The 112,368-nt window shown below is 43.7% G+C and overlaps 2 long non-coding RNA genes across 8 annotated transcripts in view; one reads left to right on the top strand and one right to left on the bottom strand.

Annotated features, from left to right (window-relative positions):
- Positions 1–6,953: 6,953 nt before the first annotated feature.
- On the bottom strand, positions 6,954–76,946 carry LOC123648917. Of its 4 annotated transcripts, none has more exons than XR_006738819.1 (4): positions 76,834–76,946; positions 54,680–55,003; positions 53,404–53,571; positions 6,954–7,743 (listed from the first exon to the last, which is right to left on the bottom strand). It is a non-coding gene; the product is annotated as an uncharacterized LOC123648917 (long non-coding RNA). The 4 variants fall into 4 exon arrangements; XR_006738821.1 differs by lacking the exon at positions 6,954–7,743 and adding an exon at positions 27,778–27,944; XR_006738822.1 differs by lacking the exon at positions 6,954–7,743 and adding an exon at positions 49,289–49,316.
- Positions 76,947–101,203: 24,257 nt separating this feature from the next.
- The window catches only part of LOC123649151, an 18,234-nt gene continuing 7,069 nt past the window's right edge, over positions 101,204–112,368 (top strand). For 3 of the 4 annotated variants that reach the window (XR_006738880.1, XR_006738881.1, XR_006738879.1), the window contains exons 1-3: positions 101,204–101,262; positions 101,884–101,973; positions 103,102–103,342. This is a non-coding gene — a long non-coding RNA (uncharacterized LOC123649151). The remainder of the gene's footprint in view (positions 101,263–101,883; positions 101,974–103,101; positions 103,343–112,368) is intronic. The other variant, XR_006738882.1, reaches the window with a different exon arrangement.

Genomic DNA, 112,368 nt, shown 5'->3' with positions numbered 1-112,368 from the left:
GGCATTGATTTCTATTGAATTTGGGCCTATCCTATTTCTTAGGCCATCGTTTGCTGACTCTCCAGGATTGTCTCAGAGAGGCAGTAGCGTATAAAGAGGGGAAGAGCGTGGGCTTCTAGAACCGAGCCTTGGCTCACGTCCTGCCGCTGTACTTGGTAGCACTTCACCTACCTGCTCTGATCCTCAACGTGTAATCTGCAAAGTGGAGGTATCTGTCTCAAACTTGTGAGAAATAAACGCACTAATACTGATGGAGCACTATAAAACAAAGCCTGTCATTTAACAATAGCTATGAAATATTATTTAATCCATCGTGATAAAAGTCAAGAATGATGGTCGGGGAAACATTTGAACTGAGGAGGGATTTTCTGTAGTGATTAAAAAGCTCTATGTCTTGGCCAGGCTTGGTGGCTCACAGCTGTAATCCTAGCACTCTGGGAGGCTGAGGCAGGAGGATCGCTCGAGGTCAGGAGTTCAAGACCAGCCTGAGCAAGAGTGAGGACCCCCCCCCATCTCTACTAAAAAATAGAAAGAAATTAACCGGACAACTAAAAATATATAGAAAAAAGTTAGCCGTGCATGGTGGCGCATGCCTGTAGTCCCAGCTACTCGGGAGGCTGAGGCAGGAGGATCCCTTGAGCCCAGGAGTTTTGAGGTTGCTGTGAGCTAGGCTGACGCCAGGGCACTCTAACCCGGGCAACAGAGTGAGACTCTATCTTAAAGAAAAAATTTATTTAAAAAAAAAGGGCTCTATATCTTGCTGAGATACAGAAATAAATCCATCTGTCACTCATGTACCAACATTTAAGATTTGTACATCTCACTGCATGTAAATTTACCTCAGAAAGGAACATAAAAATATTAGTTATTATTAGAGCGGTAGATGCTAATGAAATCACAGAGATACTCTAGGCCCAATCTCCAGATTTTATAGATGATGAAGAAACTGAGGCCTAGAGATTTAATAGAAAAAAAGGGTGGGGGAGTGAATTACTGACCCTGTCATTTTCAATTTGTCAATTTCTTGAGACATTATGGTTGAAAATAGCAAGCTACTATGTGTGTAATCCAATCGGGTCACCCTATCACAGAGATTTTGGTCCCTTATCCACCTTTTGTCATTCCTCAAGGCCAGAGTCCTCTCAATGAATGCGCAGTCCTGGGGGGTCTACAATCTCACCATCATTTCTGGCTCTGAGTTCTTGCTTTCTTGGAACACAGACTCCCTCACATCTCATCTCTTGCAACTCTTTTTTTCCTACTCCTACTGACACATAATGTGGAAATCAGCCCCTTTTCTTTGGTTGTTTGTATAGCAGACTCTTCTAAAGGTTTGAAGCAACTGAGGAGTTTTCAATGAAGGATAAAAAAACCTAAAATTAAAAATCCCTGCTCTTAAAATTCCTTCAGTTCCTCTCATAGCATTTTTATTCACTGACTCCCATCCCTTCAGCATAAGCTGCAACTTTTCACTATCTACCATGTCTCTGGTCCTGTCTCTCCCATCCTCTTTTCTCTCTTTATTCAATATTTTAGTTATCTCCAACTCCTATTCTATACCTTCATGGCTACCTACTATTCCTAAACTGTATCAAAGTATTTTCCTACACAAAGTAACTTCCCCAAGAGGAACTCTGGTGCCAGCTATTAATATTGTGCGTCCCAGTGTATATCTTCATATTCTATTCGATTCAGTCCACAGTGTAGTCCATTAAGCAGCTTACGTGCATGACCTATTACCTTCATAGTGGGTTCAATTATGAAAACCATTTTCTTACATCCATAGTAATGGTTTACTCTATTAGTATAAATGAGGAAGCAAATGATAGTAGCTGGAATCTGCTGTCTAAGAGGAAGAAAAGCAAAGTCTACATAACCATAGTTTATATTATGCAGAAGAAATGACAGCATTTAAACCATAAAGTCCAGAACAAAATCTGAATATTAAGCTGCCTGACATCCTTATAGAAGCAACACCTGTACCTATCACCTGTAGCAATTTGGTTACAACTCTGCATATGGAATGAGCATATAGATTCTCATTTACTCTGAGAGGTGATGATACTGATCTGCTACCAGCTGAACACATGTTTTTGTGGTAGGGCTGATAGGTTCACCTGATCCATCTATCCCTCATCTGGTTTCCCTTGTGACCAGTCGCTTGTCTGAACAAGGCAGCTGGCCAGGGTTGTAGTGCAGACTGCAGCCATGAAGAAATCTCCAAAGGCAAGGTCCCAATGCATAGTGTTCCTTGTTTTATGAAGCCAGGATCCCAGAGAATCAGCTCAGCAGGACAAGCCACTGGAGAATGGATGACAGCAGCACAAAGAAACAGCTGCTTTGCAGGGAGCTGGGGGTGAGCAGTCACTCAAAGGAAGACCAGGAGCTACTGAAGCACAGCCTTAAAACGCCTCATGTGGCTAGGGACAGCTGGGAAGGAATGGGGACTGATGATAAGCTGGAGTTTACTGTTTTCACTGGCTACTTTAGACCCATCCAAATGATAAACACATTGTGCAAATCCAAAAGATGGGGCTGAAAGTAGTAACAGATTGATCCACACAGGCAGTGGGGTCAAAAGCCGCCACTCTTGTTAAAAAGACTTAATGCATCTAATTCAAAGAGGTCTTTCTTCAGTTCTCAGTCTTCTTGGCTTCTGTTGCATTTGGCTTTGCTGGTGGCCTATGACTGGTTCTCTTCAAAGCTTTCCGACCAGACTTCATTGTGTTGCTCACCAGCGCTTCTTCCTGCTTCTTAACTGTAAGGATAGTTCCCAAGGTTCAGTCTCTAAACCCTCTTCATCTCCAGGCTGCCACCTCTCAGCTGTGGTGACGCTCACATTTCTCTTGCTAGTTCCGATCCCCAAGTTCCAGTATTGCACCCAGCAGGCCTTGTGCTTCCTCACCTTGTTCTGTTGTTTCTCTTGTCCTCTTCACCTGAGATGCAATGGAAGATTGGATTCACCCCCTTTCCTCATCTAAATTCTACCTCTTCTGCAAAAACTAACATGAAACCTCTATGTGAAATGTTTCCAGATCATTCCTGCTCACAATCGTTACCACCCTGCTTTGTACTCACAACATTTCCTGCCTATCACTCACTTGATAAGCAACCATCCTGCCCAGTGGCAGCTCATCTATTATTTACTCATTGGCTTTCATCTTTTCTCCTCACTATGTTTCAAGCTCCTCCAATGTGGCATTTCTGGGTATTCCCAAAAACTTTATAATACCTTATATATAATAAGGACGCAATAAATCATTTTTATTGATGGTTCCTTAACATTTTTCCTTAGCAAAACCTCCTTTATCTGGTAGCTTTCCCCCTTCCAGTACCAGACAGAACATTTGCATCCTCTTAATTTAAATATCCCATGTGTACTGAGGGGATGGAGTACCTTGGGAGGAAATTCCTGTAAGTCACTGTTGTTATGGAAAGAGTTAAGGAGGTAAGGAGCTCTGAATTCTAATGTTCAGTTCTCTGCTACTGGTAAAGATCTCCTACGGCAGAGTTTCCCTTGCTGTGGGTCACAGCCTATTAGTAGGTCATGAAATCAATGTGATGGGTCCCTTCTAGTTGTGTAGTATTTCAAACGTGATAAGACAAGGTAGTGTAGGGTAAAGTACAATAAGACTAGAATGCAGTGGAAGATTAGATTCAGAGGGTATGCTCATAGTTACAGTAAAGTATTCTGTGGCAGTTATTGAGCTGTTGTCTTTCAGTTTCAAACTTCTATCCTCTGTTTTGTGTTGGTGGGGCTGGAACTGTGCAAACTACATTTCTCCTTTGTCCTCTGGCTACTGGGGGTACTAGAGGAAGAGCACAAGTCTGGAGGAGAGGGAGGCAACCTGCTCCTTTCTATTGGCCTGCTATGACTGACAGCATCCCCTCCACAATGGCCTTTTAGCCAGGTGGCAGTTTTACCTGTCTCCAGCTTTGTGTGCTTCAGAACTGGCCTCGTGACATTTCTTCTCCCTCTGATCCAGAGTGTTCTCAGCATCAGACAGGCACTGTTCCTCTTCCAGAGGGCCTCTCCTCCAAATGCCTGGGTTCTGATAACCCCAGAGGGCCTCTCCTCCAAACATCTGGGTTCTGATAACTCCAACTTCCTCTTCTCTCTTTGATCTCCAGCTCTAGAGGCAGGAGCTGCTTCTTGCAGGTATTACCTATGTGTCACTTGTGTTCGTTTTTTAATGTTTCAGTCCTCCAACATCTATCTAATCAATTCCCTGTGCTAAATTCTCTCTGTTGAAATACTTAATCTAGTTTCTGTTTTCCTGACTAACATGGATTGGGAAGTAAAATATATTTCCTGCTATGAATGTCCAACAAAAGAGTTTAAGAAACACTGCCTTAGAGGAATGGAGAGTTCTTAAATAAACAGACGGTTGCCCTGAGAGCCAAGGGGACAGTCCTAACATGTAGAAGTATTCTGAATTTCAGGCCCATGAAGAGCAAAGACCCAGTTCCACTACAGCAGCTGTCACTGTCAGACCCCAGGCCCAGCCTGGCCTATAGGGATCACTACCAATGAAACTGCAGTTGTCCACCAGTTTGGCCTGAACCCCACGCTTTATCTGGAATCTGACCTCTCAGACATGCAGAAACTCAGGTTCTTTACTAGCTACCCTCTTCTTACTCCTTATTAGCAAGGGGGAGGAAGCAGAAAGTTAATGATGAAGAAAGCTAGGAAGTAGGACCACAGACCTCATACAGTGGAACTTGATGAGTGGAAGAGAAGCATTAAAAAGATGTATTTGCACGGTGGCAATTTTGTCTCTCTGATGCTGCCTTTTCTTGCAGGTATTATGAGGAGGTAATAGACAAGAGAAGGAAATGAAGAAGCTTATACCTACATTTCTGCCTTATACAGTCAAAATGAAGTCTTGCTCTATTTTATTCATGAACCAACCATACTTATGCTTCAGTCTCCCATTAAAATCGAGACTCACTTAATCACATATTCCTAATGAAAAGAACTGCTCCACAGTTTGGGAATTCAAAATATTTCTTATGTATGCCAAGATAAACACAAAACCTCTTGGCAGTAGTCTATGAGGATTCTCCTTGCTTATGATTTTGCATTTCTTTATGCAAATTTAGAAATATGAACAGAAAACCCAGGACTCCAGGCTGTTAAGTGGATTTGTAACACTTTGAGTGTTGTGGGCACATAATGAATGAATATATAGTCATCTGTGATAGCTAGAGTAATAGTATTTTCATTGAGCACTGTAGTATGTCATCATGTATACTCTGCTAGATATTAATACATTAGCAATACTTCTTTCACCTGTTTTAGGGCCTTGCATTTAGTAGAGGAATACATAACTAAATGTGAATTACTCAGGCAAATGTTGGCAAGAATCACTTCATCTGTGACAGGCAGAGTATCTTCTAGTGAATTAAAAAGCATGTCACCTTCTGATTTATCCACTGAAGCATGTTACAATGTAGGTGGCATGTCACAGAGGAAAAGCAGCTTGTGATCAGGTTTTCTATTCATAGAAGACAGTGTTGTGCCAAGCAGCCCCAACTGCAAAACATTTCAAGTCTGAATGAAAGAAAAGAGCGATACGGCTGGAATCTGATTTCCCCTTCTAAGGAGATCCCTCCACCCTAGAGGGCCCCTCCCATTCCTGAAATCCTTTCTTTTCCTAATTGGGGCCGGGGTCCTGTTCTACTTCAACTACAGAGAACTAAGAGTGATGAGTTTTGGAGGAAAATTTTATTTTCTTTCTTCCCTTTTGTTTCTCGGATGCATTTTAGGTCTTCTTTGTGATTTATGTGCATAAATGATACAAAATTATAAATGTTGGCTTACACGAGTCATTCCTAAATGGTTAACCATTCAAGCAAACTGTTCATCATCCTATTCCCCTTGATGTCCTCTCCTTATGCTCACCAGGCTGCCTTGTTCCTTTTTCGAGTCTCACCTCAAACTTCACATTTCTGAAAAACCTTCACTGACAGTAAAGAATTCTAATGGCACTTATTCAACCTCATCCCAACTCCTTTTCCCCAAATCACTGGTTACCTGGTTTTATATCTGAAGTTGAAGTTAAGAAGAAATAAAGTAAAGATGGCAATTACATAAGATTTGGAAGAAACATATGTTTCTTCTTGCTTAATCTGTGCCAGGATTTACACCTTCATGACAGATAGGCCTTTGAGCTTTTTTAACTTTGAAAACATACAAAAAAAAAATCATAGAGTGTTGCATAACAAAAAACCCACTGGTACCCACCACATTCTGATTTTGATGTTATTTCTTGGATGCATGTTTTTTACTATTATTAGATATCTCTATAAGCATTATATAATATTGTTTGCATGTGTTCAAGCTTTATATAGATGTTGTCATACCATGCTTTCTTGAGATTGACCTTTTTTGTTCAACATTGTGTTTCTGAGATTTATCTCTGTTAATAAACATAGATTTAGTTCACTCATTTTAATTGTTGTAACCATGTAATACAGTTCATCCATTCCCAATTGATGGATGTTTAGTTTTTTTCTATCCTTCACTAGTATTAAAGAGTATACAATAAACATTCTTGGATATTTCCTTGTACATATGTGTGAAAGGTTTTATAGGAATAGAAGGAGAATGATGAATAGCAAAGCATGTTCATCTTCAATTTTCCCAGATTTTACCAATTGTTCCCTAAAGTGGCTGTATCCATTTACACTCACAACAGCAATGTAAGAGAATTCCTACTTTATCTTATCTTGGGAATTATTCAACATTTCTATTTTTGCTGGTCTGATGAGTATGAAAGCGTATTTGGATTTGATGTGGGTATCACTGTATGAGTGTTGTCAAGTCAGGAATATGAGCTGAAGCCAAGGAAGCAGAGGAAGTCAAATATAAATTAGGCAGTGCATTAGTTGTCTACGGCTGCATAACAAATTACCACAAAACTTACAGTGTCAAAACAACATGTATTTATCATCTCATGATTTCTGTGGGTCAGGAATCCAGGCACAGTTCAGATGGGTTCTCTTCTCCAGGCTGTAATCAAGGTGTTGGCCAGAGCTGGGGTCTCATCTGAAGGCATGATGGAGGAAGGATCTGCTTCCAAGTTCACATGGTGGTTGCCAGAATTTAGTTCCTTGCAGGCTGTTGGACTGAGGTCCTCAGTCCTTGCTGGCTCTGAAGGCAGAGGCTGCCTTCAATTCTTTGCTATATGAGCCTCTACATAGGGCAGCTCATAACATGCCAACTTGCTTCATCAAAGCCAACAAGAGTGAGACTTGCTAGCAAAACAGAAGTCAGAATCTTAAGTAATCTATTCATGGAAGTGTCATTCTTTGCATATTCAATTGGTTAGAAGCAAGTCCCACATCTCACCCATACTTAAGGGGAGTATGAATAATAGGAGGTGAGCATCATTACAGAGCATAGTGGTTAGCCTGCCATTACAGACCCAAAATAATCCTAGTCTAAATAAGTGGACTAGAGATTCATCTCTCCCTCATTTAAAAGTCTGGATAGACAGTGTAGGGCTGGTATGGCAGCTCCATAATTCTCAGGGACTCGTGCTCCTTCTATCTCGATGATTTGCCATTCACAACATGTAACTTCTACCTCATTGTACAAGATAGCTGCCCAGCACTTGCTATGGTGCTACATTCCAACCACTCAATTCATTTTACATACTATGGCCAGAATCATTGTGTTAAACTGTAAGTCTGATCAGATCACTTCTCTGGGTAAAACTCTTCAGTAGTAGTTCCAGCCTACAAGAGAGAATCCCAAACACTTTTTTTAATCATCAAACCCTGTATTCAGTACAGATGTACAAGCACACACAAACACACTCAACCATGTATCTATAACTGAAACGTAAGGTTCATGAAATGACACTCACACTTACTACATTATGTGCTCTGATATTCTCTGTTCTGTTTCATATACATTTAATGCGTGAACTACTAATAGATGTAGAGAAATACAGGACATAGTACCGAGTATATGGTGCTTGCTTTTCCTTATTTTCGGTACTCCAACTCCCTCATGCTGCCAGACCTCTGTACTGACACAGCTCCTCCTTCTCCTACACCCACCTTCCACTGTGCCTTCTACTTTCCCAGCTCCTCTTTGCCCTTCAAGAATCCTTCTCTGACCCCTGTCCTCTTTCTGTGTGCCGCATGGAACCTGCTGCCCCTACCACCATCGCACTATGCTGCCTCGAATCAAATCGTCTGTTTACTTTCCCATTTTCCCACTAAACAATAAGCTCCTTGAGAATAGGGAGTGGGTCTCTACAGTTTTGTAGCCCTAGCCATAGCATAGTGCCTGAAAAAAGTCAACACTTAATAAATGGGCCAGGTGCAGTGGCTCATGCCTGTAATCCTAGCACTCTGGGAGGAGGAGGAGGCAGGAGGATCACTCAAGGTCAGGAGTTCGAGACCAGCCTGAGCAAGAGCGAGATCCTGTCTCTACTAAAAATAGAAAGATATTATCTGGCCAACTAAAAATATATATAGAAAAAATTAGCCGGTCATGGTGGCACATGCCTGTAGTCCCAGCTACTCGGGAGGCTGAGGGAGAAGGATTGCCTAAGCCCAGGAGTTTGAGGTTGCTGTGAGCTAGGCTGATGCCACGGCACTCTAGCCAGGGCAACAGAGTGAGACTCTGTCTCAAAAAAAAAAAAAAAAAACTTAATAAACGTCTCTTATGTGAATAAATAAATCAATGAATGTCACAGAGAAAGAAGTTCCTGACAACATTTATTGAAAAATCTATTGCATGTAGAGCTTTGTGCTAGAGAAAATTATGAAAAAAATAGTGGAATTTGACAGTGCTAAATAAAAAAATAGGTATAAAGTGACCTGTATTTATAAATAAGGACTCTTTATATCTACAACTAAGTACCATCAGATGTCTCCCTGCCAGTGGATTGAATGATGAAAGAGGGATTGAAAGAACTCATTTCTTTCATCCCTTCTCTTTACTGATTCCCTCTTTTCATCTCTTAAGGGAGAAACCTCAGACATCGCTTTCCTAACCCAGGTCTGCTCTCGAACAGTGAGGCCCAGTGTTGAGCGAAGAACAGAGCTGTTCAAGTGATTTTTAATCAAGTACTCCACATGACTAATTCAGGCCCTCCAAAATAGTCCCAGGGAGCCAAAATGAGGTAATATGGCATGTTATGGACTTCAAGGGTCGTTAAGGACACATGCAGCAGCTGGTGCAGAGGCCATTAGGAGGCAGAACATTCAGGAATGCAGCAGAGGAGGGAATGTGGATCCAAATGGATTCAGTGACTCCCTTCAAGCACTTCTTTGACCCTGGGAAGCCCCGTCTGCTCAGGTCAATTCTGCAACCCTGGCTGGTGAATTAATGAATAAACTAGGCCAAAACCAGTTGCAGGCTACATTAAAAAGAATTAAATATTGTAAGGTAACCACGCATGCTTTGGGCTTAATTTAAAATCCCAAGAGCAGAAAAACAGCAATATAAATAACCTGACCTCTCTCAAAATACTGCCTTCTCCCACTAGTTAATAATAATAGCAACAGCTTGTACTTGCACCAAGTTTTATAACCTATGAGATGCTTTATCTCATTTTATCCTCAGAGCAGCACTGTATGGTAGGGACAAGCATTATCCTCATTTTGTAGGTAGGTGAGGAAACTGATGTTCAGAGAGGTTAAACAACTGTCTGTAGGTCACACAGCAAGTAAGTGGCTAGAACTCTTTGGGATTCTACTTTACAATAGTGCCAATCTGTTACAAGAGAACAACAATCAAAAACCTGGACTCGGCCGGGCGCGGTGGCTCATGCCTGTAATCCTAGAACTCTGGGAGGCCGAGGCTGAGGCGGGAGGATCACTCGAGGTCAGGAGTTTGAGACCAGCCTGAGCAAGAGCGAGACCCTGTCTCTACTAAAAATAGAAGGAAATGATCTGGACAGCTAAAAATATATATGGAAAAAAATTAGCTGGGCATGGTGGCACATGCCTGTAGTCCCAGCTACTCCGGAGGCTAAGCCACAAGGATTGCTTGAGCCCAGGAGTCTGAGGTTGCTGTGAGCTAGGCTGACACCACGGCACTCACTCTAGCCCGGGCAACGGAGTGAGACTCTGTCTCAAAAAAAAAAAAAAAAAAACCTGGACTCTAAACCCAAGGCTACCAGCTATTAAGGTATGACCTGAGTCATGTCTTTTAATCTTTCTGACCTTCATTTCCTCACTTGAAAAAAATATATACATAATAATACCTTCCCTATCTGCCTCAAAGGGTGCTTGTGAGGACACAACAGGTAGTATGTATGAAAGTGCTTTATACCTGCAGTTGTAATTCACAGATGTCAGATATTAGCAATCTTTCCTAACAAAATAGTAATACTTGCTATAATCTTTTTACTTTGATAGTGCCTTTCATTGCAGCCATTCAATAATTTTGCAGCTTATTATCACCTATATAACACCCCCGTTGCTACCCTCTGTAAAGGTGCACAAGCAGCTGGCCAGTGAGGGAGGGGAAGCTCTTTCTTCTCAGCATGACTTCCCAGCAGTGACTCTCAAGGTTGCAGCACAATGGAATCCCCTGGGAAGCTTTACACATTCAGGTATCCAGGCCTCAGCCTGACCAGTTAAAATTTTAATCTGGTGGGGAGGAACTGGGCATCAGTATTTTTTTTAAGTTCCCCCATGGGATTCTAATATGCAGCTCAGATTGGAAACCACTGCTATTTGGGACTATTTGTGCATCTTAATGGCTGCTGAAAGTGATCTCAGTTGTTTATTGTTGTTGTTTGGTTCATTTTTTGTTTGTTTGTTTTTTGAGACAGGGTCTTATTCCCTTGCCTAAGCTGGAGTTCCATTGCCATAGCTCACTGCAACCTCAAACTTCTGGGCTCAGGCCAATCCTCCTGCTTCAGCCTCCTGAGTAGCTGGGACTACAGGCACACGCCACCACGCTTGACTAAATTTTTTTAGTTTTTGTAGAGACGGGGGTATTGCTATATTGCCCAGGCTGGTCTCGAAGTCCTGGCCTGAAGCAATCCTCCCAGCTCGGCTTCCTAAAGTGCTTGCATAAAGTGCTTGGATTACAGGTGCAAATCTCTGTGCCTGGCCTGAATACCTTTTTTTTAAAAAAAATTCTCGGAGGATAAGCACATAGCCAACTAGTGGCCAATCCTGTAATTTTCCCACGGATAATAAGGAAATAATCACGCACTATTTAATATTAACTTCTTTCACTGAATTCCAGTGTACTTGCAAATTATACATATTCTAGATGATTTTTCACTTTAGGGTTAATCCAAATAAGCCTACGTTGACTTTATAAGCATAAATGTAATATATTTCTTATCTATTAAAAATAGATTCTGGTAAAAACCTAGGTTTAGCTATTTGCTCAAATTTCTTAAGGAAGCCATTATCAGAAGAAAATATCCAGCTAAAATCCAGAGTATAGCTATAATTAGACTTTGACTTTGTGCCCGCACAGGAGAGGAAGTAGCACTTCCTCATCTATTCACCTCTGAACTCCCATCTCCTAGCAGAAATGAAGAAACAAATAATGAAAGGATCCTCCTTTAGAGCTGGGCACCACCCAACAGGGACATTCCCTTAAACTGTTCCCTTTAGAAATTATCTTGAGATGAGTTGCTGTGTCTCCTTTGATCAATTCTTTCCTGAGACTGGAAACAATCTGAATGGAGTAAACTCCTGTTACAAGACCTGGAGATTTAAATAATGAAGAGGTTTATCTCTCATCTGTGAAGAGTTTATAGTCTGCAGCAATAGCCTGGAGACAAACACTCACACCTCTGGGATGCCACAAAGGCGGTAATTAGGCAGCATTTTACTGTGATTCAGCCAGTGCACAAAAGGTGGAGCTGGACTTCTCTAAGGGGTTTAGGAACAAAATTGGCTTCCTGGAGAGCAAACAGAAGAAATCTGGCAACCTAAAAATATTTAAAGAGCTTAGAACCCCCCAAGGGAGAATTCCAGCTATTAAAGTGGAGAAGATGAAACATTTGCTAGGTTTGAAAAGGAGATTTTTAATGGGAAAACTCAGCAAAGTGTACAAAGTTTAGGGAGAGCATCTTTAAAAAAAAATATATCAGACCTATGATATACAGAGTAATCAGATTGGAAACTTTATATTTCCTTTATAATGACATAAGAAAAAGGATCTAAAAATAGACCTTACAGATAATGAACTCTTTTCTCCTGCGTTAGTTAGACTATAACACCTTCATTACACAGAGAACATGTTCCATCTCATCATTTCTCAGGCATAAATCTTGACGTGGTCTTCAAAATCTTTTTCTCTGGCCTCTAATTACAATATTTATTCCTCAACATAGCCCACATTTCATATGTTTCTTATTGAATGAGATGCAATGCGTGCTGTGGTTAAGCCCATGGGCACCAGGCCCAGCTGCCTGAAGTCTGGCTTTCTGACCTTGACAATGACTTCACCTTTTTGTGCCTTGGTTTCCTTGGCTGTAGAATGGCGATAATAATAGTAATACCTGTCTATTTGGGTTGTCAAGAGGATTAGACGGAACAGCACTAGGAAAAATTTCCAACACACAGTAAGAGCTCAATAAATGTTTGTTGTTATTTATCACCACACTTCGCATTTCCCATAGTGCCTATAAAAATAGTTAGCATATTTTTAAAGTAAAAAACAAGACCCATGCTTTAATAAAGGATTACGTTTTCAGAGTCATAAATGTATTTATGTAGAGAGTCTGAAATACATTAAGGTACCATTTTTTTATCACATAAAATCCAAGAAAGTATTCCATAACACGGCCCCTGACCACAAGCAGTTTATAGTCTACTTGAAAGACAGAACATATATATGCCCATGAAACATTAAACAAAAATCCAAAGCAGTTCATGGCTATGTATAAAACGAGTAGTTCAGATGTCAAGAGCTACAAAATGTGGAAGGGAAGGAATTCTGAGCGAAACAAGTCTTCATTGTGTCCGTGAAGTTGATAGAAAGTGACATCTGGACCGTGAAATGCAGGTAGGGAAAGTGCAGGGGGCTCCCAGCAGGAAGACAGGAAGGTGAGGGCAAGTAAACAGAGCCGTCCGTCTGGAACAGGTGATCTGTGTCTGAAATTAGGTGAGATCGGTTGACCAAGCACAGGTTACATGGGTAAAGGCTACAAATGCCACATTGAAGAGTCTGCCTTTACCCTGAGAGTCCCTGAAGTTTTGTTGGTTGGGAAGCAGCATAAACACAGATATGGAAGAGAGGTTCGTGTGGGGGGAGACAGGAAGCAAGGAGAAAAGCAGGATGGTGTTTAATAGTAATCTAGGTATAACCTGATGAGGACCTGCCAGAGTGGGGACATTGGGAACAAAAAGGAAGTGACAGTCATGAAACCATGAATAAGACTTGCCCTTGTCCCCTTCACTCCATTCTCACAGCTCAAATGCCGCCCAGACCAGCCTTTGTCATCTGAGCACACCAGGCCAAGTTCAGGAGCACCAGTTCCATTTCCCAGGGTGCCTGGGCTCTGCACTTCTCTCCCCTGCCGATCTCACCTAATTTTCAGGTATTAGAGGACAGAGACCCCACAGGCCTCAGGAAACTGTTCCCAGGTCCCTGACTCATCCTGACGCCCACTTACTCCCTCTTGCCTTTCTATCATGTGTGTGCCCAACAGATCCAAAAGATAAAACCACCCTCTCGTCTTTCCCCTTTAAAGGATGTAGTACTTCCACTTGTGTAGGGTTCTTAAAAATTATTTTTATTTGTATTGGTGAATGATTTTAAATTAATAAGTCATTAGTAGTTTAAAAAGTGAGAATAGTATACACTTTAAATGGATGCAGTTTATTGTACCTAAATTATTTCTCAATAGATGTGATGAGGAAGGAAAACAGATTTAATGGTTGAAGATACAGAGAGATGGTTCAGATAGCTTTAAGGTCAAGTGAAAAAGCTTAATTAGCCAGTTACCTTAGTCCCAAGGCATTAACTGTTGTAGTTTGGAAGTTTATGTGGTGTTTGTTATGTGTATGATAACATAGCCCATATTACGTCATGGGATCATTTCTTATGCAAGATTAACAGAATGTAATAACCAGAACAACTGCGTTCTATTTCTACAAGCAGTGGGACACGAAACTACAGTTATCTGCCTTTACTTGACACCTCATTGGATAGTAGCTCAAAGTGAAGATGAATCTAGATAACCTCTTAAAATGCCTTTCAACTCAGCAAGTAATATATGGATTAGTGTTTTCTGTGCTGAATTTAATAATAGAGATAGTGTCGTGGAGAGAAATGCTACACAAAGAGTGGTCACTGGGAGCTTGTGTTGGAAGTTCTCAAGCCCCACTACCTCCCCCTGGATCAGTGGGGATGGGGCCGAGGAATCCAGCGCCTGTGTTTTACATCAGGAATGGGGAAGCCGTGTGAGTGTGCGTGTGTGTGTGTGTGTGCGTGTGTGTGTGTGTGTGTGTGTGTCCGCGCGTGTGTGTATGAGAGAGCTGTGGCCCACTCAGGAGGTGGGAAGCAGAAACATAATGACAAGTCAATAAAATAAGATCAATTTAGTTGTTTTTATAGTAATAGATATGGAATATTCCTCTATTTTTAACTTCTAGACTTACTATTTCCAGTCAAAATTCAACAACACTTAAATATATCTCTTAAGTACTACCTTACAGTAATTCCCAAGAAGGGAAGAAAGAAGATAAAGGAGGGAAAAAGAATGGGAAGACTTAATTTATATATTGGTCAGCCCTCAGAAACAAATAATCTTACTCTTTTACTAATACTGCTATCACTTGGGGGCGTGAGAGTACCCTTACAAATGGTTCCAACAGATTTACTTATCTACATTTTTAAAAGCATACATCTTCCTGAAATGTTTTTGCTCCTGGAATCTAATCACAGCATAGTCTAACCTCCCACCCATTACAGGAGCCCTGGGCATTATCTCCAGAAGGAATCACACAGCCTCTGCTTTGGTAGCTGTGACTGTCCTGCACTCTACCTTACGAACTTTACAGCCACCCCTCACACTTTGCATTCTGTCTATATGAACCCTGTCCCCAACGTGCCTTGTTCTGTCACGGTTCAGTGCATTTGCATGTGCCCTTCCTTCTACCTGAAATCTCCTCCTTCCACTTGTCTAACAGGAAAACTCTGCCCAACTATTTAGGTCATTAAATATGAAATGTCCAATTTCAAATCAAAAGTTTATTATATCTCAAACAAGAAGCAGTACAATTAATCAAAGTATGCACCTAAACTATTGATACAGTTTTGCCATCTTAACAGTAGCTTTCTTGTGCCAGCAGCCAAGAAGCCTAGACTGCAGGTGATGATGAAATCTCGAAAGGCATTTTCCACAGCTTGTTGAGAACTGAATGTTTCCTTGCAAGAAGTGGTCCAAAGCCTGGAAGAAGCGGTAGTCAGTTGGTGCAACGTCTGGTGAATACAGTGGATGACAGAGTCAGCATCTGACAGTCCAGCATCTGTAGTTTGATCAGCATTGTTTGTGCGACATGTGGTCGAGTGTTGTCTTGCAAGAGGATTGGCCTGTCTCTATTGACCAATCTCACCTGCTAAAATGCAAGCATCCTCGTCATTTCATCCAACTGGTTGCAGCAGACATCTGCTGTAATCAGTTGACCAGGTTTCATGAAGCTGTAGTGGATAATACCAGCACTGACCCACCAAATACCATTAGCTTTTTATGATGGATATTCGGTTTTGGACTGTGTTCTAGCACTTCGTCTTTTTCCAACCATTGTGCCGAATGCTTGCCATTGTCAAAAAGAATCCATTTTTCATCACACGTAACAATTGGTGTAGAAATGGTTTGCCTTTATATTGTGACAGCAAGCTTTGAGACGATTTCTCTTCTGATGCTAGTTTAATTCATGCAGTGCCCATCTATTCAGATTCCTTACCTTGCCCATTTGTTTCAAATGGTCCAATGTTGTTGGAATAGTAACATCAAATCTTGCTGCTAATTCAGGCGTAGGTTGAGATGGATTCGCTTCCACTACAAGTTTTAGCTTATCATTATCCACCTTGGTCTCTGGTCACTCATGTGGCTCATTTTCAAGATTAAAATCACCAGAACCGAACTTCTCAAACTATCGACGTACTGTGTGTTCATTAGCCACACCCTTTCCAAACACTTGGTTAATATTTTGAGCTGTCTGCGCTACACTGGTTCCACAATGGAACTCATATTCAAAAATAACACAAATTTTGACTTATCCGTGGTTTCACAAAAAGTGTCCTAAAAAACATTTTGAAAGATAATCACAAGCCAAACCATGTGTTTGAAAGAATGAGGATATACCTTCACAGTAAAAATAAAACAAGAAGGGTCAAAGTGAAATGTCAGACATATCAACTGTCAAACTTAGTGTTTAAGGAAATTGGACATTTCATACTTTATAACCTAAATATTACGCCTCTCAGCTCAAGTGCTCTGTCCTATGAAAGCTCCTCTAGGTAGATTTAAGAGCTCTTCTCCTGGACACCCCCACGGACATAGAGATAGACACACACACCTTTGTACACACATCCCTTATGGCCACTATCTTCTCTCATTGCATATGTTTATATTCATATTCACCTGTCCTCTGGACTAAGTCTCTTGAGGGCAGGAGTGTCATACCTTTGCATTCTCTGCACCTAGTCTATTGTCCAGTAGTGAAGTATTATTTATTTAATGAACAGATCAAATGAATGAATAAATGAATGAATTATCCCTAAACAAAGTTCTATAGGAGCCTAGAAATGGGAGCTATCGCCACTGACTGGCCACACTGAAAAGATAGCAATTGACCTGGGTATTGAAGGAGAAATTTGATTTTACTTGGCACAAAAAAAGAAGGTGAGAACTATAAACAGGAATAGCAAGAACAAGGGACTGAGGGTAGGCAAATATATGGCCTCCTCAGACAGCAGCTAGTATCACAGGTGCAGTGGGAGACAGATGTGAAAGAGGAAGCTGAGGCCAGACGCTAGGGCCAGGAGATGTCTAGGGAGCTAGGGCCTCATTCTGGACATAATGAAGAACCATGAAAAAATTTTGAACAGGAAGAAATGTGATCAGATATGACACTTGACTAGAGATTGGTTGGGAGGAAATTGCAATTCCAGTAAGTAAGAGCCTGGCAGAGCACAGCAGCAGTGGGACAAGGAAAACAAAGTAAATTTGAGAAGCATTTTGGAAATCGGATCAAGACTTGGCAACCAACTGGACGTGGGAAGTGAGGAAGTAGCAAAGTTGACGCTGGGCCAAGCTTCCCGACCTGGCAACTGAGTGAACACTCAGATAGCGCCACCTACGAGTTTCTCTTGTCTTCATAAGCTGATTGCAAGCTCTGAGAGAGCAAGACCCTGGCTCTTAGTGTACTCTTTGTATCTCCTGAGGCTCCCAACGCTGACCGTGCATTCAGAGGTTCTTAATAAACATTCGTCGAAAGACTTAATGTTTCTTATACTCACCAAATATGTAAAAAAGAAAAATATAACAATACAATTACAGTGTCTTTTTCAGAGACTCTCTGTTTAAAGATTCTCAGCATGTTTTCCAACCGCAAATGGATTCACGACTGTGTCAACTATATCATTCAACTTGGACACCCACCCAACTGACCCGTCACTGCACAAACCGAAATCTCCTTTCCAATAGTGTGTGCTGGGGGGTGACACCCGGAGTGGTTGGTATTTTTACTTTTTTTGGAGAAAAGGCTGTGATGCTTTCCGTGCTCTGAAAATGAATCCAAAACCATAAAACAGGCTGAATGTTTTCCTCCAGTGGAAGAAAAGAAAGCAAACCTACTACAGGTAAATTGAAATCTTCAAATAGGCCTATAACACATTGCTGAGAATTCTTGAGATAATGGCCTTAGTTAGACTGGGGCCACAAATCTTTACATTTCCTCATTCTCCTGGCAGGACTAATGAGATTTTATGGTGGCCAAGCTGTTTATCCCTTGGGTGACATTGGCAAGCACAGCTATATCTTTATCAATCAAGAGTTTTCTGCACTGCAGCTTTTTTCCCCACAAAGATTGCCCCAGCCTAGATTACAACATTGACAACATGTAAAAACCTCGTTCCTTCCCATGAACACTCCACCCTTCCCTTTCTGTTATTTGGATCTAATCATCTGTCCTCCTGTCACATTACTCCAGAACAAAGGGCAGGCAGGAGAAATGGATAAAAGGAAAAGGAAAGAAAATTTTAGATGCACCTACGAAGAGATGCAAGGCCGACAAGTCCATATTTAAAATATCATACGTGCCCAACAGACCATTTACAATAGATCTGCAGACAGGCTGCTGCCCACGGTACCGTAATTACTCAGCAGGCAGAGGAAGCTCTCTTCCCATTAGCAGTGGCCAGGAATAAGAGGAGGTGACCACCACTGCAGTCTAGGATAAGGATTTGGTTCCTCCTTATTGCTTTCATGTTGCCTGAATTAGCCCGCAATGTCTGTTTTCAGCACTGAAGAAGCACTCATATACACACAAATACACAAACTCACATATTTGACAATTGCCATTATAAACTCCCAGAATGAAGTGTCCATTTTATCTTTGTAGCCAGGAAAATGTCCCCAGTTCTCAGATCAAGGAGATATTGAATAATTAGCTCTGCAGAAGTCAAAGTACAGGTTCTAGTTCTGTTTCTCCCACTGAATACAGCTATGACAGCTGGAGAGAAGGCACGGGCAACTTCTTGAGGATTCTTGAAAAAGTCGACAGTAGCAGGCAGATTGGGAAAGAAAACCAGAATTTAAAGTGCCACCAAACTGACTGTGGACTTGCCATTTTTTCCCTCTGGTATTCCCTGGACAGGACCCAAGGAAGCCTGAGAGCCAGAAGTGAGCGTCCGTGTGGACAGAGAGGGCTCCTGCATAAGCCTTCTAGTTTGGGCTTAAAATGAGAGAACAGAGTCTCCTGGCAGTAACAGCCACAGCATGGAAGGCCTGTAACATGGAAAATGCTGAGGAAGGGGAACTTCCCTCTTCAATCAGAGGAGCTGTGGTCCCAAGAGCATGCTTTTTCCTCTCTTTGTGCTCCCACCACTTGGTTCTGGACAGGAGCCAAGTCACAAGAAGTGTACAGAAGAGCAGAGTAAATGCAGTTCCAGCTTTCTGCATGGACAACCAAAACGGGGAACCCTAGGAAACTAGAGAGTGCCAGGCAGACCGTGGAGAGGAAAGACCTTGGGAACAAACCCGTAAAGTTATTTGCTAACTTTTGGGCTCACCCTCAAGCTATGCGTGCTTGGATTTGATCACAAACAGCATAGCAAAGACTTTGAGAGTGGAGTCTACAGCTACATCACCATCTAGATCCTTGCCTGGCCATGAATAGTAGGCATCCAGGAGAAATCTGAACAGCACCACAAAGACTTTGAGAACAGATCCGACATTGCAACTGCACCCCACAGAAAGCCGCTCAGAACCTGCAGCCTAAACCAATTGTGTCAATTGCCTGCTAAAAAAAAAAATAAGCAAATGAACAAACAAACATTCTCTACAGGATTTAAACAAGACCCAGTATTTCATAATATAATATTCGAAATATCAATGATATGATCTGAAAATACTCAGCCTATGAACCACGAAAATCTCAGCTCAACAAGGGAAAAGACAGTCAATGGATGTCAATATGAAGAGAGCACAGATGTGAAAGTTATCTGATAAGAACTTTAAAGCAACTATTATAAAAATGCTTCAAGAAGTAAGAGTAAACACTCTAGAAAGCTTCAGGGGGGGAAAAGGAGATATAAAAGAAAAACCAAATAGATATTTTAGGTCTAAAAATATAATAATAAAAATTTAAAACTTACCAAATGGGCTTAATAACAAAAGCCTAATATTTGTGTTATCAGAGTCCCAGGAGGACAGGAAAAAGTACTTGAAAATACTTGAAAAAAATACAGAATAGTACTTGAAAAAAAAAAAGACTAGAAATTCCTCAAATTTGGCAAAAGGCACAAACTTATTCAAGAAGTTCAGTGAATTCCAAACAGGACAAATGCAAAGAAATCCATGCCCAGACACATCCTTATGAAAAAATCCAAAAAACAAATCTATGAAACAAATCTAAAAAACAAAAACAAATTAGAAAATCACTAAAACAACCAGGGAAAAGCAACACATTATTTGCAGGGGAATGATTAAATGATGGTGGAATTCTCCCCTGAAACAACTGGCGGTGAGAAGGCAGTTGAACAGCATTGTTAGAGTGCTGAAAGAAAAAAAATTGCCATTTTGGAATTCTATATTCTAAGAAAATATCCTTTAGGAGTGAAAGTGAAATAAGAACATTCTCTGATGAATGAAAAATAAGAGAATTTGTTGGCAGCAGATATGCTCTAGAAGAATCGCTAAAGAAAGATCTACAGACAGAATTACTCCGTGTGAAAGAAGCTAGACTCAAAAGGTTAAGTACTGTAATGATTTCATTTATATGGCACTTTCAGAAAGATAAAACTATGGCAACGGAGAATAGATCAGTGGTTGCTAGGGGTCAGGGGTGGGATGAAGTTGTGATTAAAATGGGATAGCATGAAGGAATTTTGGAGCAATGAAGCTGTTCTGCATCTGGATTCTCTATACATATTAAAATGCATAGAACTCAACGTACACACACAAAATCCATCTTGCCACGTTAAGAACCTTCTAGTCTTTGAAAAATACTTGGAGCTTTACCACCTTTCTTGGACACCTGCTTGTGAATATCATCGATGAGGCCAATGCCAAGCTTTCTGCTGCCCCTGAGTGTAGCTTATAGCCAAATTTATCCTCCCCACCTGCCCCACTGCCAGTTCAAGCAAAGAAAATAGCACATTTGAGCTGAACAATGAATAAGAAGTCAGAATGCATTTTGTGGGACAGCTCTCTCCTACAAAAACTATTACGTAAAACTCATCTCCCCTCACCCCTAGTCTGCAGTAAGAAAAAAACTGAACTCATCTGGATCAGGACTTACAGATCTATGTGTTACCTCATCATTGAAGCACCCGCTTCTGTGTTTCTCTTCTAGCTGCTGCACCCTCAAACGTACAATAAGGCCTGGGCAGGTCCTGAAGCCTCTACCTACTGTACCACCTGCCACTCCGCTGACATGTAGAGTAATTTCTCTGGCAACAGAGACCCTTTTGGTCCAAGTAATAATTCTCTCTCTATATCTGGGGATTGGTATTATTTTTGCTTTGGTAGACCCACAGGAGGAAGAAGGAATCACACATTTGTAGCAGAAGAAATAAAATAAAAACAAGACCTTTGGCACCACTCTAATACTTCAGTTTTGCATTGTTTAAAAGTTGTATTTAGGGTGGGTGCAGAGGCTCATGCCTGTAATCCCAGCATTTTGGGAGGCCGAGGCAGGAGGATCACTTGAGCCCAGGAGTTTGAGATTAGCCTAGGCAACATAGCAAGACCCCATCTCTACAAAAACATTTAAAAATTAGCTGGGCGTGATGACACGTGCCTGTAGTCCCAGCTACTCAAGAGCCTGAGCCGGGAGGATCGCTTGAGTCCAGGAGTTTGAAGCTACCATGATCGCAACACTGCACTCCAGCCTGGGTGACAGAGTGAGACCCTGTCAAAAAAAAAAAAAGTTACGTTTATGTGACTCTCTCCCCCTTAAGACAGGAACTGTGCTTTAACCAGTTCTGTCTCGAGAGGATGGCACAGTGACACATAGAGGCACTCACATAAATGTAGGTTGTAAATGAGTGAATGAATGCACACGTGACTGAATAAATGAATGGTGTGACTGATTCAGGAAAAGTTCTGCAAATACGGCAGGTGGCTGTGCTCCCCTCACCCAAGTATGTCTCCTGCCACTGGTGGGAGGCAAAGGTGGTGGTCCAGAGGCCTAGGAGAAAGCAGGGTGCTGACAGAGGGGTCCAGTCTGGTAACAGGAAGGCGGGAGAATTGGGCCACAGCAGGTGACTCATCAGTGTGCCACGGATTGGCTTGAGCCTTCATCTCTAGGTGAGCAGAAGGAAGGGGGTCAGCAACAGAAAACAATATGCACAGGGAAATGCTCCAAGGCCAACATGTGAACCCAAACATCACTCCTCTAAAGTGTTTTCCGTCCCATTAGATGTGCCTTCAAATAGTGTCTCCTCTCAAATGTGTTTAAGAAATACTCTATGCTGTGTCTCCCTCTTGAAGATGCAAAATACATATTTGCTTATTAAATCCTCAGAAAAGTCCCATGGTAAAGAATTATATTTAAATTTTTAAGTTGATGTATAATTAGTATATGCGCTTATTTTTAAGTGTTCAGTTCAATGAGTTTTGAGAGTTGAATGTTCAATTTACCACCACCAAAACAAGACATAGAACATTTCCATCACCCCAGAAAGTTCTCCCATGCTCCACCCCAGTGAACCCCCTGTCCCCACTCAGAGACAACCACTGACTGACTTACCATCACCATAGTCTGGTTTCGCTAGTTCTTAGACGATGCTGCATGTATTTTTGCGTGCCTGGCTTCTTTTGTTCAGTGTGAGATTTTTGAGTTTCATCAGTGCTGTTGTATATATCATTAGTTCATTATCTTTTTTCACTGCTGAGCTATATTCCATTGTGTGTATATATAAACTGTGATATATGTTATATATATCTATATTGTGATATATAGAGATTATATGTTTGTATGTATATATATATCACAATTTGTTTATCCATTCTCCTGTTGATAGTAATTTGGGTTATTTCCAAGTTTTGACAATTATGAATAAGGCTGGTATGAAGATTCTTATATAAGTCTTTTTGTGGACGTATGTTTTCATTCTTCTTGGGTTAAACAGGAGTGAAATAGTAGGGACATAGGGTATATATGTTCAGCTTTATAAAAATTGCCAAACAGCTCTCCAAAGTGGTTGTACCTGTTTAACTTTTTAAATTTAGTACTTCCTGTATTCATCTGACCACAGAGCCACACATGTGTAAAATGAACAGGTTGGACTAGACAACTTTTAAGATTCTTTCCAGCCCTATTTGATGAGAGAAGCCAAGGCATTCACAAGCGTTGTTGTTCAAGGTCAGGGTTTTGCCTTCTTTTATAAATCTGATAGGCAAAAGCAAATGATATGAAACCCAAGATGACTAGAAAAACTTTAAAATGTTGGGAGTACAAAGATAGAAGGCATCTCTGAGCCCACTGAGTGGGGAAGGGGGGTTAGTGAGCAGTCACTTGGACAGAGACATGACAAAGGGGATATTTAAGCCAGAGGGAATCAGAGATACCAAAGTTAGAAACAGTTAAAGCAGAGACAATTGCATACAGAAGACTCCAGCAGTGTTTAAGAAATTTCTCTGGTTCAGGGGCATCGATAATAAGATATTCAGGAGACTCTTCAAGATTACTTCTTTTTTAAGAGGGAGCTGGATAGAGGATTTGGGATAAAATTGAAAATAAGATACAGTAAAATTTTATTCATTCTAATTCCATTTATTAAGAATGTAAGCTTTTAGGCCAGGCATGGTGGCTCATGGCTGTAATCCTAGCACTTTGGAAGGCCAAGGCAGGAGGATCACTTGAGGTCAGGATTTCAAGATCAGTCTAAGCAAGAATGAGCCTCCATCTCTACAAAAAAACAGAAAAATAGAAATAGAAAAATGTTTTCCTGTTTCTTGGGTAAATACATAGGAGTGAAATTGCAGGGACATAGGGTATATATGTTCTCTACAAAAAAAAAAAAAAAAAGAAAAATTACCTAGCTACCCAGGAGGCTGAGGCAGGAGGATCGCTTGAGCCCAGGAGTTTGAGGTTGCAGTGAGCTATGATGACACCGCTGCACTGTAGCGAGGTGACAGAGAGAGACTCTGTCACAAAAACAAACAAACAAAAATTAGCCAGTGCAGTGGTGCCTGCCTGTAGTCCCAGATACTTGGGAGGCTGAGGCAGGAGGATCACTTGATCCTGGGAGTGGAATTTGCAGTGAGCCATGATGATGCCTCTGCACTCTATCCTGGGCAACAGAGCAAGACCCTATCTAAAAGAAACAGAATGTAAGGTATTAATGACATTACTGCTGGGATACAGTTCTCTGGATTTCTTGCACATCTGTGTATCTTGAGCAGAGACACTGGCTGCCCTTTGTTCTGGACTATCTTTTGAAGGATGTTTCTATAGTGAACAACCTAGGAAAATAGAGATAATGTCTACTTCTGGAGCAAAGGGCAGGTTTGCCTACGTCCTTGGAGGATAGAGATAATATCTACTCTTAAAGTAAAGGGCATGCATACTTGGTGCCATTTATAAAAGATTCAGGTCCCTAAGCTCAGACTTCATCTCCTGAAATGCAACCCACTCCACGTGCAGGTGTAACCTGGCCGTCTTCAATCACCGTTTTGAGACATGGGGAACCAATATAAACTTTTAGAAACTAACAATCTACTGATACAGCTGTGAATAATAAACTGTCCTTCTCTGACCCAGCAGTGCCATGTCTTTTCCCAGTATCCATGAAACTAAGTTGGGCTAAGCTAACTTGTTAGCTTGCAAGTGGGGTAAAATCTCAGTCTCTTCAAAATTCTTGGGAATTACATGTGACCTTTTTTGAATAGTAGCAAAAATTCTTCCCTATACATTTCCAAAGTCTAATTTATCAATAAAGGGAATTAATTCTAAAATCAGGAGTTTTTTTTAAAACAGGGGTTCACGAAATTAAGGATTCCTCAATACATTGCTAATTTCTAAACCTAGGGGCTCTAGAGCAAGTATTTTCCTGCAGTTTTTAGAAAGTTATTTTCCTGGCACCGGTTGGGATACTCCCTTCATTCCAGGATCTAAAACAATAAAACTTATCTGTCAGATCTCCTAGCACAAAAAAAGAGAATCCAACTCATCCTCAGCTGCTGAGGGGTATGGCCCAAGGGCAAAGGCCCCCTCAGCTCCTTCAGTTTCAAAGGCTGGCTGCTCCCTGCCCCAGACCACCTCCACAGCAAAACCCCGAACAGGGAATATCTCCTGCACGGTTTCCAAAAGGCAGAAGACAAGTGTCTGTCCACGCTGCGAACAGATGGAGAACCTTAAACAAATCTCCGGCCATAAAGGAGGGTCAGTAGCTGGGAATGCATACAACTTGCCAGGAACAGTCCAGGGTCTTCTTGTTCCCCATTTGGGAAGGAAACTGGACAGTCACTCAAGTCAAAGGATGCAGGAATACTCCTCACTTTAATTCCAGCCCCTACAGCCCACATGTCACCCCTTCTTTCGTTTCAGTCACTTCGTGAAAATGATCCTTTGCAGATGGCCTAAGTCATACGGGGACTCTCCAGTCACTACCAACATCATGTGAGTTTTATCTGCCTCTAAAATCCTGGCCTTCCCTCACTTGCTCTCTGCAGTACCAGCACCTAACCCGTCTCCCGGGAGCAATGCCCTTCGCTGTTTTGAAACCAGTGATCCTCATCTTCATCCACACTGACTCCCACCTTCCACCATCGGACCAGATGACTTCTTGAGATTCCTTCCAGATCTAATATCTGTCATTCTATGTTGCCCATTCACCCATTCCCTTCCCTTAAAATACCCACATATCCAGCAAAACCCGATGCTGACCCCATATGACTTTCCTCCTCTTCCAATACAAGTCCCTAAAGTGTCCACTTTGCAAGTCAATTCACTTCTGGACAATTTCCAATATATGCTTTACTCTCTATATGGCACAGAGGCAGTGTGCTCACTAAGGTCCCTACAGATCTACTCATTTCAAATCTGATGACCATTTCGTCGCTCCCCCCCTCATTGCCCTTTATCCTGAGGGTGTGTGTGTGTGTGTGCATGCATGTGCACACACATTACAGACTGAATTATGTCCCACAAAATTCACATCTTGAACCCCTAACTCCCAATGTTCCTGTATTTGGAGATAGTTCCTTTAAGAAGGTAACTAAGGTTAAATGAGGTCATACCGGTGGGGCCCTGATCCTATAGGACTGGTGTCCTTCTACGAAGAAAAAGAGATACCAGAGAGCTTTCTTTCCCTGCACATGTGTGCACAGGCACAGAGAAAAGGCCATGTGAGGACGTGGCAAGAAGGCGTTGTCTGCAAGCCAGGAAGAGAGGCCTCACCAGAAACAAAATTTGCTGGCACCTTGATCTTGGAGTTCTAGCCTACAGAACTGTGAGAAGATAAATTTCTGTTGTTTTAAGCCACCTAGTCGGTGGTATTTTGTTATGGCAGCCCGAGCTGACTAATGCAATATGCATGCCCCTTATTGGTTTTTAACCTTGTTATGCCTAGCAAACTATGAAAGGTAGTATCCTTAGCACACTGCATAGAATATGCATTCTATTCTACACAATATAGTCTGCATAGCATGCAAAGCATTCATGAAACATTAGGTAATTACAGAATGGCAGGGCTACAAGTAAAGGTCACAGCTAAAGGCAGAATGCTAGCTATTATCTGCAGAAAAAAGGAAAACGAGCAAATGCATAGGTTGTCCTATTTATATTTCAAATAAGCTCTTTTTTCAACTAACATGCCCATATCTTGTTTTCTCACTTTTAGTGGCCATTGATAAATACAACTTTTTAACTTTACAAGCACAATTACATTCCACAAAAAGGTCAGCCTTAGTATTTTCAGACAGTACCTGGAGTGGAGGAGGAACGTGTGATTTAAACTAACACTTAATGCAAAAAGGGGGATGATTCATTACTGGCTCTTATTTCATATTCTGGACATTAATTGGAGATCTTTGCTAGAGAACCAACCATTTTGAGATGATGAGGGAAATGTGAACACGGGTTTGGTCTTAAATAATTTAGAGAATTATTGTTAATTTTGTTAGGTATGATAATGATATTGTGGTTATGAAAGAAAATGGAGAAACAACTATTTAGGAGAAAAGAAGAAAGGAAGAGGAGGGAAAGGAGGAAGAGGAAAGAAAAGGGGAAAATTACACAACTACAGCAAAATGTTTATAACTGATTGGGGGAAGGGCACGTCAGGTTCATTATACGATGTCTCTGCTTCTGTGTGAGGGTGAAGCTTTACCGGCTGTGGGAGACGCATGAAGAATATTTGTTGCATGTCCTTTCTGTGTCAGGCACACAGCTGGGCACATTCACGTGTGTTGCCTCATTCGCACCTCCCACAGCCCTGAGAGGTCAGTACTACCCAGTATCCACACTCACCTTCTTTCTTTCTAGCAAATCCTAATTTTGTTCACAGCGGCAAAGTACCCGCTAAGCGTGCCTGCTCAGATTCTTCCCTTATAATTAAGGGTTGCTATGTGATATGATGTTGACCCACGGTTCTTGCTGGAAGTTGGCTAGGGATTTCTGGACAAGGTGTTGCTTTTCTAGTATAGGGGCTTCCCTTTCTTCACTCCCTTCCTTCGTCTTCCTGCCTGGAATGCAGACTTAGGTGGGAGGCAGAGCAGCCATCTTGTAGCCAAGAGGAGACAAATGTGAAAACAAAAGCCTCACACTGAGGATCACCCACCAGGAAGAAAGAAACCACCTGGGATACAGATGTCACCAGCCCTCCCTAAAAATGCCTACCTCTGGACTTCCTGAGAAGTGTGAGAAAAAGCCTTCATTGGTTAAAACACCACAGTCAGCTTTCTGTTATGTACAGTCCAAACATGATCTATCTGATAGTTATTATCACGGTGATTTTACTGGTATATTAAGATACTGGTGTTCAGGTAGGTTAAGAAACTCACTGAAATTTACATGGCCAGAGTAGGGCACGGCTGGTTTTGAACACTGGCTTTGCATTGGCTACCTCTCCTCCACCCCTCCCCCCACCAGAGAGCAAAATACATGAACCTTTTTCTATCCCATGATACCTCTCACTGGGCAAGTCCAAGGACTCTTGGTATTCGAAGTCCAGGCAAGGTGGGACTGGGTCACTGTGTTCTTCTACCAGTCAGAGCCCAGGATGCTGGCAAGGAAGGTATTGTCCCTTCCTTTCCAGGATGATCCTCCTGAAAGGAGAGCAGTGGCTGCTGATAGATATCCCTTCTCCCCTCAGCTGCTTCTTCTACCTGCCCTTCCTACCACCTTGCCTGTGTTCAGGCATATCCAGAATATCCTGTTAAAATAGAGCTGTCTTGCCCAGCAGTTCCCCAGGTGTCCCACAAAACCCCAGGCCGATGGGAAGTTATTATGTATCATTGGATTGAATTAAGACCAAGATGCACAATCTTTCACATTTTAATGTCCCTGAAATCAGGATGTTTGTTACAATTGATGTATCTTATCAGCTACAGCAGCAGCCATTTTTCTCATGCTTTATATTTTACCTCTCTGAAATCATAATGCATTTTACAGGCACTCACATCTTAGTTTTACTGGAATGTTGTGCTTGAAAATAAAAGAGTTCCATGGGCAAATAAGTTTGGAAAATAATGAAACAAACTAAAATAAACGCGTTTTTAATGCAGACCTTCTCAAAGCCTTTAGCATGTCAAAGTGTATCTCCAAGAGATTTGCATAAATTATTTGGCCATGAAACTTTCCTTTCTGTAGAGTGCCTTATCGTACTAGTGTTAAAGGGAACACAAACTAAGAACCCTACCATTATATACTAGGATAGTTGACCAGACTTGCCAACTGACTACCTTCTGTAAGAGCTCTGAGAGAGTTGGTCAGAAAACACGTAAACTGTGAGGCTGACGTGTCTGAAGCATGACCCTTTAGTGGGCAGGTCACAGGCCTCACAGAGGCGCCATCACCCAAGGAAGTCCCTGAAAATCAGAACAGATACCTTCCGGGGCATATCGGAAAGTGGAATGTGCAACGATGCTAAATTTCACCTACTTAGCTCGTTTTATTGGCAGTACCAACCGCTTGGCTTCATCCAGCCCAAAGAGACCAGAGTATGACCACCCCTCACTAATGCCTGCGGTCTGCGTCTGATCCCCAGAATCTCATGACAACATTATTGGTCTCAGAGATACAAATACACTTGCTGTGTCCCCTGTAATGCAGAAAGGCGAGATAGTTCTTAGTGCTTTTTAAATTCCCCAGGGGATTCCAGTATTCGGATAAAGTTAAGGCCCACAGTTTTAAGGCTGTGACTTGATGAAGCAGTGTTGAAACTGTGGCAGCTGTGAAAGACTCATGTCACTGTTGCAGTCACCCGCGCCCTCAGTGATCAAGGCCAAAGCGGTAGTGATGGCGGAGTGTTAAATGGGAGATGGAGGCAGGAAGTATTTCAGACACAGAATCTCCAGGGAGGGGTTTAAAATAACTCAGGTTTTGAGGAGTTTGCAACAATAGTGTACCACTGAAAACACAGGACAGTGAGGGGAGGAGGCAGGGGTCTGGGGGAAGACGGTCGTTTGAGTTTCTCATTGAGCTCTGGCTTTGGGAAGGTGTCCCAAGTGGAAACGTCAGGAGGCCGTCAGAGACAGGGACTGGATGGTGGAGGCAGAGTTATACATTTTGAAGTTATCTGTATCCGCGTAATATATGAAGCTTCAGGAGTTCAAAGACTGTATTTCCCACGAGGCGATATCAGTCAGGACACCACACATTTATAACTGGCGGAGTCTGTGTGCAGGGTGTAAGTTCGTGTTCTACCCCTGCCTCTCTCCAGCTGTGTGGCCTGGCCCATGACGCTGTGCCTTCTAAGCCTCAGTTTCCTTAACTGGAAAACAGAAATAGCCATACCAACCTCTCTGGGCAGTTGTGGACATTAAGTGAGAAAATCCTCGGTAAGAGCCCGGCAGAATGCCTGGTGCTGAGCACGGCCTTGAACCCTGCAGATCTTTCTGCCCCGCTCGCCCAGGCGCTCCCCAGCAGGCGAGATACAGTCCCCTCCTCTCCTGAGCCCACGGGGTCCAGCAGCAACAAGCAATCGATGTGTGCTCATCTCAATGGTATGTGAAGATCAAATCTCGGCAGACCAATTTAACGTTCTTCGATGATATACAGGGCATGTAGATAAGGAACGAGCGAAAGATATTATCTCTCTGCGCTGGAGTATGACCTTACATTCCTCCACTAATGACTTTTCATCAACGAGATAGAAGGAAATAAGAGACACTCCTTTCTCCTAGGTGCGGGCACCAAGAGCTGAACAATATCACCCAAAAGGTGGCTTATCGGTGACTCAGCCTCAACCTGGAAGCACCCCACATGACCTTGCTCATGTCAGCGCGAAGCCAGCACTGAACATCTGTCTTTACCCCGACGACGCAACTGAGAACTTCCTAATTAAATCACAGATGACACCAAGTTGTGAGGCACTAGTCTGAGACAGTAGGAACAGAAGTCAAAATAGCACCAACCGACTAGAGAAATGGCTCACAAAGAGAGCGAGGTGCAATAGGAACAAGTGTAACACAAAAAAAAATCTATACAGACAAGAAGAAGGAGATATATCGGCTTGTTCACTGCCCAGCAACTGGTGTCCCCCAGAGTTGGAGCCAGACAAGCAATGCTCAGAATGACCAGGGCCAGGGTGGAAGTTTAATGCACATCAGAGAAGAAGAAGAAGGCAGAAGAAAAGGGAAAGAGAGGCAAGAAGAGGAAGAGGGAGGGAGAGAAGGTAGGCAAGTGTGATGTTGCTATTGCTGTGGAATATCTTCGGGGTGGACGATGCTAGTTCATTGGAATTCAAGTTCACTTACATGGTCAACAAAGAATTTATAGAGAACATAGTCTGTGTGAGGCACTGTGTCCAGTGCTAGGGATATAGCAGCAAATGAGACATGCAGGATCCTGTCTTCATGGGTTCTTCTTCCTCTTCCCAACTTCTAAATGTGGAAGGGCCTGTTACGAGTCCTCATGTCTCTCCGTACCTGCCCCTTTGCGATCTCATCCACTACCAAGGCTTTCCACACCATCCCTCCGCTGCTGCCTGGCAAATGCAGGCTTCCATCCCAGACTCGTGTGGCCAGTTGTCTACCAATCCTCTCAACAAATCACAGACTTGGTCCAGCCAAAGTGGAATCTTGATTCTCCCTTCTCCCTGCCAAACCCGTTCCTGCCCTGGTCTGTCTCCCTCCACACATGGCTCTCAACACAGCCCAAACAGAGGAGTTGCCCTTGATGCCCATATCCTACATCCTGTTGGTTTTAATCCTTCAGAATTGGAATTACACCCCACAGTCAAAAAACAGCAATTTGCATTCTACAGACTGCTGCAAACAACTGGGACCAGAGCACCTGTTTCCCACCTGCCAAGCAAGACCTTGGCTCCCTGAGCCCTACCACCATCAGCCCGACAAGAAGACTGGGGACAGAGAGGCTGTCTGTGGGGTTTACTGCCTCCGGAGGGGGGACAGCTGTGCTCACGGGGAGAGGCTCCCGCCTCCCTCGCTGTGACGGGCGGCTGTACAACAGGGTCAGCAAACTTTCTCTGTGAAGGGCGAGATGGCAAATATTTTAGGATTTGCTGGCCACACGGTGTCTGTCACAACTACTCAATACTGTCATTGTAGCGTGAAGGCAGCTACAGACAATAACGAATGAGACATAAATAAATGAGCAAGGCTGTCTTCCAATAAGACTTTATTTATGGACACTTAAATTTGAATTTCATATGATTTTCACATATCACGAAATAGTATTCTCTTGATTTTTTTTTCAACCACTTAAAAAAGGTAAAAACTATTCATAGCTCATGGGCTACACAAAAACAGGCAGCAGGCCAGACTTGGCCCCTGGCTGTAGCCTGCCAATTCTTAATCCGAGAGTCACCCTCGCAGACACTGCAGGAGCCTGCCAGGAAGGGACAGTGACACCTCACTTCCCAGCAAACATCTGATATGCCGCAGGACTCCAGACCCGTCCTGGGCTGCAGCTAAGGGTGATGAGAACATAGTGCAGGTGCTTGTCCCCTGGAGGCGGGGGACACACGTGAGCATGAGGCCAGATCCTGCTTCTTAGCTGGAGGTTTCTGAAAACAGGATGACTCTTAGTGAAGCAGGCAAAAGGAACAGGGCTCATTTGTACTCATAACTCTCTCTCTCAAAAATACTGTATTTTTATAAAGCTGTATCTCCTAAACTTCAGCTCTCTCTGTAGTAAACTTAAACTGTAGCAACATAGCTGCAAGTGATTTTTTGGGGTGGTAAGCTTTTGCAATGTTTTTTTGGGGGGTTCATTTAAATTTCCACGATTGTTGGTATAATAAAAAAACAAAAGTTATTCAGATGACAGAAGGTTGAACACTGATACCAGTTAACAAGAGAAGCTGCAGAGAGTCTATCCTGGGATCTTTAAAACTATGATCAACAGCCATCTGTTTGGGGATTTTTAAGGTGAGCCCAGCCTGCCTCAAGAGGCTAGGAGGATCACCACTCGGTTTCCTTGTCTTCGTAATTGCAGGGTACGAAAGGAGACATGCGTGCATAGGGAGGAGTAATTAGAAAGAGCAGCTCTGCTTTTCTTTTCTCTGACCACAGAAATGGAGATTAACTTTCCAAATCCAGTGTAACACTGCAGACCCAGCCAAAGCAGCTTCCTTTAAATTGCATCTGTCTGCATAAGAGGTCTACAAAGCCTGCATTTCAGTGCTGAAATAACCCCAGTTATTTGAGCCACTGTTAATGCTAAAAAGATTTTTAAAGAAGAAAAAAAAAAGGCATCTTAATACAACAAGGAATTTGTCAGACAGGACTTGGTACAAACAAGGCACTAATTTTTTTTTTCCTCCCTATAAAAGCAGTGGAACAGAGTTGGGGAATTGCCCCTGTCTTCTTGGCCTCAATTCCTGGAGGAGACACAAATAGACTTTTTCAGGTCACAGGTTCCTCTGCATCAGGTGGCTCCTGAGTCTCAGCTCAGCATCTGCTAATTCAGGCCATTTTCTTTCCACCTTATGAATTTCCCTAGTGCTAGAGATGCTGGAAATCCAAATGTGATTGGCAAATTTTGATCGTGTTGTAGAGAGCAAAATTCAGTGCAGCTCTCTCTCTTGGGGTTGATTTCAAATCACTAGATTGACAAGTGCTAAAATCTACCTTTCGTTTTCAAAATTAGACTGGATAACTGATTTTTTAAAATAACACAGGGATAGATATTATGTAAAATTTTCTATTCCCCCCCCCCAAATTTTTTTCTGGCCATCACCTTCTCATGGCCAATTTTATTCCTGCAACACACAGCAGGAGGTTTGCAGTTTTGTGATACTTTTCAATGCTATGTCATTAGCAACCCAGATGCCCAGATAAATTACTTAACAGAGAGGCAGCAGAGACGCTGCTCACAGAACCGTCCAGCCAAGGAAAGCGTCTTCGTTCACTCAGTCTCTTCTGTCCAGACAGCCTGTGTGGTTTACAGCTGCTCTCATTTCCATTTCCCAGAAACAGATTAGCAAGTATTTTCTTATAAGCAGGATTCCCTTCTCTCCATGGTAGTATCAGTAATTATGAAAAGATGAATACAGAAAAAGAGCAGCATCGCCTTATATAATCATCACCACCCACTGAGCACCTACTACATACCTGCCTCCACGCAGGCACGGTCCCCTGCCCAGCGACTGCACAAGCAGGCATTGTGCATCCATTTTCACAGCTAAGTAAACTGAACTGCAGGAAGTTCAACAGCGAGTCTGGGCTCATACTTCTGGGATGAAGCAGAGCCTGGCTCCCAGCCCAGCTCCGTCTGCCTCCGGTGCCTTGCTCTTTCCGCTGTTCAGCAACGCCTCGCGGGAACGTGCCCAGGGTTTTCCAGGACTGCCCCTGTAGCAAGTTCGTTTGCCTCTTATGTGAAACTCTTCCCACCTTTTTCCAAATTATTACTTTTCATTGTAATTGCACAACAATGACCTTAAAGAAAATTTTCAAACGTGGGGTGTCACTCTCTCTCACGACTGTTAGCAGTTTTTATATTTCCTTCTAGTCTTCACTGACGTGGATTTAACTAGTACATATTGTCAAATGCTAAAAATTGTATATCCTTCTTTTTGCACGTCACATTATATTATGAACATAGTCCTATGTTTCTACATAACCTTTAGAGTTATTAATCTAATAACTGTATAATATTCCATCAACTTGATATACCCCAATTTCTTAAACTATTTCTCTTCTGTTGAATTGTTAATAACGTTTCCCTAATAAAATAATGTTAATAAATTTCTTTTGTGTGTATACTCGTTTTCCTTTCACTGGAGTTTTTCTTTAGGCTAAATTCCCAAAAGTAAAATTATAGGACCAAAGGGTTTAAATATTTTATGTTTGACCTTCTTTCTTACATACTGAACATACACAATTTTCAACATTCTTCTTCTCATCTTCTAAGCATAATCTGGGAGAAAAAGAGTCAATTCATCACTTCCATTCCCTCACACTTGACTGGGTGTTGGATTATACAATCCAATTGCTCACACTCAAAGCTGCTGCCCATTTCTGAATGTAAGCTAGACTTCTCAAAAAACCCTGTGTTTCCCACATAAATGCAAGGACAGAAAGATAAAAAAATAATTACTCAGTGCTGACAAGGGTACAAGGAAATAGAGCAGCTAATAAAATTCAGTGCGTATAGACTGGTACAACCTCTTTGGAAGGCAATTTGGCAATACGTGGGAAAAGCTTTAAAAATGTATATCTGCTTTAATCCAACCATTCTATTTTAATAATTTATCCTAAGAGGGAAAGTCAAAGTAAGTACAGATATTTAGCTATAAGCATATTCTTTTTAGCAATCCTTATAATAGCAAAATGAAAACAAATTTATGTCCAAAATGAGGGAACTGACTTAAGAAATTATGACACCTCTGTATAATAGAGTACTATGCAACCATTTAAAATTATAATTGTAGATGACATAATACATTTCTCTCCTGCCTCCTCTCTCTCCAGTGATCTCTGCACACGCCAGCTCTCCCTTCCCTCCAGCCCTAAGTGGAAGCAGCCTGAGCCCCTCACCAGATAAAGATGCTGGCACCATGCCTCTAGTGTACCCTGCAGAACCGTGAGCCAAATGAGCCTTTCTTTATAAATTACTCAGCCTTACGTGCAGGCGGTTCCCGGGTTACAAATGAGATATTAAATATTAATACATTCCTGAGAACGTCTTTAGGTTGGATTTGTATGTAACTTGAATCCCTGGCAAACAGCACATAGATGATAGTATTAATAATAACAATATTATAATGGCTCATATGTTGTAGTAATAATATAGTGCAATATTTTAATAATACAGAAACTATTACAGAAACTATTGTGCTCTTTCTTTTCATTCAAACAGAACATAAAAACAAACTCATACAAAAAGTTTAGATGGAGATAGGAGAACTTTCAAAAAGAATACAACAGGTTAACACTCACCTGATGTTGTGTCAATGTCTTGCTTACTGGAAGGGGCACTTTTGAGGCAAGAAGGCAGCTGACATTGATCGGAAGGTGACGATGGAGACGGTGCCGGAGAGGATGGAGTGGGAGCTGGACAATCAGGGTTTGATTCTGTCGCTGGAGGAGGGGAGCTCACCACTGAAGTTGGTTTCTTGAAAAGGTATCTAGGGTCGTTTGCACAGTTTTTCCTTCTTTTCATCATAAATGGCCTTGTAGCAACCGATGTTCTCACTAACTGCACAGTAAACCTTTGTAAACCACTCAATGTTAGGATCTTGCTCCTCAAGCTTAGCAAATCCTGCTTCAATGAGACAAAAGCCTTCAGCTCATTCTTTCGCCGTAAACTTTCTTGGCTCTGGATCTTCTGACTCTTCGTGTTCTTGTGTTTCTACCAGTTGCGTCTCTATGAGACTAGCCACTGGGGTAGAGGTGCTGCGCCAAGGAACCGCTTATACCATGCGGCTTTGCTTACAAGCATGGAAGAAACTAGTCCCAGAATTATTCATTTCAATGCTTAATTATAAATTACCCTTATGGGGAGCCTTGGGAGCCTATTGTAAGTACGAACGCCATAAATAGGGTCGTCCGTAACCCGAGGACTGCCTACATTCCTCTACAGCAAAGCAAATTGACTAAGATGGTAACCAAGGGTATCAAGTGAAGTGGAAGAATTCATGTGACACTTTATAGTCTTCCAGTCACTGGGTAAGGTTACTTGGTAACCTGTGGACTTACAGAAAAGTATCTACTATACTTGTTATAATAAATGAATGAATGAATGAAGAGTTAGTTAGAGAAGGATAAATTTAAGTCTACTAGCCCTGTTTGGCAAAATAAAAAGTTGGCAACTCTATGAATTTCTCCCACCCCCACCCCCTCAGAAAAAAAATCTGGCCTGTGAAATCGTACAGTGTGGGGACTCACAGTTGAGGTCAGTAGTGTCATCATATTGTTCATATTGTTAGTACCATGACTGTTCTCCTGCCTCTTGAGGTCAGAAGACCAAGTCATGTGTATCAACTCTAAGCTGCCCAAGTTATCACTACATACTGTGCTGTATTGGTATTAGGAGGCATGGGCCAAGTAACGGGATGGAGAAGAATCTTACGGATGAAATACAGAATGTATTTAGAAGTGGAAGAAAGGTTGTATTGTGGGGAAAGTTTACCAGCCTACAGATTTGACACTGACTGGGGTAAGTCCAAGGGTGGCGAACACTCCTATCCCTGTCAACATGGTGCAGCAGCAGGCTAGCAAGGTGTGCAAACTGTATCAGTCAGGACTCTCCCAGTGGCCAAGGGACAACAGCTGAACTCAAACTAGCTTAGGTAATGGAGGCAGGGACTTGAAGGCAAGGATTTGAATGCCCTCAAGGATTCTTTCTCCCCATCCTTATCTTTGCTTTTCTCTTTGTGTGTAAATTTCATTCTCTCCCCCTACAGAGAGCTTTCTTTCCTCACACAGAAGTGGGCATGGGAGCCCACCTCCCTGGGGCCACAGTCAAACATCTCTGTAACCAAAGAAGAAAGGGTTCTTCTGCTAGGTCCAGCTAGGAAAATCCTGGGTTCGGACTCTGTTGGATGCCAGGTCTATCTCTACATCAATCCCCATAGCCAGCTGTTACCAAAAGATGGAGTAGAAAGGCAAGGCAATAACCCCTACAAGTTCATGGACCTAGAGCTGGGCGGCCTTAGGTTCAAAGCCATGCACTGGCTGTGTGTCCTTGTGCAACCTACTTAGAGTCTCTAAGCTTCGCTTTCTTCATCTACCAAATAGGGATAATATTAATACCAACCACAAATTGTTGTTGCGCAGATTAAAATAATTTAAATCTGGCAACAGAATAAAGTACTAAAGTCCGTATCTGGCACATAATAAATTTTCTATTCTAATTTGTACCCAAATGATGCAGACTTTTGCTCCTGTCAACACTTCCCTATTCCTGTAGCCAGACTGGATTTATGTTGGATAATGTACCATAGGATACTATCAAATGACACATGCAGGAAGGTGTGGGAGGGCCAACAAAGGTCAAAACCAGAATCATACAAGGACTTAAAAGAACCCCTAAGTATTTCAGACAACAAAACTGTACCCCAGGCCAGGTGCGGTGGCTCACGCCTGTAATCCTAGCACTCTGGGAGGCCGAGGCAGGAGGATTACTCGAGGTCAGGAGTTTGAGACTAGCCTGAGCAAGAGCGAGACCTCGTCTCTACTAAAAATAGAAAGAAATGATCCGAACAGCTAAAAATATACATAGAAAAAAATTAGCCGGGCTTGGTGGCACATGTCTGTAGTACCAGCTACTCAGGAGGCTGAGGCAGAAGGATTGCTTAAGCCCAGGAGTTTAAGGCTGCTGTGAGCTAGGCTGATGCCATGGCACTCTAGCCCGGGCAACAGAGTGAGACTCTGTCTCAAAAAAAAAACCCAAAAAACTGTATCCCGAAGTTTTGGCTAGATAAAGTCAGAAAATATAACCCAGTGCTCAAGATTCTATTGTCACGAAAAGATAGCACACTGGATTTGTGGGCAGACAAGCCAGCCTCAGCTACTGTTGATTTGCTTCAAGGCCTTTGCTTTATTCATCTGTAACACAGGGATAATGATATTCCCCCTCAACTCCCACACTGAGGTGTGGTGAGACTTAATGAGGCGCTGCTGGGAAAATGCTTTGAGCTCACCTAATGAAAGGCTCCGCGCCTGCCCTCGCTGTTATTACACGGACCCCTCATGGCCATATGTGTTTAGGGTAAGAAGTTGCTTGGAACCACTTCAGAGCATTACTAAGAAACACAGATACACTAAATGATCTTCTTAAAAACTGAGATTAAATCGGAATGAAAAGGTTGGTGCAGTTGCTGCCTTGTTCTAGTGAGACCTCATGCCCGGTTGTGTTGACACCACTTTCCTTTGAGTACCACCTGTGGGTACTGATTTCCTACCCACACCTCATTTTATTTGAACACTTCTATTTATCCCTCATATCAGGCATCATCTTGTCCCACTGAGGTGTCATCCTTGTTTCACTACAATTTGAGAGCTACAATTAGACAATGTGACTTTTGAATGGATTACCATTATGCTAACAATATATGAGAAAAGGTAATTGTATGCTATAGAGCAGTAAACTAAAAAACAGATTATTAATAATTATACTAAAAGGACAATAAAATCATTCCAAAGGCATAAACGCAGTGCTATGGTAGAGTCAGCCAATACTTGTGAGAACTGATTGTTAAATTCTCAGAAATTTTGCTAGCTGATTGTTAAACACATTTACAATTTTTAAAACAACTGAATTATTATATATATGCTTACAATTTAAAAATATTAAAAACAAAGCTAATAAGTTCTCAAAACTTATCACTTTGTAATAATTTTATAATCATATATTCTCTTGAGGTTATTTACTTCTATTGTTCACGTCTATTGTATCCGTATTGTAGAAATATACAGATGCTTCTTGATTCATGATGGGGCTACATACCAATAAATCCTTTCTAAGTTTAAATATTGAAAATCAAAGATGCCTTTAATGCACCTCACCTACCGATCACCAGAGCTGAGCCCAACTTACCTTCAATGTGCTCAGAACACTTCCATTGGCCTATGGTGAGGTGAAATCATCTAACACAAGGCCTATTTTATAATAAACTGTTGAATATCTCTGTGATTTATTGAATACTCTACTGAAGCATGGTTTCTACTGAATGTGTATCCCTTTTACACCATCATAAAGTCAAAAAATTGTAAGTTGAACCATTTTAAGTCAGGGATCATTTGAATAGTGGTGTACTACTTTGCATTTCTTTGCAACTGCATTTTCAGTGCTGTCTTTTTGGTGCCTTAAATTAGCCACAGTAGATATAGTTACACCACAGAAATTGGACTGCTACAAATTGGGGTTCCTCCCTTCCCCCAGGAGCTATTTGTCAAACATTAACCAGCACACCATTGAGCAGACCCATAAGGACAAAGAGAGAACAGGAACAGAGAAAATAGCAGACAAAACATGTTGACAATATTCTGGAAATGGAAAAAGCAGATGAATAAGGGACCACTAATTTAGCAGAGAAGAGAAAGCTGAAAACTAAGCCCAAAGGGAGGATACTCTGTAAGAAGCAAACCAGCTACACCGCAGAATCATGGTTCCCTGGGTGCAAAGCATGGGTGCAGGTGTGTTGAAAACAAACGTGTTGAAAGTGCAAGGGACATGTACAAGGTCTCCAAATATTTACCTGTCATGAACCCTTTCTCAGGAAGCTACTAGAGGACATGCTCCAACAAAACAAAGAATTAACCAGGAAAGAAGATACAAGCTCCAGGCAACAGGGAATCTAACACAGGAGAGAAGGAAAGAGAATTCCCAAGAGGATGTTGTGAAGGAAGCTCTGGGCTGGTAACTGCAGTGACCAGGGGAGAAACCACCGTGAGGGCAGAACAGGAAGAGGGTTCCAGGAGGACGTCCCCACAGGGAGGGAACCGCAACTGAGAGATTACCAGTGTGCTCCCCACGTTGAGGAAAGCTCAGGGATGGTATTTAGTCCTAAATACCAAAGAAAAAAAATCACTTAAAAAGACAAGGCAATTATTAACTTCAGAGGGGAAAAGATGTACATAAGTGGAAATGTAATCACAGTACAGTTCAGACAATATTTACATAGTCAAAATAACGCAAATACTGACCAGTGATTTTATCAGAAGATCTGATGTCACATAATTCATCATATTCTAAAATGCATGTGTTTTTCCCTTTTTAACATCTTATAAATCAGAATACATCTTATAGTCAATACAATATGAAAGCGCTGCGTCATAGCTGGAGAACACTTAGGTTCTTTAGTAGTGCCTCATAAAATAAGGGTAAATCTTACCATGGATGGCATCTAAGATAGGAAGACACAGGGGAACCCTGTTGGGAAATGAGGGAAAAGTGGGTCTCAGGGGAGAAGGAAAAAGCTACCCTTTCATCTTCCATAGCAATAAGTCAGGAGATCATTTCTAAAATTAAAAACTAAAGATGCAGCTCTATAAACGTATTAGAGTGATTGCTGCAAACACCAGAGTACAACTCCAGCCACAGACAATAGCTGACTCTAGCAGCCGTAACTGGAGGCGGTGCGTGGGACAGAAGGCTACTGGACTGTGATTTTTTACAAAAGCTTGTAAATACCTGAATTTTTCAACTATATATATTAGAAGTAAAAATAGTATGTATAAACATAAACATAATGAAACGAAGCTCTGCCATTTCGAGCCTCACCAGAACAGAAATTTTCAGACTGTGAAAATCAAAAGGGATCTTCACCGGCTCCTCTGTCCGGACAAGCCCAGCCCGGCCACGCTGTCATCCCGCCGGTGTGCGGAAGCGAGGACCCCCGGGCACCGTGTGTCCCGCATCCCATGTCACCGCTCGCCTTCCGTCTCCGAAAGCTCGGCTGCCTGATTCCTCACTCCCAGGAGATTCGACAGCTGGTCTTCAGGGAAAGTGGAATCCGCAGCACACACGACACATTTTTCTAACGCTCTGTTACTCAGAGCCCTGGAGAATGAGAAAGGAAGCCGGAGGCTTGGCAGGTGCGGAGCCTGTGCCACGCAGACATCTGTCAGTGGTCCTGGAAGCCGGGCCCCTGTTTTACAGACGGAGAGCCCTGGATTCCCGATGCAACGAGGCGTCCGTTCCGACAGTGTGCTCCAGCTGCGTGGGGAAAATTTAGCCGTCATCCCGGCAACGCAGGAGAGGAAGATTCCTCCTGGCGAGGCAGGGGCCGCGGGCTCCTCGGAAGTCAGAACGGCACGGGATGCTGCAGGCGGAGAGGCCACCCCGCCGGACACCGGGACGTTGTGTGTGGGAGAACAGACACCTGCAGTCCTGCCAGGGACAGGGGCGAGGCTGCTCCCAGCCGTGGATGAGCATGCGGGCAGAGCCAGGCACCCTGAGAGACCACCAGGACCACCCGCGCTGACGTTCAGCTGCGAAGGCTCATATGGAAACACTTGCATGCTGGGGGGGAAACACCCCTCCCCCGCCCCTCCACCTCCCCTGTGCCGGGCAACTGAAGGGGGGCACAGACGGCCCAGCAGGGGGCCTCCAGGAGCTGACGGGGCTGGGGGTTGGGGGGCAGCAGTGACAGCTCTGATTGGTCAGGCCCGGCTGTTAAATATTTTAAGTATCACTCCCTGCAAGCAGATCTATCAGAGGCCAGAAGGCCCGACTTCCTGCAGAAACCCCTCCACCTTCCTGCCCCCGCTGCCTGTTCTCCCCAGCTGGTGTTTGCCAGTTTAGAGCACCAGAGAGCATTTTTCACAGCCAAACGTCTTTTCCTACATGCAAGAGGAGAAACCCTTTGCTTACTCCCTGGGGGACCCCCTTGCTCCAGCCTGCAAGGAAATGTTCCTCTGTGCTCTTCCTTCTGCTTCCCTAACTTGTTTATCCTGATGAAATTAGGTTAAAGTGGCCAGGGAGAGCGTCCTAAAAGGGGAAAATAACCAACAAGCCGCCTCAGGGGTGTGTGCTACTGGAAGGACCACCAGGCCTGGGTGATGTGCTGGACACCCAGATTCTTTAAGCCCAGCTGCCAGAGGCCCTCTCCACCTCTGCCCTCCCACCTTTCTGCTGTCACTCTGGGTCCTCAGCCCCTAAGAGAGGGATCCCAAGAGAGGGAAGATGTAGGGCCCAGGCTACAGATGCCCACCCCACCTCCGCCCCAGCTCTAAAGATATTCTGGGCTCCTCTTATACAGCCATAGGGAGGGGACTTGGCTTTCCCCAAGTGGGAAGCTTAACCGGTCTCTTACCTTTTGCTGAAGGCAGCCCACGTGTGGCCAATGGGGCCAAAGAAGTTCTTGGCTCTCCTGGCTAAGACGGGGCCTTACAGGGTGAGGGGCTTTGGGACTCGTGGATGAGCATCATCTGGGGAATCATTCAGCCAGTTATATCTGTTTCTCGCTGGAGAAAACATTTCTCCATCTTGCCAAATTATAACACTTGGGATAAATTAGAAAGAGTCTAATTTGGTTTTGTTCTGTTTGTTTTTCTGTGAAATCAATGACGGCTCTATAGTGGAAAGGTCTGCCCAGTAAGGTCTCGGAAGACCAGAGTAAATCCTATATCTCTCTGGCCGAGGCTTTCTCCTCCTGAATAAAGAAAATAGTCCCTGACCGCCTACCTCAAAGGGTTGTGGCAAGAAGCAAATTTAATCCAGTTTGTAAAATGCCTTTAAAAGTACAAAGTAGCCACGCAAATGTAAGGGATTGTGATTTTTCTTTTGTTTAGCAAACTAATGACTGCATTTAGGGGACACTACTATAGGAATGTCAGGGCTGTGTGCTGCTTAGCAGAGCTGGTCTCTGCACACTCAGCGTCTGTTCCCCACCCCCAGTTCGCCCATTCCAGATGCTCCCAGGGCTGCGCTGCCTCTGCGGGCATCCCTCTCCCTCACACCACTCGCCCTCTCCCAAGGCACCTGGGCCTCAGTCCACCGAGGACACCTCAGTCCTGCTGCAGCACCTCCCATGGTTCTGGGCCTGCAGCGGGCAGGAGACCAGAGGACCAGGAGTAGAAGAACCAAGGCAAAGAACCGTGTTTGTTTAACACGTAGAAGGGTGGGCTTAAGGGGCCCATGGTAGTTTTCATATGCATGCTGCCTCAGGAAAAAGATTAGAGGTGCTCTCTACAGCTTTATGAGGTAAAACCAGGCGGGCCTTGTGTTAGGATTTAAGAGAGCAGATTTTTTTTTTTTTTCTGAGACAGTGTCTCACTCTGTTGCCTGGACTAGAGTGCAGTGGTGTCATTGTAACTCACTGCAACCTCAAACACTTAGGCTCAAATGATCTTCCTGCTTCAGCCTCCCGAGTAACTGGGACTACAGGCAATTATCGCCACGCCTGGCTAATTTTTTTGTTTTTTGTAGAAATGGGGTCTTGTGTTGCCAAGGCTGGTCTCAAAACTCCTTGCCTCAAGTGATCCTCCTGCCTCGGCCTCCCAAAGTGCTAGGATTATAGGCATGAGCCACAATGCCCAGCGAAGAGCAGACTTTTAAAGAAGTTTATAAAGTTTTTCTAACTTTAGGGGCAAAATCTACCCACTGTTTGGCCATATCTATCAAAATTAAAAATGCACATACCCTTTCACCATCAGTTCTACCTTTAACAATTTATCCTACAGACAGTCATAGTCCCTGCGGGCCCAAGACATGTGTGCAAAGATATTCATTGCAGCAAAGGGCTGGAAATAATTTAAATAATTTTTAAAGAAGTTTTTACAGTGATACATGCAGAGGATAAAAATTTTTCTTAATATATACATGCGTATACACACATACATATACATATACACCTAAAATTCTCCCTTCCATCCCTGACCACCAGTCTCCAGAGATTATCTCACCAGAGGCAACCACGGTTACCAGTATCTTTTCAGATAAAACTTACACGTATGTTCATTTCTATCACATAAATGGAATTATTCTGTACATATTATTGAACCAGACTCTTTTTCTCTCAAATCAACATCAATGTGAGAGTTTTTTCCCCTGTCAATGCGTGAGAATGGTTAAATTTTTTAACAGCTGCCTGGAATTCCATAGTGCAGATAGGCCATAATTTATTTAATCAGGCCCCTGGTTAAACATTTAAATTATTTCCAGCCCTTTGCTGCAATGAATATCTTTGCACACATGTCTTTGGGCCCGCAGGGACTATGTCTGTAGGATAAATTGTTAAAGGTAGAACTGCTGGTCAAAGGGTATGTGCATTTTTAATTTTGATAGATATGGTCAAATAGGGGTAGATTTTACCCTAAAGTCGGAAAGAATTTTAGCAACCAAAATGGAAGTTGCGAGTGTCAGAAGGGAATCAAGACCAGGCTACGAATCAACTGGTCAGGAACGCCACTGGGTATGCTCCAGCCTTGTGGAGACACTGACCACAACAGTCCCTTCCAGCCAGGATACTCTAGCTTTCTTTCAATTTATAGTTTTAATTGACAAAAAAGTATATATCATATACAACATGATGTTTTTAAATATGCACACCCTCGCTTCCTAACAATAGGTGTAGTCCTAGAGACTCGCTATCTATTTGTTGGACATTGTTCAGTGATACAGCAAGATGTTGGCACGATTCCCACTGGACGGTGTAGACTGATGTGGGTCAATGTAACACATCCCAGAAGAGGCCCTTTGGTGAAGCAGAGCTCTAACATAAAGGGCTCTCCCGTGGTGTGCTCAGACCGCACGGGGCCTGTTCTCTCCATCGTCACTCCCATTGCTCACATCTGGAACTCCACCATACAGAACAGTGCTTTTTGACAGATGTGAACAAACAAGGAGTGCTGTTTCCGGCCATGAGTAGCCATTAGGTCAGCGTCCTCAGGGGCCACGGCACACTGGTGTGTTACAATCCATTGTGAGGAGTGTGCTTATTGCTAGAGGTAATTGAACAGCGGAGGTTTCCCAGGGATGGGAAGTTTCCTACCTTACAAGTCCGTTCATTTTATTTCTTAGAAAGATCTTTCTTAACATATAATGGGCTGAAATAAATATGTTCCCCTGTAAAGTCTGTTTCTTGATTTTAGTTCTTCCTTTTAGAGCCACTGAATAAAAAATTTTTCCACCTTCTACAAACCACTGCGTTCCTCAACCCCCAGGCCACAGACCGGTACTGGTCCGTGGCATGTTAGGAACCGGGATACACAGCAGGAGGTGAGCGGCACGAATCTGTATTTGCAGCCGCTCCCCATCGCTCGCATCACAGCCTGACCTCCGCCTCCTGTCAGATCAGCAGCAGCATGAGATAGTCAGATTGTCATAGGAGGGCAAACCCTACTGTAAACCGCGCATGTGAGGGATCTAGGTTGCACGTTCCTTATGAGAATTTGTCTGAAACCATCCCCCACCACTCCCCAATCTGTCTTCCAGGAAACCAGTCCCTGGAGCCAAAAAGGTTGGGACCCCGGAAGCAGGCCTGACCATATCTGAGGACAGTCATTAGAGGCCAACTTGGCCTTCTCTCCTTTGGGTTCAGTCTCTTCAATTCTTTTAACCTTTCTTATATGTCATGTTTTCCAGACATTCACCGTCTTAGTTGCTATTTTTGGATATCCCCAAGCAGTCAACGGCCTCTAAAACTGTGCTGCCCGGAACTCGGCCCACTCTTGGCCAGGAAAGGGGAGGATGGAATCATCGCCCTGCCTTACGCTCCTGTATAAACTCAGCATCCCGGGGCTCTCACTCTGGCCTGCCAAGCATGCCTTCCCACTTTGGGGGTAAAAGCACCCTGATTGCCCGTAGGGAACTGCCTCCTTCAGGAGCCGTGGTTCTCCCTGCTGCTTCCCGCTCAGAGGACGGAGGACAGAGAACTCAGTTTAGGCCACTTAGACCCTGCTTCCCAGAGTTTCCAGCCTTTGAGAGAACAAGGGAACAGAAAACAGTGGAGCAGAGAAGTTATGACAACCCCATCTGGGAGGCAGGAGGTCCTCCCTCTTCTTCCTGAGACCAGACTCTTCAGCATCCAACCCTTCCATACCCTTCCAGAAAATTCCTTTTCTGGCTAAGTTAGAGTCCATTTCAGTGGCTTGTGACTGAAGAACTCTGACCCAGGTTACCTTGTCCTGCCCCAATCCCAGATCACTGTGGGCCAGACGTTCCTCAATCTATTTCACAGCTACGGCCACTGAACCACATGTCCCCAGTTCTGCACTTGGAAAATTGATTTGGGACAAAAACACAGGCTTTGAGGGTCACAGGTCCTTCTTAGTTCATATCTATCAGTTTCCTGTCACCTGCTGATTTGGCCAACTTTCCATCGAGGTGTCCAATGTTAAGTAGCAAAAATGTTAAGTAGCTAACAGAGCTCATGTGTGTTGGCTACTTATTTACTATGTCCCATCTTCAAGGCAAGGAAATCAGTGTTCACGGAGGTTACCTAACTGGCCAATTAGTGATGGGACTGAGGTCAAAGCCATGTCTGTCAGCCCCAAAGCCAAGGAGCTGTAAGGAAGAACCCCCTTAGGATTCACTGCCCACAAGAGACTTGGGGGAGGGGCTGCATCTTAAACTGTCCCCAAAGACCTGGGGACAAAGCAGAGTGAGGAGGCACATGGAGCCAGCTCCAGGCTGCAAAAGGCCCAGCCTCAGACTCCATGCGCTAATTAACAGAGTGTTACAGCTAGAAACGGGGGAGAGGATGGCAGGTGGGAGGACTCAGTTTAACGTACAAGATTGCCAGCAAGACAGAGACCTGGCTTCAGAAGGCTCCTCCCAACTAGGCTTCATTCAGCGTCCTGAGTGTTGGCAACGACATATTGGTGCACACCAAGTGCACCCATCAGCATCTTTCAGATACAGAGGTGGCAGGAAAGATTCCCCTGCCTTCTCATGGTGCGTCCCCCACCCACTCTTCCCCCATCCCCTCCTCTGCTCCAATAGGGACGGCTCTTAGAGTAGGGAATTAACAGCATAAGAAATCTGACATGCCCACAGAAAAGACAAACGTCATGGGATAATGGAAATTATATTAAGATAAATTTAGATGTTGCTTTTGCTGAAAATTTTTTTTCTCACCCCGATTTGGTAGTTTAAGTTTCTAATTTTATAACCTTGGTCATTGGGAGAACTTCGACTGATTCCTATCATTTTAAACAGCCTTTTATAGTCACAGCATCTCCATAGAATACATTTCCTCTTCTTTTTCAACATATCACATTTCTTGGCAGAAATATCTAGCAGAAAGCACCAAAATGTTTATAATGAGGATAAAATCAAAATTTCGCACATCAGACTTTTCTTTTAGATTATTTCTTCCTGTTAAATCTTTCCCTATTTAAACTTTACTTTGGTGGCTAACAATTTAAAATTTGATTTCAACACTGTTCAACCATCTTGTAGGGTTTTGTTGTCAAAGGACATTTGCTTTGGCATTGAACGTTCCTAAATGGAAAGGCCTTGGCCAGTGCCATCACTCGGGAGCTTGGCTGGGGTCGGGCAGCTGTCATCCCCCACTTGAATTCGGAGAGTGAATTCTAGAACGGCCTTCCTGCTTGCTCCATCTCACTTTAACCTGGCCTCTCTCTAAGATTTTCCTTTTTAAAACTGTGTGCTGTGCTCTTGATTCCAATGTCAAGGTAGTTCGGGATTGCCTTTAGGAGTAAAGATCAAGTTCCAGCCAAAAATACCTCAAGATGCAGGGCAGGGGCCGGGTGCGGTGGCTCACGCCTGTAATCCTAGCACTCTGGGAGGCCGAGACAGGCGGATTGTTTGAGCTCAGGAGTTCGAGACCAGCCTGAGCAAGAGCGAGACCCCCATCTCTACTAAAAAAAATAGAAAGAAATTATATGGACAGCTAAAAATATATATAGAAAAATTAGCCGGGCATGGTGGCGCGTGCCTGTAGTCCCAGCTACTCGGGAGGCTGAGGCAGGAGGATTGCTTGAGCCCAGGAGGTTGAGGTTGCTGTGAGCTAGGCTGACGCCACAGCACTCTAGCCCGGGCAACAGAGCGAGACTCTGTCTCAAAAAAAAAAAAAAAAAAGAAAAAAGATGCAGGGCAGGAACCACATGAAGAGTCTTTGCTCAACTCCAAAACCAGGCCAGGGGGCCCGAGTGGCCTTTGCCTCCTCCAGCTGAGTCACCACGGCCCCCTTACCTTTTGCTTTTTGCCCAGAAACTGCTTTCCTGTCTCTGCTCAGTGACTAACTCCATCACAAACGTGACCCAGTTTGTTTGGCAAGATGTGATTTTTTTTTTTTGTTATTTTTTAAACTCACGCTGCTTTCACTGGTCACGATTCTCTCTCAGGCATGTAGCGACTCCCTCCCGGCACCCGCCTGGCCCTGCTGCCGCCTGGATCGATAGCTTTCTCCCCAGCTGTTCCCTTCCAGCCGCCCTCCTCTCCCTGGCAGATCCACATTCCATTTGCTTTTCTGTAGCATTTGGATATCTCCAGAGTCTCCTTAAAACAGATAAACACTAAATTCCCAGGGAAGTGGCAAGGCAGAGCCCTCGGGCTGGTACCAGCTTTCTGTGGAACAATCTGCCCCGAAGGCGGCTGGGTGGGAAGAATAACACTAGCAGCCCCCGCTCAGACAGGCTCTTTACCATTAACAGTGCACTTTGGACTCACATATTAGTTAATACTGCGATAACCCACAGCGTAGGTGCAAGTGGTGCTTCCATTTCATAGATGAGGAAACTAAGTCTCAAAGAGTGAAGAACTTCCCTACACAGTCAACAAGAGACAGGGCCAGGACTGGAACCGTCCTTTTAAAAACTGCTGTATAATTTACATTCAACAAGACACACAGACCTTCAGTGTTCAGTCTGATAAATTTTGACAAAGGTATAAACTCGTATAACTACCACCTAAAAAGGGCAAAGACATTTCCATCACTCAGAACGTCTCTTCGTGCGCTCTCTCAGCAAACCCCCAACCACCTTCTGACTTCTACACCATAGATTGGTTTTGCCTTGAACCTAAGTCTTCTGACTCCAAATGTCTGTATTCCAAATCCATTCTTTCTCCCTCACACCAGGCTGTGTCTTTGGAATTAACTAAATGGGCACCACGGGTCCCACCTGCCTGGAATCTATAGACCTAGGGCTTTAGGAAGCCCAGCCAGAGTCTTTCAGCTGAAAAAGTACATCAACCTTGAGGTGGAGCGGACCTCAAGGCTTGCAATTTGGGGGATGTGTGGAGAGCAATTCCAAACACACACAAAGGCCCCGTCTCTGAAGTGCACTGTGAAGTAAAACTCGCCGCTCTCCAGCCTTAATAGCACTTCTACGTGCAGATAATCACGGAAGCAAAATTGGTAGGTTGAAAAAAGAGGAGTTAGAATACAGTTTTGAGACAAAGAACACGAGACTCCAGTCCCACACTTCTAGAACCTTCCCACCTACCTTGACCTGCCACCACAGGGATCTGGGGCCACCAGTTGCAGGCAACACCATGCACACCACAGTTCTCATATCAGAAAATTCTCTTTTATGGACCTCTCGTACCCATCAGGCAGTGTAATCTGACAACTGGGAAGGAGCTTTGCAACCAGAAGCCTCCATTTCAAGGGGAAAAAAGAAAAGAAATCATGAAAACCCATTTCATTCCTTCCAAGGATGTGTGTAAAGGGAGCTAACAGCTTAGTCACTGTGGGCAGCATTCCTACCAGGCTTCCGTTCGTGAAGGGATACATAATCAATCGGCCTTATCGGCATGTCTGTCCCCTTTCGGCGCTAACTCCTTGTTCATTCCAGCAGGTTAACTGGTTCCTCTTGGATCTGGCTTAGACACGACCTAAACAGCTGACTCTCAGGGGAGGGATAAAGCCCTGATGTGAGCATTTTCAGATTTCCATGTGTCACTGAAGGCGGATTTGGGAGCTGCCTCCACCACCCGGCCCCAGCACACTTCCAACTTGCAACAATGCCTTTCATTTATTTAGCACACTGTTTCCCACGGGTGGCACAGAGATGGGTAGAAGGGGACCACAGGCACATCAGTGACCTTGAGGTGGGGAGATTTGGGAGTGGCTCTGTCCCCTCTGCCTGCTCTCCCCAAGTAGTTCTCTCTCTCCAAAAGATGTATTGTTGCACCGTCAAGAGTTTGCAAGGAGCTCTCTCCCAGGTTGGAGTTTCCAAATAACCCTTCAAAGTTATTTTGAAGTGCAGGACAAACGTAAACTAGCCCGAGATGAATTCCCACAAATCCCCAATCCAGAGAGGCCAAGTTACCAGCCTCTGCCTTTCTTTTCTGGCCTCCATAAATAACAAGTCTTTAAAAGTTTTGAGTCTATCCCTAAACATTTAGTTTTCTTTCTTGTTTTGTTTTGTTTTTCTCCTTAGAGGACTAATTGCAGAAAAGCCCAAGTATGCACTCATTTCCTGCCCCCGGATGAGCATGGACAGCCATGCAGAAAGGAAAGGAATGGCAGGAAGAGGCTCCAGCTGAAAATGCCACTGGGGCTGGAAGCTCACTCTACGGTTCAGAAGCACGGAGAAGCTGCCACTCTGCTGTCATAGTCCTCAGCTGTAAGGCCGTGAGCGCAGGAAAAAAGACGCGTGGAAATTTGCAGGCTCTTAGAATGATTCTCTGGTGGAAAGATTGTTTCCCTTTTTCTTTAACTTAAATTTAACCTTTTACTTATGATTGGCAAATAATAATTGCATACATTTACAGGGTACAATGTGATTTTTCCATGCATGTATACATTGTGTAATGATTAAATCAGGGTAATTAGTATATCCAGCACCTTAAATATTTACCATTTCTTTGTGAGGAGCATATTCACAGCCTTCTCTTCTAGCTGTTCTGAAATATACAATGCATTGTCATGAACTCTGGTCATCCTTTTCCTTTTTTAATCAACGTGCCTGCGCTGGGTCAGCCCAGAGGCAGGGCTCCCTGCTCTGTTGGCATTTACTGCGCCACGCTGTTCTCTCTGGCCACCTTAATTAGCACTCCTTCGTCATGTGTCTCTGCTCCTTCTTCTCCCCAGAACTTGACCTGATTCTGCGTGACCTCTTCCAATGCTTCTCCATTTCCTGTCCCAACTCGTCCTTGCCCCTGGCGTTCTGCTCTGGGTTTTGTTTTCTGCTCTGTGCATTTCTTTTGCAGAGCTTTGGCTTTACATTTTTAAGCCTTCTAATGACTGTACGTATTCAAATAATTATCCAAGCTTCCTGTCTCTCTTGTTCAGCACAGTCGCTTTCATGTCGTGTATTCATTAAATTCCTCTGACGGACACTTTGCCAACTGTTATGAAGGGGGTTCAAAGATATGTAAGAAGAGGTCTCTGCCCTCGGAGATTTTGAGTGTGGCAGAGGGGATAATATCTAAGCTGTATTGACAGCTTTCTACATGTCAAGCAATTCCTTCCATTACCTTAGGCCTCAGAATAATCCTTGAAATAGACCTAATGTTATTCCTGTTTTACACAGGTGGTAACTGAGGCTCAGAGAGGTTAAGTAACTTGCTGAAGTCACACAGCTGGTAAATGGTGAAGATAAATATGGAGCTGGGATTCTAACCCAAATGATTCCCAAACTAGAGTCCTTACCGCTGTGAGACAGTTAAGTAACCAAATAACAATAATGCAAAGCAGGGAGAGTGCTGATAGCAAAAATAAGGCAGAAATCAAGAGCCAGGTAATTTTAGAGGGTAGAGATGGGAGATGGTTCATGGGAACCTTTTCTTTGGGAAGTGGTGAGTTCCCAGACCCTGAAGGTACCCAGGCAGGAACTAGAGCTGTCCGTAGCTCTGAGCTAGTGCCAGCACCTGAAAGACGCCTGTGGAAGTCCCTCTAGCCCTTGGAATGATGATTTCAGCGCATGGCCTAAGAGCTGAGCCTAGAAGTAATGCCTCTTGGTGGTGCAGACTGAAGGAAGAGGGTTTGGGACAGAAAGAAGCCAAGGATGAAATCCCCAGAGCTAGAACACAGAGGGGCCACCTTTCCTTTCAACTGGAGTCCTCATCTGCCACAAAGCTGGCCTGTCACTTGGGTCAGGAATATATATATGTAAATACAGTCACTGTTTGACAGGTGAAAGAAGCAAGAAATGAGATCCTTTCAGCCAGTGGTTCTCAAACTATGCTTCTGAATTTATTCCATGAGCTGGACTCGGGGGTTCCACAGGTAAGTTAAACCATCGCCGTTGTCACCAGCGCTCAGGGGTGATAGCGTTTACTGGTGTCCTAAAGGCATCCCAACCTCAATAGATTCAATTGAAAACTGTCTCTTAAATTTTTGTTAAAACTTTGGCATCTGCTCCTGCTTGTCTGCCAGTGAACACTGATACAATAAAACAAATGAATGTAGCTAATAAATATTAGCAGAAAAACACAGAACTAGCCACTTAGATTTGGTGTGACGGCTTGAGTTTTTCTTCATGGACAGTGGCTGATAGTTTTAGGTTGTACATATATCACAGTCATACTTTCTGCCCGTAAAATTGTTCTTAGATCATGTAATAGAAATAAATACATCAATGTTTCACGGAATTCTACAAAGACCCCCAGGGCTTCGGGTGCCGTCCCTCACCTTCCTAATACGTGGTGTGACAGAGTGGTGCTTGCACAGTCACTCACCTGCGGTGTGGATGAACACCTGGGAATTCTAAATGGTGAGACTGTGCTGTCGTTAGTCTGAGGGGGACACTGTGAAATGCCGGTGGAAAACGGCTCACTTCAGGGCACTAAATACAAAGGAGGGTCCCCAGCCTTCTCCCCATTAGCACTGAGTCCCTGACAGCAAATGGTACATTCTGCATCAGGTGAGGATGTATCAGAATCACCCCGGGGGGCTTTTCCAAAACCGACCCCTACTGCCACCTCCCCAGGGGACAACTCCCAGGCCTGTCACGAGCCTGTGGCTTCTCAGAATGTCATGGGAGAAGCCCATGGGAGGAGGAGACGTGCACAATGTGCAAGAGCCTGGCAGGTGATTCCCCCACTTCCTCTGCTTAAGGACCTGGAGCCCAATGGCCTGGACCTTCACTGATGTTTCAGCGACGTCTCAATGCTCCCATTTTGAAGAGCCCCTGTACCCAGGAGAGGACTGTGACCCTTTTCTTCTCCCCAAGGCCACCCTTCTCTCCAGCCCTGCAATAGAACTGGAATTGGGACACATGTCCAAACCCTAAAAGAGGCCCGCTATAACCCACACTCCTGCAAAGCCAGGTGGGTCACTGCATCCCTGCCCACTGCAGCCTGGTCCAACCAGACACCTTGAGCTGCTCAGCAACCGGTGCCCGGAGCTGATGCGTCCCCAGACTCGGGCGCTGGCACTGCCAGGTCCCCTCCTAAAGCACTGATCTGCTCCCTCCATTCTCTCTCCAGCTGAGCCCATCTCTCCTGCAAGGTTTCAACTATCCACTAGATGCTGACGATGTTAGCCAAGGCCTCTGGAACTGCCTCCCGGACCTTCTACCTAAATACCTGTCAGGATCGGGCACCTCAAACTCAGCGTGTTCCAGACCAACCTCATCATCTTCCGTTCCAACCCAGCTTCTATAATTTTGAGCTTGGTGTGTGGTACCACCATCCATCCAGGCGAGAAACCTAGCAGTCATCCTTGAATTCTCATTCTCTCTCCCCCAACCCTTCACCCAATAACCAATAAAACCAAGTCCTACTTGTGGCATTTACCTGGCTTTGCTACGATCTCAGTCCTGGCTCAAGCCTTCATCGTCTCATCTGGATGTGCTGCGGCAGGTCTCCCTGGCTCAGCTTTCTCCCTCAGGAATTCCATCCTCCATTCTGCTGTCCGGGGACCCATTCGCAAAGCAGCTTGAACATCTGATGGCACCAACGTTTCTGGCCAGGCAAAAAAGCCCAAGCTCCATTAAATATGCCACTGGCCCTACCTGTCCACCTTTATCCCCCACCTCACCCAGCCTGACATCTCAAGCCTCACTTCAGTAGTTGTACGACCTTAGGCCAGTTACTAACCTTTGTGTGCCCCACATTTCATCTGTGAAACGGGGATGACAGCAACAGCACCTCCCTCATAAGACTGCTCTGAGGAAGAGCAAGCCAACAGAACAACAGCGCCTCGGTGGCATGGGGGCTACACAAGTATTAGCGATCATTATTTGTGGGCATCAGTTCACTGGCCCCTCACACCCACCCTGTTTCACAGATGACGTTACCACGGCTGGTGATACAAACCAGCCCAGAGCTCAGCGTCTCCGCCGTCCACATCCTCAACCACCAGGGCCACCCATGGCTGGAATCCCCTCAGCCGTGAAACTGGGTCTCCATCCCCAGGGGTTAAACTGGGCAAGACCTTCTACATCCTTCTGCCGATGACACTGTTCTCTTTTACTAGGAAATGTGCTCTGAGCTCATTCAGAGGTAGGAAATGTCTCATACTTAAAAACAGTTCTTTTTATAAAAATAAAAACAAACAAACAAAAACCCTTGCCAATTCACACCTGACCAAGCCACTCCATTAAAAGGAAAATGATATGGTGCACCGCGAGGGCCCAGGGTTCTAAGTTTTGACTCGATGTCGTCAACATACACCTCCTTTTTGCCCTGGGAAGATGAGAGAGTTGTTCTTGCAGAGACAGTGACCACAGACAGGGCACTAGTGCCTTCGGCTGCAAAAGGCTGTCTGGCAGGAAGCACGTTGGTGCCCTGACAGTTTCTTGGGCCATGTGATATAACGGCCAGGTTATACTTCTGCAATTACAACCCCCAGGGACCAGCTATGTAAAACAGACATGGGTTGCAATCATTTAGAAAGATCAAGCGGTGGCTCTTTCAGTCCAAGGAAAAATTTGGGAAGGAAAAGTTTACTGTGGTTCAGGTTTTGTGGGGACAAAGTGCACGATAAACAGGAATGTTGCAGTTGGATGACGAATGAGGCTCAGGAGCCTTTGCACTTGGCTTTGAAAGATTATAAATGCACTGGACTCACCAAGCAGGGCCAGTTACAAATGACGAGTCATCTTTCGGTGGTGGTTGTTGAACTTCCTTTACACCTCTTGTTTTGAACAGAGTGAGCAAACAACTTCTAATCCTCCAGCTGTGGAGTTCCAAGTACACCTCAAAGGGTTGAGACACACCTTTGCCCCGGCCACTCTGTGTGGTTGCAAGTTAACCAGACACACACTTAGGAGTCTACCTAAAACGTTTCTTTCCCCGATACGTGCTGCTGCTGTGTCAGTCTGAAGGCTTGGTTCTGACTGCTGACTGTTCAGGGATAGTTACTTCATTAATGCTTCTGTGATTCCACATTTACCTGTAGATAAATACAGGCAAAGGTATAAATAGATAAATAGTCACAAAGATAAACAGCTGTGCGGGCCATTACTTTTAAAGCATAGTAGATGAATTTGTGTTTGGAGAGGCTTAATGATACACTCAAGAATCCAATATTAGAAGTTGTTTGCTTTCAGGAAGAGAACATTACACCAGGAAGGTATGTTTGCAGAAACGAGCTACATGGCAGCAATCCATACCATGCGGTACATTTGTAGCATAAGCAGTACACCTGCTAACTGGGCTGCTTTGAGCTTTCAGTCTTTGGTGTAAAATGCACATACACGCAGTGGTAAGCGTATCTCCTCTGCAGCTTTGAATCCCAGTGCTCAGTAATATAAAAGACACTTGAATCATCCGTCTCAGCCTCAGCTAGAGCCCACTTCTTCCATCACGAATTTCTTTACCTTTTCAAATACACTGTAGTAGATTTTTATTTTATCTAGGTCCTTTGTAATTAATCTCTGTATTCATCTTAATTGGAAGAAAAACTCTCTTTCAAACTGAGGAAATAACTTCCCTTCAAGTTTACCGAAATCTGAGAAAAATACAATTTGAAAGTTTTTGTTTTCCATTTCTGTTCCTTAAATGCATTGGCCAAAATGGTTCCTGGTCTATAAGGCAGTGAGTTGAGCAATACCTGATCAGACCACCTTTACAACGCATTTCTTTCTCCTCTTTGTATTTCTCCCATGCAAACACAGTACTGAATGTTTCATAACCTATGGGTCTGTGCCTGGCAATGTGGCTGTGCCAGTTGGCACTGAGCACTCTCCGGGCGACAGCGTGGTGCAGCCCTCACTCCAGCTCTTACACTCGCGCCCCTTCGTTCTCTAATGGGCTCTGTAAGTCAACAGCACAGAAATGACCCTAAGTGGCTTCCTATTAGGAGAAAAAAGAACAAAGGCTTCTGCCTTTATTCTGCTCTTATTCACGTTTCCTGCTAGTTATAGGGTAGAATTTTATTAGAAAAGAGAAGATAGGACAACTAAATTCTGGTACCAAAAGTAACCCAGTGGAAATCAGAATTACTAAGACTGTCCTACGATTGTGGTGGTATAGTAGTCTAAGAACATGTGGCCAAAGCATGACCATCCACACAGTCACAGGAGCCAGAAACCCAGAAGTGACCCATGTCTGGCCCCTTGGCTTCATTCCCACAGCCAGTCGGTTACTGCATCCTATCGAATGATCCTCTCACCAGCCCCGGAACCCATTCACCACCTTCAAAGACCTTCACAACTGAGCTCGGCCACCCCTCTTCTGGGCTGTCAGCCCCATGTCACATCTGGATGACTGCACACCCTCACTGTCATGTGCTTAGATGTGTGTGTGTCTGCCTCCCCCGTTGACTGAGAGATCCCAGAAAGCAGACTGTATCCTCAGCACCTAACACGGAGAGTGCCCACTTAATAAATATGTAATATAAAAAATACTTTTAACCCCCTGCCCCATTCCAAAAGGATTTGAGATGACAAATAAGTGAAATTTATTTGGTGGTCACTAAGACCACACAGATACTGAGACGAGTACAGGCAAAATAAACTGAGAGCTGTGACCATTTTCAATGCTTTTCATTATAAATATTAATAATTGCTGCCACTGGATAGCATGCATCAAACACCTTATATTAAATCGTCCCAAGTCTCTAAGCCAGGTATTAGCTTTCTCTTTCTACAGCTGCAGAAACTGAGGCAAAAGTGAGGCAACCAGTCAAAAGCAAGAAAAGATTCAAACCCGAGACCTTCTATTTCCACATCCTGTGCTCCTCCCTCTGTGTCATGCTGCCTGTTTAAAAGCTTGGCTCTGACACTATCATCATTGCCAACATTTTAAAACAGTTTGCTTATGTCATGGTCTGCAAGAGCTGTGGCTGACACTGCGGTGGTGGCCTCAAAGGAAGGCTGAGACTACTGACGAGAGGAAACATTTCCTAAGCTCTGATCACATCTCCTCTTTACCCCCCCTGCACCCCAGCTCACACTCAGAGGATGAAGCAAACCTTAGAACCTGCCTAAAATGTGGTGGTGAACAGGCAACTTCACTATAGATGCTCCTCAACCTACAATGGGGTTATATCCCGATGAACCCACTGTATAATAAGTTGAAACTATTGAAAATCACAAATGCATTTAATGCATCTAACCTCTGGAACATCGTAGCTTATACTAGCCTACCTTAAACGTGCTCAGAACACTCCCATGAGCCTGTGGTTGGGCAAAATCATCTAACACAAGGCCTGTTTTATAATAAAGTGTTGAATATCTCACGTGATTTATTGACTATTGAACTGAAATTAATTTCTGGATGAGGAGGATGCTACAGAGACAGGGTCATCAATTTCTCTCTCTTCTGAAGAGGCCAGAGAATAGCTGGTGGGAGGCCCTGGGGCATGGATGCTTGATGGTTTAGTGGGCACAGTGTTCTTCAGGAAGACATCAAGTGTCGTTCACCGAGGTGATCTCGTGGCCGACTGGGAGCTGCCCAGCATCTTGAGAGAGTATCTTACTGCATATCGCTTGCCCTCCAGGAAAAGATCAAAATTCAAAATTGGAAGTACTGTTCCTTCTGAATGTGATGGCTTTCACGCCATTGTAAAGTTGAACCATCATATTTGGGACCATCTACATTTGCATCTGTTACCTGAAGGGTACACTGGAAACAACTGTGAAATCTGCTAGCCCCTGGACCAGACAGTTCCCTCCAAACCCCTTCCCACCTCACCTGCAGTGGGATCTCGGGTCTCCTTTCCAGGAATGGATTCAGCCTCAGAGACTCTCAAGGCCAAGGTGGCAGTCCTGAGTTCCAGGCTCTGGGGATGAGGATGTGGAGGGAAGGAGCTGGGGAAAGGTCACACTGAGAAAATGCAATTGACCTAGATCTGGGTGAGCCAGTGTGACTAACTCCTAGATGGAAGTAGTCTCAGGCAGACTTGTTACTGCAAAAATTCTGTTCTGCTCCCTCTGCATATCTAACATGCTTAAGGGGCCTACCTCATTGATGTAAAAGGCAGAGAAGCCCCAGCCAGGAGTCAGGGAGATTACACCACAGCAGGGCAAACCCTCAGCCAAGGCACTGCAGCACCCTGTAGGGGACTAGCACACTGGGGAAGGAAAGGGAGAAGGAACTCTTACTTACTGGGGACCTACTATGTGCTAACTCCTAGGGTCAGGCACTGTACCAGAACAAAGATGAAAAATACAATGTGTGACAAATGCTGCTCTTGGCCTCACTCAAAACCACTCCAACCTCCTTCTAGCAAGATCTCCTGTGCACTAAAAGCAGGAATACTGAAGACCTCTTTAACCTTCAGGTTTCCAGTTATAATAATAATAGCAGCTTTCCCCAGCCAGAAGCTCGGGTACCATGCAGCCTGGGCACCGTAAGTGGCTGCCACACTGCCCCTTGTGGAAGCCATGAGGGTGCTTCGGACCTTCTCCAACAGGGGTGACAAAGGCACTAAGTCTAGTCGGTCACTAACCTCGTGGGTTCTGAGCAGCATCAGTACAGCTTCCTGGTTTGGCAGCTTTCCGGTCTGCAGCAGGGGCGGTGTGGTTTTTGAGTTCGTAGTGGAAGCAGCAGATACAGCAGCTACCTGACCAGGCCAATTGTTCAGTGTGGCTCTGAGATCATACCTGGGCCCCCGCTCTGTGGGCTCCCTCTCCAGCCCCTGCCACTGATCTGTAACCAGTGGTTCTCCAAGAGTGGTCTCGGGACCAGCAGTATTGGCAGCACCCGGCAACTTGTCAGAAATGTAAATTCCTGGGCCCCACCCCACACCTGCTGAATCAGAAACTCTGAGGGTGGGAGCCCAGTAGTCTTGGCTTAAACAAGCCTTCCAGGTGGTTCTGATGCACCCTAACGTTTAAGAACCTCAGCTGAAAACCAACAGGCGATAATAAATCCACTTCTGCTAAAACTAGCTAAAGTGGATCCTGTTGTTGGCAACTTCCACTCTGACTAAATCACAGTCCCTGCCCCTCGTGCTGTCCAGGAGGAAGACAGACAATAATGACAAATGACAGACAGTGTTCTGGGAAAAGGACAAAATTGGGGCACCTTACCCAGTCAAGAATGGTGATCTCCCAACTACCTTTATAATACATCCTTCTCAAAAACTTTTGAATATGCACCCTCAATAGTTATATTTATTTTTAAATTTTCTACATACTCTATTAAATATTTAAAAACACACATATATGCCACATGCAGTGGCTCACACCTGTAATCCTAGCACTTTGGGAGGCCCAAGTGGGAGGATCACTCGAGGTCAGGAGTTTGAGACCCACCTGAGCAAGAACAAGGCCACGTCTCTACAAAAAACAGAAAAATTAGCCAGGTGTGGTGACTTGCATCTGTTATCTCAGCTTCTAGGGAAGCTGAGGCAGGAGGATCACTTGAGCCCAGGAGTTTGAGATTGCAATGATCTATAATGACACCATTGTACTCTAGCCCAGGCAACAGAGTGAGACCCTGTCTCAAGTAATAATAATAATAAATAAATAAAAATAAAAATTAGCCAGGCATGGTGGTGTGGGCCTATAGTCCTAGCTACTCAGGAGGCTAAGGCAAGAGGATCACTTGAGCCCAAGGGTTCAAAACTGCGGTGAGCTATTATCACACCACTGTACTCCAGCCTGGGCAACAAAGCAAGACTGGCTAAAAAAATAAAATAAAATAATTTAAAACACATATATAAATAAAAACCTAAAAGATGAGATTTTTAAAATGAATATAAATTGAAGCGTTAATATTTTCTTCCTACATCTCTATGGATTGATTTTGCACTTTAGTGATCACTGGTCTAGAATGTCAGGGAAATCTTCCAGCAGAAGTAACAGCAGAGTCAAAGACATTAATATCAGGGAAAAGGATGTGGTTATGGAACTTAAATAGGTAAGGGCGTATCAGGAGATGACGATAATGACGATGATGCTGATAACAATGACGATGACAATAATGACGAAGACAAAAATAATAACCTATTTTTGAGCAACTAGCATGATCATTTAGCTCTGAAAGCAACCCTGTGAGGCAGGACTATTAGCCCCATTTTTCAGACTAGGAAATCAAGGCTCAAAAGTCTCCTGTCTGGTAAGTAGCAGAGCTGGGATTTGAAACCAAAATCTGACTCCTTCTATTGCCAAGCAGGTTTGGAAGGAAGATAGTAAGTTTTGTTTTGATGTTCAGGGTACCCATGAGATATTCCAGTGGAGCTGTCCAACACCCAGCTTAATACATGACTCTGCATAATCAAAGTCTGGCTGCAGAGAAAGGTTTGGAAAACTTCTTAGCAGGAGCTGAAAAGAGCAAGCAGAAAGGCCAAGTGAAGGAGATGCAGGGAAGTGGAGGGTAATGACTGGTGTGAGCTTCCAGATGGGGAAGGAGCAGGTGAGACTGGGAACACTGCAGGAGTGTTAGCTCCAGGCAGGAGGAAGGACAGGAATCAGACAGCCCTGGGCCTGAACACCAGCTCCACCTCCTACTAGCTGCACAAGCACAGAAAACATAACAAACCTCACGGCCTCTGTTTTCCCATCTGTAAAATGAGGACAATAATAGTATCTCTATCTGATAGAAATGTCATGCAGATTAAGAAAGAATGTAAAGTACGTATCTGTGTTTGGCCCATAAAAAGAACTCAATATTTTTAACTATAATTAACTAATTGTCATTATAACCAGTATTGTTCTCGGAGCGAGGAAGGAAGCAGCAAAGGATTACTGCAAATGTAGATAACCTTACAGCTGTGGGAGAGTAACAGCTAAAGGGAATTGTTAGCTGATGTCCTTAAATTTGGCAAAGTCAAGAACTAAGCATGAGAGGAGCAGGCACAGGGTAGGGCTTGAGCAGAAGAGCTACAGTGGGGATTAAGAGAGGAATGAATTAAGTCCACCCAAAAGGATGTCTCAGTGCAATGAAGGCATTAATGGTCGTGTTATCTACAAAGCACATTCAGAGCTAACACTTCCTCATTTCAAGACAACTATAAAGCTACAGTAATCAAGACAGTGTGGTACCGTATTGACATAAGGACAGACAAAAATACCAATGGAACAGAATTAAAACTCCAGAAATAAACTCATACATATAGGACAACTGATTTATGACAAAGATGTAAAGGAAATTCACAGAGAAAGAATAGTTTTTTCAACAAATGGTGCCGAAACCATTGAACATCCATATGCAGGGGAAAAAAATGAACTATGATTCATACCCTGTACCATATACAAAAATTAACTCAACTCTTAGCAGGAGTTGAAAACATTTGTTTTGGTGTGCTCACCTCCATGGAAAGGAGCACGCAGAAAGGAGGAGTGGAAGAGATGCAGGGAGGGGAGGCTAATGAATGGTGTGTGCTTCCAGGAGAGGTAGGAGGAGGTGAGATTGGGAGCACTCTCAGGTGTATGGACCATACACCCAAATGTAAAACTTAAAACTGTAACAAATGTTAAAGAAAACACAGGAGAAAATCTTGGTGGTATTGGGTGAGGCAACAAAAGCACAATCTATAAAAGGAAAGATTGATAAGTTGGACTTCACCAAAATTTAAAATTTCTGCCCTTTGAAAGACTATCAAGAGGATGAAAACACAAGCCACATGCTGGAAGAGATATTTGCAAAGTACGTATGTGATCAAGGACTTGTATTTGGAATACAAAATGAACTCTCAAAACTCAATAATAAGAAAATAAACAACCCAATAAAAACAATAGGCAAAAGCTTTGAGCAGACAGTTCATTTTTAAAAGATAGATGATGGCAATGATGCTCAACATCATTAGGGAAATGCAAATTAACATCACAACGATGTACCACTGTGTATCTATTGGAGTGATTAAACGCAAAAAGACCAATTATACCAAGGATTGGCAAGGATGTGGAGGAAATGGAACTCTCGTACACGGCTGGTGGTAACGCAAATGGTATAGCCATTTTGGAAAACAGTTTGGCTGTTTCTTAAAAAGTTAAACATATACCTACCATATGTTCCAACCACTTCCAGGTATATCCCAAAAGAAAAAACAAGCATATGTCCATACAATGACTTGTACATGAATGCTTATAGCCATTTATAATCTCAAAAAATCATAACAAGCCTTTCCGGAGTCCTTTCACCAGTGAATGGATAAACCGTGGTGCATCTACACATGGAACACTACTCGGCAATAAGAAGGCATGAATGTGGACACACACAACACCCTGGAAGCCCCTCCAGGTAATTATGCAAGGTGAAAGAAGTGTCCATACTGAACAATTCCATTTATATAAAACTCTAGAAATGGAAAACGAATCTATTGTGACAGAGAGCAGATTCAATGTTGGCCTAGAAAATGGGGGAGAGGGACAGAGAAATTACAAAGGAGCACATGAGGAAACTTGCGAAGATGACAGACGTGTTCATGATCATAATTGTGATGATGGTGTCATGAGTGTAGGCCTATGTCAGACTGATCAGATTGCACCGCACACTGGTGGGCTTAAACAACAGACATTTATATCCTCACAGTTCTGGAGGCTGGAAATCTAAGATTAAGGTGTGGGCAGGGTTGGTTTCTTTAAGGCCTCTCTCCTTGGCTTGCAGACGGCCACCTTCTCCCTGTGTCTTCATATCGTCTTCCTTCCGTGAATGTCTGTGTCCTAATCTCCTCTTCTTACAAGGACAGCAGTCAGACTGGATTAGGTCCACCCTCATGACTCCGTTTTAACGTAATCCCCTCTTTAAAGCCCCTATCTCCAAATACACAGTAGTCACATTCTGATATACGGGGGTTAGGACTCCAACATATGAATTTTGAGGAGAAAGAATTCAGTCTATAACAAATCATGTTTTCCATTTATAGTTCAGCACTTACCATACAACTGATTTAGATATAGCCAAATTCCTTTTAGGATATCCTGGTTATGTGAATTACATGACTAGTAGAAGAGAGATGTTCTTTTTTTCTTTTTTTGGAGACAGAGTCTTACTCTGTCACCCTGGCTAGAGTGCCGTGGCATCAGCCTAGCTCACAGCAACCTCAAACTCCTGGGCTCAAACGATCCTCCTGCCTTAGCCTCCCAAGTAGCTGGGACTACAGGCATGTACCACCATGCCTGGCTAATTTTTTCTACATATTTTTAGTTGTCCAGCTAATTTCTTTCAATTTTTTTTAGTAGAGTTGGGGTCTCGCTCTTGCTCAGGCTGGTCTCGAATTCCTAAGCTCAAACAATCCGCCTGCCTCAGCCTCCCAGAGTGCTAGGATTACAGGTGTGAGCCACCACACTCGGCTGAGATTTTCTTGAATTAGCAGTTCTATGACACTACCAAAAGCTAGAGCCGAACACCTAAAAGACCCACACACTGACAAGACATAAACAGGAAAAAGGAAACGTGATCGTTTGTGGGGCGGGGTTGGAGACATAAAGAAAGCCCTGGAAGGCATTCATTCCAGTAACAGGCAATAAGAGCAAGAAAAAAATGCATGCTCACAAAGTAGCTTTTTCTTTATTCTCAGGTAGGGTTTTACCATCAACCTGCTTGGGTGGACCCACAGGAGGATTTTGTTTAGTCTGGTTGAGGCCTGTCTGTCAGTTAGTCCCCACTGACAGAGAGACGGCCCAACCCCCAAAGGGCAGTCTTGACTTTGCGACTTAAACAAAGGGCAGGTTTCCAGGCAGAGCTTCTTCCTTGCTATGGGGCCGAACTGGCAGCTGCTGCCTTTGCAAGCCCCATTCCGGTGCCAAGGGCAGGAAATTCAAGCCAGAGTCAGGCAGGTGGGGCATCAGGTGTGGTAGGAAACAGTGAGCACATCTGACAACCAGCCTGAGGCCCAGGGGAGGCCTTTGAAAAGTCTCAAGTCATTAGTTCAAACACTGACATGTACTTTTACTCCGATAATCAAATAAAGCTCAATTTCGAACTTGTATGCGTTCTTAAATTCCAAAGCATTCCCACTGTGCTGGTGATGAAAACTTTCTCTTTGGGGTGAGACCCTTGGACTTGTGCGGAATTGGGGAGTTTGAAAAGGAGCAAATGTCTTAACCTGGGCGCACGCTGAACTGTTTGTGAACTGAAGTTGCAGGTGAGAGACAAACTCACCCTTTTGGCTGTTACATAAGCACCCCTACCTTGTACTACACCCAAAGGAGTCATAGTCATTTTTCCAAAGATTGCTTTAAAAGTAAAGGTAAATTACTAGCATTTTGTTAAATGTCTTCCCATACCTGACACTGATGGCGGACGTAGGAGGAGCAGTGGACCCGCCGTGTCCCTGCTTTGGGAAAGTAACCCTGCCCTCTCTAGGCCTCCTTCACATGCAACAGCTGCTGGGTCATTGATTTCTGTCTAAACCCTTACAGAGTAAATTAAGACGCAGAAGGTCCTATGTGGTATTTGAGCAGGACTTAAGCTCACCTGGGCAACCAGAGAATTATGACTTTAAGGATTATTATTGATAATTATTAGGCTGGCCATTTGATGAATATCTATTTCATGTCATACACTACAGGCATATGTATATATGTGTATGTATATACATAGTGTCTCATTTAATTCTCATAATCTTAAGAAGTAGATAATAATATTATCCATTTCACAATCAAGAAAATGAGAATCAGGGTAATTTCTTGCCTAGGGACACACAAATCTTCAGTAACAAAGTTCAATTTAGACCTAGATTTGTCTGATTTCAAAATCTGTACTCTTTCCACCACTTCTGGCTTTTTCTGAAAAAAGCTGTAAAATATATTAATATTTGGACCTCTATTTGGGTTTTGTTATTTGGCAGGTTATCTTTGTACGTCTATTTAGATCGTAAGATCCTTAATATGAAAAGATTGGGTCTTTTTCTAGCTTTTTCTTAACAGAATATACAAATTATACATCAGAAATGTTACTTGAAAGTCTATACCTGACTGAAGAGTCTTGTAAGAAGATCAGGCTGCTGGTTTTGACAATGTGCTATTGTTACATAAGATGGCATCATGGGAGGAAGCTGGGGGTGGGGCACATGGGAATGCTCTGTAACTTATTATCGCAACCTCTTGTGCATCTTAAACTAGTTCCAAATGAAAGTATGTTTTACTTGTCCTTGACGATGGTAAGAAGGGACACTGTGGGGGTATGGGATCGACAAAATCAGGCAAGTCGGGTCCTGGACTCCAAAGCTGCTCGGTCAATAACTAGCTGTGTGGCTTAGTCCAAGCCACCTGTCCAGCTGAGGCCTAGCAAAGTCGAGATGGCATCCAAGTCCTATGGTAGCATCAACAGTTATGATTTCTGTAATTTCAAAACAATAAGTTCTAGACGTCCACTTTAGGAAGCAAAAGTAAATGCATACATCTAATGTACTCCCTCCCAAACACACTAAAACTACAGTGAAGAGAGTTCTAAATGTCATATCCCATGAGGACAGGCAGGACAGGAGAGGAGACAGCGGTGACGGAGTTACAGAAGCTTTCCAGCTCCTACAGTGATGAGTGAGGGATACAGGACTTCACAGGCCTGGAGTCGGCAGTTGATTAAGCTAAGGATGAACTAGTTCACTACAGAATCTTCAAATTCTCGGGAACCAACAGCACCAGGTACCTCTGGAAGTGGAGATTCAAAGAGGGTGGTGAAAATAAAGATTGGGTGAAAACCCTCAGAGACACACATCTTTAGACTCCTCTCCTGAAACTGTGTCATGAGGAGTCTGCTTTTTCTCACCCCATCATTGTCTAGAGATATCACTCTCTTAAGAGTGCAGGACAGAAGCCTCTGGACTTGGAAGCTGAGAGCACCATGTCAAAACCGGGAAGATGAAATGACTCACGCACAGTGGATGCTGAGTGGTAAGACTCCTCAGCCCTCTTCCCCTGCTCAGCTCCCAGGGGACTGATGGCCAGATCTTCAGGAGACAAGCAGGAGACTACAGTTCTGCTCCAGAGAATCTGACCAGCCCAAGAGAAATCATCCAAAGATATTGAAATGAGGGTTGCTCAACAAATGGTCCACCCAGCCAGCTCGCTCCACAGTGACACTCATAGACAACAAACCCTGCCTTGAGCTCAGAGCTTCCACTTAGCTTTTTGGTTTTCAACTCTTTTTCATGAAGATAGATTCACAACAAACCAAAGGAAAGAGCAACTTGGAGTCTATGCAGGGAGAAGAAAACTTTTTCCAAAATAAGTAATATCCTCAGAGAGATGACAGAGACCCCTACAAAAAGAAGAGTGCCATTAAGAAAAAGAAGAAACATGCAGAGAACATCAACAACAAAAAGAGCTCTTGAGAATTAAAAACAGGAGCACGCAGACGACAAATTCAATAAAGAGGCTGGAAAATCAAATTTATGGGAAGTATCCCAGAAACTAGAACAAAGACAAAGAGCTGGAAAATGAAACAAAAAAGATGAGTCGAGGAGGCCTGACATTTGGATAATGAAAGGAGTCTCAGAAAGAGAGAAATGAGAAATAGAGGGAAAACCACCAACGAAGTTATTTAAGAAGTTTACCCAGAACAGGGAGACATGAGTTTCCAGAATGAAAGGCCACCCCCAAGTACCCAAGACAGTGGATGAAAATAGAGTCACACCAAGGAATATCACCAAGCGATTTCTAAACACTAGAGACCAAAAGAAAAGATCCTATGGGTTTTCATAAAGATAACATAAGTCATTTACAAGATCAGGAAACACAGTGACTTCAGACATTTAAAAGCAAACAGACAATGCACAGAGGTCGCAGTTCTGGGTGGAACGGCAAGCACACACTCCACCTGGCCTCTCTCGTGAGCTGTACTTATAACACCTAGGCAGGATGACACAGAAGCTGTTTGAAGACTTTGAAAAGTAAATATTAATAGTAGCAGGCAGATTGAGGAAGAAGACCAGGATCCAAAATACCACCAAAGGAGCTGTGTGAGTATCATTTTTTCCTCTGGAATACTGGAATACTCTAGCCTGGACTCAAGGCAGTGTGACAGCAATGGCAGCAATAGCCTACGGTTATTGGAATATTATTCAGCAACTAAAAGAAACAAATTATTGATTCATGCAACAGCAGAGATGATGTAGATGCATTTTGTTGAGTAAAATAAGCCAGATGCAAAAGACCAGTGTATGACTCCATCCACATTACATTCTGGAAAAGGCCACTACAGGAACAGAAAACAGATCAGTGATTGCCAACAGATGGGACTAACTACAGGGGACAGCAATGAGGGAATTATTGTGATAGAATTGTCCCAGGATTAAAGAAAACAGTAAATATCATGCTCCACCAATGGGTTGTTCCCCATCTCTCCCTTCCCTTGGGCCTCCCTATTCCCTAAAACACAACAATATTGAACTTAGCCTTTCCGTGTTCAAGTGAAAGGAAGGGTTGCACACCTCTCACTTGAAATCAAAAGCTAGACGCGATTAAGCTTAGTTAGGAGGGCATGTCCAAAGCTGAGATAAGCTGAAAGCTGGGCCTCTTAAGCCAAATAGTTAGCCAAGTTGTGAATGCAAAGGAAAAGTTCTTGAAGGAAATTAAAAGTGCTACTCCAATGAACACATGAATGATAACAAACTGAAATAGCCTTATTTATTTCTGATATAGAGAAAGTTTGAGTGGTCTGGATAGAAGATTCAATCAGCCACAACATTCCCTTAAGCCAAAGCCTAATCCAGAGCAAGGCCCTAACTGTATTCAATTCTACAAAGGCTGAGAGAGGTAAGGAAGCTGAAGAAGAAAAGTTTGTAGTGAGCAGAGGTTGGTTCATGAGGTTTAAGGAAAGAAGCCGCCTCTGTCACATAAAAGTGCAAAGTGAAGCAGCAAGGGCTGATATAGAAGCTGCACAAGCTACCAGAAGATCTAGCTAAGATCACTGATGAAGGTGGCTACACTAAACAACAGATATTCAATGTAGACAAAATAGCCTTCTTTTGGAAGAAGATGCCACCTTAGACTGTCATAGCTAGAGAGAAGTCAATCTCTGGCTTCAAAGCTTCAAAGTCCAGGCTGACTCACTTTTTAGGGGCTAATGCAGTTGGGATTTTAAGTTGAAGCCAATGCTCATTTATCATTACAAAAATCCTTAAGAATTATGCTAAATCTATTCTGCTTGTGTTCTACAAATGGAACAAAAAAGCCTGGATGACAGCACATCCGTTTACAGCATGGTTTACTGAATATTTTAAGCCAGTTGTTGAGATCTACTGCTCAGAAAAAAAAAAAAAGATTCCTTTCAAAATATCACTGCTCATTAACAATGCACTTGGTCACCCAAGAGCTCTGATGGAGACGTACAAGGAGATTAATGTTGCTTTCATACCTGCTAACACAACATCCATTCTGCAGCCCATGGATCAAGCAGTCATTTCAACTTTCATGTCTTAATATTTAAGAAGTATATTTCATAAGGCTGTAAGTGCCATAGTGATTCCTCCGATGGATCTGGGCAAAGTAAACTGAAAACCTTCTGGAAAGAATTCATCATTCTAGATGCCATTAAGAACATCCATGATTCATGGGAAGTCAAAATACTAACATTAACAGGAGTTTGGAAGAAGTTGATTCCAACCCTCATAGATGACTTTGAGGGTTCGAGACTTCAGTGGAGGAAGTATCTGCAGATGTGGTTGAAATAGCAAGAGAACCAGAATTAGAAGCAGATTCTGAAGATGGGACTGGCAATCTCATGATAAAACTTGAATGGATGTAGAGTTGCTTCTTATGGATGAGCAAAGACAGTGGTTTCTTGAGATGGAAACTACTCCAGGTGAAGATGCTGTGAACACTGTTGAAGTGACAACAAAGGATGTAGAATATTCCATAAACTTAGTTGACAGAGCAGCAGCAGGGTGTGAGAAGACTGACTCCAATTTTGAAAGAAGTTCCAATGTGGGCAAAATGTTATCAAACAGTATTGCATGCCACAGAGAAATCTTTCCTGAAACGAAGAGTTAACCAACGTGGCAAACTTTATTGTTGTCTTATTTTAAGAATTGCCACAGCCACCCTAATCATCAGCAACTACCACCCCAATCAGTCACCAGCCATCAACATTGAGACAAGACCTTCCACCAGGAAAAAGATTATGACTCATTGAAGGTTCAGATGATTAGCATTGTTTAGAAAAAAGTATTTTTAATTAAGATATACACATTTTTAACACATAATGTTATTGTGCCCTTAATAGACTGCAGTACAATGTAAATGTAACTTTTATATGGACCAGGAAACAAAGAAATTTGTGTGACTCACTTTGTTAGGATAGTCACTTTATTGCGGTGGTCTGGAACTGAACCCACAATATCTGCGAGGTATGCCTGTACATATATTTCCTAGCTCTATCTGCTAAGAGAGCCTAAGCAATGACATCCCGCAGCAATGAGCACACATCTAGTGCCCAGATGTTGGTCTCTAAACGCTATTCTCCACTAACCAGGGTTCCTTGAAGAAGTGGTTGATCAGTTGGAGCAGGGAAAACAAGATTAGCCTGGAGTATCTTATAGGGCCAGAAAGTAAGAAAAGTGCTCAAAAGAGGAATGGAAGCACAGGATTGAAAGGACACAGGAACCAATCTGCAAGAGCTCCCAATAGCCAAAGCTGGAACCATTCTGACATACAAGATAAATGATAATATAATTAGATCATAGCTCATAGGATAAAATAAGTACTCATGACTCCATACTGATATGAATAAATAATTGAATGAATAAATAAATAAGAAGGGACAGCTCTTCCTTACAGAATAATTCCAATTAATAAATACAGAAAAAAAAACAAGGAAAATACAAAATCCCCATTAGGACACCACAGTAAGACTCACCAATGGATGCTGCCAATTGGTGGGCAACAGTTTGAGGAGAAACAGGATAGTTGCATAGTCTAACAGTGTCTCCCTCAGGATATTTATTACCTGAAATGGGAAATACGGTGACTTTACAGCAGACTAGCCCAGCCACTTAATCAAGTGACCAAGGTAAACATCAGCAGTAATAAGAATTTTGGACATCAAGAATTCTTTGATATGATACACCAGGAAGGGCACATCATTTACTTATGTTGTATCCTTGCTAAAAAATCACCAGAAATCAAAAGGAAACCCAAACAGACGAACATTGTACAACATAACGGACTGCTGTTCTTCAGTAGCGACAAAATCATGAACCACAAGGAAAGACTGGGGAACTTGCACAGATTAGAAAAGATTAAGGGAAATAATCAAGTGCAACATGGGATCCTAGCTTGGATCCTGGAACAGAAAAAAGATGCTAGTGGAAAAACTGGTGAACTCCAAATAAACCTGTAGTCTAGTTAATAGTATTGTACCAAAAGTTCATTTTTTGGCTTTGATCATTGTACTATGGTTACACAAGATGTAAACCTTAGGGGAAGCTGAGTGAGAGATATATGAAAAATCCTCTGCGCTATTCTTACTTCTCTTTTTTCTTTCTTTCTTTCTTTTCTTTGAGACAGGGTCTCACTCTGTCGCCCAGACTAGAGTGCAGTGGCACAGTCATAGCTCACTGCAGCCTCAAACTCCTGGCCTCAAGCGATCCTCCTGCCTCAGCCTCCCAAGTAGCTGGGATTACAGGTGTGCATCATAGTGCCCAGCTATTTTTACTTTGCTGTAAGTCTAAAATTATTTCGAAAAAAAAAATTTTTTAAAACACACACTATGTTGAAATAAGCCATCTTACATTCTAAACTGAACTGTCACAGCTAACTTCTAAGATTTATTCTACAGTGATGTGGATTTATAAATGTAAATTGCCCTAGAGCTCAATCGTAATGGGTAACTCAGCATTGGTGCCTGGGCCAACTGCCTGGCTCATTCTCCTTGCTCATTTTTCCACATGAGCCAATAGGTTTGGCTAGAATTCCAAGGCCTCAGACTTTGCTGGGCTAGAAGGGAGATGAAGGGGAAGTGAATAGCCACAGGGGTCGAACCTGCTTTCCTGTGCTCTGCTAAGCTGCTTCTGGCTCCTGCTCTACAAAGCTAAACCTCTACGGAAGCCACTCTTTCATCATCTCCTAAAGATTACAGAATGATACAGTCTAGGTTGGAACTATACCATCTGTTTATGCCCTCAGAATTTTAAAAAACGATCCCCATGTTCACAAATCTGAGCTTACATGTCGCGTTTGTGGAGAAATAACGAAGTGGCTGCCAGGCAGCAGCAAGACCATTCATGTTGCAAAGCTTCTCCAAGCAGAAGCAGGTTAGGTCCTGAAAGGCTGTTCTTAAGTGCACTGTTTGTCATTCCAGTTGCCGTGGAAGGGTTTAAGCTTGCGGCCCTCAGATTTATTTCCACCAAACAGGCGTGTTTTAAAAATCAAACACGTGCTCCTCCTCCAACATCACGTCTGCACTCTCAGGCATATTTTTCACCAACAAATCCACTTTTTCTACATTGAAAATTCCATTGAGACAGATAACATCTGCAAGAATTGTAAGAATCTCCTTAGCAGCTTCATGCCCACCACCCCACTGCACTTTGAAATCAGGCAAATTCAAAGGGGCCTTATGTAGAGGAAATATCCACGGCTTGGCATAAACATTTCAGCACTCCTAGCCTCTGAGTCTTCAAGCAGCTAGCATTCTCCTGCATGGAGCTGGTAGATTCTGCTGGTGCTGAGCTTCAAGCCACGGCACATCAGGTCCTTTGGGTTTAGTCTAGTACTTGTCCTATCTCTTGCTCATTGTGGTTGACTACAGAGGAAAGGCAACTTTTATATATTACACAATTACTCTTTGTCCTATATAACCTTCCTAATGTTGAGTGACTTGGTCCATACACAAGGGTAGCATTCACTACCTTTTTGCTTGTTTCCATTTTTTAAAAATTATCTCCTGTTTGTAATTGAATACATTAGTAAGCCCTTTCATGGACATGATGGGGTTAAATATGTTTGTAAAACACCCCTGTGCTCAGTACCTGTGGAGCAAACACCCCTCAGGCCAAAGAGCCTGTGGCCAAGATCCCTGACCCCAGTTGGTGGTGGGCAGTTTCCCCAGGAGAGCACAGGTTTGTCGATAACCATGGAAATTCTCAAGGAGAAGGCATCTGTACTTCCCATATAGAGCAGGAAGAAAAGATTCTAAAGTCGATGTTTAACACACTGCTTCAAGATCAACAAACCAAGAGGTTGACACAATTATCTGGAAAATTTGGGCAGAAATCTATTTTCTATATCATAAAAAAAGAATCAAAGATTTGTCCAGAAATTTTAAAAATGGGTTACATTGGTTAAGCACTTTCTATGTGTTGAGTGCATACGTTATCATTTCGTTCTTAGAACAACTCTACAATATAGATATTATTATTCTATATTACCAATAAAGAAACAGAGACACAGATAGGTAAAGTAACTTGTCCAAGGTCACACAGCTAATCAGGGGCTGAGCTGGGATTCAAATCTGGATCTCTGACTACAGAGCTCCCAACTACCAACTAACGTTTTCAGGTAACCATTTCAGTCTCAGGTTAACTATGACTGTAGAGAAATGAATGTGTTGAATGTATTACCCTTTTCCTCACAATATTCTCATCCAAGAGGGTTGGCATGGTGAGCTCTGTGTCTACTAGAACACTCCTACTGTTCAGTCACTCCCGTGTGATATTCAAAAGCCACTCTGGGCTGGGTGCGGTGGCTCACGCCTGTAATCCTAGCACTCTGGGAGGCCAAGGCAGGAGGATTGCTTGAGCTCAGGAGTTCGAGACCACCCTGAGCAAGAGTGAGACCCCGTCTCTACTAAAAATAGAAAGAAATTAGCCAAATAACTAAAAATAGAAAAACTTAGCCAAGCATGGTGGCACATGCCTGTAGTCCCAGCTACCAGGAGGCTGAGGCAGGAGGATCGCTTGAGCCCAGGAGTTTGAGGTTGCTGTGAGCTAGGCTGACGCCATGGCACTCTAGCCCACGCAAGCGTGTCAGACTCTGTCTCAAAAAAAAAAAAAAAAGCCATTCTGCCTCCTGACTCTGTTTTCAGAGTCAACAGAACTGGAAGCTGATGGTGGCAGAGTCTGTTGACAGAGCTCAAACAGTGACTCTTAACCATGGGCAATTTTGCCCGCCAGGGGACATTTGGCAATGTCTGAAGATATTTTTGATCATCACAATTTAGGCGGGTGGAGGGGTGGGGGAGTACCGGGTAGCAGCCAGGGATGCTGCTAAACATCCTATAATGCACAGGCATGGCCAGGCGCAGTGGCTCATGCCTATAATCCCAGCACTTTGGGAGACCCAGGCGGAAGGATCAGTTGAGACCAGCATGGGCAACAAATAAGACCCTATCTCTACAAATAATAATAATAAATTAAAAATAAAAAAATGTACAGACATTTCCCCCACCCACTTCCAGTCTGGTGACAAATGTCAATGGTGTTGAGGTTGAAAAACCCCGAGCTAAAGGAATCAGTAATGCTCTTTAGCCTTGTCCACAGGCTGTCCTGGGTTGAAGAATCACGGATATTGCACTTAAGAAAATGTATCCGATGGTTTATCTCTTCTGGGAGAGGAGATGTTGCTGCTTGCACTTGGGCATTTCCATCCAGCTAATTAGTGCATTTAGAAAGTGTCTGGACTGACAGCCTCCTTTCCCCCACAAAAAGCACATTGGTAAGTCTTTCCAAATTCAAAGTGCTGTCCTGACAAGCTAAGCAGGTGATTCAGCAAGGTGAGTCTTTCTGTGGTGTGTGGGCCATAAAGGCAAAGGCATGTGGCATGTTTCAGAGACAATCAATGAGGTGGAGTGCTGAGAGTCAAGTGTGGCATTGACAAGGGCAAGGGGCATCACAGCAAAGCCAGGAAAGACCATCATCATCAGATGGGGGGATAGCAGAACTTTAAAGCTGGTCAGGGGATCCTATCCACTCCACTCCCCAATTATTGTAGCAGGCCATGAGATCATGTTCTGCAAGAACGGAGGTAAAGAAAGGGGAGCTATAACCAGATACTGCTACAAATAAAGTCAGCTCCACTCTAGCAACAAAAACAAGACGCACAGCATTTGCTTCACAAAAAGCTGAAGGTCAGAGTTCTGCCACAAAGGCACCAGCCTGGGGAGGCAAACACACCTGGCTTTAACTTCATACTCTGAAATGCTCTCACCCTGTGTAAGCAGGAAACATTTTCTCATCTGCAGAGCAGGAGCAATATTAAGAGCCATTTCACAGGGTCGTTCCTAGAAACAAAGGGTGTGATGCGTGGAATCCATGCCTAGACAGAGTGCTGTGCACAAAAGGAGTCTGGAATGAGAGCCGGTCCCTGTCCTGCTCTCCTCATCCCTTCCCCTGCGTGAGGTTTCCCCCTCCCTGGCTGCCAGGAGGAACCCTTCCTGGGGCTGAGTCCTGCAGTCCCAACAGAGGCTTTTTATTAAATGGAATTTACCCTGACAAATTAATTATTCCATAGATGTCCATATAAGCAAGCTCACCTCAAACAAGTGAAGGAGCTCAGGAAATTTCACCCCAAAATGTGCCTCTTTGGTATAAAGAGTATTTTGAATTAAAGGCCTTTAGAGATCAACAGGTATTGGAAGGGGCTTTCCCTCTATCTGCATGAAACCAGACAGACCCATCCAAAAGAACAATTGCTTTTCCTTCCCCTGCCAGTTATCTCACTACATTGCAGGAAAGAAGATCAAGAGTGCAACCACACCTGGCCCAACCCATTTTAAAGATAATACCTGTCTCTCAGGTTAACTTAATTTCCAAAGAGAATCATTTACAAGTTAATCTGTTTCCCCCCATCTGTTCATTCTCCTTAATATTCTATTCATCCTCCCTAGCAACCATTTATTGCCACTCAACAGAGTTACCTATATTCCTCATCTCCAGTATATAAACTTTTGGATCCCACTGGGAAATTGGGTAATCAGCCTGTGATTCTCCCCATAGCAAGGTAAGGGAAATAAATTTTCTTATTAATCTGCTTTATTGTGAGTCGATCTTTCAGCAGCCCTTCTGGGGTGAAGGGGAAGTTTCCCCTCACTTCCACACAAGTATCTTTGAATTCTCTAGAACCCAGAAAATGGCTCCTTGCAATACATTTATTATGAACCCGGGGTTCCCAGAAGCAGATTTACCATGAAGCTGATGAAAATGAAACTTCAGGCCTCTCACTTCACTGGCCCTCTTGGAGGCCCACGCCAGGGCCCTAGCATCATGTTCCTACAATCACTTGCTATGATAAACTTTGCAAGGGTAAGAGACTCCATTGTTTCAGATCGCTGCCTCTTTGTACTTTGACTTCCCTTTGGCCACATTCCCCTCCTTTGGGTGGCTTTGGAATGACCACGGGCATTTCCAAGATCTGGCTAAGGAATCTAAGTTAGAGCTACCTTCAGTTTGGGTGGATTACAATGATGCAGTTACTTTCACACAGCCAAGCTACTACTGCTGTCCTGGAATAGAAAAGGTTTCCAGGAATATTCCTACAGCACAAGGTGCCAATCATTCAGCCTGGAGTTGTGAAGGCTCAGACCCAGGTATCATAACACCACATGAGCGTGTTCCCGCCACGTCTGGTGCTGGAGGTATTGTGGGCCAGGGGAGTAGAAACAAGAGATGAAATAGGCAGGGCCCCACACAAGTCTGGGGCAAAGATTTCCACTCATCAATCTTCTACAACTGCAGGCACACGCTTACATTAATCACTGGTCAAGATGAAAATTCTCTCCTGTCAGGAACACAACAGGCCATCAAAGAATACATGCCTCAAAATACAGGATAAAAGGATTTTAGAGGTGTGTTAATCAGTCAATAATAATGTTTTTCTAAATTTCAATGATACTTTAATACCTAATTTTGTACATATAATTTTATATTCTCTTCCTTCCAAAAGGCCCTCCAAATTGTATAAGCTTCAGGCCTTACTAAACCTGGGTTCACCCCTTTGGGTCACTTACTAAACACACTTTTATGTTAGCTTTTTGAAGAGGGTAGGATGGAGAAAAAGTGAAGAGAGAGATAACCAAACGCCCTAACTAAATTTCCTGAAATAATTATACTTCAGAGATATAGTGAAATTCTTTGTTTCTTTTTTCTAAAAAGAGCTAAACGAAGTAAGATTAAAAGACCCCAGCCCACACCAGTGGGTTTTCTCGTAAGGCTGAATCTGTATTGTATAGTGCTTTTGGAAATACTTTTTGCACAACGTGAAATAAAACGTACCTAGGTTTTTTTTTTTTTAAAAAAGGCCCATCTTCTGCTTTTATCTGTACTTTATCCCGTCCCTCCAGCAAAGATCCTAAAGTCTTCATTCACGCCCACCATTGTCATTTCTACATTGAAATCAAACAAACTCGGCTGGACAATTACAGTTTTTGAAAGCACAAAGTAACACTACAGGCAAGTTAGAGAAAGTGAAAGAACTTTTTTCTACATTCAAACCGCTGAACAAGGGAACATTCAGGTAGTCAGAGTTCTTGCAGTTTCTGTTCTTACCGCAGAAAGACTTCAAGAAGCCACATTCTGGATGTTATTTTTCATTTTAACGAAAAGCCCAGAAGTGCCCCACAAGCTCCCCCCACCCCCGGCCCCAGCTCCACCGACCCAGAAGCATTAATTTCTGAAGGAAGAGGAAACCTGGCTTTGTGCTAAACTCAGACCCGAGCAAGCCTGCATTTCTCAGCGCTCGGACCCAGCGCCAGGCTCGCGGCCCCTCCCTCTGGCTCGGGGACGCAGCTGGGGCTGCAGCCGCCCAAGGCTCCTCCAGGTTTGGAAAAGGCGGCTAAGCTGGGCAAGTTTGGAAAGTTCTGGGAGAGGAACGAAAGGAGGGAGTGCTTGTTGGCGCTTTTCCTTTCCTTGTAAAGCACTTAGCAGGAATCAGACGCCCCACCCACCCTGTCTACCTTCTGTTGCAGTCCTGGTGGTTTTATAAAAACAGAGTTCGTGTCTTTAAAACCCGCATTTTCTCCCCGGGAGTCAGCATTAGTTAATGAGTGCCAGCCTGTTTCTGCGTCAGAGCGCCATGTGACCTGCACACGTGACTTGGAGCCGGCTGCGGTTGTTACTTGTATTTGAATAAGAAGATCAAGCTTATTATTGCAGCAAAAGCCTGTGGAACTCGTCAGTGCAACGTGATTCCCGATCGGGTTACACAACGCCCTGTACAGCCTGGTCTTCCAGCGGCCCAAGGAGTTGTTTTCTAAAGGACCTAAAACTAAACATGATTCTGTGTTTTCCAAAGTGAGAGTCCATTTTCTCTTTGGAAAATGTATGATGATCCCGGAAAAAGATGAAGCCTGGTTTCTCCAAACCATGTTAGTCTTCTTGGTACAATATGGTACAAGTATTGCTTAGCACACAAATAAAGAAAAAAACAGTAGGTTCAATACCCTTTTCAAATAAAGATTCAAGATTGATTTTTACCTTAAACAATTTCCCCTTTTCCCTCCCTGGAAAGTCTTCAAAACTTGCTCTTTTCTACATATAAAAAATGTACACTAAAAATGCCATTTTTAAATTTAAAATTTAAATGGCATGTTCATTTTGTGATTCCCACCCCCCCTTTAGGTTTCTAGGACATAAATAAACTTTTATTCTCTGCACACCCTGTTAAGGAGAGATCAGAAGGATAAGTCTTTTCATAGGTGGGAAAAGCTGGATGTCCATTTGCAGGTTAGGGTGTATGCATGCACATGTATGCAAATATATGCAGATTTGCCGCAAGAGGGTTTTTACCCCTCCTTGCACATTTTAATATTGCTCCCCCACTTTTAATGCTGAAGAAGCCCTGCTATATTTTGCTTTCTCCCACCTCTAAGGGCAGTCTGCCTCTTAGTCTTCAGAGGACTCAATTACTGGAGAAAAACAAGGGAGGAACAATAGCATTGGTTATCTCTGATGAGTTATCCAATAACCACATAGCCAGCGAGTTATCTCAGCCCAAGCCTCAGTGCCTATCCTGGGCTGTGCATTCACTCATTCCACAAATACTGAGTGTCTTCTCTGCCTGGTGCGATTGCAGGTGCCAAGGATGCAAGGCTGAACAACAGAGAGGGAGCCCTGCCCTCCTGGAGGCTCACTCCACTTGGAGGGAAAGTCACCTCCAGGAAGCCAAGAGCGGGGCTGGTGGGGCTGGGAGACTGGGAAGGCGGGAGCAGCGTGGGAGAATGGCCTCTGCGCTACCAGCATGGCCATGACGACCAAGGCCCTTCTCTACCAGCCACTAAAGACTAATTAATTCACCAGCTGATGCTTTGGAAACAAGAGTTGAGTCTTTGCTGGCAGATACAGGTGAGGTCTTGTTTCCTAGAGACCTCTTAAGTCAGCACTGAGGAGTGTGTCTCCATTTCCCGCCCCCACCCCCAACCTTTCTGATCCTGCACAGACCAGACCCTTTGTATAGAGGCTCATTGCTGCTGTCAGCATGACTAAAAATACAGCACAGTTACTCTGAAGTGATCACTCTCTGAACTATGATCAAAACATTGCACAGAATTCTAGCCGGAGTGTCAACACCTTTCCCTTCCCTGTTTCTCCACAGCCAGCCTTTGGGGGACACCTGAACAACTCTGGCAGGAGCTCCCTGACCAGAGGGCCAAGGTGCAGCCCCGGGCAGCCTTCCAAAGGATAGCATGCCAATACTGCTTGTATTCCTCGCCTAGAGATCAGTGTGGGGCCTTCCCTGCTTTGACAGGGCCTAATGTGGGGCTGTGAATGAACAGAGAGAGAAAGTGTGTTCTGAAATTGGCAGAGCTTCTCACATCCTGAGTCAGATCTGGCCAGGGGTCAGGAAGGGGGAGGCTGAAGGAAAGAATGCAGCTGTCACATTCTTAGTGAAATCTTGATTGGATTTTTTTAGATGTTCAGAGAATTCTCTTCCCTATAGACATGTAGACCACACCAAAGAAAAGGAAAATGGTAGGCTTGAACAAAAGTCAGAAATGCAGACGCAGTGCATCCCGCTGACTGAGGATGGTCCTTTATACAAGCAGCATTGCCTCAGGGAAGGTCCTTGGCATCTGTCTGATAAACAGTAGATATCAGGCTTTCCACCCAAATGTGGCCCCAACCCTGACCTATGCATCGAAAGGAGTGGTGGCTCAGGCTGGAGGCAGGGATGGCACAGGCTCTGGCACCAAAAACTCACAGTGAGGGTATACTGTGTTTTGAAACAAATTTCTTCTCCCAGCCTATCTCAAGAACACTTCCCATAGTCCCTTGTTTTCCTGAGACAGTAACTGCCATCTTCCCTTTGTGGATGGGGAATCTACAGCAGAAACTTGGTAATGTGCCCAGAATCAGTAAGTCCTTAGAAAATCAAAGACTGAAATTCATGTTTTCTCCAGGCTCACCTCTTACAAAGATCTCAGCCACCAAGAGTGTTAGAATGGTACAGATGCTATGGAAAACAGTATGGCAGATCCTCAAAAAATTAAGCAGAATTACCATATGATCCAGCAATCCCACTTCTGGGTATATAGCCAAAAGAATTCAAAGCAGGGACTCACACAGATATCTCTGTACAACCATGTTCATAGCAGCATTATTCATAATAGTCTAAAGGTGGAAACAACCCAAGTGTCCACAGATGGATGAATAAACAAAATGTGGTATATACATATAATAGACTATTACCCAGCCTTAAAAAGGAAGGAAATTCTGACACATACTTCAACATGGATGAACCCTGAAGAAATCTTGCTAAGAGAAATAAGTCATTCACAAAAGGACAAATACCATCTGATTCCACTTATATGAAGTAGCTAGGCCAGTCAATTCATAGAGACAGAAAGTAGAATGGTGGTTAGAGGGGGCTAGGGGAGGGGAAAATGGGGAGTTAGTGTTTAATGGGTGCGGAGTTTCAGTTTGGAAAGATATTTTTGGAGTTCCAGGTAATCTCAAATAATCTTTGCCCTAGAAGTTATATCCCATGTTGCAACTGGTTCTCTGGGAATTACCCACCAATCTGATTCCTTTGGATATTCAAGGGGATGAAGTAAAAAGTGGCCGCATACATTGTGATGCCACCTCTCTTGTCCTCCAGCCTTGGTTCTGTGATGCCCACAGCCCAGAGAGGCGAGGACTCCCCTGTCATCAGTCCATTCTCACTCTCACTCAGCTACTTTGACTGTTGATCTGATTTGCTAGCAAGAGAAATGGTAGCATTTAGGAAGGAAGATACAAGATTAAACTCCAACTGCCCAACTGGTTTCCACTCCTCCAGTGGAAAATGTTATCAATCTGAGATCAACTTTTTTTGCCTGCACTTGTAAGTGCTTTCTCACCTATGAGTGGACAGATTTTGCAGAAGATCATGAAAAATTCTTGATGGAGTATTAGCACAAGAGCTGGGCTTGATGGGATACAAGTGAGGAAGATGCCGGGAAGCATGAGAGGGGAAATTGCAGACAGCAAGTTGCAAATGTTCTCTGCCTTGTCTTTCTGACTTAACATCCAATAGAATAGTTCATGTTACAAGAAACCATAAAAAATATTCCACACTCATATAAGGCATGTATTTTATAACTCTAAGTAAACATGGTGCTTTGAGTTGCTAGAAAAGAAGGAAAACCCTCATTTGGAAAAACCACAGGCCTCCTTGGAAGAAGTTGTGCTGGTGGTTAGGATGGCCTCTAACTGTTGTCTGCATTAATGGCTGACAGTTGCCATGAGTAATGCTCTGATCAACCCATAAAGCTGAAAGCAGATCAGACAGAGGAAGGTTCTGCTGTGGCTCTCCAGCAACCTGTCCCCTCCTTCCTCCTTTACCAAGTCAGACCCATGCACAGCCTGCAATGAAGAGCCTCAAATAGCTGAAAACTCATTAGGAAAAACATGAATGGCAAAGCCACAAATGAGGATACGACCTAACTTCTCTATCTGTCTGCCTCATTGTGCTGTCACACTACAGGAAAGAGTACTTACTTAACTCTGTGCTTGGCACCTGACAAATGTTCAAATTATTGGCTACCATTATTTTTGTCATTATTGTTATTTTGGATGTCCAACAGATATAGCAATTATATTTTCCAAGTCCCAAATTAGGAACTTCTGGTGTAAAATGTATACATATACCCAGGCAGAGAGTAAGATAGAATATTTCGATCCAAGACTGTCTGGAAAATCCCAGGTTGTGTGTAACCCTTCTCATGGGCTTACGGTTGAGAGACTACTCCCACTTAACTATGAAACTTACCCAAGTTCCTGTATCTTTTGGGATACACAAGGGCAGTGGTTCATCCGACTAATACAAATCCTGGTTGTTGCATTCAATTCAATTCACAAGCACACATTGAGCAACTAAATGTAAAATATTGAGCAGAGCGCTGTGAGGAATAGAAAAATGAAAAAGAGATGGCTCATCCCCCAGAAGCTCAAATCATCAAGGAGTGGGGAGGCTGCCAGGCACAGGTACACAAATAACTCTAATTCAAGGCAGACAGCCACAAATGACACATAGAGGTATAAAAAGAAAATGCACTGGGAGTGTGATGGCATAAGAGATTAATTCCTGCAGGGCAGAGGGAAGGGGGTGGGAAAGGCCTCATGCCAAGCACAGGGACTGGAAAAGATCGGCTTTGTTATTAGTCACTGATAGCACCTGACCTATGGGTGCCTCTAAGGCTTTTGACAGCAGTTCAAGGTATTTACACTTGATTAAGGGCCAGAAAAAAATTGAGTACTCTCTGCCCCAAAATGGTGTATAAAACTCCACAGTTAGAGAGCCGGGCTAAGGCTTCATTAGGCCCATTTCTCTAAGCCTAGCCAAGAGAACGATCATGGCCCAAGCCTGGTCCTCATGCTGCCTAGAGATTTCCATTCATCCCTGCAGTTACACACCTTTCAGAGCCTTCCTCCACGATGAAAATGGACCTGTCCTTGAACAAACTAATTAGTGCTAACACGTTAGGAAATAGATTGTAGATATACAAGCCCCTGGGGGCAGATACTTGGATTTGATGGCAAGATTTCAGTGCAGGAGCAGAGAGGGAACTGTTTTGAGCAGCTTCTGTTCTGTTCATCTCATGACAGGGATACCATGTCCTTTGCTTGCCTGCAGAGCTGCCTCCGGGAGGAAACTGTCCCCATCAGGGCAATGTCCTATGCAGCCATTAGCATAAAAGCATGGCTACACCTCTTCAGAAAGCCAGCAAGCTGGCCGCAGTGGCACACACCTGTAGTCCCAACTACTTGGGAGATTGGGAGGTGAGGGGTGAGGTAAATCGCTTGAGCCCAGGGGTTCAAGACCAGCCTGTGCAACATAGCAAGACCCCATCTCCCCCCGCCAAAAAAGGCAGGCAGAGAATACTGCTGGGGCCAAGAGGCAGCTGTGAGAAAACCTGCAAATGAAGGACCCCATGGTTGCCCTATCCTTACTTCTCATTCCAAGGGTGAGAAGCAGCATCACTTCTTCAACATAAGAAACCAGGGCCTTCTTGGGTTGCTTTCTCTGCTACCATCATGGCCAAGTCTGACTAAAGAGTTAGCAGCTACTTGGGGGCCCTTTTGATACCACTAGAGCTGACAATGGCCACGGGACAAGGTGGCTGGCTTCAGATGTGGATACGGGGCGTTTCCATCTCAGCTTGTCCCAAGCCCTCAATATTCACCAAGTCATCGTCTGACTTGAGTTCCTTCCCAAATAAGTTCCTCTGCCAGAAAGAAAGATGATTCATTCATTCAACAAATACATTGATCTTCTACTACCAGCCAGAATGACTGAATACAGTTTAGTGAGAAAGGCAGACAAAGCAATGCCGAGAGGTCCCTGTATGGTGTGCAACACGACTGAGGGGCCCAGGGTGTGACGGGGTGTGGAGAGGATACTGCAGTCAGATGGTTGGTCTGGGAAGCTTCTCTCTGTAAGAGCACTGAATATTGAAGGAAGATTATAATTCAGGAGATGAAGCAAAAGAAGGTATCCCAGGACCAGGGGTCTGAGTGGATGAGAGGTTTGGGGGCATGAAGCAACATAAAATGATGTCTCCTACCCGAAACAATGACATTGAATTTCCTCCGTTTCTTGAGGGTTCAGGCTGCATGAAATTGTCATCATCCCGGGACCACATCACCCATCCCAGAGCCACTCAATCTCACAGTTGCAGCCTAGAGGAAGCGGGAAACCAGCCCTGGGGATGCTGTAACGTGGCTGTGCCCCGGCTGGAGTAAAGTGGCGCAGGCCTGCTGGGGCCCCTGCAGGGTAGCAGGCGGCAGGTGCTAGGGCAAGAAAGAAGGGCTGGGGACTGATTGCAAAGGGCCTCCTGGGCCATGCCAACAAGTTGCCCCGTGTCTCCTAGGCACACAATTGTCTGTGCGTTAGCAACTTGTCCCCTTTTCAACTTGATGCAGAAAGGCCATATTTAAGCCTAAATAGACATTATTGAAAGTCATAATTTGCCGACAATTCTCATCCCTCCACCCACGTTAGGTATAGTGAGTAGTGAGGCAGTGAGGGGAATATATTAGTACTAAAGCCCCCTAGAAGTGATAGACGGTTGCACTTTACCTCATCAGCTTTCATCTAAATTAATGGAAAATTGGTGGTGGCTCATGCCTGTAATCCCAGCACTTTGGGAGGCCAAGGCAGGAGGATTGTTTGAGGCTAGGAGTTCAAGACCAGCCTGGGCAACAGAGGGAGACCGTATCTTTACAAAAACAAGAAAAAATTAGTTGGGCATGGTGTGGTACATGCCTGTAGGCTCAGCTACCCAGGAAGCTGAGAGGCAGGAGGATCTCTTGAGCCCAGAGGAGTTCAAGGCTGCAGTGAGCTATGATCATGCCACTGCACTCCAAGCTGGGCAACAGATCAAGATCCTGTCTCTAAATAAATACATAAATAAACAAATAAGTGAATAAATGGTTTCTCCCTCCCCTTTACTCTTAAAATTTACTGTTGGTTCCCTTATGTACCTGAGGTTGGAATCCCAGATAAGTAGGTGATATATCTCTGTTCTAGCACAGGGAAGAACTCACCTCTCAAGTCTCAACTCCAAGATAAACATGCTGTTACTGCCATGCACTTAGCTTGCAAAAACACAGCCATGAGTAAAATGCCTCATGCAATGCAATGCTGGGGATATAATTAAACTTCAAAGGAGTATCAATTGCATCATGTTCAGGAAAAGTGTAGAAAAAGAAAAGCGGTACTGAAAGAAAACCTAAAACACCCAACCACCTAAATTTATCATGGGGAGAAGGAAAATAAACTGAAGTGGATCTCCTGGGGCACCACATTTATTCAAGTAGGGCTTCTGTTAACGTTGGGTTGGAAAAGGAGTTTCCTATGCTTGTGTCTAGCCATTTCCAAATCTAATCTTTATGAAAAGACACATTCCAGGATTTTTGTTACCATCATGCCTCCTGAGCAAAAGAGGTAACGAATGTGAAAATAGCTTGAAACATTTAAAAAAATTATTCATATATAATTACCACATGCTAATATGCTTAATTTTTTTTAGATCATGTTTGTTGGGAAAAGGTCAGGACCACAAGCTCTAGGGACAGATGGCTTGCGTCACAGTCCAGCAGTCTTTTCTGCTCCTCCACCTTAGTTAAATAAAATACCTGACCTTTTGCAGCCTCCGTTTCCTTAGCTGTAAAATAGAGGAACAAGTAGCACTTACCTCCAGCAAGGCTGAAATGAGTCACTCCACAGAACACTTGGGACTCAGAATGGCACATACTAAATAGCCAATAAATAGGAACTCTTAAAATTGTCATTATTGCTAGTGGGAGCCAGGGTTTCAGGCTCTGTCTAGAACACACCAGTTTGCTTTGCAAAGACAGACTCTCCCCCTTGGCTAAAATTTCTGCCCCTCACCTCGGCTAGCACCTTTGAAAGGCATGTTTTCAAGGGCCCAGGTGAGAGGGTGTGAATGAGTCAGCTCATAAAAAATCAAATTAAAGTCAGTGGTATCTTGTCTATATATGAAAGGTAGCACTTGCACTATGAAATTATTATTATTATTTTTAAATATCATTTCCATGTTTTAACACAGGCAGTGCACTATGAAATTATATGGATTTTTTTAAAGGAAGAATCATGTCAGGAGATTTTAAAACTATTTAAGTAAAGATATGTCAAGCAGAGAAACAAGCAGAGGAATTCTATGTTTGGCAGAGAAACCTCCATTTTAAACCTATTTAAATAAAGAGTTGTCAAGCAAAGAAACAACAGATATCACCATTCAAAATTCCAGACATCACGCTTTACCAAAACTCCAGGTTATTAAGGATGAAATTGATGCTATCTTTCTGAAGAAAAAAAATCCTAGGGAAAATGAACAAACAAACCAAAAAAAAAATTTTTTTTTAACCTGCTTAATTTTTGCCTGTTACCTGTCTATAGCTGTCCAGGCTTGTTTAATACTTAAATGCTGTTTTTTTGTTTTTGTTTTTTAAAAAAAAGGCCAAATCAGGTTTTACAAACTGATCCATGTGGCTTCTGAAATGATAACCATCCAGTCTGTTGAAGAGCTTGCAGCTTGGCTTCCAGTGTTAAATTCTGCAACTCTAAAGTATTACAATCTTTAAAATGTAAGGGAAGGGAGAGACAGAGTGTCGTCCTTAACTTCTTCTGGGCTCTCTTGTTTGCTTAAAGTAAGACTCTATTTAATACCTTCAGAATTTGCTCTTGCCTTGAAGCAACAGACAAGTATGTGCGGCTCTGTTCTATATATGGGAACAGCGAGTACAAATAGAAGATTGAAGATTTACTTTGAAGCTCAGCTTTGCCAGTGCAAAGCCTCTGCCGAACACTGGAGCAGCAGGGACGTGTAGCACGAGAGCTCCCTGCTTCTAACAGCTAACATATTAATTCTAGGCGGTGTCTGGTTAGACTGAAGGTCAGGAATCTGATTTTGACCTTAGTGCTAGTGGGAACCCCATGGGAATCCTGAGAGTGGCTGAATGAGTGCTGTAATATTACTAATAATTAATAATGATGGTAACATCCCGAGTTTCTCGTTTTAGTGTTTTTTAGCCCCCAAAGGTTTCAAATGACTTGGCAGACCAATTGTTTCACCCACTGCTGACCTGTGACCGACTCAGCCATGGAATATTGCCCTGTTGTCAAGAACACAGCCACATTCAGTTTGTTTAAGCAGGAACAGAAGAAAGATATCCACTGAAAACTAAAGTGTAAATTTTAGGTAGGCAGGCTATAATTACCCACTTGAAATCAAGCCAAGAAATGAAGTTTAATACCCTTTCTTTTGTGAAAAGCACCCAGGCAACTTTCTGGACCATAAACAGACCTTGGATTTTCATCTCCTCTAACCCAGGGTTTCTCAATCTCAGCACTGTTGACATTTCGGGCTGGATAATTTTCTGTCCTGGTGGTGGAGGGGCCGTCTGTCTGGTGCAATGTAGAATGTTTAGCAGCATCGCCAGCCTCTACCCACTAGGTGCCAGGAACACACGCACACATATACCCCCTCCCAGTGTGACGACTGAAAATGTGCCCTGACATTGCCAAATATCTCCTGGGGAGCAAAATCACCCCCGTTGAGAACTACTGCTCTAACGCCACATGTTTGCAAGACAGGGATATAGATGTTAGAAGCAGCTGCGTCGCCAAACCTTTTATTCCTCCTGGTTGCTTAAAAGCTTCCTGGTGGAAGAGGGACACTTATCTGCCTGCAGCATTCAGGATTCAGAGAAACTAGCATTTACGGCTGAAATTAGCACCCCCCTCCAAAAAAAAAAATCAAAGAAATAACATAAGACTAGACTATTAAACACTACCTTCCCCCAGAAGGGTCTGTTTCTGGCATATAACTTCTCCCAAAGTGGCTGTTTTGTGTTATAACAGCAGCACTATGACAGCTTCAACAGCCCCTGAGCCTACCTCTCTCTCAGACTTCCTGAGGTCAGAGATGCTTTCCCTTCTAGAATCCACAGCCTCTGTTAAACAGCAGAAAGAAGGCCTAGAAACTCCTGGAGGCACTTGATAACTCCAGCTAGAATGGGCTCGACCTGTCCCCAGCAGCTTATTACCCTCCCCCGTTACACCCACAAACCCTCCAGGAACCTCAGCTCTGGGATCTCCCCTCACGGCCTGGCAGTAAGGGGAGCTGGATGAGGGATATATGGAAGTTAGTTCAGCCCAGGAGTTTGAGGTTGCAGTGAGCTATGATGAGGCCACTGCACTCTAACCAGGGCAATAGAGTAAGACTCTGTCTCAAAAATAAGTAAATAAATAAATAAATGTATTTTTGTATGTGTGAAAGGTAGGGGGTTCATGATGTGAAGTGTGTTTCTTATGAGGGGTTGTGGTGGAAAACAATTGCAAGCCACCTGCCTTAGGTATGAAGGGTGTCTGGAGGCTCAAGCAATCCTCCTGCCTCAGCCCCCCAAGTAGCTGGGACTATAGGTGTGCAGTATCATGCCCAGCTATTTTTTCTATTTTTTGTAAAGACAGGGTTTCACTCTTGCTCAGGCTGGTCTCAAACTCCTGTCCTCTAGTGATCCTCCTGCCTCGGCCTCCCAGAGTGCTAGGATTACAGGTGTGAGCCAACCTGCACCTAGCTCATTTTTTTAACTTTTTATTTTGAACTAATTTCAGATTGGCAGAAAAGTTGCAAATAGTACAAGGAACTTCCACATATCCCTCATTCAGCTTCCCCTACTGTTAACATCTTATGGAACCACAGTACAGTTGTAACTAGGAAATTAACCTTGGTATGATACTATCAACCAAACTAAAGACACCAGTTTTCCACTGATGTCCCTTTTCAGTGCCAGGGTCCTATCCAGCACCCCACATTGCATTTAGCTGTCCTATCTCCTTGGTCTCCCCAAGTCTGTGGCTGTCCCTCAGTCTTTCCTGGACTTTCATGACCCTGACACTTTTGAAGAGTATTGATCAGCTATTTTGTCAAGTGTCCTTGGTTTCTATGATGTTGTTTCATTATTGGACTGAGGTTATACATTTTTCATCAAGAATGGAATAGAGGTGATGTTGTGCCTCCCAAAATATGTATCTTAAACAGAAATTTCTGGAAACTACCTTTACTATGTGAGGTACACCCTGACATTTTCTATTATTCTTTTAAAATGCTGGTTTCACAAACCATATTGGTTCACAGCCTCTCATGGTTTGGAAAACACTGCCCAAGGGCCAGCTCCCACCCACTGGTCCCTTCTGGAACCCCTCTCCTCTGTGCCTCCACGACTCCGCACGGTCCGGGTTTTCTTTCTTCCTCCCTGACCAGCTCTCCCTGTATGTTTCTGGACTTCTGGTCCTCCATTCTTCAGTGTGATCTTCTCTCACTACACTTACTTCCTCAGTGAACTGAGCCACTCCTTGCATTTCAACTTGCCTCTCCACCCAGGTGACCCAGTTCTGAAGGGACTAGCTCCCGACAGCCTGCTCCAAGAAGACTTCTCACTTGCCCAGCCTTCATGGAGCTTGCTTTTCTAGCACTCAGAGGCAATGAAAGTCGGTGATTGTAACTGTGAGCTTAATCCTGCCTCTCTAACTAAACTGGGCTCCCGTGGCCTGGCATAGAAGGTTGTCCTTACGGCATTGTCCTTGCTTCTCTCATCGTGAACAACTGCTATAGTTGGTGTGTTAGATGTCCACACACCCTGGCATCCACGCACAAACACATGCGCACACACAGGCACGCACGCAGGCACAGCACTAGCACAGGGGCTCTGCCTGAAGCGGGCATGGGTGGATGCTTGCCGGAGAACAGTCTGGCTAGCCTCAGGAAACTTTAAACAAATCTAATAGGGCTTTGCCCTCCCTTCCAAGGAGCGCTGATCACAGAGGAACGCTCATGTGTTCTCCTGGCCCAGAAGCTCTGGGGACACTAAGTGTTGGGGGCCAGGCTGGCGGGACGCTCAGGCTCCCCTATGCGTGAACGTATATCTGTTGTAAAATCTTTGGAAGAACGTCCAAAGAAGAGATAGCATCGTGTCCTTGGGAGTTGAATCGAGCACTGCTTGCAAAGGAGAAGCACGTGCATGCCAGGCGCGGCCCCTCCGCTCCGGCCTCCCGCGGCTGTCGCCCTCGCCTGCAATGTTGAGTGCCCTCGGCGACTCGCACTGCCGCGTGCCACCGGCAGGTGTCTCTTTCCTGGCTTCGGAACCTATTGTGAGTTCGCCAAATGGAGGCGCGGGGAGGAGGGGGCGGGATCAGGAGGGGCGGCGGGAGCGGGAGCAGGAGCGGGGGGCGGCGCCGCCCCGGCCTGCCGCGGGGTCGCGGGTCCTCCCCTTCGAAACCGGTGGCTGCGCGCTCAGCAGGCCGCGGAGAGGAGCCACCTCGTCACGTGGGGGAGGAAGTGCCTTCCTGGCCTCCAAACCTGCTGGCTCTTGTTTCTGAGGTTTTACGGCCAGAAGTGCCCGATCCCCTCTCAACCCAAGATCAACGGGCAAGCACTTGAAATGTGCTCAGCGGAAAAAAAAAAACAACAAAAACACACCAACGGGCATGACCCTGGGAAATTTTCTCCCCTTTCCCGTGTTTCTCCTTCTTACCTTTCCAAAAAGCAATAGGAAAAAGGGGCTGCCGCCCTACCATTTTTTCCCCTTAGGGAAATTCGGTTTCCTAACATGTCCTGTTTTGAAAGAGGCCCATGTATTGGGTAATGACAGCAGCCTGCTAGGCGGAGGTCAGGCCAGTAGCAGTCTTTTTTATTCTTTTATTTAACAAAGGTTTATTGATCATCTATTAATATCAGACACTGTAGGGGAGATAAAGTAGTGAGCAAGAACTCAGACTCTGCCTTGGCTACCCCGACCACCAAAGGAATGAGTTATCAGGCAGCAAGATGACTCTGGTGCCTAAAACTTGAAAATCCAAGACGCTGTGGAGCAGAAAATCCCCGCTGTCAAAGCAATCACGCACTCTTTGCCTCTGGTTAGAGGGTGGATGCAGGTTTGCATTTCTTTGGACCTTTTCTCTTAATTTGTTACTTTGTTTCATTTATTTACTTTTTTCTCTTTTTTTTTTTTTGAGGTAGGGTCTCATTTTATGGTGTGAGCTAGAGTGCAGTGTCATAGCTCACTGCAACCTCAAACTCCTGAGCTCAAGCAATCCTCCTGCCTCAGCCTCCCAAGTAGATGGGATTACAGGGGCACCCCACCATTCCTAGCTAGTTTTTCTTATTTTTTTGTAGAGACAGAGGTCTTGATATATTGCCCATTCTGGTCTTGAACTGCTGGCCTCAAGTGATCCTTCCACTTTCACCTCCCAAAGTGCTGGGATTACAGGCTTGAGGCTCAGAGCCAGTTTCTGTCCTTAAGGAGTTTGCAGCTCAGTAAGGGCAGTAAACTGATAAACATGGAAATGAGCAATTAAATGCTGCCGGAGCCTGGTCAGTTAGATGTCTTGATCCCACTGATTGTAGGGCACAAGAAGAACCAGGACACAGGCCCTGGGGACAGCACTAGGGTCTGGGGTCAGAAGCAAAGCCCAACCCAAATGATATCGAGTCACATAGGAAAGCCACCACCCTGGTGCTGGTGCCCAGGAAGAACATCAGTTGTCCTCTATCCTGGGACAAAATAATAAAGGTGCCCTAATTCCTGATCTTGGGTCTGCTCTTCCTTCGCTCATCCTATTCCCCTACAAATTCATTTCCTGGGAAGTTCCTAGGAATTGGTATCAAATATCCATATATTTTCCTTCCCTTCTCATGAACCTGTGCTGAAGAATATGGCTGATATCCCTGTGTCTACCATTATGTAGCTCAGTTTTGCATCGTTGTTGCTGTTTTTCATTTGTTTTTAATGTGCTGGAATTATGTTTGGGCTTTTTTACTTGTTTTTGGAAATAAGTTTTAAAAATTCGGAACTCCAGAAAAGACCTTCTTTTCTCACTAACTAGCTTAACGGAACACTAGACAATGTGGTTCTAACCTCCAGGGTTTTTAGGCAGCAAAAATCTCTTCACATAGCCAGAAAAATAGTCACAAATTCCCACGACACACTTTCAGGCCATGTTGCAGCTCTTGGCCTGCTTGAGGGCTGTGGGAGGGAGTCAGTGCTGGAGATATGAGCTGGAAGCTTCCTGGAGTCCCTCCACACTGTTATTTTGTCCCTTTTCCCCTAAGTGGAAAACACAGAGTCCTCTACAAGCACTGTTATGTTGTTTTGTTTGTTTGTTTTGCTTTATAAAAATACACAGACTTCTGTGTTCAGTTTCCTCTAAGCTCTGTGTTAATACTAAACATTTTGTGTTATTTTCAAAGAAGAAAACTTGCCTTGTTTAAAAGCATACCAGAGTCTTGTTTACTCTTTTGTCTGTCTGTTCATACCAGGGTCATTCCTGACTGACTACCTAAAGTGCCCTAGTAGTTACAATGGGATAATTCAACTCCTTTCCTAGCTGTTGAGTGCTAAACTCATTCTCCTTGGGACATATGCCATGTCTTATCTAGAAAGATATCCAGAAAGCAACAGTTATGGTTATTTACTAGGGTGGTAAGAACATTGGGTATGTAAATAAGAAAAATTAGATACATCCTGATCATCCTTAGGTTCCCTTTGGAGAAGGACACATATTTCCCAAGAAACCAAAATCTTTCTTCTCTAAATCTCACATAGTCCAAACCAGGTTTCAGAAAATGGCCATTCAGTATAAATTGAATCCCATTATCACATTTAAAATATTGAAGTTATCACACAGAAAAACTACTTCAGCATACCAAATTTTAAAAAATATATTAAGAAAGAGGCGGCCTGATCTGTGACAATCTCATAAAACTTTGCATTAGGAAATGTCTTAAGTATTATCTAATCCAAATTCCAAACAACATCTATTGAAGAAGACAGAAAATAAACAGTTAAACCAGTACATTTATCATGTAATGTCAGGTAGTGATAAATACATTGAAGGAAAAGCAGGGTAAAGAGATTGGGAAATGAGAATGCTGCTTTAGGCTGGGAGGTAAGGGAGGTCCTATTCAGGAGGTGACATTTGGACAAAGACCTGACTTTTGGACAAATCCCTTGAACTGAGGGGTGAGCCGTGTCAATATCTGGGGGCCATTGTAGCAAAGGCCCTGCAATGATGAATGCTTGATGCCTGAGGATAACAAGGAGTCAGCATGGATACAGTGCAGTGGAGGCCATGAGGGGAAAGAGGTAGGAAGTGAAGTTTGAGAGGTAGCCAGGAGCCATGTGGCCTTGAAGGCCAAGGGTCACACTTTGAGAGCAGGGGCATGACATGATTTCAAGACCTTTTCCATCTTAGTTGCTGTCTTCTCTATATATTATTATTTAGCTGCTCAAAGTCTCTGTAAAATGTAGTAACCCAGAATTGCCTCTGATATTTCAGGTGAAGCCTAACTTGCACAGAGTTAGACCATCTCCTCCTTTATTCTGGACATTATACTTCTATTAATACAATCTGAGGCCTCTCATGTCACATTTTAGGAAGCCATTTATTGAAATTACTGTTTTCTTCTCCATATTGCACACTTAAACCACACTTCCCACCCCAGGTTTCTTTCCCATCCTCACCCTCCTGTCTCCTGGCCTATGTACCTGACATTACATGATGAGTGTACTGATTTAACTATTTATTTTCTGTCTTCCTTGATAGATTATAAGGCCAAAGAAGGCTGGGGCTTTGTTTTCCTCTCCCATCCTTGAGACATCTTAGGTACTCGATGAGCAAATTTTGACAGACTCAAGGAATAAAATAAGGCCATACTGCAAAGCTACAGAAAGGAAGCCTCTGAGAGCCATGTCCAAACACGGGGAGGAGCTCCTCTGCGGAAGAGGCCTTTCCCAGTGGCCAGGCCTAAAGGACAGTGGGTGCTCAGGGAAAGGAGGGCTGGGTAGGTTTTTGCCCCTCCTCTCCTTTTCCCTCTTCGCGCTTGATTTCACTTAATTTTACACTCCTCTGTGCACACGTGTGCTCATAGGTTAGTTCTAGTTTAATAGCGTGTACATGTGGGTTTGTTTTTCCATTCTTGTGAAACTTCACTTAGGATAATGGTCTCCAGTTGCATTGAAATTACTGCAAAAGGCATTAATTTGTCCTTTTTTATGGCTGAGTAGTAATCCATAGTATACATATACCACATTTTGTTAATTCACTCATGAATTGATGGGCACGTGGGTTGATTCCACATCTTTGTAATTGTGAATTGTGCTGCAATAAACATTCAAATGCAGGTGTCTTTTTGATAAAATTACTTCTTTTCCTTTGGGGTAGATGCCCAGTAGTGGGATTGCTGGATCGAATGGTAGGCCTACTTTCACTTTTTTGAGGAATCGCCACACCGTTTTCCATAGAGGTTGTACTAATTTGCAGTCCCACCAACAGTATGTAAGTGTTCCTTTTTCTCTGCATCCACGCCAACATCTGTTGTTTTTGGACTTTTCAATAAAAGCCATTCTAACACAAATAAGGTGATATCTTGTTGTGGTTTTGATTTACATTTCCCTAATAATTAGTGATGTTGAGCATTTCTTCATATGTTTATTGGCCATTTTTCTATCTTCCTTTGAAAAGCTTCTGTTCATGTCTTTTGCACAGTTTTTGTGTGTGTGTGAGAGAGAGACAGGGTCTTGCTCTGTTTGTTGCCCAGGCTAGAATGCAGTGGCGTCATCGTAGTTCACTGCAACCTCAAACTCCTGGGCTCAAGTGATCCTCCTGCCTCAGCCTCCCGAGTAGCTGGGACTATAGGCACGTGCCACCACATCCAGCTAATTTTTCTTTTTTTTGTAGAGACGGAGTCTCACTCTGACTCAGGCTATGAGATACGTTTTTGTATTTGCCTCATTCTGATTCCATTTAAACATGCCAGATTCCAAACCTCCTGACTTCTTTGGGTGGCTTTTAGGGGCCCAATGTGGAATAATTCCCTATTAAATTATATCTTATTAAACTTGACCCATTGCTCCATTCTTTTAAAATGTTTTTGGACTCTGGTTCTAGCATCTTAATGTATAAGCTGTTCCTCTCATCTTGGTGTCAGCAACAGATTTCTCTGGCATATCACTTATAACAATATTATATTGAGTGAGGCGGAAGACAGAACCCTGTGGTGAGCCAGCAGAGAGCTCTATCAAAGTTGGAATGGATCCATTACCAAGACTTTTGGGAAATTATTGTTCAACCAGCTACAAGTAAGTCTAATTGTACCATGACCTACCCTACATCTCTCCATTAATCACTAAGGAAGCTATAAAAAATTTTTGTCTAATGTCTTCCTGAAATTTATATGTACTGCCTTGAGCTTCCAGCCCACCCATGCTGTCAAAGGAATTAAGTTCTGCTTAAACCTTAAGTTCATATTTTCTTTGGCACTGCTGTTTTACCAACTCTGGACTTTTTCTCCTGTCCTGGGTCTCGCCTAACGGCAGACACTGGCCACACCTAAAAACATGCTTCCTTCTCTTTTAATGCAATACAGTTTTGTCTTCCTAAATGTATTATACATGTATCTGAAAAATTGTGACTCAACTGTAATTGTCTGAATCAAATTTAAATATACAGTGAGCTAAGTCATTCAATCAATAATCAATCAAATCATTCAGTCAATAAAGTTATCACCGCTTCCTTAAATCTAGTATTTCTACAGTGAAAAATCTTTTTGTAATACAATGTAATACTTTCTAATGTGGATTTTTGTTTACTTACACTGAATTTTCTCAAAACATACCATTTCTTTAAACACAGTAATAACCAACTAGGGCTGCTGTAACTTAAATCACCAGTAAACCCAATACTTGGCACATGATGTCGTCCTGCCAGGAAATTCTTTAACCTTAAGTCTTCAGACTCAGCAAAATAAAGAGCCGTTTTGTTAAATCGGTAATTTATGTGAGGACAATCAAAAGCTGTTTCCATTTGGATTATTTTTATCTTGACCCTATGTTATTTCCAAGCCCTCATTGTTGCTCCTTTGCACACTAGATCACAATCTCCATGAGGCCAGGGGCCGTGACTGCCTTGCCCTTCACTCTAGCCCCAGAGTTACGCACAATACCTGGAATGTGCACAAAAAGGCGCTCAATAAATGTTTCCTGAGCAGATAAAATGAAGAATAAATGAATGTGGCCGGGCGTGGTGGCTCACACCTATAATCCTAGCAACTCTGGGAGGCCAAGGTGGGAGGGTTGTTTGAGCTCAGGTGTTCCAGACCAGCCTAAGCAAGAGTGACACCCCATCTCTACTAAAAATAGAAAGAAATTAGCTGGACAACTAAAAATATATAGAAAACTTAGCCGAGCGTGGTGGCGCATGCTTGTAGTCCCAGCTACTCAGGAGGCTGAGGCAGAAGGATTGCTTGAGCCCAGGAGTTTGAGGTTGCTGATAGCTAGGCTGACGCTACGGCACTCTAGCCCAGGCAACAGAGTAAGACTCTGTATCAAAAAAAAAAAAAAAAAAACAAAAAGAATATATTTATGCAAAATGCTACTTCATCTATTCCTAAAATGATTTTATTTTTGTAGGGGGTCAAGTGTAGACATGACCAATGCCTTCTGGAATTTTGGGGGCCAAAATCACCATCTTAGATGTGTAAATAATAGTAATATTCTTGATCAGAAGTTCTCAAACATTTTGGTCTCATGATCCCTTGACGCTCTTAAAAATATTAAAAACAGGTGAGAACCCCAAAGAGTTGTTACATAAAGGATATATTTATCAATACTTACTATATCAGAAATTGAAACAAAAAATTATTTAATTCATTTAAAATAACAAACCCATAATGTATCAACATAATTAATATTTTATGAAAATATAGTTTCCAAAACAAAAATATTAGTGAGAAGAGTGGCACTGTTTTACAATTTTAAATGTCTTAAATGTCTGGCTTAATAGAAAGATAGCTAGGTTCTCATGTCTGTTTCTGTATTCAATCTGCAGTGATGCACATGACATGTACCCCCTGGAAAACTCCCCTGTACACTCATGAGAGAAAGAGAGTGAAAGATGCAAACAATGTCTTGGTAGTATGATAAAAATAGTTTTGATTTGTGAATCCCCTGAAAGGGTTTTGAGGACCACAGGAGGTAGACATTGTGTAAATAATAATTATTCAATTAATTATATATATATATTTGCCTTGAATATCAGAAAGTTCAGAGCTAAATTTAGCAATCAGTTCAGACCAGGCATTAAAGTCTCATGCAGCTCTGCTCAAGTGCAGCCCATTTTTTATTTGTCTTTTACTTCTTTTTTGGTGTTAATAGACCTTGGTTATTATAACTGTTCCATGTTTTTATTAAATGTTGCTTCAAATTCTTTTTGGAAGCAGGTCTGGTGTCTAAAATATAGTTAAGTGTGCATATATGCTTATACATATATCTCAACACATGCAAGTTTAAAATTACACTTTTATCTCATTTTCAGTATCTACCTAAGACATCTCAACAGGATGAAAATACGTCTGCTAGTCACATAAAAGATTAAGACACTTCTCAGATTGTCTGAATGGACCATCCCATTCAGAGGATAGGGGTTGAATTGCAAGAAAACTGCTGTAGAAAAATATGTAGCTCTGTAATAGGTCCTTTATCACCCAGGAAGTCAGGCAAATAATGGAAATCTCTCCGGTGTCTGGATTGTTTCTCAAGACTCCTACTTGGGCATTGACACTTTTTCTGTATTGGTAACTAACTTGACGCTTATAAATGTTTGCCCACTGCACTTTATTCTTCTTTCTTGGAGAAATGCCCTTCGGTCACCCATGAGGATAAGTGTCCCCAGCTAAGCCTGCCTCAGGGCACCCTATCCTGGACACACTTGATGGGGTCAGCCTGTGCACCTGACCCACGCTGTGCCAATCAAATTCTCTCTCCTGGGAGTTTGCTATCGGACTGAGGATGGCCAGTCTCCTTTGGCAAATGTCTTCAGTAGAAGAGATGTAAACTTGGTAGTTGCTGATAGATCCTCTTCCACCCAGATGCCCCAAGGAGAAAAAGAAAGGAAAGCTGATTGCAGAGAGAGACATGACACAGAGAAGAAAGCTGAAGATGGACTGTCTGGGTTCCTAGCAGCTTCCCAGGCTACCTTGAGGCCATGTGCACTTGGACTTCACAAGATACCACTTTATCCTCATATTTTCCTTAATGCTTAAGCCAGCTCAACTTAATTACTTACAACCAAAAGGTCTTAACTAAGACAAAGACAAAGCCAGAACCACCTGTGAGGTTTTCCTTACAACCAGGTCCTTTACAGGATCCTGGACAGCAGTGTAGGTCCTAAATACACATTATTGACTCTTTGAAGGCTTCCACCAGGCAAAAACATCTTTCCATCCAAGGCCAACTAGATTAGGAAATGGCATTTCTTTCAGCTTTCCATCCCCAGAGGGCAAATGCACAGATGACTGCAGTTAGCAATTGACTCTGTGGGTTAGTATTTACTGAGGGCACACACCCAGGGACTTGAATGACAGCAATCCCCAGGTGCCAGGGAGGAGACTGGCAATTATGCTTCCAATCACCTGCCTGTCCTCCAGCCCTCTAAATCAGCACTCCCCACAGCGGTGACCCTCAATGGCTGGCCAGGTGACCCACTTTTAAAAGTGCCAATTTTTAGCAGCTGGAAACAACAAACATCGTGGGAGGTGAAGATGCCAGGAGAACTGATTTCTCCTTCACTGTTTTCAAAAGATGCTGGGTGTAATGGCCATAGCCATGGAAAGTTGGCACAACTCCTGCCATGGAGCAGCTGTGTGATGGTAGGTTCCTCAGTACCCCTCCCTAGGCCTCGGTTTTTACAGCTGCAAAATGAGGAGGTAGAATGAGATGGTCTTTAATATCCCTTTCATCTTCAACTTTCTACAATCTTTGTGAGCTGGAAAGATTTACACAGAACTTCTTGATTTTATTACTTGTAGTTCATCTTCTTGTGACAGAGCCAGCGGCAGCTTCTGCATGCGAAAGTGAGTGGCGCTCTTCTCTTTCGCTGATGATTTAAGAAGTGTTGAAAACCCAGAGTACCTCCCTCACTGTTGTGCCACAGCCAGGCCCAAAGCTTCCCTGCCCCAGAGCCAGACCTGGCATCCAAGCTTTGTTTGTAGTCTCGGTCAAAAGGCAAACACCTGCTTTGCCCATTGCTTCTCCAGAGCTTATTAGCCTGGACTTTCTGGATTCTGTAGGAATGATACTGGGCATGGGATCCTGCAGAGGCACATTCACCAGGACAGGTCTAGGGCATAGGAAATGGTGGTGCAGACAGGCCTGGGCAGTAAGTAGTATATGCAGGGTAGCCCATGAGTAGCAAAGAGCTCTAAGGTGGGGAACCATCTCTAAGCCAGTTGTACTTAGGGAGGAGGGTCATCAGCTCCAGGTGTTGCACTAAGCTTTGCTTCATTTTCAGGGTGCCCAGCAGGAAGAGAGTCTCTGGCCACTCTCCAAGACCTCTCCCCAATACAAGGGAAGCTGGACATCAGGCCCCAGTAGGAGGAGGAATTCCTCTGAGGCAACCTTGGCCCCAGCTTCTACTGTCCAGGCATTCATGACAAAAAGACTAGGCATAGTTGACCGCGCTGGAGAAAATGGCCCAATTCTGTTGTGGAGCAGCTGCCTGGAACCCCTGAAACCTCTTCCCCGTGGCCCCAGAGGCCTCTTCTGTTGTAGGAGTTGGCAAGTGGAGCCAGCTTTCTTCCTCACTTGCTTGCCAGCCTAAATAGCCACAGGCCCACGAACCCACCCACCCACTCTCCAAAACAAGCCTTGGGTGTCAGATTGCATAGCAAACCCCCCTTTAGTGGCTCCAGTTCTTAATTTAAAATAATGGAGAAGGGAGAACCAGGAGGAGATCTTCCTAGACTCCTATGGGGACGTTATTTATCAATATGGCAGCTGTAGTAGGTTTAGAAATAAATGAACCGTCAGATAGCACCCTGAGGTATTATCCCACCACATGGCTTCTTAAACACCAATTCCCTCTGCACCCTGTTGGAATATGTGTGGACACTAGATTCGAGAACCAGGCTTCACACTGACTTTTTTAGTGGACTGGGCTTGTCAAATCTTTATCTCATTTTGGGGGGAGGATTAGGGTGTATTCTGGTGACTTATGAGTGTGTAGATGTTAAGCAGTAGTAAAAATAGCAACGGAAGCAAAAAACATCCAAAAAAGGATCTTGAAACCTTCTGAAAAGAAACTCCCAGAGGGGCCTAACGGTACCAGGTGTGTTTTCTGTTTGCTGGGGAGAATCAGGAAAGGGATATACATTCATGGGACTGAGAATGTCCCATCACCGTCACCTCCTGGCACTATATCCTTAGTCTATGGAGTAAACGCCTTATAAATATCATAGGGACCAGGAATCCCAGCTTAACTTGCCTTGCTAGTCTCTCCCCGCCCCTACTATTATACGTTTCCTTTGTAGAAGAATGGGAGTTTGGGGGATTTTTTAAATCCTGTTGGACAGTCCTTTTAACTTTGCACAGGGATAGCAGCCTAGGGCGCAGTCAATTTCTTTAACGAGCCACCGGGAGACTTGGGCTAACCGGAGACAATAGCTCCGAAAGTACCCACTCTGGAAAGGGTCTCAGAATTACAAAACTCCTGCTAATGAAAGGCCTCAGTAACATCCTGAGGGGGAAGATGTGCTGATTATGTCAGTTGTGAAATACAGGTCTGGGAGAACTCTGAGCACATGCTTACCTACTGCAAATCTACCTGCCTGACCTCCAAACAGGGTGAGGTTCAATCTGTGCTGAAGCTGAACCATATTTTTGTATTCTGCTTTCCAAATACTAACTCATGTCATAGCATGAATTTTAGGGTCCCAGCTTTTAGTCCTCAGGCAAAAGAACTGTGTGATCGTGGTCCAGTCACTTAGCCTAGCCATGCCTCAGTCTCCTCATGTATAAAATAGGAATAAAGCAGACTCAATTGTCATGAGGATTAAACGCAACAAAGCTGGCAGAGTTCTTATTAGCACGGTGCCTGACACGTTAGCTGCTATTTACTATGCACCTACTGTATGCCCAGCCTGCCCCTCATAAAGCAGGCGCTGTGCTCCCTGTACAGGAACATAACCACCTTCCCTCTATATGTGCCCTGGATCTATCTACTGAAGGTCAGGAAAGTGGCCATCATTTCTGGCAGCAGAAGTACCACCCACTTTGCTTGCCCGGGCCTGTGTTGTCCTGGCCACCTCACCGTTATCAAGGCTTTACACCCACCCACCCCTACACGGCAATCCAAATATGAGCCTGCTCGAAAGGAACCTTTCATCCACCCGCCCACCAGCATGAACCTGCTCTCCTGTTTTGCGGCCTCCCTCCCTCTCGGTCCCTTTATGCTCTCATTTTCCTGTCTAAAATTAAACGTATTGCTGCCCCTTTTATCTGTGCCTGCTAAATCTCAGGAGCAGAATCACGGTTAAGCTGACACAGGAGCTCGGACAGGCGCGGGGCCCGAGGCGGGCGCCGCAGGCCCTTATGTAAGCCAGGCTTTCCCGGCACCCGGACGGCAACCGTAGGCGGCGCAGCCCGGCCCGAGGACCGCCCCGCGGGGCGGGGAACGCGGAGCGCCCGCGGCGCTGCCCGCAAACTTTTCTCGTCCGAATTCTTGACCGAGAGCCTTGGAAGCACATTCTGCCCAAATCTGTATACGTCAGGGAGCCGCCCGCAGCCCTGGCGGGTGGGGGGGTGGGAGGATGGAGGGAGAGGGGGAGGGAAGGGGAGGGGTGACGAGGTGGGGGGGAGAACGAGGAGGTGGGAGGGGAGAGGAGGGGCGGGGAGGAGGTGGGAGACAGCAGTGGGGGAGGGGGAGGGGCGGGGTGGAAAGCCCGGTGCGGCGGGGAGGGGAGGGGAGGGGAGCGGAGGGGAGGGGCGGCGGGCGCCGCGGGAGGGCCGCGCGGGCGCAGGGGAAGGGCCTGCGCGCTAAGCAAGTTCTGTAGTTTCTCCAAAGCCGGGGACGACCGGCGAGGGCGAAGCGCCCTGCGACAGGGAAGGCGTCTTCGGGTTTCTCGAGCGCTGCGGAGCTTTCCTGAAACTGCTAAATAAATAGCTAACTACAGTAGGCCGCCCCGCCCAGCCCCGGCCGCCGCGGGGGAGTGGCGGCCCCGAGCCGGCCAGGCGGGCCCGGCCTGAGGCGGCGGGGACAGCGGCGGGGACGGGCCGGCGCGCTCGGAAAGCTCCGCGCCGGGGGCCGCTTCTCCAGCCAAGACCAGCAGCCGCGCAGCTCCGGGAACTCGCCTCGTCTGGCTTCCGGGAGAGGGGAGACTTTTCTTCTCAAAAATCCACCAGAGTCCTTTGATGCTCTTTGGTTTTACTGTGGAAAACTGCAATTAAAAAAACAGCCGTGAAAATAAATGAGATTAGAACCTGCTGGCTTCACTTCCTGGAGGCTTTTTGTTGTGTCTTCTTGAAAGTAGGAATCTTGGCGGGTCATCCTTGTAAGTGCCTTTTCATCCATTCACACTGGTGGTCGTGCGTCTATACCGTGTTTAACGTCGGGAAACTGGTGGCGTTGCGGTGGTTTGCTCTGATGAGGATCTGTGCTGTGGTCGGTTGGCGTTGCCTCACCTGATGGCATGTAATACGTGAACACACGTTGCAAAAGTAAAGATACAGAAGGAGGTATCCTTCTACCACGGTCATAAAACAGATAAGAAAATACTCCCTAAAGCCACGCCAATACTGGAAGAGTTGAGCACTATTTAGATTGTGGAAATGTTAAAAAACAACAAAACCTCGTTGATTAATCCATAGCCATTCTGCATAAAGTGACATGATAAACTAATTAAATAATAGCAATGATGAAACCCAATTACTTGTTTAAACTTACTGATTTAGAGCGTTTATCATCCTATGTGGGAAATCACACGACATCCAGTCTTTGTGTGAGAGAGACACACACATGGATAATCGCTCTGAAACAGAGCAGCTTTATCGCTGCGGTAGGGGGAATTTCCACCTCGGAAAAGCTCTACACACAATTACTGTAAAGCAGACGCACTACCGCACTTACTAAAACTAAAAGTTCTTTCCCAGAGTTTGCTCTATTTTCTTTACAGTAAGCTGAAAGGCCAGGAAATCATAAATTTAAAATTGGCCAGCGCCTATTGAAGATCCCTCCAAAACCAGAATAAGGCATCCTTACAATGGTAAGTTAATAGACACAAAATTTACCAAAATCTGCCTTTCAGGGCACACCTGATACACCTGTATGAAATCAAAAGATGATGTGATGTATGTTTGATGAAACCAGAAGTAGTGATGGGGATATACTTTATGTAAGCAGGATGCACAGACTCTAAGGAATCCATTTTCACTAGTTACTTTATGTAGCTTAACGCCCTGGAATTTGTATATTCCGGATGGATCAGAGGTTGCATGCTGGAGTTCTATGGGCCTGAACTTGTCTTCCAGACCTGTTTGTTTGGCTTGCAGGGTGTATTTTAAACTTTTTGATTTAGTTATGAATATTCTAAAATCGTGTTTCACGTGGAAAGGTGGACTTTTGGCTTCTCTTTGAAATATGAGAAGACCTGGCCACCGTGGGTGGGTGGCACTGTTGGCTGGAGCCAGCAGTTGTTTGGTGTGGGGATGACAGTCTCACCTCTCCAGCTGTTCTCCCCACCCACCCCTGCCTTCACTGTGTTGAGGCACTTGTATGCCCCACACATGTGAGTTTTCTAGTGTTGGTCGAAACCGCTGCACCCAGTGCTCAGTCTCATTATAAGGATTATTAAAGTCATAAATGACTTAGACACGCTAGAGTATGTATGATACGTTAAAACCTCAAATCTTGATTTCCAGAAATTCATTTGGGCAGATTCAACCAATCAGAAACTGACCCTGTACACTTCCTGAAGACCAGCTCTACCCAATGGCTTGGTTTGCTCTTTCTGTGTTTCCCTAAGGTGCAATGAGACATGGGAGAGTATGTGGTCTCAGGAATTAAACTTAGGAATTTGGATCTCCACTAGTTACTTGCTATGCAATGTTAGGCAATTTATTTGCTGTCCCTGAGCTTGTTTCCTCAAACACAGATAGTTATTAAATCCTACTACCTCCTTAGATTATTATAAATATTAAATTATTATGTGTAAAAGCCTAATCTGGCCCACAGTAACCACCCAAAATAGTTGTTTCTCTTGAAACTTTGTTATGTAGGAAACTTACTGGGATACTTGCTTAAAATGCCAGTTTCTGGGTCCCTCACTCAGGATTTTGATTCTGGAAATCCTAAATGGGGCCCAGCGGTCGACATTTTAACATTTAATTTTGAGGCAGGAATTCTCAGACCACACTGTGACAGCGCCGTGCTGGACTGGCCATAGTCATTCAAGCAGATGAGACGGAGAACAAGGAAGGAAGCCCCGCCGATTCGCGGGCTGGTCCTGGCCAGCGTGCTAATCCCGTAGCTTGATAGGACACCCTGCCTGGATCCCAACTGGCTACTCATCAGTTCACAGACACTTACTGCGCGCCTACTGGAAATGCAATGAAGGAGGCACCTGGCATCCAAAGGTAGGTGAAGCGGTTGCTGTCCTCAGGGAGCTTAGGAGCATTTGGCTCTAGTCCCTGCTTTTCCTACTACCCATCATTCAGTACCACCCATTGCTAATGCTGTCTTCTTCCCAAAGATGCTCCTTGATTCCATCACCATCCCTTCTCCCCACCTAGCGCCGGGCATTCTCCTGCCATGTTAGAGTCTTGGACAACAGTTGCTTCGGCATTACTTGTGGACACTTAGCATAGTACTGTTTAGGTGCTTGTTACATATTTGTGGAATTTTATTTCCTTGGACAAATCTGTTTTCTGAAACATAGCTTCTGTTCAGTCATCAGATATTTATGGAGCATCTTCTAGAAGGCAGACACTATTCCAGAAGCTGAGGATATGGTAGTCGACAGCATTAAAATTTCTGCCCACACAGAGCTTTCAGTTGGGGAAAACAGGCCACTTTGACAAACTATTTTGAATTCTTGTCTGTTCGTTGTTATCTGTACCGTGACCTCTGCTGTGATCTTGTTTGCTCTCTGAGTCCTGTGCTGTTTTACTGCCAGGTGGACTTCTTTCTTAACATTGGTCTCTACAGCCCCTACTCAGGTGGCGATTTTATCTGTAAGAGAGTTCTTCCGTAAGTCTGAGAACTCTTCATTTATCCTACTGCATTTTGATTCAAAGCATCTGTGTTTATTCCAGGCTTGCACCAAGATCAGCCACTCATTTTCAAAACCAGAAGCTTCCATAAGGGCTACCTTTTTTTTTTTTCCTGAGACAGAGTCTCAGTCTGTTGCCCCAGCTAGAGTTCAGTGGCATCATCACAGGGCACTGCAACCTCAAACTCCTGGGCTCAAGCAATCCTTCTGACTCAGTGCCTCAGCCTCCCCAGTAGCTAGGACTACAGGCATGCGCCACCATGCCCGGCTAATTTTTTCTATATATTTTTAGTTGTCTGACTAATTTCTTTCTATTTTCAGTAGAGACAGGGTCTCGATCTTGCTGGTCTTGAACTCCTGACCTCGAGCAATCCTCCCACCTTGGCCTCCCAGAGTGCTGGGATTGCAGGTGTGAGCCACAGCGTCCCACCTAAAGATTGTAATATTTTAGAGTTGTAGAATTTAACATTGGAAGCCAAGCTGCAAACTCTTCAACAAACTGAATGGTTATCATTTCAGAAGCCACATGGATCAGTTTGTAAAACCTGATTTGGCCTTTTTTTTTTTTTTTTGAGACAGTCTTGCTCTGCTGCCCCAGCTAGAGTTCAGTGGCGTCATCACAGCTCACTGCAACCTCAAACTCCTGGGCTCAAGTGATTGATTCTTCTGCCTCAGCCTCCTGAATAGCTGGGACTACAGGCATGTGCCACCACCCTGGCTAATTTTTCTATTTTTTTGTAGAGGCGTGGTTTCGCTCTTGCTTAGGCTGGTCTCAAACTCCTGGCCTCAAGCGATCCTCGTGCCCCAGCCTCCCAGAGTGCTAGGATTACAGGTGTAGGATTAGAGGCTAACTGCTAAAAATGCAACTTGTATTATATATTCTTTTCTTACAGAATATTGTGGAGAAAGCTTGTTGAAGCCAATAGGCTCTCCTGTCCCATTTTTTGTTGTTCTAATTTTGGCTTTCATTTTAAGCTATTATGCAGAATGTAAGAATAACTGACTACTTTGTATTCATATTCCATAACTTATTTTAAGTAGAATCATTAATAATTTATCAGTAAAATATAATCTTACCTTTAACTATGTGATTTTTTTAGGTTTTACTACATTCCTTTTGAGCTCTTTGTATTTTTCTAGCTCTAATTCTTGTTCTAGAGAAACACAAATCCAATTTCATAATAAAAATTGCAGGGAGTTTCAGTATATCAAATATTCTACAAAGCGAGTTATATTTGAAAATTCAGGTAAAGAAGTATAATTTTAATTTCTACTCCAAAGTGGCAACTTTTTGTGAAAGTGCCCCATAATGTATTATTTTTATCCTTTTGCATGGGTATATTTGTATATTTGACCTCTATCCATTATCATCTTTGGCTCTCAGTTGCATACATTTTATCATTTCCTATGTCTGAATTACTTCCTGTTGAGAACATGAACTGGATTAATGGCAATTCTTCAGGAAAAAAATTCAAACACCAGGCATCTCACTTTGTGCTGTGAAATGCAAAATGAACAATTTGATTTGGACATAAATCAGTCTTCAGTAAGGCAACAGGTGAATAGGCAGATACGATAACAATATGTTGGGTCATGGATGGTCACTCTAACCAGTGCGTAAGTTGCTGTGCTGAGCACAAGTTCAAACTGCCACATCAGGACTTAATTTGAATCTGTACATCTGCAGCCATTAAAAGTGGCCATAAATAGATGGAACTATCCATCAGACCAGTTGGAGTTTTAAAACTATAAAATCTGGCTACTCTGATAGGATAAAAATTTAGACAGCAGGGCTGGGCATGATGGCTCACATCCATAATCCCAGCACTCTGGGAGGCCTAGGTGGGCGGATTGCTTGAGGTCAGAGAGTTTGAGACCAGCCTGAGCAAGAGCGAGACCCATCTCTACAAAAAATAGAAAAATTAGTTAGTCATCATTGCGTGTGCCTGTAGTCCCAGCTACTCAGGAGAGGCAGGTGGATCGCTTTGGCCCAGGAGTTGGAGGTTGCAGTGAGCTATGATGAGGCCACTGCACTCCAGCCTGGGAGCCAGAGCAAGACTGTCTCAAAAAAAAGAAAAAAAAAAAAACACCCAAGAATTCAGACATCAGGATATTGACAAACAGTCCTACCAGAACCCAAGTTTTACTTAGAGAAACTGAAAGAAAAGAAATTACAAGCTCCATTCCTATTCCTTTTTTTTTTTTTTTTTGGTGGATAGAGAGGAGAGGAGGGGTAAGGGTGACAAATTTGAACTGGAGCCTATATAAAGCCACAGTAGTTGGTCGCATAGAACTTGTGAGAATTCATTTTTGTTTTAACTGATGTTTCCCATTGAACTGACATTTAGAGATTGAAATACCTGGAATGCACACCACAACTGAGGTGTTCTCCTGATAGGTTGAAAGGGGAGATGACAGAGGTGAGGTGCCTTGGAGGGGCTCAGGTGACATTGGTAAAGGGAATGAAACAAATGCAAATTTCACAGACCAAAAAAAGTAGCTTTGCCAACTCTAGTTTTTGCTGGGCTGCTCTAAAGTGCTGCCTCTTTTATCATGCTTAGGCTCTCATCCTTCCTGACCGGTCCATATTCTCCATCCTCCTCCCCAATGCCCCTCCAGTAAGACCTTTGACAACCTGGCTGGGACCGCTGCAGGCCCCTGCTTTAGTAACTGGTGTTAAGATTTCTCTCCTGGAGTACATATACATGTAGGTTTGTTTGGTCTCCTGATTTTATCAAATTATTTTAGAAATTGAGCTGCTAAAGATTGTGTTTGAACACATTTCTTTGAATAAGAACTTTAATTAGGGGACCAAAAAGCCCAAGCTCATGCCTTTCAGTAACTGAAGCCAGTGTCCATAATTTTTCATATCTCCAATCTTTAGAAACTATTACCAGCTTTTTTTTTACCTTCAACTTTTAAAGAAAGTTTGCCTCCTTCTTAAGGCCTCTTTTTAGTTCCAGTAGGATCCCCGCTTGTGATTATCATCAGTTAGAGGAAGCCTTCAAAACTCAGCAACAAGAAATCACTGTGTTGCCAAGAGTTCTAGGGATTTACTTCTCTAATCCTTGTCATAGCCAGTCTTCTGGGAAGACGTTTTCATTTCATTACCATATTAGGTGCCTAAGAGTTTAATAGTAAATTTATGATTACTAAACTTTTGACTATCTTAGAATTTTTTTTTTTTTTTTTTTGAGACAAGGTCTCACTCTGTCCTCCAGGCTAGAGTACAGTGGCATCATCATAGCTTATTGCAACCTCAAACTCCTGGGCTCAAGCGATCCTCCTGCCTTGGCCTCCCCAGAAGCTGGGACTACAGGCGAGTGCCACCATGGCCAGCTAAGACTAGCTTAGAAATTAATTTGCTCTATAAAGTGGCTAGAGAAACCTACACATGACTCCACGTACTCATACATAAGATATAAATGACACATGCTGAACAGGGAAAGTGAGTCCCTCCTGTTAGTCTGAGGAATGTGATTAAGTAGTTTTGTTTTTGTTTTAGAAAGTGAGGGCTACTGGTGAGGTAGATTTCTGAACTACCCTGAGAGCATAATCAGGAATCTGCCAGCAGGCTCAGAGAGGAGTCATCCAGCCAGCTGGAGAGAGAGAGAGGAAAAGATCAGGATAATTAAGGGCGCTAGGATTGCTTCACATGCAAAGGGGCAAAGAGAATTTTTATGTCCCAACAAGAGTACAAAAACCTGAGGAGAGTCCAGCTAACTTTGAAGATTATTGTTTTGATTCAAAGAAAATACAAGTTTCAACCACAGCGGGACATAAAAATCTAGAAGCAATGATTGCCATGAGTTGATTAATAACATACACTGGCCTAAAGGTGGGATTCAAAACTGCTGGAGTGTGGAAGATGGTCATTAAATTGCCTGTTGTATTACCTTCTTTCTCTATCTAACATTTTTCTATAATACAAGCATCTGTGTAAAGACTGACAAAGTGGCTGCTTAGGTATTTGGAAAGTCAGCTTCCACCCAAACATAAGAACAATTTCAAATGTCGGGTGGGCTTCATGTAAGTCTTGCCCCTTCTGGGGCAGGGTGGGGTGGTCATGAGGACAGACCCGCTGCATGAGATCAACTTTGAAAGCTGGAGACACCTCCCGAATAGACTTTTCTAGCTTAATAATAACTAACTCTAGATTTATCCTGAGGGGAATTTTCTACAAGCTTTTATTTTCACTTTGTTGACATACAGTAGTTAGTGAAAACTAAGGGATTTTCCCCTTAAATTAGATATCAACCATTGAGAAACACGGCAGCAGAGACACCCAAAATGAATAAATATCTCCCTGCTGCTTGAATAGTCAACCTTCCGACTGATTAAGAAGCCGCCCTGGCAGGTATTCTAAGTCCCCATGTGATGCCAGACATGTCGCTTGACCTCTCCCCAGGCTTAAGTGAAGTTAATGTTTTTCCTCCCACCAACTCAGAATGGTGCCTTGGGGACAGAAGAAATGAATGTTTCAAAGTCCAGTGCAAATTTTCAAAATGCTACAGGAAAAATCAGCTACAAAATACTTCTTTTGTGAAATGTAGCTGCTGTGTAAAAGACACGTGGTACATGGTAAGCAGTTTTCTTGGCACGGGGACAAAAATATCCATCTTGCTATAATTCAAAACCAAAGTGGAACAACACCACAGGAGGTTTCAAGAAGGGGAGCAGAGTGTTCTTTTTAGACCTATGAGGCAAGTCATGTTCTTTTTGGACGTCTCTGGGAAAGATGTGTTCAACATAAAGATGTTTTATGGCTGATGCCTACCTAAAGAGATCTCGCTGTTCAAATCTCAGAAACATGTCTTCAAATGCCGTTTGACCTCTCTAAAAATGAGCACCACTGAGCTTCCTAAAGAAAGATTTTGTTCCCAGTATAATTATAGGCTTCTGGAGTGTGCCCTGGCTATGTCTTTTATGCATTCCCAACTGTTGCTTCTTCCTTAAAATACACATATTTCATGCCTATGCGTGATCTCTTGACAGTACTGACATACACATCCTATGTACTGGAATGCCTGTTCCCGCTAGCGGGCCACATGCACAAAATAGTTTTACAACACATGGTTGTCAGAAGGGCTATCTCTCAAGTGGCATATACTCCACCCCTTAATGTAAGCATCTCCCACCACTTAATGGACAAATACAGTCACCACTTAATGGACAAATTTAGTCAAGCTGAGATTCTAACAACAGGCAGGCATGGGCCTTCGTTAGAAGGAAATTGTCTGAAATTTCAGCAAGCAAACTTAACCGTTAATTTTTTCTTGGTGGGAACACCATACACCACACAACTCTACTAAAGCAAGACACTTGGAAGTGGGCTTTGCCACAGGTATGTCCAAAAGACATGTTATGCTAAAGCAGCTGGCTGACTGGCCTCAGTAGTGAGCAGGAGAAATGGGTCAGCCTCCCTGAATCACATAGAGCTCTGAGGAGTTAGCGGGGTGCAGGGACTCATGCCCAAGTCACCCACTGCAGTTGAAAGGATCCTCCTTCATACATGGGGAAATGCTATGCAATGACTACCAAAAGAAAGTAGAAAAGTTTAAAAGGTTTTTTGGTTTTTGCTTGGTTGGTTGGTTAGTTTTTTTGGATTCACAAAAGTAGCCACCTGACCATCAAGTTTGGAAGGTACAACTTCAGAAAACGCAAATGCCTGTCTCCACTTGAAAGTACTCTTCTATGCCCATAGAAAGCCTGGAGAACCAGAGATTTAGTTTGCTTACTTAGTCTCTCCTTAAGTTGTCCAAAAAACTTTACTGATCACGTATGATACAACAAACGCTGCACCTGATCCTGGAGATACACAAACAAAGAAGATCCAAATCCTGTCTTTGAGGGGCCTCCAGCCAGACCCCATTTTAGGTTCTGCATATGTAGTTTGGGGCTAATCTGCACAACTGGACCACCTATTCTGAACATCAGAATCAGAGACAAGTGACTTCTTGAACTCATCAATAACCACTTCTCACTAAAAATGCTGTGTCTAGAATTCCCATGACCTATTTTGAAGACCTCATTAAAAAATATACTTGGGGCAGGGTGCGGTGGCACACGCCTGTAATCCTAGCACTCTGGGAGGCCAAGGCCAAGGCGGGAGGATCGCTCGAGCTCAGGAGTTCAAGACCAGTCTGAGCAAGAGCGAGACCCCGTCTCTACTGAAAATAGAAAGAAATGATTCGGACAGCTAAAAATACATATAGAAAAAAATTAGCCGGGCATGGTGGCACATGCCTGTAGTCCCAGCTACTCGGGAGGCTGAGGCAGAAGGATTGCTTAAGCCCAGGAATTTGAGGTTGCTGTGAGCTAGGCTAACGCCACGGCACCCTAGCCAGGGCAAAAGAGCGAGACTCTGTCTCAAAAACAAAACAAATAATAAAATAAAATAATAATGAACTAAAATAAATGAGCCATTCCACACCTCTGCCAGTGCTCTCCTTTCTAACTCTCTGTGCAGAACAAATAAACAGCAAACAGCAATGAGTTAACGCACAAGCAAAGATGATTTTTGGCAATTAGCGAAGTTAAACTCTTCTGTTTATACATACCTATTATATACATAAATATATATGCACATTTATAAATATGTATGCACATATACCATTGGTCATTCAATATGGATATTCCCAAATAATAAAATTACAATAGCTAACATTTATTATTTTTTTTTTTTTGAGACAGAGTCTCACTCTTTTGCCCAGGATAGAGTGCCGTGGCATCAGCCTAGCTCACAGCAACCTCAAACTCCTGGGCTCAAGCAATCCTTCTGCCTCAGCCTCCTGAGTAGCTGGGACTACAGGCATGCGCCACCATGCCCGGCTAATTTTTTCTGTATAGTTTTAGTTATCCAGCTAATTTCTTTCTATTTTTTTTTTTTAGTAGAGATGGGGTCTCGCTCTTGCTCAGACTGGTCTCGAACTCCTGAGCTCGAGCAATCCTCCTGCCTCAGCCTCGGCCTCCCAGAGTGCTAGGATTATAGGCGTGAGCCACTGCGCCCAGCCTACAATAGCTAACATTTATAATACTTTTTGAGCACATAACCTATGTCAAGCACTGTTGAAGACTTTATATATTATACATTATCAGTGATTTCTTATTTTCACTTATTTCTTCTATTTCCAGTCTTTTTTGTTTGTTTTTCTTTTTTGAGACAGAGTCTGTCTTTGTCACCCAGGCTAGAGTACAGTGACATCATCATAGCTCACTGCAACCTGAAACTCCTGGGCTCACTCAGGTGATTCTCTTGCCTCAGCCTCCCAAGTAGCTGGGACTACAGGCATGCATCACCATGCCCAGCTAATTTTTCTATTTTTTATAGAATCAGGTTCTCCCTCTTGCTCAGGCTTGTTTTGAACTCCTAGCTCAAGCAATCCTCACACCTCAGCCTCCCAGAGTGCTAGGATTATAGGCGTGAGCCAAGGTCTTGCACTGTATCCCAGGCTGCAGTGCAGGGGTGTGATTATGGCTCACTCTAACCTTGAACTTTTGGGCTCAAGTTATCCTCCTGCCTCAGCCTCCTGAGAAGCTGGGACTACAGGTGCATACCACCACATTCACTTAATTTTTTAAATTTTTGGTAGAGACGGGTCCTGCTATTTTGCCCAGGTTAGTCTAGAACTCCTGGCCTCAAGCAATCTTCTTGCCTCAGCCTCCTGATTCACTGGGATTGTAGGCATGAGCTCTATTTCCAGTCTTAACACCACAATTGATTTCTTAAGATATGGAGGCTTACAAATTTATTGCAAACATCTTGCCTGGCAGGCATAACTGTTATCAGAGTGTTGGGAAATGATCATTCATAAAAGGAACTCTCAATTTATCTGAACTTTTGACAAAGACCTTTCTGAAAATGTATGCATTTGATCATGTTTGCCTGGGGTGGGGGGCTGGCATTCTGCCTCCGCAAAAACTCTCCTCTTTTGGACAGAGAGGAAAAATCCATGGAGTTTATGGAAAATGGGAGACATTTCCATCTTTAGTGAGATAAGAGGAAAAAAAAATCTCAGCAAGGCTCAAGGAAAATTTTCCTGGCAACGAAGTTTATATTTGATGAGTTATTGTGATATTTGAACCACATGCTCTGGAAACAGATTGCAAAATAAATTTTCACATAACTGAGACAATTCAGGTATGGTTTTTTTGGTCTGGACCATATCAGAATCCGTACCAGTGCTGACACTTCTAAGGATCACTAATTTCCATCTCCTTTGCTCTTGTAAAACTCCCAAGGCAGTGATGAAACATTTAGTAGCATAAGGGATATGTTTCATATTATGATGATTATAATGCTGCATGTTTTCCCAAAATGTACAAATAGAAAATGTGCCATGTTTTACTCATATGCCTGCATATGGAAAACAGAAATAAAAATTGTTTACT

Source organism: Lemur catta, chromosome 13 (assembly GCF_020740605.2).
Source record: "Lemur catta isolate mLemCat1 chromosome 13, mLemCat1.pri, whole genome shotgun sequence".
NCBI lineage: Eukaryota > Metazoa > Chordata > Mammalia > Primates > Lemuridae > Lemur > Lemur catta.
The sequence above is the reverse complement of the archived record's forward strand: the minus strand, read 5'-3'. Positions and strand labels throughout refer to the sequence as shown.